Here is a 131,919-nt window from a genome sequence, read left to right on the forward strand (position 1 = left end):
GCTACATTAACCACCAGCAAAATTTTTCATTCTGTATTTTAGTTCTGTGAAAGAAGTAGCATCTGGGCCAACAGGACATGAAAACAGCTTACAAGTTTCAGCTTGCTTTAATTGCAAACACAAATACTGTCAATATGTAAAATAAAATACAACAACATAAAGTTAAGCTCTTTGGCTGGGTTGAAGAAGGCTCACAGGGGTAAATAGAAAGTGTACGGCTCCATAGCAGATTCACTCAGATGTCCTGCCTTTACTACAACATGTACTATTGCTTCTATGAGCTGGGCCAAAGTAAACTGCCTTGAAGCATCCTTGCTGTATTGCCACAAACACCCCATGCCTAATGTACACTAACCTGGGCATATCTCCAGCAGGTTCTTCTTTGGACTTGTCTGGTAAGGTCAAGGGAGAGAAGACCACTGCCAGGGGCACCTCATAGTCTCCAAGCTGGACCCACGGCTGAATGTAGCAGTGCCAGCAGATGCAAGGCTGAGCAATGACTTCTTTGCCTTAGTCTTCACCAAAAAAGTCTCTCAGGCCTTTGTGCCTAGCAGCAATGGTCAAGGAGAAGGGAAACTCAAAAAAGGATCAAAGAATTGAGTCAGTGGTTTCTTGGGAAACCTTGATGTATACAAGTCCGTGGAACTAGATAGGGTTTTTCCTAGGGTCCCAAAAGAGCTGGTTTATGTCATTGTAATATGTCATTGCAACATGTCTTTGCAAGTCATCTTTCTCATCTCTGAAAGGACGTGGAGATTGGGGGAGGTCGCCAGTGACTGGAGAAAGACAACTGTTGCACCTATCTTCAAAAAGGGCAAGAAGGACAATCTGGGAAACTACAGGCCAGTAAGCCTCATTGCAGTCTCCAGGGAAATCCTTGAGCAAGTCTTGTTGGCTTCTGGCCAGAAGAAGGAGAAGGTGGTGACTGGGAACCAAGGGTAAATCATGCCTGACCACCCTCAGTGCCTTGTGATGAAATGACTGGACCTGAGGATGAGGGGGCAGCAGTGGATGTCACTTACCTCAATTTTAGGAATGCTTCTGATGCAGTCTCCCACAGTATATTTGTATTCAAGATAGGTTGTTATGGTCAAGATGGGTGGACTATTAGATGAATGAAGAACTGGCTGGATCATCAGGCTCACAGGCTAGTCGTTAACGGTTCCCTTCGCCCTTGTCTGGAGATTAGCTACAGGTGAGTTCTATCCTATTTTATACCTTTATTACTGGCCACAAGGAGGTGATGGGGTGTACTTTCATTAAGTCTGCAGAAGAAACCAAACTGGGGACTGTAGTCACTGTGCTTGGGAGAAGTGCTGGAGGAATGGGCCAATGGAAATGTTTTTAAATTCAAGAACAAATACAATTTTCTGATCCTGGGATGGACTAACCTACTGCAATGGGACAGGCTGGGGACTGGGTGCCTGGGGAGCAGCTCTGCAGGAAGGGCTGTGAGGGCTGTGGAGGACAGCGAAATGAACAGGAGCCAGCAGTGCTCCCCAGCAGCTTGGTGGGTGATAGCACCTCCCAGTGGGGAGGTTAGGGAGAAGATGGAGCTGGGTTCTTCACAGTGGTCCATGGTGAGAGGACAAGAGACAATGGGCATGAGTTGAAACAAGACAGGTTCAGCAGCATATAAGAAGAAACCTTTTCAGCCTGAGTACATCCAGGCAGGGGCACAGGTTGCCCAGGGAGGCTGTGCAGTCTCCATTCTTGGAGGTTTTCAAGATCCAACTGGGCAAAGCACTGAGCAACCTGCTCTGATCTCACAGCCGACCCTGCATGGAACAGGAGGCTGGACCAGAGACCTCCTGAGGTCACCTCCAACATAAATGACTCTGTGTTACAATTTTGCATTCCACACGATTTTTGTGCTTTGATACTTCATTAAAAGATTTCTGCATATATTTGGATATTTGTTTCTTTGCAAGTACTTTAACAACATCCATTTAATAAATAGAAAAATGGAACTTTATTACACAGACAAGTATCTTAAGGGGAAAACCAGAACATTATGAGCAGATCAACTGCCTGTTACCAATTTTAAAGTATACTTTTTAGAGTCTAATGCAATGTGAAACTAGTAACTCTCCAAAACTCAGAAAATTAAATGGCAACAGAAGAACCAAACCCCTCCATACTTAAACCTATAAACATCCTCCAGGAACAGTGGTCAGGTGGTGCCTCTAGTGCCTTGTCTTGTTTTCCTTCCCCTGGGAAATGTTTCTTGCTTGCATTGCATATGGCACATGGGTTCAACACAGTGTCTACTGCTGCTCTGTGCTTCACACTCCTCCCTGCTCTTGAGGTTCTCCGTTGCCCAAGAAACCCCAGAGATCTCCAGATCATAAGGGAAGAGTTTGAATGAACAGGTGTTCATATACTTGTTCTGCAGTTTCTGCTGATTTTGGCAGGTTTTGACCAAAAACTGCTCTGTCAACAAGCATACCTGGTCTCCTTCTGTGAAGAAAACAGTATTACAAATGACAGCACAAAAACTCTGCAGTTCAAAGTTTTATTTTATAAATGCGTAGCAGAATCCTTCCCTCTCCATCCAACTGTCCCTGCTGTAACAACAGAGCCGGTGAGTAATACGGAGCTTTGCTCTTGGTCTCTGTGCTTTTGCCTCTCTGGGAGGCCAAGAGCTGGCGGCCTTGCTGCTCTTCGTTAGCAGCAGCAGATGTGTTGTTGCCAGAGCATGAGGGAGTTTTTTCAATCCCAATACTTTGCTGTAGCACCTGCATGGAAATGGGCTAGTAACAGCGCTTGTTTGCTGAACTTTAAACTGAAACGCGTGGAATATCCTTTACACAAGACTCTGCAAGCCAGCTGCATGCTGAGCAGTCATCTTCCAAGTAGGGAAAAGGAGTTTCTGCTATATTCTGCCTAGGGAGGTCTGAGTGGCTAATGCTGAGCTTGGAAGCACCAGCTGAAGGTTGTATCTCATTGCTCAAATAGGCTCATAGGCAATTTTACATGGATCTCAGAGATATGGATGCCCATATCTCATTCCTCATAAATCTCTTAAATAGGGAAAACTGACTTTGCTATTGGCGGAGAAAGCTTTGTAGGGCTTTTAGAAGACCTGACAGCCTGGAGTGACAAAAGAAAGGTCAAAATCAGCCTGTTCCCTTGTGTCCTCCTTATAGATATCTCCAAACACAGTTTGGGTTATATCTTCCCTTTACAGGGTTGCATGATAGATGGAAGATTAAAATCACTGACCACCATGGTCATTCTTTCTTCATTTCTCAACCAGTTTTGGCCTTTCACTAAAGTTACCCAATACTTTCCATTATAAGGGCTTTAGCTTTGCCAAAGTTCAGTCATTCTAGCTGTAATTTCTCCTGCTGGCTGGGTGCCTCTGGCTGATTTGTTTGGACTTCTTTTGATAATTCTTTTGGAAAATTTTCAGTCATTTCCGAGAAAGAACCTAGGGGAAAATGTATATATTGTTGTCTATGTCAAGAACTTGTAGATATTTTCTTTTAAAAACTCTCATTTCCCAGGGTTTGGAGCACAGTCCTGAAATTTGGTGGGTAGATGATCTTTGCGGCTGGAATGGCCTTTTCTTTTTCTCAGTGGAAATATTCATAGCATAGAAGCAAGATGTCAACCACAGATTTGTATAGTGAGGAAAATGTTAATTCTTTAAGAGTTCTGCCTCACTTGCTGCAAAGGTCAGAGAAGAGGCAGCGGAAAAAAGAAATTCTTATTTTCAAAGCTGGTGGCTTCAGTGCTAAAAAACAAGACTCTGACTCTGCCAGGCAGTGCCTACGTGATGTGAGCAGCTGCGCTGGGTCTGGTTGCGAGGGGAATTAATTTTCTTCACAGCAGCCCGTATGGTGTTGTGTTTTAGATTTGTGACCAAAACAGTGTTGATAACACACCAATGCTTTTGCTATTGCTGAGCAATGCTTGCACAGCATCAAGGCCTTCTCTGTTTCTCACTTTGCTGCCCAGCGAGTAGGCTAGGAGTCGGCAAGAGGTTGGGAGGGGACAGCTGACCCAAACTGACCAGAGAGATATTCCACACCATATAACATCATACTCCGCAATAAAACAGGGACATTTTTTTGCCAAAGTAGCTGCTGCTCAGAGGCTGGCTGGGCATCGGTCTGCTGGTGGGAGGTGACGAGTGATTGCCTTTGCATCAGTTGTTTTTTTTCTTTTTTCTCCCTTCACTTATGAAACTGCCTTCATCTCAACCCACGAGTTTTTCTCACTTTTGCCCTTCCAATTCTCTCCCCTGTCCGTCTAGGGGGGATTGAGCAAGCCACTGCGTGGCGGCTAAGCTGCCACCAGCTGGGCTCAACCCACCCCAGCAACTCACCAACATTCAGATCATTCTAGTGTATCACTACCCATGTTTTTCTCAACAGTTGTCATAGGAACCCTATGGTATCATTTGCAGAAAGGCTGAGTAGTAACCCCTGCCATGGAAGGCAATGGGATCTAGCCTTCAAGCATGTAAAATACTGTGCCTGACTGTAGCTGGATCGCAGGGTTTGTGCTATCAATCAGCAGCACACCTCATGTCCTGATCTCTCAATTATCCACGTGCAGGATTTGGCTCAGAGTATGCCAGGGTTGCTCTTTGCAGGTTTCATACAGGTGGAAAGCAGGGAGAGGAAGGGCAGATGCAGCGTCATGTGTAGCTGAGTCTTATGGGGCTGTGACTAGGACTTTTAGCCAGCCTTGCAAAGTGGAAAGTGGAAGGTGCCCATGGGTGTATAGTGTAAACATGGACTGCAACACTGGGTATCCTGAGAAATCACAGCACTTCAAGTGATTCACTTCTTATGAGAGGATAACTTTTAACTTTAATCTTACTGTAGCTCAGTCCTATAAAATGGAGGCAATAATACTCCTTATTGTTTGCAAGGTTTAATTAACATTTGTGAAATATATAAAAGCTATCCTGATGACAGGCATAGAGGAAATCAATAATTTTATCTTCAGAGCAGAGTATGAATGTTGCAGTGAATAGGACCTAGAGGAACAATGAAGAGAAGGCAAAATATTGAATGGGTGCTTACTAAATTAGTTCAGTCTTTCTCTGTACCAAATAAATGGAGTTACTGGAGAAAAATTAATACACTATTGTAAACTAACATCCATATCAATACTTTTCATCAGTAGGAATAAATATGTCTTTACAATAATTCCAACCATATGCAGGTAAATTAAGGTCCCATGGAAATCTTTCTCCTGGCATTTCCTAGCTTGTGAGTGCTCAATTTCACCACCTCAGTAATGTTCTTTGACAACAGTTATCTGTGTGTGGTATTTATGAAGCCTGACAAAATGAAAAAGACATGAGATCTCTCCAAAGCTTTCATTAATATTTTCAGTGACTATCTAATGCCCTGTAATCTACTTAAAAGAAGACAGAAATACTGCATCAGAAGCAACTGTTGATAATATGATCTCAGAAGCAACATACAAGGGACTATTTGTCACTACCTATCTTTTGGTTCATGCGTTCCTTTTGAAGTCTGTTTACTCTAAAAAGCAAGACCAATGTAAACCTGGTAAATATGGATAAAAATACTTATTAGAGTGGCTATCTTTTATTGCCATTATGACCCAACAAGCAAAACTTCAAAGGTTCAATGTTCTCCATAAACAGTAATTTACATAAATTACAGATGTGTTCTACACAGTGAGCAAAATACTTCACAATTGCAGTCATGATGTTCCCCTACTTTCAAAGTTTTTTTCTGTACTTTTTGGGCCAAATTCAGAGCTGAAGAGTCGTAATTTAATATTCCCTTGGACCTACTTACACCCACTTGTTGAAGCGTCAGAGAGTCCTGGTGGGTGTAACTCACAGGCTGAAGAGCCAAAATACATTGCAATAATGTTAACTTAATGTAGGGAAGATTCACTCTCTTTTTATTTGCTTTTCTTGCTGTGCTCCTCTCCTGTGGCCAAGCAGTATACAAAGCCATACTCGCTTATTCTCCGTTTGACTCTCAGGTCTGCTCTGCAAGGCAAGAGGTCAGGGAGACCACATATGATGCATTTGGACTTGCCATGTGGATCTATATTGCCATAACCAGCAAATTTGGGGAGTGGACACACCTGAACAAAGCCGTGTCAGTGTCTGTAAGTAGATTACATCAGCTTCCACTCCCTCTAGTGTCAGTTGGCCTTATGGAGACATCTCTGTGCATCACCTTACCTCTGGGAGAAGTCGCACAGCCAGACAGGAGCACGCAGAACATGCCCAGCTGTCCCTGAACTGGAGATGAAATGTGTGGCATGTAACAACAGCTGGAGGATGCTCCTCTGGGCTGACAGAGCCCAGTTCTGGGTTCCTGATTGCCGGCTCCCACTGAAGATAACTGGTAGATGAGTGTCATTGGCATTTGGACAGTCTCAAAACATGGCAAGATCTTTACCTCCCCCCATCAACGTGAACCAAACCGTGGCCAGTATCATTTTGGTACACTCCAGCCAAAGAGCTGACCCAGTTAGACTTCAGGCAATCAGAAATTATTTCTGAGGAAATCAGAATCATTTTACTCTGTGTGTTGAAACGCACAAATGTACAAAAATCTACTTCTGCAACCATCCTAATAAACTTTGGCACTAATTATTTGGTCTTAGTTTTGCTGTCTTCAACATTTAAGCACTCTAGCAGTAATGGAATTACTTTTCATTATGTGAAATTTTGGAGCACAAAAGTCAGATATTTTATTGGTTTAAATATTCAGCAGACACACAGCTACAATTGTTTTAGGAAATTTTGACAAAATACTGTGCAAGGAAATTGGTCTATAAATCACCAGAATAAAATTTCCCAAACTTTCTGAACGGGAAATAATCGCTCTTCATTCAGAATATGAATAAAACCCATAATGATGTGTTTCATCAAATATCAAAAATATGAAACACTGGTCCCTAAATGTCATCTGCAGGTAATTGTAATAGCTGTACTTTTAATTGCATTCCAGCCTTTTGCTTTTCTTTAAATTTAGGGCAATATGACTGTCCAGCCTATTCTAGAGCTGTCTTGTGTTTTCCTTCCAAGAAATCCAGTTTCTAAACGAAAAAGGTCGTAGCAATTGAAAGACAAGAAAACTGGCGCATGGGCTTTTGCATGATCAACATCCAAACCATACCTAGAACAAGTCTGTATCTCTGACTAACTCTGGCATCCTGAGAAGACAGTCAGGTGATTTCCTGCTTTCAGAATCTCCTTCGGTTGGCCAGTTAATCAACAAATAGGAAAGAAAAAACAAAAACCAATCTCACTTGTCAGAGACAAGTCTAGATAACTAAAGACTTCCAAATTATGATGCTAATTACCCAGATTAAGAAAAGGCTCACCTGCAGATTTAACAAAATTATTAGTAAATAACTTCACTATTTGTTCAGGATCATTTACAAACTCATTACCCATATCCAAGGACAATGTCTTCACTCTGGGCACAGGTCCAAAATGGTCATTAACAACTACATGAAATTGTAGCTGAGAAAAAGATTTATCATTAAAATATGTTATAATACTCAACTCTTACTTTTCAAATGCACTTTTTGTATTGAACCCAAATGGTACTTACTTCAGACAAATGATCTTCCACATATGGTGCCTGCGTCACATGCATTTCTCCTCAATGGTGCATTCAATTCTTTTTCAGATTTTTTCATTTAATTATTGCTCTTTGTATTGCATCTGAGCTCAGGCAATGGGAAGGCTGCCAATCAAAACAGAATGCCACACATACCTACCTCCATGGGCACGGACACAGGCTTCCTCCAGTATTGCTCTAAGACTCGCCAAGTAGCCAAATAGCTTGTGTTTGGGAAGAGAGGAATGATGCTGACAAAATTGTGCAGGTTAGGCTGTGGGAAAGAGCCAGGTGAGGGTAATGGTCCGTTGCGAAGTGCAATCAAAGTGAACGGGAACTGAGCACATTACCTCTGGTTTTAGATCACTTCAGCGAAGTCTGCACAATTTATTCTAAGGTATACAGGGAGATTAAATTTGTCTCTTTTTCTTTTGGATTGCTGCCAAATTTGAACACATTTTGCAAAGTAAAAATGAGTGTGAACCATTATAAATAAACTTCCTTGGTATTCAAGAGAAGACTGTAGCAAGGAAAAAATGAACAACACACACATGGTTGGTAAGTGCTTAAAATCACACTACGGCACAGCAACAGCAAAGTGCTCACTTGGGTACCTTATTTCAGCATTTGATGAATAAATTGTAATAGTTCCATATAAACAAGCCATATTAAGCCAATATGTAAACATTTCTAAACAAGGATGATTTGTTTAGATCCTCTAGACCTTCTCTGAGTCTGAATCTGGTTGCAACGTGGGATCATGTTGTGACAGGCAGCCCGTTGTGGTAGTAAGCTGTTGTTATATTATTATTATTGGATGAAAAAACAGGCCTCATAATTTATGTCCTGAACTAAAGTAACAAAAAAGTCCCTAAAATGGAGTATTTCTGTGAAATTAGATTTCCCTAGAACACAGTCTAAAGTTTCCTAAAAATAAAAGAATATGAAAATATGCTTGAAACTTTTTCTGAGAAGATCAGTGGTTTTAACCAGAGAGGCAGTGTAATTGTGTTTGGCAAATTTCACCATAGCTTCAAATGAAACTTGAAAAATATAAGAGAGTGTATAAAAAGTTCAAGCTTGTGAAGGCCCAGGACGGGGCAACGCTAGTTACATACTGCACCCTGTATTATGTACTGTATTGCACCCTAAATATGTACGTATTCTGTGGTTTACCTAGCTAACAGGAATATCTCTTGATCCCCACGTAGTAAGAAATGGAGATAAAGTTTAAGGTCTGGCAGGTCCAAATTCATGGGGAGCTTGCACCTAAGCAGAAATAAGAGGTGGAGTCTGAAAGTAGCACCTGATTTGGTTGTTCAAGGTCAGCATCTGTCTGAAGCCCAGGCAGCGGAGGGAGGCTGGAGAGAGGCTGCTCTTGTTACCTGAAATCAAGTATGCTGGGGTATCTGCACAGTAGGTGGGGACAAAATTTGGGAGAACTGAGCTTAATTTCTTTTCAGGCCATAGGTTGTGTCTCTGGGTCATTCCCAGTGTCCTTGTGCCTGAGTGTCCTTGTGGGCAGAACTCACAGGACATGTGAAGAGAAAAGGAGAGATGCCCAAACCGCAGGACAACTGCACTGTCTAGCTCTAAGCAACCCCAGTAAAGCAATCTGATTTAACCCAGAACAAGAAATGGTTCAAACCTTGGGACCTGTGATATCACTGCCGACAAGATATTCCCAGCAGGCTGGCTGTAAGAAGTGACACGGGGACTGCCATGTCTCTGTCAGCATTGACCACTGCAGCACTGTTCCCCCATACCTTTGCCATAGCCGGCCCCAGGGGACACCAGCAGCCCTACAAAAGGCTGCACCCCACAGCCCACCTTCCACAGGTAGGATGGGGTGTCGGAAGCCAGGCTGAACACAAGGCAGGCCTCTTCTGGACATACTGTCTCAGACCATCATTTTCAGCATGCTCATCAAACAAGAACTGGAAATCTGGGGAGCTGTTCATACAGGGAAATGATCGACTGCCAGCTAAACATGAGCCAGCAGTGTGCCCAGATGGCCAAGAAGGCCAATGGCATCCTGGCCTCTATTAGGAATAGTGTAGCCAGCCGGTCTAGGGAAGTGATCGTCCCTCTGTACTCGGCACTGGTGAGGCCACACCTTGAGTACTGTGTCCAGTTCTGGGCCCCGCACTTCAAGAAAGGTGTTGAGGTGTTGGAGCGAGTCCAGAGGAGGGCGAACAAGCTGGTGAAGGGTCTGGAGGGTCTGACCTACGAGGAATGGCTGAGGGAGCTGGGGTTGTTTAGCCTGGAGAAGAGGAGGCTCCGAGGTGACCTTATTGCAGTCTACAGCTACCTGAAGGGAGGTTGTAGTGAAGTGGGAGTTGGCCTCTTCTCCCAGGCAACTAGCGATAGGACAAGAGGACACAGCCTCAAGCTTTGCCAGGGGAGGTTCAGGTTGGACATTAGGAAGAATTTCTTTACAGAAAGGGTTATTAGACATTGGAATGGGCTGCCCAGGGAGGTGGTGGAGTCACCATCTCTGGATGTGTTTAAGAAAAGACTGGACATGGCACTTAGTGCCATGGTCTAGTTGACATGGTGGTGTCAAGGCAGCGGTTGGACTCGATGATCCCAGAGGTCTCTTCCAACCTGGTTGATTCTGTGATTCTGTGATTCTGTGATTCTGTGAAATGAAACAGAGAGACTGGAGAGCTGAAACCATCTAGGGATGGAAAGGGACATGCTCTCACTGATTTTTAAAGCCAATAGTTCTAAACTATGCCATTCAGTGGTTGGGGTGGGGGTTTTTTGAATCTAGAATTCTCCTGTTTAATCAAACCGGTTTTGATAAAGAGAGTATATGCTCTATAATACCAATAATCCACTGATACTCAGCTTATTAAGTATGCTTGCTCAACTACCTCATCTCCATGAACCATCAACAATCTGCCTTCCCCTTCATCAATCCCAGGATTGATAAGTGGTGGTGATAATGTCTGATTATCAGATATATAAGATATATATAAGATACCTTCTACTGGTAGACGGAGATGCGTCAGTGGGAAGGAAAAAGGAACACTTACTTCAGAAACTGAAACATAAAATACTTGGTTTTAAAGGAAATATTTGAAATATGAAACAGTTCACGAGTTTCCTGAATTTCTTTACTAACACTAGATTTTTAAAGTAGTATTAGTAGAAGCTCATCAGCCATTTAAATATATAACCTAATTATAAGAAATCCAATGTGGAATACAACTTACATGATTAAAAGAGAATATAAAGCTCACTTTAGAAATATGAGGTGTCCCACTACATCCCCAAATTAATAAATATTTTAAAGTCACAAGAATGGAGGTAGACCTCAGGCCTAATGAATCAATCATAAACTCTATATGAATTAAAAATACCCATTATTTTTCTTTCAGTTAGTAAGGAACATGTTTTCCTCAGACACAACAGTTCACTCATCAGTGTCTGCAATTTTTGGTTGTTGTCCTTCAGTTCACTAGGGTTACTTGTCTGAAGAATTGGAAAAGCGTTATCAGTTACTGCTTTTGAGGAATTTTCTAAATTCCTGTACAGTCCTGCTCCTTGCACATTCCCTGATGACACAGGTTTAAAGTAATATTCTTTCTTCTTCTTTTTTTAAAGCACTCCTTCTGTGCTGCGTTTTCAAATGGAAGTATTTTCTCTTTGGAGAAATGGAGCTTCATTATTGGCTGCATCTAGTCTATGAGAATTAATGGAGAGATTTCTTCTTGGAAACATACTGATGGGCTTTGGATCAGAGTCTAGATAGTTTTTAGTTTGGGAAATGGAATGATATTGATTATTCAGAACAAAAATTGTGAGTTAACTAGGGATCCAAAATAAATCACACAACGGAGCAAGCATTAATCGGTCGTATAAACAGTGCAAGAGCTGTTGTCCTAGTCCAACACAACACTACAGGACATCCTTAAGTACCTGACAACTGTATTCACATTTAAGTGTTTTACTTATTACTTGTGCCAAAAATAGATATTCCAGTCAACTACCAGAGCGTAAACTAAAAGTTGAGTCAAGTCTCTGATATCTGAGCCCCGCTTTAAAGCAGCAAATGGCTACTGCAGCCGGTACCCAAGTATTTTTGGCAATCCCAAACTGAAGGTATTGCCTCTGAGTCAGCGAAATGCCCTCAAGCTGGTGTCAACTCATTAGACCAGCTGAAGGAATTCAAATTTCTAAATCTATTCTTTAATTTTTGCTCTACCATGGTTACTTATTGAGGATTTAATCCTCCATTCCTTGCTCAGGCGAGATCGCACCTGACAGGTTTCCAGTGTTTTTTGACCTGGTGTTAAACTAATGCTGTGATACTGCGCCATGACCTTTCTGGGATGCTACAATCCTTATTGGAGCTGTAGGCCAGCTGAAAAGACCACGCAGTATAATCATTTCTTTGGGCATCCCCTCATTCAACAGACTGCGATACCTCTAACTGCAAAGGCAAAATCGTGTGCATCTCCTCTCTGCGATGGGAAAGACTTTCTGGTGCCTCCGCTACTTTGTTTGCCCCCAGAACGAATTGGTGCACATTGCATTAGCTCTGCTTCATCAGCACTGACGTTAACAGTCGAAGCTGGATCACAGTTATCACCATCTTCAACATCCTAAATGTGGGTAAGTTTGCAGAAAATCAAAGCGCGCTGTCCATGAAAACGGGAGCCTGGAAACCATCCATTATTCCTGGCAACATCCAGAACTAGAGAAATAAAAGACAACTGGCCTGTATCTCCCTAATCCCACAAATATTTACACACATTCTTCAGTGCATGCACTGTGGGCAATCCCATTGAATTCGATGGGACTACTTGTGCTGCTTCGTTCAGCGCCAGGCTGAACTTCGCACGTCCTAAAGCCTCTTCCCTGCCGACAGATACGCACCCACAGCTCCGGGATCTCCCGTTTGCCGTACCGCTTTGAAAGGCACGCTGGCATGGCAAGACGGGGCGGTGTGACACTCAAAAGGATGGCTTCAGCCAAAAGCCCCCGGGGGCCTGCCACATGCGTGGGGAAGGCAAGGAGAGGGCTGTTCTCCCTCCCGCCAACACCACGTCCCACCCAAGCTCCCTGGTCACCGGTGGGTGCCCTGTGAGTCCTGTCCCGGGCTGCCCCCCACGGGCAGACCCTGCTGCCCACGGTCGCGCACCTCAGGAACCCCACGGCCCCGCGGGACACGATGCGACACCCCAAGCCCCAGCCGCCGGCGGGGCCCCGAGCCCGCCCCCGCGGCCCGGCCCCGGCCGCGGCCCCTTCCCCGGGGCGGAGGGAGGGAGGCGGGGCCGGGCCGCGCGGGGCTGGCGGCGAGAGCGCGGTGCCGCCGGCGGCCGAGCAGCGACGGCGAGCGGCGGCGGCAGCGGCAGGGGCAGCGGCAGGGACAGCGGCAGCGGCCGGGGCTGCGCAGCAGGGCCCGCGGCGGGGGCGTGCCCGGCCCCCGGCATGGCCCGGCACTAGGCAGGGAGCGCCGCCCGCCCGCCGCTCCCGGCGGCAGCCCCCGCCGCGCCCCGTCCGTCCTATGTGTCCCGCCTCGGCGCCAAAATGAAAGGTAGGGACGGCAACGGGGCGCCCGCTCCGCCGCCCGCACACGTGCGACGCCGGCGCCGGGCACCGGGCACCGGGCACCGGCAGGGCTGGGTGCGGGCAGGGCTGGGTGCTGGTGGGACGGGGCGGGAAGGGCAGGGTGCAGGCAGGCACCGTGCGGGCAGGGTGCAGGAAGGGAGCAGGCGGCGGGCAGGGTGCAGGCAGGATGGGTAGGGTGCGGGCAAGGTGCAGGTAGGGGAGATTTCGGGCAGGGTGCAGGCAGGGCAGTATGCGGGGAGGGTGCAAGCAGGATAAGCCGGATGCAAGCAGCGTTCTGGCGGGGCACCGTTCAGGCAGGTTGCAACCAGGGCAAGCCGGGTGCAGGCAGAACACCGGCAGGGCACGGGGAGCCGGTGCCAGGAGGGGCAGAGCGTGGGTCTCACCGCGCCCCCGGGGCGCACATGGGGCAGCCCCGGCCCCGCGCACCGGGCTCCGCGCCGCCGCTGCGGTTTGGCGTGTTGGTCAGTCCCGGCGCGGGGAGTGGGATGTCCTTGTGTCCCCCCCCGCTTTATGTGTGCTCTCCCCAGCACGTTTTCCTCAGCACCCAACTTTTATCTCCCCCCTCCCCGGCGTCCCGAGAAGACGACTTTTATTTCTCCCTAATTTATTTGTTTATTTTTTGCCAGCGTTTTGCGATGTTCTTGGTGTTGCTTCTAAACATCTGGCAGTGATTAGGTGCCAGCAGAGGCTTAACTGGCTTGTGAAATGTATTTGGCATATTTCTCCTCAATATCCACCGACTGGAAAATATTTGGTCTTTGCTTTGCATCTGTTAAAACTGAAACTTTTTTCCTTTTTCTCTCTTTTTCCTCCCTCCCTCTCTTTTTGTTTTAAATGGGTGAAACACACCACTTCTACCGGTTGACCGCGTCCTACAAAGTTGTGACTGAGAGGTATTAGATAATACACCTTTAAAAAAATAAAGAAGCAGATTGCCAAATTGCTGCACCGTAACCTAGTAAAAACGTATTAGGAGGGGTTGCAAGAAAGCCTTCTGTTTATGAAAATTGATAGCCTTACAGCAAAAGGCAGAGACTTTACACGCTGGGGAATACTTACAATGGAAACATCAAAGGACATTATGGGAAGTTTAGGAAGTAGTTGGGAGTTCGTGAGAGTTGAATCTAGTTTTTCTTCAGAGGCAAAAATAAACTTGAAGGGTGGAAGGAAAAAAACATACATAGAAGAAAATTGCTTTTGGGCACCAGTGTGCCTGTGCTTGGATTGCAGAGTTTGATTCCAGATGCCAGCAGGCCAGTAAACATCATGATAGTTACACTTAGTTTCCAGAGCCCGGGACACCAAATGATGGGATTATTTATTCACTTGCCAGAGTAGCTGCCTGAAGGGAGGAGAAGCTATTTGGGGGGTTTTGTTTTTGCAAGCCCACACACGCTATTTAAGTTACTTCTGGCACTGTGACGTGGTGTCTCTACAGGGCCGTGCAACATATTAAAAATAGTGTATTTACAATGTTCTTTATTTATAGCGTACTCGTGCCAAAAGCTTTGTCATCAGCTTGTCATTATCAGCATAAGTGTAATGTCAGGAACAAACCAAAACAATGGGGATCCAGTAATATAAACCCATGCCTGTTATCACCGAAAGCCTTACACTGTATTTTTGTTGGGGCTGAGGCCGTGCCGGTTTTGGGAGGGGGCAGGATGCAAAAGACCGAGGATGGCAATAACATATAATGCGACTTTCATCTCCTTCCGTTCTGCCTCTGTCACTCTTCTTTGCAAAGTGGAGAAGTGGCATTTGGAGGGAAGATGTTACTCCTGCTGGGAGCACGTGTTGGTGCCCCGCACTCCAGCAAGACGGAGATGCTTTACTGTGGTTGCTCGTCCTTACCGTTTGGTTTCCCTAAGAGCGATCACAGCCATCTTATTTCTTTCCCTCACAGAGTTACGGAAATCAGTAATAAAACATGCAAAGAAGAACATTTAAATGACTGTGCTAATAGCAAGAGAAAAGAGAAACTTCAAACAAATCATCGTATCGAGTGCCATTGCCAGTGTTATGGAAGTTAGAGAGCCAAACCAGATTTTGACTCTGAGATTTCCTTTTCTGGGTACAGACTTGTTTTTTCATATTTTCACTTTAAACTTGGTGGTGATAATTGTAGGACTTTAGAACTCGGTGTAGTTACACATTTTTCTCAATAACAACAAAATGATCTGTTGATTGCAGCTGTCTCTGTATCTATCCTCTCTGGAGAATGGAGGAATATCTAAATAATTACATCACTAAATATCTGTAAGGAATAAATTATATTTTCCGTTGCTGGTATTCGTAATGTGTTATGTTTTAAATCAGTAAAACAAATTGAAGTTTATGTTTAATATGCTGGCAGTTTTATTTCCAGCAAACTACACTGAGCTTACAAAATTTGTGATACTTTTTAGTAATACTTCATGTGATTTATAAAGGGACTTGACTGCTTTAGGGTCAGATGTATCTTTATCAAATAATACTTCTGAGTTGTAGTTATTTACTGGGGTATGAAGGAGTATTAGTTGCCTAGGAAGCAGATGAAAACAGCTTCCTCATAGTCAACCACCACCATATGTTCAAAAACATTGGCCCTAATTTAAGACAGGGACAAGCGTTGTTAAAATTGAGAACTTCTTTCTGTATATCTGTGATATTTTTTGTAGTTATGACTTTAAACTCTGTTATCACTCCTGTCATGGAGGTTCTGGTGATAAGTATTTTCGTCTGAAATGTGGGTATTGTTTGGATAACAACTTTATACTAACGCCCAAAATCGGGCTATGACAAACTCAAGGTGGTCACTTTGGGACCGTTGCCCCCAGATGACAGAGGAGCTCTGTATCACAATACCCAAGGTAGCTCAACTGCTTCTTTCCACTGATCCTCCTTCTTCTCCTCCTTCCTTTCTGCCATCGCAGGCACCTTGCTATGTACCGCTTGTATAGTGATAGTACTGGAGGACGCAATGTGCTGGGATTGCAGAGTTTGATTCCAGATTCCAGGAGGCCAGTAAACATCATGATGCCTTGTGCTTGAGAACTGGAATGTGACCAAATACCCTGCCCTGGGCAGTTCCTCTCATTTGAAAAAAAAGCTGCACGGAGTGAAACAACGGGACAGGTTCATCCTTGGTTGTGCTCCACTGAAATCAGTGAAGCCAGCGCTGCCTCAGGAATGGTCTAGTCTGAATGCCCAGCTTTCTTAGTGTCAACCAGTTTTCCTCAAAGGCAGCTCTGTGTGCTTTGTGAACCGAGTTTGCAGTGCATGGAGTACATTGAGCTTTCACGGGATATACCAGTTCAGTTTTCCTCAAGTTTCCCTTATACAGTGCTCACTTTAACAGACATTTAATGACGTATCAGCCTGTATTGCTACAATCATCCCTTCTGTGTTTTAACTTGGATCCTGGATGTAACCTGCAGGTAAAGCCTCCGTTTGCAAAAGCTGAGTGTGTATGCAAATTCAGTTGGTTTTTCTTGGCTGCCTTGAAAAGTCTTAAATAAGTAATCTATTTATATAATGTCTTCTTGACAGATTTTGTCTTTCTCTCTAACTGTTTTGATGCCACCACTGTTTTTAAAGAATAAAGGAATAAACATTCTGATTTTCTAATACTGGAGGAAAGTACCTCTCTCTCTAATCTTCATGTGCACAAAATCAAATGAATAGTCATTTGCAAATAGGTCTTTCCTGGATAGAAACTTCAAACTGCAAATTTTAAAAAAAAAAAAACAGTCCAGAGCATTTTGCAGAAGCCACAACACATCTGAAAACCAAGGATTAGAAGTGGAGTGATCCAGTAACCTTTACTTAGTCCAGCTATAACAGAGATTATATGAATATAGTGACATAAACATGAAACATATGCAGGAGCTTTGAGTGGTGTGTGTTGGACATGTCACAGGACCCTACCGCAGAAGTTCAAAGGCATGAGCAGTTATAATAAATGTCTGATACAACGCAGAACAAATCCCGAGCAATGCTACTATACAGTCAGTGTGTATCCTGAATTGGTTGGTAGGACACAGGATTTTAAACATATGGATGAGAATGATGATCATGCAAGCATGTGTCAAAGGATATTCTTCTTAACAATACAGAGGAAAGCAGAGTGCTAGAAGCTGTGAAAATACAAGAGAAATCGGTTATTGCACAGATAGAAATATTGCTGTACAGCTGCAATGGATATTGAGCAGAATTAGCATATAAGCTATTTATGAGAGGAGTGGTTTTGGTAAGAAGTTGTAATTGTTCATCTTAGCTTTCAATATTGTACTTTTCCCAGCCATGGAGGACTAAGAATAGCACCGGTGAGCCTATCCCTGTGAAGAAGGGAGTTGTTTAAAATCTCTTGTGGCTCTTTCTTCTGCTACTTTGGATAACATAAATTTATTCTAGACTGATTTCTCTACAGCTGAGAGCTGAACAGAACCCTTTTTTTGTCACAGCCGCTGAACAGTCTGCTTAGCTCTGCCCTCAAAGACCATTGTGCCCAGAGGTTCGAACACCTTTCCCTGCTAGGATAGGAGATAGAGCTGATCAGCCCTTGCAGAGAAAACCCAGAGGGAAATAAAGAGAGAGAGCTGGAAGAAATATCAAGGATGAAAGCAGTTCAGTGCTGTGAAGGATGCGTGCCCAGTTATCTTCAGCTTCACAAAATGTTCCTTATCCTGAGGTTCTGTGTGTCAGAACAGGGATTCTTCCCTTCCAGCCCTACCCCTTGGAAAGCAAAATAAAGCCACTTTTTACCAGGCACTGAAAGTGAACCTGATCCCCCTCCTAATGTGAGTGTGGTCTGTATGAATGAGGGAGCAACCTAAGATGAATTGCCTTTGGAGTTTGACTGCTTCCACCTAAAACTGCAGTCCCTTTCGGTGCATAAATTTGAGGTGAAGACTGGGACGTCACTGGGGAATAAAGTGGATGAGTTATGGGAGGTAATAGAGATGTGTGTTGTTCAGGAATGCGTATGCCATTTTAATGCTGTTGTTAATTGCCTCCTCTAACATACGGAGAGGGAGGCACAATTTTTCAGAGCGCTAATGAGAACAGATCTGTTTGCTCTTAAATCATTATGCTGAAATACGATAGGATTTAAACTTTTAACTTCTAAGGTCGACCCTCTGCACCGTGCAGCTGGTGCTGACCCCAGTACTGTAGCAATGCTCTGTGGCACTTACGGGCTAGCAAGTTTTGTTCAAGAAACACCCCTATTTACTGTCTTCATTTTGTGCCTGAAAAGCAAAACATATACATCTGAATTTCTTAATCTTCTGTCCTTTTTTGCATTGTTAATGTGAGCTCTCACATTTTTCGGGCATAGCAGTGGCGCAGTAGATCAAAACTGGAATATTACAATGCACCCATTTGTCATGAGTCTTTTGTTTTGTTTTATTTATGTTAGGTGATGAGAGACACAGTCCGAGTAGATTGTAAGTGTCAAGAGAACATCTCTGGTCTGGGACCTTTCCTCTTGCTTCCTTGCCATACTGAAAGCAGATAAATTCCCAGATCAGCAGCCTGAAGGACAGAGGTGGGGAAAAGCCTCAGTCTTGTTGCCAGAATCCACGCTGAAACAACATCCCAATGGATGCTTTGGGATGCAGGGAGGTGGGCTCTCTTCCAGGACTGCCTCAGCTGAACCTCTGCCACAGCTGCCCTAAAGACCAGCTAGTCTGCAAATGCAGAATCCGTGCAATCCCCATCTGAAGGAGCTTACTGTGTGACAAGTCGGACAAAGGACCAGGTGGAAAAGATGGGCATAATGCACAGAGCCAACAGCCATGACATTGTGAGCGTGACGTGTCAGTTTTGGACCTTGTTAATAGGGAAGGATTTTAAATGTAGGGTAGGTTTTTCTGAGGGAGGGCTTATCGAAATAGAAGCAGAGAAAAATACTTGAATATAAAAAGGGACTATAAGGAAAAACTCATGGAGAAAGGCGGAAGAAGAAAAGTGAAACGAAGCATCTGTGAAGAGAGAGGGGAATGTGCAGCCCGTTAGCACAAGCAGGAGACTGTCCAGAATAAAAGCTATGAAGCCCAGTGGAAACCAATTAGACTGATGAAGTCATCAACATCTGAAGGCTGCAGCTGCTTGCTGTGCTTCTGCTGGCTCAGTTTCACCTCTAGGTCAGCACTTTGAATGTAGACATGGTTAATAGTGACGAGAAATGCATATAAATCTGGTGGCTGCTCAAAAAGCTTTTGAAATGTGATATGAGAAAGAAATCGGTGTTCGCTGTTCTCATCTGTCTGAACAGTTGTTAATATTACAGAAACCTCACAAGTGGACAAGTTCTGCCTTTCCATGAGAGGGCTGGGATGGAGAGAGCAAGCAGAAGTAGCTTTTTGACACTGCAAGTGGTCCCTCATGATGGAGATGCACTATGCACTTGTTACATGTTTCTGAGCAGAGTTCTGCATCCATGGTGGTTTATAGGTTAAAGAGAGGAATATCATAATTTTCAACTAATGGGCACAGCGTCTTTCCAAATGGTACCAAACAAATCTGTGCATGCTAATATTAAAACGAATTTTACAGAGTTGAACTGGGATATAACTCTATAGTTCACATTAAGTCAGTGGGAAAGGCAGGGTCCTAACTATCAAAGCTCTTTGAGAGAGAGATTTATTTTAAAGGAAACTCGTTACACTGGATGTCATTATTACTACAAATTAGCCTTACAGTCCTGACTTTCCAGCGTGGTACTTAAGGGTAAGTTCTCCAGTAAACTGTAACTGTAAATCCAGTTTGCAGGGGGATATAAAGTAGCTTCTAAAATCTGAGTTGAAACTCAGCGTGACAATTTTCAGCCCAGATGCCTCATTCTCTCCTGAAGTAAATTTCCCCAGATTTTGAAATGCAGTGTAGAATATCGGTGTCTTTTCTTAATTCAAGTCTTCAAAGTCTTTAAGCAAAGACTTTAAGCCCAAGTTTACTGCACACAAAAGTTCTAGAAATGATTGGATACCACGTGTCTGCAGCCACCGTATGACCCAACATCTCTAACGGTTCTGAGGTCTAGTTTGCTTCATTAGTTAATTACGTTTAAATGGCTGAGCAGGGTGTACTGTTAAAAGGTGACAGCTGGACACATACGTTAGCAGCTTTTTGTAACACCTTCCGTATGCCAGCAAAATGACACCTGGAAAAGGAAGGGAATAACATGGAAACAATTTCCCTAAAATCACCTTGCACCAAAGGCTCCTCAGATCTGGTGCTGTTCCAGCAAAGGGACCGAGCGGTGCAGTGGTTATAGGCTCTATATAGTCCCAGGGCAGATTTGGCATCCTTTTTGGCTCTAGGTCAGCTCTTTCTTACTTGACCTCAGAGTGACTCATAAGTGGTCCATGATTAATTTATTTAAGATTTAAGAACAAGAACTAGAAATTACACAGTTCTACTCCACAGATTTTTGCTTGGCCTCCAGCAAATTAATCAAATGAGAGTCTAATTTGTTTCAGATTAAATGAATTCCCTCTGTTTGCTGTGTTAATCCCCAGCTGAACTGCCTTTTTACAATTTCCCCTCCCTTGAAGCACTGTATTTAACTCTACAACTGTATTTATTAGAGGTGTTGCAGTAATAACTTATAACTGGAGGGCAAGCAGAATTTGGCATTGGTACTCGGTGGGGTATGGATATTGCCAAAATAGCTCAAAAGCCTTTTTTTTTTGGACCAGAGCTCTTGCTTTGTACTGACTCCCTGAAATATGTGATGTACTGCTGCTCAGCTACAGTGAGCCGCTCATTTTTAGCAGTTTGCTGTAAGCTCCACATGACAACCTGTTGTAGCCTCCAAGGAGACTCTTGTAAACCTGATGAAACAGGAGATCTCTGGTGGTCCTGAGATGTGGTTGTTCACATGTATTTCTGTTCTGCTCAAAGTTCACCTTTTTTGTGGACCTTCCTTCTGCCAGAGCTCGGTAGAAGTCAGTGGAGTAAGAAATCACATTTTAACCAGCTTTTCCTGTTTCTTCGTCTTTCTTATTCTGGATTCCTTCTCTTTCGGCTCACAGCTGAGAGATCGGCAGACCAGCTTATAACTAAATTATGACTGGTCTTCCCAGCACTAAAGAGTTAATTCTTCTGGCTGGGACATAACAACAGATTCGGCTTTATTATCTGCTTCAAGGAGGAGTCTGCCCTTTATATTTTTCACCCAGGAAATAAGCCTTGCCTATATATAAATGTATATATATGTAACGGAAATACTGCATTCATTCCAGTCCTCTTTGTAACCAGGAAGTGTTGGATTTAAAGTAAAATATTTCTAATTTACGGCTTTCACGATGCCAAATAAAACCCTCTTACACTGGTTGCAGCCCTGCTCAAGTGTATGGGCACCACTGATGTAAAAACGCAAGATTTCCTTTTGTAATATCAGCTGCCAGTGCTCAAAACTCCTGAATTTCTTCCACTCTGATTTCTGATACTGCCTTTAAAACTATAAGGCACAAAAACATGCTGGAAGTTTTCTTACTATTTGCTTTCCTACTTGGTGTGTATTTTCTTAACCTCTGTAATTCATCACAGATCACATTTTCATACCTTGCTCTAGAAGAGCTGTTCCCTTTTCAATGAAAACTTAGGTTCTCTTGTATTTCCCAAATTCAATGATATCACGAAGCTTCGAGACTTTTGTAAAACTTGTGACAAAACTTTAGTATTTTCAGCACTGGAACAGGGAGCTGAGGGCCAAGTTTCTGGCACCTCCAGTGAGCACAATACTGCCCGAAAGGCATAGGGGGAGCAGGCTGGGGCACAGGGCTTTGCCTCGGGTCTTAAATTTATAGTCTTGTTTATCAACTTCATTTTTAATATTGCAAACACAAATTTCTTTTGAAGTAGGACTTTCAACCCATCCTTGTCTCTTTTTCCAAAGGATGCAGTGCTGTTAATTTCTGAACCTTTAATCTAACCTTGGTTTATTAAATTCTTCTTCCCATCGTTATTTTCCTTAAACTTGTTACATTACAGTTAGTATTGTAAAATATTCTATTTGCACATGGTTTGAGCAAAGTGCCTAAGTGGCAGTTGTGACTGAAAGACTGGTGAGCTTAGTCTGTTAAATAATTCTAACAGACTTCCCCTAAAATCCATTGCTGCCTGTTGTTAGATCAACTCACAGGGGTTAAAAAAGGGTTTATCTGATATTTTAGATTTTAGTGAGCAGTGAGCCAGGTCATCTGTTGACAAAACTGTCCTTGCCCATCTCCACTTCTTTGTTTCAAATGCCACAAGCATTCTTGAAAATTAGGAGATTAATGTATAATTATGAAGTATTAAAAGCTTATGAAAAAATTCATCCTTAGCAAGCATAGCATGCCGTGTTGCAAATATTAAAAAGTGTATTATATATTTTTAAAGTATATAAATGTGTATATAAATATATATAATATATATACAATATATGTATATAAATCTTATATATTTTGCAAATATTAAAAAGTCCAGAGAAATAAAAATATGATTATAAATGTGTGGCCAGAGGGCAACGCCATTGGGCTAAATGTGAAAAACCAACTGACTAGGGAGGAGGCTGGCAGCCCAGCGGGAAGGTCTTGAAGATGTGTTGTAGGATGAAGCTGCAGGATTTAAACAAGACCATGCTGCATACATCAGATATGGATCAGATAAGCCAGGTTACGCTCCTGAGAAACAAAGGAGGTGATTGTGTTACAGCCCCGATAGCAGGAGAGGGCAGGAAGCTCAGGGCTCTGAAGCTGATATATTTTTTTTGTGCGGCATTTTATCTTTTGTGCAAGAGGGGAAGATTTTTTCCTGAGTAGTACACTGCTGGGATGAGATGCTTGGTTGTTGACTGTTTGTGGTTTATTAGTATTTGTCATGTTTTGTCAGGTGACCTTGTCTTCAGATAACGTTTGGTACAATTGTAAGGGTTTGTTGGGTTTGTTTTTTTAAAGGATTCTTTCTGCCTTCAAAACCAGGATGTGTTTGTTTTGCCTAAGGAATGTCCACTGGTTCCTCCGTTTCTTAAATGCCCCTCTGAATTGGGGGTCTAGCTTAAGATACAGACAGGAGTGCCTCTGGCAGTGAGCAAAATACGTGTTATCTGGTGAAGAATATGAGTTTTGAGCTGTTTTATCAAAAGTGCTGTCTGAGTAAAGGGTGACGTTCTGCAAAACGATGCATTTCACAGACTCCTTTGCTGCTTCAGGCAACGTGTCCCTCAGATGTCAGTGCATGGCACCTTGCAGGTCAGAGGGAGGCGCAGATCACGTTTGTTGCTGGACATACATTCAAATGATTTGGGCTTTGTTGAGCCTCGATGAGGACTATATCTTTACTTTACCTTTGAATTCATTCCCCCAGGGCTCTGTTGTGGCCTGAGTTAGCTGCAGCACCAGTCAGCCCAGTCTCATGATGCAGAGCAGCCTGTTCATGTGCAATAAGTCTGTGGACAACAAAGGTCTAACGAAGCACAGACCTCTCACTCCATCACGTCTGTTTATCTGCTTTGAGGCTGCTTTTCCACTGCTCGTTAACTGTTCCCTTCTGGTGAATTCCTTGGCTGGCCTTTGAGCTTCTGGTTCCTTCTCCGCTTGTGTCAGGAGGAGATCTGGATGGAGAGGTTGCAAGTGAGGGAGCTTCCTCGGCATCCCGTTCTGGAAGGGTGGCACAAGGTGGAGAGCAGCCGCTGAAGCTCCCTGGGGTGCTGAGTCTGCCTCCCCTCTCCTGCGATGCAAACGAAAGCCCAGGAGTACCTGGGTTTCAGAGAGTGGGGATTGCCAGCTGCCGCTTGGGAAGCCGTGTCCTATGTCCTGTTTAAAAAGAGCCCCGTAGAGGCTTCCCCCACCCATGAAACAGTGCTTGTGGGAGGGGGAATGGGCCTACTCTGCTTCCCCTGGGAAACAGGGAAGCGGGAGATGAGCAGCCTGGGCTGTGCCGCCCTCCCTGGCAGTCGGTCTCCTGGTGCAGAGGCTGGTGCTGGTGATAGGGCAGAGCTCTCGCCTTCCCCGCTCAGCAGAAAGAGGGATTGTGTTGGTAGAAAGAGGCTGAACACACAAACATATCCGTTTTTTTTTTTTAAAGAAGTTGTGGATGTATTTATTCTGCTGATGCCAGCCTTTTCCTTTGCTGCTGGAAGGAAGTGGAGAAATTAAGCTTCTGACAATATAAAACTGTGTTTATTAGCATTTGACTGCTTGCTAGCTGGTGAAGATGAGAACAAAAGGGCTTAAATGGATTTTATTTTTCTCATTTGTTTGAGTTTATCATCAGTTCTGTTCCCTGTTTTCTATCAGATCTTGCCTCTTCAGGCCAAGCTAGTGCCCATGGGAGGTGGTGGATGGATGGACAGTCATCCCCTCTGTCTCCTCTCTCATCACTCAGCATAGCTATGCATAGCACTTTGTGCAAACGGCCCAGCTGGTGCATGTATAACCTGAGCCCGACCGCCTGGACAGCGCAGGCAGTGGGCTGGAGCGAGTGCCGTGGTCCAGGAGAGCCTGTCCAAGCGGCATGCTGGTCACAGTTGTGGCCATCATCGTGATGAGGGACATGTCTGCTCTGGTCTATACTTAGGTGGCCAAGCAGGCTCCAGGATAGATGCCAACTGATAAACTATTTGTAGTCGGGATTTCTGCTGGGGATACTGGTTTGGGCGAAAGGCTCTTATAACTGCCTTTTCTACCTGGGGACTGAGGTGGGATGTGAACAACAGAAGGGAAGATCAGTAACATGCCTTACAAATTGATTAAACTTTCAAGTACATTAATCTATAAAAGTGCACCTGTAAAAACTTCTTCCCATCTTTTTCCAGTGGTAGTAGTAATCTGTTGCTGTGTCTTTGTTTCTTCCTCCAGACGATTTTGCAGAGGAGGAGGAGGTGCAGTCCTTCGGCTACAAGAGGTTTGGTAAGTGGCAGAAGGTCTTTCAGTGTGCTATTGCATAGTGCTTAGGATAAGTCAAACACGTGCTATGAAAACCTCCCTTGGTGGCAGCATCAAAACATACAGGTACAGTCCTGTTATCCACTTCACTCTGATACCTACCCAGAGGAAGGTGTGATTTTTAGACTTGTTTTATTTTCTTGGCAAACATAATGCTTCAGAAATAGCCCTGATGAGAAACAAGAGGTGGTTGGTTTCATTATTTGATCATTAGCATTATGAAAATGAAGCCCATACCTCAACAGAAATGAATGTGCTGGCTGTAAAAAAGGGTGCACGCCTCTTACATGTCCTCTGCCCAGCTGGGCTTTCCTTCAGCCCACAGACTGATGTGCAGCAGGGTTTGTAGGTTTTCCCAAGGGCGGTGGTGTGGGACCTCCTGTAGACTCACAGAAGTTTTACTGCCAGCCGAGGCAGTACATATGCTGTGCGCTCCTCTCAAAGAAGAAGTAAAAGTAAATTATATGAATGTATTTTGATATCAAAAATGATTAAAACACTTGGTCAGTTTCTTTCCTTTTTCCCACTTCCTTTCCTTTTTTTCGATGTTTGTTCACTGAAAATGGCTTTCTCGTGTGAAGGAGACAGTGCCACGCATCTCTGCGCAGGGGACAGCACCCTTCGAGGCTCCTCTTTTCAAGGCTCTTGTACTCTCTTTCCCTCGAGGCAGCATTTCAGCCTCTGCAGCCAACAGCTTTGCCCGGGGCAGGCTGGCTCCTGTGCCTCCAGACACGGGGAGGTGACACGGTGGCCTCTGAGCTCCCACAGTACCAACTCTTGGAGCAGCCAAAGGGACTCATCATCCAAGCTGCTAGCTGCTTTTTCAACTGTAAGCCATCAGGGTAAAAGTTCACCTTGTTTTTTCTCTCCTGGGAAAGTGGCTGCAACAAGAGTCACCTTCAACAACCCCACTTGGGAAACGGATAGTAAAGGCAGGCTGAAAATAAAATATAAGTCAACAATTCCCGCCATCCCAAAAGGAGCAGGGGGAGGCAGCATAAGGAGATGCAACATTCGAGAGGTGGGGATCACATTCGCATGACCTCTTCTACCCCGTGAACTACTCCACCGCTCCCTGCTGTTGAGCTTTATTTTGGATAGGTCAGCCAACCACAGAGCCAGCATCTGTGGCTTGGAAAGTCCTGCCATAAGGCTGCACATAGGGTTTTTTCCTACTCTTTTTTTTTCTTCTGGATTAGACCCTGGAATAGCAAAAAAGAAAAAAAAGCTTGAGAAATGGGTAGAAATGTTAACTGTTCATTACCGTCACCTCCAGTGGAGTAAAAAATATTAGGATTCATTGACACCTATAAAAATAGCTTCCCGCTGTGTTGCCCACTACCTAGCTACCCCTGGTCAGCGTGCTCTTGCAGTGAACTGCGAAAGGTTTTAGCAAGGAGCAGGTACCCCACTATCCGTACTATCCCAACAGTAAGTGCATTGTTGTGACATGATGGGTTTTTTGCATGTTAAGTTGCTTTAATTTCTTTCTTTCTCCTGGGTAATGTGGTGCTACCAAAGTGAGTTATTTCCCCCCTTAGAAATGCAAGGTTTATGTGAGCATTTCCAGAAATGCTTGTGCTTGGTGGGGTGGCAGGGAGGGAGGAGAGGGACAGCAGTCTGGTGGTGGCAGAAGGAGGAGATTTCACCACAAAAGGAGGAGACGGGGTAGTTCCACCCTTAGGAAGCAACCATAACCCCCTTCTTCATGAAAACAACATCACTGTGGTCAGGGGAGTGTGCCAGATGTCTGCAGTACTTGAGAGTTAAACTCCAAATCATCCCAAACCCTTCCTTGTTTTACAAGAGCTTCATCAAAAGGGGGAATAGGGCCATGAAGCTATAGCATTGGCACTGGTGAGAGTTGTGTAATTTGGTAGTGTCCTGATCCAAGAAGCCTTCTTTGTCCACACCATTTTTGAGCCCAAACTTCCTCCCATACTGCCTTCCTCATCTTTGGGGCAGCACAGGGAGGAGCTAGACTGTCTTCCATATGTCCCTGCACCAGCATGCGTGCTGTTTGCCTGCAAGTGCTCATGCTTTTGTGGCCCCTAAAGGGGTTATTTCCCCTACCTCAGAAAACCTGACTCGGTGTGTTCCCATTTCTACAGTCTGTGCTGCATTTCCAGGCAGCCTCCGAGCAACCTCTGGAGGGAGTGGGAGCCACATGCCTGCTGCCCTGTGTCCTCACTGTTAAGAGAAGGCAATATGGGGGAAGCCCAAGGCAAGAACCAAGTTTTGTTGTACAAACAAACCTTGATAAGGTCATTTTGAAAGGAGTCCTGTCCTGTCTGCTGGCTAGCTCTGTAGAAATCCCAGCACTGTTTGTGTACAGCCTGCTGGAGTGGGCAGCGATAACAGCAGCAGTGGGTTTTTTGTTTCAGACGCCATGGTGTAAGAGCAGTTGTGTTAATATATTGTGACTGGAATAGTCCCTGTGTGCTCCGTTGACATGAGACATGGTAGGAGGACCATGACTCAAGTGCCTTTGACTCCATCATTTGGAAGTGGGAGGCCTTTTTTGGAGCAAAACGTGCTCTGAGGGGGAGATGGCTAAAGCACGACTGGTTCATAAAAAACATGGCTTGCGGTGAGTCACTGCTGGCAGCTGGGAACATGTGTTGGTCAGCACTTGGCAGGCAAAGCCTTGACCAAACTGCTTTCCTAGAGTTCAGCTGAAGAGTTTATTATTAGCTGCCTTGTTGCTGGAGCCTGTAGTTTGGTTCAAGGAAGGAAGAGATCTGTGGAGGGAGGGAGGCATTCTCCAACAATTCTCGTTTTGGGGAAGAAGCTTTTGAAAAAAGGACTCAATGCACGCTGTCCTGCACCGCTTCCCCTTTTTCTGAATCTTTCCTCCTCCTCAGATAAGCTAATTTCAGAGAATTTATCACGCTACTTTATTTTTTAGTCAGCAGAACATTAACTGGTGGTATTATACCAAACATACTAAGCATAACACACTAACATATTAAATAACAATAAATACAGATGCAGACAACTCCAAGATGCAAGGTAAATACACACCGGCATTTTTCCTCTTTTGAGCTTGGGACAAATTTGCTGCAGGGGGTCAGGGAGGTTGAGGAAATTGCTCTTTCCAGATGACTGATGCTGTTTACTTCCTCTCAATGGATGCTACAGATGTGCAGGGACGCTGCCAGAAGTGCGATGCTCAGCTGCAATGCCTTCAGATCACTGCAGTGAGAAAACATGTGAGGGAGCGTGTTTCTTATCACCGTTACTTCATCATCAGTCACTGCTCTGGCTGCTTTGAAGTTATCTGCTCCAGATAACTAGCTATGCCTCTCCACTGGTTTTCGTCTACGGGATTGCCACCAATGTTAACTCTTTCACCAATCAGTGTCATTGGTTTGCAGCCCGCCACCACCCTACTTTGGGAAAGAATGAATGAGGAAAGGGCAAAACTTACTTTTCAATATTACAGACTTCTGGGATGCTAAATCTCAGGTTTGTGAGCTCAGAGTAGTTTCTAGATGGTAGATATCAGGATGTACAGCAGGGTTTTGACTCTTTCCTCTGAGATTTGGGCTCTGGGTATAGCTGCAGGCAAGGGAATTGAAGGAAACTAATGGACTGAGAGGTGGCAGATCTCATCTTCCTAATTTGTGGCATTCACAGGTAATAGATATAGAGATCATTGTGAATTTTGTTTCTTTATTTTAATGTTTTAGAACTTAAACTTTAGAACTTTACTGAATACAGTATTTAATGTAGAAATTTCAATGTGAAGTTATTCATTGTGTAGTTTGAAGCTAAAGCACAATACAGGAACAGCTGAAAGCAAAGGGGATGGTCGTTGAACTGTCAAAGGGGATGGTCTTTAAACTGTTGCGAAGCACGTTTGTAATGTTTTAGAAAACAGGCTTTGAAGAAATGAGCTGAAAGCCCTGCTGATGAAGAGAAACCTCCCAAGGAATCAAAAGATAGGTCCAGTACACTATAGATAAGTAGAAGACTAAACAGCTTGTGTAAGATAATTACCCTTTGCCCTTGGCAAACAGAGCCAGAATTGGAGGCTGTAAGTCTGTCCTCCATAGTAGGCCCCATCTCAGTCACCGCCATGCTCTAGATTGTGAGTCAGGATCCTCCCCGCCTTCGCCTTCCCGCTCCCCTGCCATGGAGCGGAGCCATCAGTAGGGGACAGTCTCTCGTGTTCCCAGGTATCTCCAGTGTGCGCCAAGGCACTGGTCCTCTGGTCTTCTCCACACCCTGTAGGTCAACAGCTGACAGGAAAGGAGGGATAAAAATTACTTGGGGGTCCCCTCAATAAGGTAGGTACTTTATTAGGTACCTTCCATGGGGTATGCAAGAGATGACTGGGTTGGGATGTCCCTTCTGTGTACTTACGACAGCCTGACTCCTGAGCATCATTCCAGGTGTAAGAATTAAATCTAGGAATTTCTCGACCGAAAATGGATGAATCATCTTGCCACACAGTAATGAAATCTGCTATACTAAAAAGAGGTGACAGTAAAAAAAATACCCTGGTTTAAAAACATATTTGGAAAATATAATTTTTTTCCCTGATGAGTGGCTTGGGAACAGCTGAACTAGATCCATTTAATAACTGTTTTCTCACTGTATATTGTTTATAGTATTTCATACAGTGAGAAGCTATATATTATTTCTCCACCTTTGACAGGATACAACTGGGCAGTTTTAGGAGTGTATCGATTGATAAAAGCCTTATGAATGGTTTACAGTGAAAAATGAAAACCTTGAGATAGAAAACTTTTTCATAAAAGGGTTTAAAAACGACAAAGTTTTTCTGCCTATAAATAACAGTTCAAACATGATCATGGTAAACAAAACTCATGGCTTGGAATTTTGTGAGCTTTCAGGAATAGCATTTATTCAGTAGCACTGCACAGACGGAATAATTTTAGTCCTTATCTCTGGATAAATCCAGGCCATTGTTCACATCTATAATAACATGCACAAAAAAATGTCTGGCATCAGTCTGCTGGTGTGCTATATCCATACAAACCTTAAGCCCCTAACACAAAAAAAATAAATTCTAAGCTTTAGGAATTTGTCAACTTTTCTTTATGGTTTGTAAACGACCAGTGAGGGATTTCAGGTGCCACAAGCCACATCCGTCCCCAGGCATTCTTTCACATGTATGCATGCAGCATGTAATCATATGGCTTAATAAAAAGTCACGGGGTCACCGATACTCACAAAGCCAGAGGAAAGTCAGGCACGTTGCTTCCAGTTCACTGATCTGGCCGTATTTATCAGATGAGGATTTTGTCTGCCTGCATCCTGGGGTAATGAAATCTCCACTCAATGGCGGGGCCCGTGTGGCTGTTCGTTTTAGGCTGAGAAATTTCGTTTGGAGTGACCCTTTTAATTGCAGGGGCCGGTAAGGTAGAAGGGGCGAAGCCTGCCCTCTCCTGGGATGAGTCCTCTGTGGAGAGAGCCCAGCACCCTCGGGGCTCCTGGGTTTGCTTTGGGGCTTCAGTCCCATGCATCAGGGGCTGCGTGCAGAAAGACCACCTGTGTAAGGGTTTCTTTGTCTTTCTTTTCCAGTACGTACTCAGAGTACTGGAGCAGCCAGCAGGGAATTCAAGTCTCAATAAATAAGTAAATGCTGACATATGTGCAGTATTGCCATTGAAAGGGACATGAAGGCGCTCGTGAGCTGTCAAGGTGCCTGCGTGCTGCCGGTGTGTCCCTCCTCTGTCAGTAGTTTCTGTCTCTTGCGATGTAAAAGGCATGGGTGATAAATGGATTATTGCTGATATATCCAAACCATGAATTTAAAACCTCCAGTCTTCCTAAAGATGGAAATAGTTGGTACACCGTGATAAATCCATCAGTGTCAGGCAGTAATAGCGAGATCTGAAAAGTTATTGGATTTGTGTGTCCTGTGCTAACTTATTCAGGAGCTGTAAGAGCTGTTCAGGTCCATGGCTTTGGAGGTGCCCCTCTCCAACCTGTCCTGCTGTGCCTGGCTCAAGGCACTTCTCCTTCTAGTCCAAACCCATAAAGAGGCCTCTTAGCCATGCCATGGGGACTAAAGTCATTCCAGCTGTGTGCTCTTAAGTAGGCAATCTATTTTCTCTTAGTTATGGGTTTTTCCTGTCTAGTACAATTACAATTCTTGACGTGTTTCTTCATATATTCCATTTACACGCTTGGAGCGATACCCGTTTGACCAATCTCTGTCTTTTACAGAGGCGCGTTGAAAGGCGGTATGGTCACCATTATGTGTGAATTTTGCTCTCTCTTTTTCATTAGACCTGTAAAATAGGGGTGTGGACTGAACAGAGCATTGTATTTATGAATGGAATGAAAAATATTGGCTACACTGTAAGCAATACCTGGGGATTTTGTATTTATTTCCCTGTAAACTAACTGGACAAATAATGATGTTTGGTAACATCAGGTTGCTGCCAATACACCTAGGCTGCATTATGGGCTGTTCAACTTCGTAAAAAAATTACCTGTAAAATTAATGCCTTGTAAGGAAACTAAGAATTGTATTTTCAGCACTTGGTACCATTACGTTTCCACGCAAAGAAGTAACACAGGAAAACTGTGGGAGAAATGAAAATTTCAGATAAGAAGCCATCAGAAGAAGGAAGGGGAAGATAAAATAGTTGGAAATAGCTGCTAGTGGACTCTCCCAGTGCTGCTGTGGGGTTGTAGCACACACCAGCATTACTCCTGAGCTCCTCTTAAGCTTTATTCAAAATACAAGTCTGCATCTGTAGCCAGCTGCTATTATACTCTGCTCTTTACTGAATGCTATTAACTATAAGGTTGCAAGTGTTAAAATGTGTCTTAATTGATTTCTGGCTTTTCTGTACCTACTTCAGAGTCATTGCCCATCAGAAAGTTGCTCTGCTGTGCTTGCTGCTGGCGACACAGTTTTGAAGGAGACACACCGGTGTCTCATGAGAAAGGAGGTGCTATTTTCCCCTGAGAGTATTTTGTTAGCTATGTCTAACAACACTCAAAAATAAACCACGTACCTGTCAGGTGCTGCTTACATTGGTATCCTAGATTCCTTTCATTTCTTTGGAATTTCCTCAAAACATCCTGGAGCTCTAACACCGATGTTACGTGACATGGCAGAGGTGACATCCCCACACCTGATTCTGCAGGGCACTGAGCCCTTCGCAAACGCTCTCAGCATCCCATGGAGTCAGACCCCCGAATGTGCAGTCTGAATGAAGCGGTGCTGCTACCATTACTTTGTCAGCAATTTCTGAACAAGTGTGCTAACAGCAAAGAGCTGTGTGTTTTAATTAGCAGCAACCAAGACAAATAGTTGGTACAAGTTAGCTTGACAGACGTGTTGATTGATAGACACATGCACTGCCTCATACAATAAGCCCCTAGCTGGCAGATTAGGAACCTTCTCCTCCTTTGGCCACCTTGCTTAAAAGCCCCTGTAGTCATTCTTGCTTGCTACAGTTAAAAGGAGCAGTCATGTCTCCTGCTGTCCACTTCAGCAGCATCCCTGGGAAGGGGAAAGATCAGATTAAATTGTTAGTATGGTGTTTTGTCTGCTGAACTCCCAGAAGCATTAGAATGAAAGTGCCACAATGTTTTGACATAAGATGTCATTTAATATTACATCAAGCTTCCCTGCCTCTGTGTGGCTGGTGCTTGGTTTCCCACGCTCCCAGGGGAGCTGCTGCGAGGGAGGTGTGAAACCTCTCCGGCTTGGCCTGGACCCGAACCCAGACCCGGATCCAGACCTGGATCCAGATCCGGCGGTCTCTGCTGTCCCCCACCATCACACTCAGCAGCCCTGAGCCTGGCCAGTGTCCTGGGACAGGTGGCACCACGAATGCGGCACATTGTGTGCTTGGCAAATTTCTTGATGTTTTTCAGAGAGAAAATTTTATGTCTGAAGATTGACTTCCATGTGAAATCTGAATATAGGGCTTAGGGTGGAAGTCCTTTCACTTATTTTAAGGGAGCCTAGACATCTACCTCTTTTAGACACCCATCCTTAAAATAGCAGGAGCAAGGAGAGACTAATTCCGCATGAAGGGACTTCCATGCTCAGTGAGAGCTTTGGTGGTGGTCATTTTGAGTTACTACATAGAGATCTTCAACTCCAGATCTCTGTATTCAGTCCTGTGTAAAAGCTGGGCAAAGCATATAAATGCCTAAAGAAGCCTGTGAGAGAGAACAGTAATGGATATAGCACAAATAAAGAATCTTTAAGTATTTTAGGCTGGTTTTACCTGTTGCAGACACTAAAAAGGAACGGTATGTTGTTTTGCTAAGTCAAAACCAATTCGCACTCCACTGTGCTGCTGGACAACAGATTAGCCAAAGGAAAGTTGGAATAAAATGTTACCCAGTCTCCATTAACCTTCTCTATATGGGTAAACCTAAGTGAAGCAGCCAGAGAGCCAAGAAATTTCCATTTTTCCTGTTTCAGCCTGGGTTAAGTGAGTGGGCTGAGATTCTGGAAAACAGAGAGTGGTTGAGAGGGAGGCGCGAGCCGGAAGGAGTCTTGCTTGGTGCCCGGAGCTGGCACGGACAAGTGTTGCGCAATGGGTGTGCAGAGAGGTTTGTGTCCTGCAGATACTCTTCAGCTCGGTCAGGAATGTGTCTGGAAAATCCACCCAACCAGAGAGAGAGATCAATGACTTAAATAAATACAACATAAGTGGGGGTTTTCGTGTTTCAGCTTGTGACTCTTGATGGAGGCAGCTGGGGTCTTGTGGGAGACAAGAATGCAAGACACAGGGATCCACTTCTCTTCAAGCCCAGTTAGGAGATTTTTGTGTTAGAAGTCTTATGCAGACACTCGGCCCTAGAGTAACAGGACTTCGTAGCGTTTTTTCTGACAGCTATTTCGTAATGCTACAAAGTTGTGGGGTGGATAAAATTGCACAATCACAGAATCATAGAAGGGTTTGGGTTGGAAGGAACCTTAAAGATCATCTAGTTCCAACCCCCCTGCCATGGGCAGGGACACCTTTCCACTAGACCAGGTTGCTCAAAGCCCCATCCAACGTGGCCTTAAACACTGCCAGGGAGGGGGCATCCACAACTTCTCTGGGCAACCTCCCTTCTCACTGGAAGTTAATTGCTTCAGGTGGAAATACAGCATATAATGCCCCACGTAACTGATGATTTCATTTTAAACCTGACCTGTAAGACTCAAGTTTGGAGTGGGAGAGCTCTTGTCCTTAATTAACATTTTGAACAGGCTGAAGCCAGAATAATCTGAACACCCACTGTCAAGGTTTCAACATAGCATCTGTGCACAGCTAAATTCACTTGTCCCCAGAAGTTATTGCATGTCACTGCTTGCATGCGCAGATGTTTGTATTTAAACCTGTGTGCTCGGTCTCATATGAATACATCCAAATTGGATTTGGGTCAGTGTGTTGGACTCCCTAACAGCACGACTTCAAATATACAAAAACCAGACCCGTGGACATTTAGATTGCATGTAGGTTCCATCTGGAAATTTGTGCTCCAAATGCGTTCCTGGGTGTATTGTTCCCCAGGTCTGGAAAGTCAGGATTCTGAGAGGTGGTTCTTGTCCTCACCTTTTCCAAGTCCCCAGTCACAAATCCTCATGCTACCCTAAAAAGTGACACTTCGCTAAACCAGGCCAACTAATCATTGCTCCATACCTTATTTGTCTCCTTAGAAAAACAGGTTTCTGCTTGATTAATGATAGTACATGTTTAACCTCTTTTACGAATTTGTGAAAATGATCGTATGCATTCTTCAGTGTTAGGCAAAATTTCTTTACTAAGTGCCTTGCAGAAAGCAGCAGAGGCAAGGGCTGGAGAATACACAGCGTGGCTCAGTTTTAAGGGGAAGCAAATCAATCAACATCTGGTTCTTCTGCACATTACAGAGGAGCTGAAAAAGCTTTCCCAAATATTGAAAACTTTAAAACTGGTGCCTTTTTTCAATAGTTAGTCAAGGTTAGCCAAAAGTGGGAGAAACCTTTGCGATGTCAAAGTAATGAGTTTGGGGTGTGTGAGGGGCTGAACCAACTGAAATACTGCTGGAAGAGGAGGAGGATTACACCTGTCTTTGCTTTCTTTCTCTTGGGTTACCAAACAGAACCAGAGTAAAGACCATTTTTCAGAGACCTGTAAATCAACCGTCTTTGCTCCATCCCTGCTGGTCACATATCAGACACATCCTTTCTGCAGGGTCCAAAACAGTGCATGAAGCCACATCCATGGAACATCCCTCTGCTTTGTGTAGTGTTCACAGTTCAAGTTTTAGTACATCGAGGTGCAGAAAACAACGTGCTCTGTGGAGATGGTGGTCTGTGGTGCCATAAGGGAACACCATGTTCTCCTTTTTGTTTTCAAGCAGTAGCAGGAGCAAAGCAGAGATGGCTCCTGTCCTTTTTCTGTTTAGCTGGAAGTCTGTCCCTTATTCCTCCCATTCTCTCTGCCCATACAAGTTAGATCTGGAGCAGTCCAACAAAAGGTAAAAAGCCCGTCTCAGGCTCGGGCTCAGTACTAAGCCCACCAAGAGGACACAGCAGGGAAATTTGGGAGCTGCAGGAAATACCTGCCATTGTCAGAGGGCAATTGGCACCCCATAAACCCCGTAAACTTCACAGCTCGCCTCTTACTTCAGCAAACCTTGTCTCTGGGCCAGGAACAGATGAAGGAACGGCATGAGTTTTAACCCCTTTGCCCAGCGTGTTACCGCTGTGCACGCTGACATGCAGGATGGGAGGGTGTTAGCTGGGGATCACCTTTGCAGCAGTAGCTACGTCTGCTCCTCTGCTGCAGCTCTGCATCCCGACTCCTGAGAAACTCGTATCCTTGGCAAGCTGCTTTGTGAAATACGGCATGGTGGGACTGTTTTTATTCTCAGTCTTCTATGCAAGAGGTTACTGTGAGTAGTTCTATGCTTTAAGACAGAGAAATGGAGCTGTGTTCTCCACAACAAGCCCTTTTTTTATTACACTTTGTTTGAATAGCAATTGAGCCCCTAGTCATGTCTCCAATGGAAAGAAGACCCCTCGTGAAAGCCTTTCATTTACTGCAGAAAATGAATTTTCACATGCATGAAACCAGATTACCAAAAAAACCCCACAAAATAACCAAAAGGGCTACCAAGAATATATATATGTCCAGTGGGTGTTCAAGGTGGTCTAGTAGACATTAAGTAGAAGTGTCTTTGTAAAAGGAAGCAGAAGAGCTGACTGTGAAATTAAAAGGCATTTTACGTCAAAGGAATACTTATGTTACTGTAGTCCTCTTCATTGTGGACTTCCTGATAGTCCTTCCATTGTGGTCATAGCTTCCTGATTGTGCTGATGTGGCACTATAATAATTTTAAAACAGTATTTTAGAAAGAAAAAGAAATAATCTCTAATGTCTTTTCAGTTGTTCTTCTGGGAAGACTTGTGGTGAGTTAAAAGAAAATACCCAGTGAAGCTGTGAATGGGAGACATTTCCAGGGTGGGTGTGCTCTGAGGTTTGTTTGGGTTTTTATAATACTTTACTCCTATGTCTTTTTTTTTAATAGTTTTCATATGCTTTTAATACAGTGGCCAATGAATTAAGAAACTCCTCCAAATTCCACCAGTTACAGGAGCTTTGCAGTGTGATGTCTTATAGGACTATCACCACCTTTGCAGATGTACGCTTAGGACAGTTCTGCTGGAAGGAAGCCGTGATCCTGCTCTAGTCCTGCAGCCTTCACTTGGGCAAATTCACAGCAAGGATTTTTTGGCAGGCACTTTTCTCCCCTTTTGCTATCGGATTTGTCTATGAAATGGATTCGTAACCTCTAAGTGGTGGCATTTCACCTTTTGAGACTGCTATTTCCAGAATATCAGAGCTCCCAGCGGGGACTGAGGATATTGCTGTGCTCATTATGGTCTCGCGAGGAATGTCCTCTTTTCCCCAAACACCTTCAGTTTGAAGATCGCATAGCTTGGCTCCCTTTCTTCCCCACACTGAGCAACACCACGTCGCAGGTAGGACTTGTTCCTAAAGCGTGCTGCTGCACAGTGAAAAACTAACACCTAGAGGCAAATCAGTAGCTGGGGGAAATGGTGATGTGTTTGCACAACTTCCCTCGAGCTATTTTGAACAATATACTCCCAGTCCTTCAGAGCTGATCTATTTTATGAAAAACTAGGTGTCCCCTGTCCAATGGATACATTGCATTAACTCAGCTGCCAAAACTAAGCAGTTGAGGGCACGACTGTTTTTTGGCACTGCAGTCAATAAAGCTGAATGAGATCAGCCAGGGTTTCCCTCCTGCCCCATGCGGGAAGCGCCGTGCTGAGAGCAGCAAAAAACAGAGAGCCAGGCTGCAAGGCAACGGAGACGCTCTGCGGCTGCGGGGGGGCTCGGGCCCTGGCGGCAGTGGGGCAAAACCACACAGAGCTGGCAGGGAACAACGGGGAGAGGGTCATCCCAAAGCTCAGCCGAGGGACTCCGTCACGAGAGTTTGGCTACTATTGCTTGGAAGCCATTAAGCAGGGTTCATATTTCCGAGCCCATTCATAGAAAGCGATGTAAAACCCTTCAGACCACTCCAACTGGCATCTGTCAAGGCCATTCCTGTGCTGCCTTGAATTACTTTTATTTTATGTACGGTGCTTGGCTTCGTCAGAGCAGAGCGTGCGACGCGGGCGCATTTCAGGACAGGGTTAAAACCGTCTGCAGTCTGGAAACTGGCAGGGTCCCTGGAGAAAGCGTTGAACCCAGGGAGTGCTGATCTGTTTCCTGCCTTTGTTATGATTTCTGCCCTGTAACCCAATCTCGCCCGTGATCCAGCCCGAGGCCGGCCCAGCTGTGTCAGCAGGGCACAGACCACTGCCGCCGCCGCTCACGTCGGCACGGCCGGCCTCTGAAAACCCAGCAGAGAATTTGGTAATCTGCAGGTTAAGCCGTGCCTGGTCTGCCCCAAAATCGGTGGGCGCTCAGTGCCTTCCCCTGCGTGCTCGGGAAAGCACAGCGGAGAGGAGGAGAGCGGACAGTGAAGGGGGTGCTTACTGGTTAGCTGCAGTTGTGTGCCTATCTAGAAGGGATATACAGGGCTATAAACGTAACTCATTGCTTTTTCTATGGGTCCCACCATGGCCCTTTAGAAAGATGTCATAGAAAATGGCATTTAAGACTCTGGGTGGGGTCTATTTTTCCATGTTCACCTCCAAAGCTTTTAAAAGGCTTCATGTTCTTAAAGAAAAAAGAGCATTATCTGCATGCCTTCGCACATTTTTAGGACAGCACAGTCTGTGTAGTCTTGCAAACACAAACGAATACAATGGCATGTGGTGCAGTGAGAGCAGGGAGGGAGAGCCATGCTGTGACCAGCCACTGCTCTCACTCAGCACAGCCCTGTGGTGTTTCACCTCCCACCCTCGGAGGCAGCTGGGCCCTATGGATACATCAGTTGGGTACTTGCCTCCAAGAAGGGCTGCCATCACCCTGAACCCCATCACTGCTCAACAGTCGAGGTAATCCAGCGCCCAGGCTCGCTTCCTTTCCCCGGGAGTGGCAGCCCAGCGGGGAGGAGTGCTGTGAGGAAAAGCCCGGCTGCTGCCAGAATAAAGTCCGATGAATCAGTCTGGGGAGAGGGATGGGGCGAAGGTGGATGTCGCAGTCCCCCTCACTCCGTGGGTCCGAGCCCTGTGGCAGAGATGCTGCATTGTGTCTGGGAGCCCTCACATAAGGTGGGCAGCCTGGGGTGATGCACGGCAAGAAAAACTCATCTTCTCATTTTGTTTGTTTTCTCCTCTTTCTTATGAGACTGATGTGAGCTGGACCCTGCCATCTAATCCGCTTTTGATCTTTTTCTAGCACGGCCTGTGTGTTTTTTAAAGCATTTCGCTGCCAGAGCTGACCACTACTAAGAGAGAGAAAAAGCAGTCAGCAAACTTCCCCGTTTAAAAATGTGCTGGGTTAAAGCTTTGCAGATTACATTGCTTGTTTTTCAACCAACTTCTAAGGATGTTGCCAGCAGATTTCCAGTAAACTGGACATTTAAGTCAAAGTGGCTTCTTTGAAATATTTGAACAGTGGCATGAGGAAGGTTTCAGTGAACGATAGGGTGGACGGGAGGACAAGCTGTAATTTATGTGCAGCTCTGCCCGGTGCAGATGAGATACCCACAACAGACCATTGTTCTCTTCAGGTTATGGTTTGATATGAGGATTCGTGATTTTCCATGCTGATTTCCCAGGCCTTAAAATACTGATTACTCATTTCAGCTGTAGTACAGTAGGCAAAGAAATATTTTTTTCTGGGATTTCTTGCTTCAGGCTCTTTTTGAAATTCATGGGAGCTGTCTATAACATCATTTTCTCGTAATAATTTTAAATTACTTCCAGAAATCCGAGGAAGGCAGAGAATTTTCTGACAATTTCTCACAAATACATTCCTAGGTCACAGACAAATCTGCTGTAAATAGGTACAACTCCACTGATTAAAGCAGCGTTGTCCCTGCCAGTGTTGAAGTGTGAAACAACTTGACTAGGTTTTTGTCATCCCACTGTTGCATTTCCTTTGCAAGCGGAGGGAGTGCGCTGTGAAGAGACAGAGCACCTGCTCTGTCCCCTGTGCTGGTCATTGCAGGATACCCGTGGTCTGGGCTAATTGGAACTGACAGCAATTAAGAGTAATTGAGGTAGTCTTTCTGGCTGAGTGATTTCCCTGTAGCTTTTAATAAGGAGAAATCAGAAGGAAAAACAAATGCTGTTGTTCACTAAGCTCTCACGAGCCGTTTCTGTTTGTCTCAGGATTCAGCAACTCATGATGGAGAATTGGCAGCTCTCAGTTTGAGTAACACCAGTTTTCTGCATGTCTGTGTGATGACATTTTTGTTTGCATTCTTTAAACATGTGGAATGTTAATTTTTCAGTAATTTTTTTGTCTTGGTATGAGGTTCTTGGGTTATTTTGAGCCCGAACTTGTTTTCCTCTATTATGTAAGAAGTCAAGATAATAGGAAGTGTGATGTACTTGCCTGTCGTGATACTGCACTTAAAGGAACTGCGAAGGCCGGACTGGCCAAACAGGATCCTTGTCACAGACTTGTGGTCACAATAAATCACTGACTTTGGAAAACACATTAGTAATATGATTCTGTTTGTTTGTTTGTTTTATAATAGTGCCTGTGTTTGGCATAATGAGAACAAATAAATACCAAAAAGATTGCAATGGTGAAACATGTTTGTGGTGGTGGCAGCCCTGGCTGAACAGCTGCCTCACCTGCAGCCTGTGTGCTGGGCAGTTTCCACTGGGACCACATCTGACATACCAAACCTGTGAGCAGTGTCCAGTGGCTGCCAATGAAAAGAAAAAATGTCCAGAGAAATATTTCTGTCTTATCCCCCTGTCCCAAAATGCCCCATAATTTATTTTTCTCCCAATTTATTTTGGCCTAAATTCAGGACCCTAGAGCAAAAGTTGCAAGTTGTTGGTGAGAGGGGGCAAAGAAGGATTCACGTCAACTGCTCATCCTGCTGCCTACACAGCATGGAACTCCTCATGCCCTCTGGACAGAGGATTCCCTTGCCACACCATACCTGTGGGCAGATGTTCATATTCATATTCATGCATACCTATGAATTGGGGTCCTCAATAGCCTCTCGTCATAAAGTGCAACTAAAATGGTGAATCCTCTACCAAGTTCTCCTCTTAAACACCAAACATTTTTTACAATCCAGCCATTCTAGCATAACTTAGGTCAGTGATGAGCTGTGGTAGAGAGTACTGTAACAAAGGGGAAAATTGTTGGGAGAATTGTGCTAGTAAATGCATAAGCTTTTCAGATAAAAGGAGGAGGCAGCTGCTGATAAATTCTAGTTTACCACAGTTTCTGCTAGCAGATTTGCATTTTTCACTTTCTTGACATCAAGGCTTCACAAATAAAGGCTTATAGGCTGGTGTCTTCATCAGATACCCATCAGGCAACTCAGGTATTGTTTTGGAGGGTCCGTATACTCTCAGTCTATCTGTAAACAAAATACATATGTATTTGTCACATCTCCTAGAGAGAGCAAGTAGAATCAAAGGTCTTCACCTCTGATTAGCTACTACTTTGAAAATACTTTCTCAAAATGCAGTTTTCATGTTTAAATAATAAACTGACATGTTCTTCCTTCTTATGCACAACCTGCCTCACCCAGATGTTGATAGGCATTATTCCTGTCATCTGTGCAGTAACCCTCATCTTTGTGTACATGTTCACTACGTGCTCTGAGTTTGATTTTCCAAAACCTGGCTAAACCAGCCCTGTAGCTCCCTGCAAAACTGGAAAAATCAGAGATTCTCCTTGGCTGATGTATAGAATGCATGAGGAAAGCTGTAACTGGACAGTAATTCATGTTTTAAAGCAAGTCCATGCCCAAAAGCTAAACCTGTAGCCATGATGGCACAGAACATCCAGGTAACAGGAACCCCACTGGATCCCCACTCTCTCAGTGCTTGAGTGCCTTTTTGGGTATCTAGAATCACAGAAACACAGAATCACAGAATAGTTTGAGTTGGAAGGGACCTTTAAAGATCATCTAGTCCAGCCCCTCTGCCATGAACAGAAACATCTTTCACTAGATCAGATTGCTCAAAGCCCCATCCAGCCTGACTTTGACCACTTCCAATAATGGGAAATCCACAACTTCTCTGGCCAAGCTGCCCCGGTGTTTCACCAGGCTCATCATAAAAAATTTCTTCCTTACGTCCAATATAAATCTACCATCTTTCAGTTTAAAACCGTTGCCCCTTGTTCTGTCACTACAGGGCCTGGTAAAGAGTCTCTCTCAATCTTTCTTATAAGCTCCCTTTAAATATTGAAAGGCTGCAAAAAGGTCCCCTGGGAGCCTTTTCTTCTCCAGGCTGAACAACCCCAACCCTCTCTGCCTTTCTTCATAGGAGAGGCATTCCATCCCTCTGACCATTTTTGTGGCCCTCCTCTGGACCCTCTCTAACACATATCCCTGTGTTTTTTGTACTGTGGACACTGGATGGACATCCAGAACTGAATGGACAACAAGAGCTGAACACAGTGCTCCAGGTGGGGTCTCACCAGAGCAGAGTAGAAGGGCAGAATCACCTCTCTTGACCTGCTGGCCACTCTGCTTTTGATGCAGCCCAGGATATGGTTGGCTTTCTGGGCTGCAAGCGCACATTCCTGGCTCACGTCAGATTTTTCATCCACCAGTATCCCTAAGTCCTTATCTGCAGGGCTACTCTCAATCCATTCATCCCCCAGTCTGTACTGATACTGGGGACTGCCCCAACCCAGGTGCAGGACCTTGCACTTGGCCTTGCTGAACTTCTTGAAGTTCACATGGGCCCACTCCTTAAGCCTGTCAAGGTCCCTCCAGATGGCATCCCTTCCCTCAAGTGTGTAACAACTGCACCACTCAGCTTGGTGTCATCTTCAAACTTGCTGAGGGTGCACTCAATCCCACTATGTCATTGATGAAGATATTAAATAGTATTGGTTCCAGTACGGACCCTTGAGGGACACCACTCATTGCTGGTTTCCACTTGAACATTGAGCAGTTGACTGTAATTCTTTGAATGTGGCCATCCAGCCAATTCCTTATCCATCTAACAGTCCATCCATGAAACCCATATCTCTCAGTGGCAAGAATGTTGGGGGGGACTCTGTCAAAGGCCTTACAGAAGTCCAGGTAGATGACATCTGTAGCTCTTCTCTTGTCCACTGATGCAATCACTCCACTGTAGAAGGCCACTAGATTAGTCAGGCATGATTTGCCCTTGGTGAAGACATGTTGGGTGTCTTTAATCATCTCCCTGTCTTCTGTATGCTTCAACATAACTTCCAGGATGATCTGTTCCATGTTCTTACCAGTCATGGAGGTGAGGCTGACTGGTTGGTAGTTCCCAGGGTCCTCCTTATTACCCTTTTTAAAAAGGGATGCAATATTCCCTTTATCCAGTCACTGGAGACTTTGCTTGACTGCCATGGCTTTTCAAATATGATGGAGAGTGGCTTAGCAACTACATCAGACAATTCCCTTGGGACCCTGGGATGCATCTCATCAGGTCCCATGGACTTGTGTATGTTCAGGTTCCTCAGGTGATCTCGAACCTGATCGTCTTTTATGATTGCACAGACTTCATTCCTCCAGTCCCTGGCTTGAGGTTCAGGGACTTGAGAGATGTGGGAAGAGTAATTACCATTGAAAACTGAGGCAAAATAGTTGTCGAGTACCTCATCCTTCTCCATGTTTGTTGTCACTAGTTCTCCTGTCTTATTTACCTGAGGAGGATACATTTTCTTCTACACTTCTTTCATGTTAGTGCACAAAGCACTGACACATGGGCTTCACTCTGTGGGTGCCGCTCGTCTTGTCCAGCTCAGTGCAAGAGTTGCCGAAGCAGACCAAAGCCTTTCCATCTAGGGCAGCATCCTTTTGCTGAGTGCCGCTGTCACCAAGTGACCAAGTGCGATAAGGTGTAAGATACTTTGCATTGTCAAAACGTGAAATAACTTGCCCATTATTTGGGCTGCTGTGACATAGATATTGGTCTCAATGCAAAAGGATGAAGATCCAGAGTTTCACACTGGTTGTTACAAGTAGGTGCTTCATCTGTAGACTTTTTTTTTTTTTGGTATGTCATCACTTCTAGCAGTGAATTCAGGAACTTAGAGAAAGACTGGGTGGAAAAGGTATTTTTTCATTCTATTTTCACTATGATTAATGGCCCATATATTTGTGAAATGGAAGTTTCTAAGCACTAGATACTTCTATCATTTAGATCTCATTTTGGGGATTACATGCTGCAAATATGACTGCATTGCACAGGGCTGAATTTCATCCTAAATTCCAAGTATATTAGTTTGTTTTTGTATGGAAATACCTCTGTTCAAAGAGAATGCAATGCTGAAGTACTGCTCTAATATTAGACCTTGTCAAAAACTTTTGACTGTTTTGTCTCAGAGAAAACTCTAGTGTTTTAACTTTTTGTTTTGTTGCCCTGAATAAAGACAACATATGATTTTCCTCCCACTTCCCTGCCAACAAGGGGCAGTTGTAGAAAGGATCATCTTGGAAAAGCCTGAACTGCTTTATTTTGAGGTCTTCAGTTGAAGTGCAATTTCAGAATTCCTGAACAACTGAGCTATTCCACTTTATTCTGTTTTGATTTTAAATTTTGTCTCTTTGTTTCATGGGAAAAACAGATTAGATGATAAATTATGTCTCAGTTCTCACCTAGAGGCTGGGCTCCCTAGCCAGGTGTGCATGAGGTATCACAGTGATTTATGTAGAAATACCGTCCAGTTATTTCCTCTTTTTGTTACCTCAAAATAAACACATTTCAATTGAGTAATGTAATTTTTCAGTTTTACAGAATGTTTTGATGCTTGTTCATTGTAATTACTTTATCCAGAATCTAAACATTGTCCATGACTTATTTTAGCCTCCCTTAAAGAGAAATCTGAAAATGTTTGTAAAATTGAACCTTTCAAATGGAACTGCCTTATTCCATAGGCACAATATTCTAGTGAAAACTTCCACTGGGTTTAATTTCCCCCCAAAAAGTGTCACATTCCTCACTATGGTTTAATCATCAGCGCCCTGCTCTAAAAAATATTTCAGACTGCCTCTCCATTTATAGAAACTATATATTTCATATGTGCAGAAAAATCTAAGATGTTACTAAAATGTTCCATGCTTGCAGTAAGCAGCTGTTCCCTTTCCAGTGTCTAAATGACAGGCTGTTGCTGTTACTCATGGTGCTTATTTCAGTAACATCTGCTGCTAAACAAAATTCATGCTAAGAAACATGCAGGTACCAAAGAGCTTGTGGTCTCAGGAGTTGAGATAAGCAAAGAGTGGGTAATAACCAGCAAGCCAAGGGAACGATGTGGTAGCAGCAATCAGCACGTCCACTCTGCTGGCTTCTAGGCTGGAGACCTAAACAGAATAGAAATAGAGGACGGTAGAGTTCTGTGAATGTTGAGGTAGTATTTTGGGAACATCCATGATTCCAGGAGAGCCTCCCCACTGAATGACTGAGTCCTCAAGCCTTTATGAGCAATAAATAAAGTACTACCTCTGTTATCTGTCATATAGAAATTTATTTTCATCTGTATGGCTTTCCACAAAAATTATTGTGAACAAGCAATTGCTTCTAGACCTGTTTGTAAACAGCTTGTGAACAGGAGGTCAAAGTTTTATCCAAGCAAATTCATAAAGACTTTTTTTACTTGTTCTAACACATCTAGGTCTGTTGGTACAGGCCAAGGAGGGTCTTTATGTGTGGATGATCTTCATCTCATTTAAACCTCATAATCTGGAACCAACACGGGCATTTTACAAAGACATTTCCAGTTCCTTTTTTTTTCAGTTTGAGTATCAGAATGTAATGTGAGTTTATCATGTGTAGTAAAAAAGTCACCAGGGGAATATGTAGTAGAGCTCAAAGTGTAGTTTCTAGATGCATCCAAAATATGCCATGGAGAATAAAAACCTCTCTGACACTTGAAGAACAGGGCACAAGGATGGAGGATGGGGAGGGATGTAGCATTCCCATTTCTTCTGATCAGTTCAGCAAAGGTTTAGCATCAAGTGATGTGGTTGTGGCTACAAAACTGCTCAGCTCCCCACACAGATTAGGACTGTATTTGCCCCAAGCGTTGCGTGCTGCAAGAGAACTTGTTGACAGACTCCTTGCTGGAGCAGCATCATGGAAGGTATTACAGCTAATTCAGTGTGTCTCTGGTGGGGGTTAGGCAAGTTTGAGGCTTCTGTGGTATCACTGTGCTTCCACATCAGTGTTTGTGAGAGCAAACTCGGCTCTTTTTAAGCAAATATAAACAAACCAGTTCAGGTTGTACAAATTCCGGGAGTCGTACCATCACTCACAGCTGTGGCAAAGCAGGAGTGTGACCTGTCCAGAACAGAGGGATAGTGTTTCTCCTGGAAGGCTCTAAAGGCAGCGAAGATGGAACCTGCTGAAAACGCATTTTTACTCTGATGAAAAAACAACTGTCAAATTACTTCATTTTCTGATATTTAACTTATTCTGTTCATCATCTGAAATGATGGCACGGGCCACTTTTTATTACTGTAGTATGTGTTCATATCAAAAAACAAGTTTCATGTGGTTAGACCATTTTCAGCAGAAATAAACAAACTGAATTTTGTTATGAATGAAGATAGCAGAAAGTGAGATCTGACCCTCATGCAGTTCTTCCTGACAGAAATCCGTGATACTCAATTATATCTTTGTCCTGCAACTGTGGAGACAGGCAAGGTGCCTTGTGAACCTGATGAAAGTCTTCCCTTGGATTATTCAGGCAGCTGAGTCCAGCAGCTCTGCCTGGTTTTTCATCTGAATTAAGTTGAATGTGATGTAGCCAGGTATAGTAAAGCAAGCTGGACAGATCGTGCTTCTGTATGACGCATGACTTGTTATACTGATATCCAACAGATTTTTTGGAGACTTGCAGCCCATCCTGCTGGATGTTTGTGGGTGGATGCTGACTGCATTCACTTTCTCAGAGAGGCTGCTGCGAGAGCTTCAGCTCCTCAGAGAGAGGTCAGTGTTGAGGGCTTCCAAGGCTCATTATGGAGCAGTCCAGGAACTGACCACATATCTTCGGTAAGCTGCAGCATTATAGCTGAGGTGTTGTGTGCCCCAGCTCCCAAAACGTGTAACATGAACAGGATGACTATTTTGCTTTTTTCTGGTGAAGTCTGGAAGGAGTTTGGCTGACCTGTTATGTTCCTCTCCAAAAGCTTTTGGACAACTTAGACGAGCTAGGGAATGGCCAGGGAGGTCAGGGATTAAATTGCAAGGAAGGTTTTTGGAGTCGGTTTAGGGTGTGCTCACTGCTGAGGGCTGATGAAGTGTGGCTGTCCTTGACTAAGCATATGGTAGTGAAGGAGGGGCTGATTCACCCTTGGATAACTTGAGGGGATGGAGCTCTTCAGAGAACAAGAGCTACCGTGGGGTCACCAGACTGCTCGAGCCTTTGCAGCCTGGTTTCAGCCAGCAAATGTGCTGTGGACTTGTGCCAGCAGGTAAGACAACCTCCCTACTCAGCGTGAGCACTTGCAGCTTGCTCTGGCCTCGGGGCTTGCGCCTCTTGCTCCCTTCCAGCTCCTCCCCAAGCTGCAAAGGGCTTTTTTATGGAAATTCAGTTTCTGGCTCCTGTGGCTGGCAGAGGACCTCTCGGGTGACCCTGTTCCTGTGACGGCTCTCTCTTTTTTTTGGAGGGGTAATACCAAGTTATTTAGCCCATGAGCCAATTCCATGTAAATTAAATCCTTGTTACCTCTCCATAGGGTTGGGGGTGGGGGGGGAGGGGTTGGCATGCACTATTTCCTTCTCTATTCAGAGCACTTTTGGGGTGGTCATAGCACTTCTGAAACTTGCACAGTGTATACCCCAAGCAGTGTTCAATGCATGGACCTCTCCTGTGGTCTGCTGTCTCCAGCTCCAGACAATGTGCTGATAGGGTGGCAGATTGACCACCTCCAGCTCACCTACTCCCCCAAGCCATGCTTCTTCCCCTGTCAAACAGGGGAATTTTCCTTTGATCCATCTCACCAATCTAACTTGTCCAGCATCAGGGTCTTATGCCTATTGATTACTTTTATCATGGCTAACTGAGTTAAGGAGGTGTTCATGAGAGAGAATTTTGTGTCCTGGATCCTCCATTAACTATTATTTGAGGATGACTGTGAGCTGCAGACTTTTTCCACTTTTCCCCAGTTTTCACAAGGATATCTCCATGATGAGATTAAATAACCTTCCTCAGGATATGGGAAATGGGGTGAAGGAAACAATGGTTTGGAAGAAGGATAGAGCAGCCTGGAAAGATATGTTAACCTGAGCACTGAAAGAAACTCTGGATTCTGGAAAATGTTTTGCAGGGACCATCTCAAAGCCCATGTAGCTTCAGTAATCCATGATGTCTTCCAGCTGTTAGCATGAGCACCACAGCATAATAATCACCTCAGTGTGCATTACTCATTCTCCATTTCATGGTATGTCTTTTTACTTATTAGATCATTGACAGAGGGAAAAAGCCATTCGTGGAAGGAGACCTGGATGTAATTATGCGTAGTTCAACTGTATCCTATTAGTGCTAAACAACAAAAGATGTTACACGTAATCCAAGTTAGTAAGCTACACGGAGGAGTATGGCAGAGTCAGGAAGACAAGGACTGATGCTCAGCAGAGACTGCTGCTTGCGGAGGTACAGTCCTGATGACATATTAGCCATGATGTATGTTAGCCATGCATCATGGGTCATTAATTTTGGCTTAACGTTCTCTCCAGTTATGAGACAGAAACACTGAGATTACACAGGAGGAGCTGACTAAGGACAACCAAAACCTGGCCTGGCACAGGAGAGCAGAACACTTATGTAGTCTATAGTGAGCACATGCCTGAAATATGAGAAGACAGAAAATATTTCAGGCTGGTGCCTCTGCTTTGTCACAGGAGTGGGTGTGATGGTCCCAGGGAATCCTCCGGCCCTATGTAACAAAGCAGTAAGAGCCAGTCAGACCACAATCAGCAGACCCCAACAGGGATTTTGCATCATGCAGGTGGCTAGCACTGCACTCACAAGTCTGCTTGTGTAACTGTGGTGCAATGCAGGGACGCACAAACACACGTTGATTAGCAACAACAGCATTCAGGCTAGTGCTGCTCAGTTCCTGCAGTAGTGTCCAAGGCAGGCTGGTTAATCCCCAGCCCCACCAAGCACCAAGCCTGTTTTCTGACTGACTTGCATCCCATGTGTGGTTTGCACCCAGGCTCAGACTGCTAATAAATTCAGTCCACTAAGGTGCTCTTATAAGGGATCAGTTTTAGGCTCTGGCTAGATGCGAGTCTTGCGAGTGTAACTGTGCTCAAGTACTTAATGTTGGACAGATTCCCTCTTAGCACTTGGAGTCCTATAAATATGTAATTTGAAAGCTTAGAGAAAATCCCTCAAAAGCGAAGCACTTGATTTGCCACTTAATGTTCTTGGTATCAGTGCAATACTGTTAGCCAACAGTAGTAGTTTTATTCCACCATAAAAATGATAAAAAAGGATGCAATTTTCTGTCAATTGTGCAAGCTTTCCTTGGTGGTATGGTTGTTAAAAGAAGCTTCCTGATTTTTTAATAAACAAGAAACAAAATAGCTATGGAATTTAGTTTATGCCTCACATGTTCCAACACAGTGAAACAACACAGGAGTTAGGGCCAAGAGTCACAAGTTCTGCATGCAGTGATGATGAAAATAATACCAGTAGAATTAGGGTAATATCCTGATTACTATTATTTTCGTTATTATTATTTCATCAGAGGCCATTATCCTACAATTTTTCTTTCAGAACTGCATTTCAAAATATATTTCAGAAAATGCCATTCTCACAGCATATACTTACAGAGGAAGATGCTCAGTTACATCTTGCACATCCATTTGACCTATTAAAGACATCCAAAGCCAAAGAAGATTTTTGCTAGCCACTCCTCTTTTTATTAGAAAAAAGAGAAATCACTCTCTCTCCAGCACAAATCTTTCAGTTTCTTGTGTGTCATGTCTTTGATAAACTGCATATTCATCAGCAAGATGAGGAGAGATGAAGAGTTTCTATTAAAACAGTAGGAATTCATTGGTCATTCTGCAGTGATCATTGATCTTTTCAACAAGGGAAATATGTGTCATCATACTTTTGGTACAGGAGGGGAGACTGAAGCTGAGGCAAGGAATTTGCTTGCAGTCACAGCAGATCAGTATTCCTGAGGAACCTGTGGAGCAATTAGAAATTAATTTGAGTTCTGATATTGGGCAGGAGGAGAGTCAGGACATCCTGGCGGTCCTCTAGCTCTAGTGGGAATGCCTGTGTCACATTGGGAAATTCATTTAATGTCCATCTTCAGAGGTAAGGAGGAGAAAACACACTTTACAGTGTTTGTGTGGTTCTCCACCTCTGAGAACAGCAGACCACAGAGCTCAGGAAAAAGCGAGGGAGATGTAGACAAAGCAAGGCTGGTGAAGGGCATCTAGTTAACTTTACCCAAATATATCTCAGATCCATGATCCCAGCATGGAAATAAAATACGAAACACACTGAACTAGTAACTTGTAACCCAAGAGATAAATGCCAGAAGTTTTGGGACTAGAAGTTTTGTGTTACTGTGGGAGGTTCTTAAATTGCAGTAATGGTGAGGAACAGCACTGTTAGAGACATTTATAGATATTTCTAAAACTTGTAAAATCCTTGGATGAAAAGTAGCATAGCAGTGGAAATTATCTTTCATGTACATTATCTTTAAAAATGTAGTTGCAAGAAATAAATAACTATATGGCCAGCTTGTGCTGTGGCTAAGAAACTTTAAAGGACTAAACATACACGGGTCTTTCCAGTGTATGATCCTTAGTAAGACTCCCCAAAAGATCCTAAGCCTGAGAGCAGAGTTTCTTGATTGTACTTCAATTATGTCATGCAGAACATTGTATTTTAATTAAATATATAACAGCTTCTCTGGAATACATCCTTTAGGAATTCTTCCCTCTTCACCATATTGTATTTAGTCCATAAGTTCAGCCCCATGTCTCAGCTGATGACATATTCAGAAGGAACAGATGCCAGTCGTACCGGTGCTAGAGGTGAGTTGCATCCATCCAGAACCTATAGGAATTCAAACTCCATTGGATTTCACGAAGGAAAGATCAGAGCTCAATTTTAGGTCAGATTTGACTTTGTGATCTTAGTTGTCAAGTGGTTTCGTATCTGGGAGAAATCTATAGTTTGCAAAAAGTTAAAACCTTAAAATGCTAATTGTTCTAGAGAGGTTTCTGCCATTCAAAATAAGTGATAATATTTTGTTGCATCCAAATAAGAACCTAATTTATTTGTCAACATACCAACTGCTCCGATCATCTCTGGTAGCTGTGTCTATCTGAGGTGAAGGAAATTTTCAACTGCAGGAAATAAGCATAGCCCAGTTTTCTTTTTTTTTTTTAAATGAAACTGCAGAACAACTACACATTCTGTACCAACTAAAAAAGTCTGTGACGATATCACCTGAGAGGGTGTTTGCTCTTATTTTCAGGAAATCCATAACGCTATTTTCAGATAAGAAGTTAGACTGTGGGAAATAAACACAAACCTCCCAAGCCCTATGTTTGGAAGATGTCATCCAGATTGTAGGCCAGTCTGTTAGAGGACAATTTGGTCTACCATGTACGGCCACAGACTTGGGCCTCTACCTGTGTGTTACTTCACTTGTGGGTTGAGACAACTGGTGGTCCATGAACAGCTCCTGTTTTGTTTCCAAACCACGTTGTAGTAGGCAAGTGTCGTGCAGACTGAGTTAGGAGCAGCTTTCAGCTAGTATAAGTATTACCTGCTGACAGGCAGAACATTACATTTGCAAATGTTTTATCAACAATATTTTAAGCAGAAATTTTTGTAATTATAACAGTAATGTATCTTCTTGTTTACTGCAATGCTGAGTTTTTGATACATCGCTCTCCCTCCTAACCATTGCACGATGCAGGGATTTGGAGAGGCTGATGAGTTCACCGGGGTTAGGAAGGCTTTTTTGAAACATGCACCTACTGTAGCTGTCGGTGAGGCAAAAATAATGACTGGTAACCCACCTCCCAGATCGCTGGTTTGTGCTGTTCCCCAGCCCCTTCCTGGGATCGCTGGAGCTGCCATATCCATAGGATGGAAGTAGTCTAACACATGGTCTCCAGATCAGTGGAACAACCCCCCGACCAGGTATATACAGGACCTAGGGTAGAAAAGCAGTTGCTTGAGGCAGCAAGGAAAGTGCAACTCTCCTGCTGCTGGTTGCTGAGAAAATAAAGAGTAAAATCTGTCTTTAGACTGGCAAGGATGAGATCCAAGCTCTTTGGCTCCCCTTTGACAAGGGTAGTGCCCCTATTTGTTACTGTTCATGTCTCTCCCTAACCTTGGAGAAGAGAAGAGAAACTTTGGAGGAGTATTTCATCTGATGAAATGCTTGCTTGCTGAGCTTGCTGAGCAACATTTCTTGCTTGTTGAGCTCAAGATATATCTTGGCACTTCATGAACTGTTGAAAAAAATCCCTTACTGACGCTCAGCCAAGGTGGCTGTAGAAAAGCGGCATGGCTTGAAGGGCTGTCATTATTCCTAAAATTGTTTTAAACACCCTGCGCTACTGTGGGAGAAGTAACTTTTGAAACAATGCAGGTCCTTTATGGTCTTGTAACCTGGGGAGTCTGTGCTGCAAGATGCTTTGGAGGCTGCGCTTCTGCTGGAGAGGACCCTACAGTCTGCCAAGGCTTGGCCCTGCCGTTAGCTAAACGGGAATGTCGCTGCCTGTGATGCTAACAGCAAGCCGGAGGGCTCTGTTTTCCTCTTTGAACTGAGGACCCCAGAGCAGAATTTCTTGGTTACACAATAAAATAATAAAAATGCTAGTTTAAATTTCGAATTAGTAAAGGACTATTTTTGGCTTTTTCAGAGACAGCATCTGTAAATAATCAGGCAGAAGCCTTTCCATAAAACAACACAGAAAAACCTCAAAGAGCATTTAGATTCTGCAACATTTAAACAAGATTTTTAACTCATGGGGAAGCCAAAATCAACACAATGCTTCCTGCACATAAAAGCATGGAATTTCTTAGCAGTGTGGGGGCAATAAATGACTATCACATTTCCCTCCTTCCTAAAAACTAAATATTTTTCAATGGAAATAGTAATATTGATGGAAAAAGAAAAGAGGACCGCGAGTTATGTAAGAATTTATTTAAGCTCTGAACCCCCATACATTGCAGACTGGAGGCTAGTTAAAGAAAAACTTAAGCTGTTCAGTTTTGCTCTAATTGTCCTCCAAGCTCAAGAGATCAAATATGCTAGCTGAGATCTCCTTCTTGTAATCATCCACATTCATGACCCAGGTTTCGAGTTCATTCCCGCTGCTTTCAGCCAGGTCCATCCATAATGCAAACAGAAGAGATGAATGATATACTCTTAATTATGTCCTCTAAAAGGATAGGAGAACATGATGACTAACAGCTATACACATATATGCTCCTAACATCCTCTGGCCACAGTGTTTGCCCACAGTGTGCGTGAAATCAGAAATTCATCCATAACCAAGTACATATAGATGGATTATTTGCATTGTCCAGTGTAAAAATATTAATACTTTATTCGAGATGCTGTTACCTTGGTTTCTTGGCTCTTGCAGGAGTGCTGTTGGCTTAAGGGGCTGCCAAATCAGGCTTTTGTGCATTTGAGTGGAAAATTGTTTATGAACAACTGCCTACATTTCTGGTCATTAGGTTGACCTGACTGAAGCCTATAGATCTCCAAGCTGTGGACAAATGAACCAGTAAATACCAAATTTGAAGGGGGATGATCAGTGCAGGCAAACAGAACTGAGAAATATTACGATTTAATACGGCTTCGAGAGCAAGCTGTGTGGTTTCATGAACCACCCCTGGTTTGTGAACCGCTGCTAGAGAAGGGCTGAATTAAGCATTTATTTAATCTGTGTGAAACTCTGGGTAAAGAAGTAAAAATCACAGTCTTGCAATTCCTGTTTACCAGTCTGGTCAGTTTTTAGCTGTAGTTGTTATTTTGAGTGACTAATTATCTATCTTCCCACAAACGACAGATTTGTGTCTTTTCCCAGGTGAGGCACAGTTATGAAAAGTTATATAGTAAAGGAGTCAAGGTAATGGCATGCCAAACTGTGCCTAAATCTGTTTTTCTCTGCTAAATTATTTACTCTGATATTCTGAGAGATGCCACAGCAATTTCCCCCCAAAATAGTGTTTGCTTTATCAGCAGCTTTCAGAGAAAACAAAATGTTGTGGTTCAGACATAGGAAAATATTGTCACAGAGATACTGAGCTTATCAAAGTGCATCCATTGTAATGAATTCCCAGAACCCTCAGTAACGGGTCAGTCAGTGTTGGTGGGACTTGGGAGCCTGGCACAGCTTTAGCTCCTGGCTGAACCATGTCTCCTGGCCTGGCACAGCTGTAGCTCCTGGCTGAATCGTGGCTCCTGGCCACCTCCTGCTTTCTGGCTTCCCCGGGGCGGGTAGCACTGGAGAGCAGGTGCATAGGGCCATGCCCCTTCCCAGATCGCGAGTGGTCTCTCTGGAGCTCAGCGCTGACATTTCCAAAGGGACAAAGTACATCTAAGATGGTTTGCACCTTTGAAAATCCTGGTTGGGTCTACCACCACATGAAAATGCTTTGATGAAAGTAAAACATGAATGAAGAGACACTCCATCTTCTGGGGCTGGAAAGAAGCCCCAGAAGCTGGAAAGAAGCCTTTACTCTGTCCCACAGTCAGAATTTCCTTCTTTTTTTTTAACTGTGTCAAGCTTGGGAGCACCACAGATTGGCACACTTTGACCATGGCACCATGTGGAAACCAAAAGTTTTGTGCTGTAATTACCTTCTTAGTGTAACTTTCTTTTCAAACCAACCTAAGCTGCCATCAGAAGAACAAAAAGCCAGTGTGGAGTTTGTTATCAGGAGACTGACCAAGCTGCAGTGATGAAAGTGTGTGTCATCCCCTCTGTGTGGTCTTGTTAATGTGACTTGTTGCTTTTAACATTTTTCTTTGACTATAGCACTTATGATTTAAGAAAGATACACTGTAAGATTCACTTAAGAAAGATACCCTTAAGAAAGATTCCTCTGTAAGCTGGAAGGATGCTGAGCAGAGGAACTTACACAGGAGATAACTGTCAAAGTAGGGCAATCCTGCAGCTCTTCAAAGTAGAGGAAGAAAGTGTCACTTAGCTGCAATGTGGTTAGCGGAAAGGTTTATTGACTTGGTTAACACATGTATCTTCAATATACAATTTTTCAGATAGTGTAAGCTGGTGATGATAGATTTTTCGTACTTGAAGACATAAAAAGCAGGTGTATTTCCCTAAGTTACTTGACAGTACCTGTCTTATGCTGCTGCATTTTCAACTTTGCACATTAAATGCAGTGCCCGGGCAAGTCACAGCTTCTCATGGTACTTTTCATGAGAACAGAAAGTCAAGGTAGGAACAGGGTTGATGTAGCCTCGTAGATCAAAAAACAACAAATGAGATCATGCTGTTCAGGTATTATGAAACATTTTCCATCATCTTAATTCAACAGGTAATGAGCACAGCATGATCAACACAGAAGTAACAATTTACAATATGGTTTTGCATTTTTTGTTCATATCTTACCCATTCACTGTCTTCATAGCATGTGGGTAGCAAACAGATGTATTACATTATACTACATTAAATCCTGTGGAGGCAATAGTCTTAAGTGCTGTGTCAAATATTTATAATGTGGAATTATTTTAGGACAGGAGCCAAGTGCAATATGGCATCCTTCATAGTGTCTCTCTTGTTTTTGTAAGAAGCGGAAGCTCAGCTACTGCCTTACAATTATGCTTCTTCTCTAACCTTCAACATCCCTTTTCATTTGTCACCATCTGAGTATGTTTTAATTATTATCATATATTATAGAGTCTCTATTACTTTATTTATTAGCTTTCTTATTTGAGCTGGGAAGGACCAAATTTTCAAGAGCCCCTTTCTAGCCCTACTGCTCAACTGGGTGGGAAAAACCCTGCTCTCTCTTGTCGATGAGGCACAGCATGCATGTGGGGAGCGCATGTACCGACTCTGTGTCCTCCAGCAAGCCCACAGCTATTGACCAGGTGCTGGGAGCGGCCAGCCTGTAAGTCATCAGGCCGTAGCCCTGGCCGTGACAGGGGTCCCGGGACTTGGCTTATTGATGCTTCTAGCCCAACAATGAGGGTGTGGGGTGGGGGATCTGGGGGAGACAGGTCAGGGCAAATAAGCCTGGCACATCCTGCCAGCTGCTTTACACTTCATGCATTGAAGGGAGGTTACTCTTTTCAAGACGATATTCTCTTCAGTGCACAGGACACTAATAATTTCAATAGCAAGAGGAATTTCCACTCTGAAATCTGCTTTATCTGCATAATGCTGTGTTTCTAGATAATGCCTTGCTTCCCTTTTACTTTGCAAAAATGAAGACCCTAACCATAGCAGCCTGTCCTGAAAACATTCAAAATATCTGCAGCTATTTTCTATTTAGAAAATCAGAATGCTAAAGGAGTTTGTTGTTCATCCACGGCCACGTGTCTTCTATTTATGAGTCTGTTTAAATGCCAAACTTTCTCATGCTTCTTTTACTTCCTTTGACTTCCAAGCTTATCCAAATAACTTTTTTTATGGAATTAATTTACAGGTCAAGTTAGTCATTAGATATTCTTTACTCAGAAATATTGGCAATAATTTTATTCTTTATTCAGAAATATTTATGTCTGAACACGTTTGTTACTCAACCAGCTGTATGACTGACTTCATAACTGATTGTTCAATTCTTTTGGTTGTTTTAATAATTTACCTACACTTGCAGGGTCCCAGCTTCACAGTTTGACATTCAACAGAAGAATGTCCTTTTGTTTGTAGACTGTTTTCTGAAGATGTAGAATGTTGGTTTTTTTGTGTAGATGAAAGTTTTGGAGCATCGTCCTTGCCTACAGTAATTCATAGCTAGATGTAATTCAGCTAGATGCTGACCAACACATGCCAACATACTCTTCACATAGAGCCCACAAGCAACCCACAGGCTTACTATGTGTGGGCAAGTGCAGCGTGCCTTATTCATGCCCATTTGTCTTTGCTCTAAAGATGCAGCCTTGTGTAACTTACATGTGGTTGTCTTCCTCTTACCTCCTCTTTGTGGTTATGTGCTTGAATATTTAACGTGTTGGCAGATGCATGAGAGCTCATGGGTCAGAGCTGCCAGAACAAGAGCATTGCTCTTCATAGCGTGCTGCCCTGAGCCTGATGGAGAGATGATTGATCTTTGCCTGTGTGCATGGCTAATGTAGCATGGAGGATGCCCAGACATTTCCACAGGGTTGTAGTGAACCACCTTGGTCTCACACGGGAACATATACACAGGGCTGTTGGCTTGGCTATCACTTGAAGTAAGACTTTACATTGATCAGCATTGGTACGGCTGCAGCTGAAATACAAGGAAAGATGAGATGATATGGGGAGAATCCAGAGCTGAGTGATGAGATACGGCTTTGTTTTGTATGATAAATGTGTGTCCTCTGCCAGCCATTTTCTGAGTGGTGCCTGTTCTTACCTCTGAGGGCATGCATTCATTTCAGTGCTATCACTATATTGGAAATTTTTCTCCACATTTAGGAATTTGGAGAATGTGTTCAACTACATCTTGGTATTTTATCAGTATTTGCTTGCCTTAGAGCTGATTTCCAAAATAAAATCAAAAGCTCCTTTATTCTAATTATTATTGTAGTATGAAAAGGGGCAGCTATGAGCAGTGTGTAGCAGGGAAAATGAGGACAGCCTCCAAGTTTCTCTGTAAGGGCCCTCTTTCAATACTTCCAATCCCAAATCCTAATGTGAAAGTACCATAATTCTTATCACAGTATCTTGACAATCTTAATCCTTTCTGCTGGCACAGGCTGTAACTCACTCTTCAGACCTTTTCTCCTTTTTGAAAATGGCTTCAAGGAAAATGGAAACTACTATCTGCTGTTACTTTAAAAAGGCAATTGAAACATAAATATCTTGGCACAGAAGTCCTAGTCAATCTATTTTTTAGTTTCTCAAATTCAGTGCGGCATTTTCTCATTCCATAAGAAAGGAACACTGAGGTTTCCAGCTCCTCTGTGCGGGCTCATGAGCCAGTGAAATGGAGGGGTGGTTTCTACCGAACTTGGCTCGGGTCTTGTGTAGCAGCTCATAAACACTGTGATTTGCATAACCTCTCCAGCATCTGAGGGGAAGAGACTGTCAGTCAACACTTCTGGCATGTCAGGGTCATTCTTAACACATTTGATCTGAAAGGGCACCAACAGGGTGAACTTCATGTCCTTTCACTGATGTGACCCACATACCATCTGAGGCAGGAATGATGTTTTCAATCAAGTCAGAATGAAGATGACTACAAGTTGAGACCATTCAGTCTCTGAGCCTTTTGTCGATCAAACTTCATATATAATATTCCTGAAATGATCTAAATTTGCAGGTCTCATTGAAACATAAAATACCCAGACTGTCTGTCTGGTTTTCATTTGCACTCGTTCCAGCTCTGCTGTAATTGAGAGCAGGCCTCATACAGTCTATCTATAGCTTCCATATATCTCTTCTAGACCTGTTTGCTTCCTGGTTTCTTACAGGGTCAGAGAATCACAGAATCATAGAATCAACCAGGTTGGAAGAGACCTCAGGGATCATCGAGACCAACCGTTGCCCTGACACCACCCTGTCAACTAGACCATGGCACTAAGTGCCATGTCCAGTCTTTTTTTAAACACATCCAGAGATGGTGACTCCACCACCTCCCTGAGCAGCCCATTCCAATGTCTAATAACCCCTTCTGAGAAGAAATTCTTCCTAATGTCCAACCTGAACCTCCCCTGGCAAAGCTTGAGGCTGTGTCCTCTTGTCCTATCCCTAGTTGCCCGGGAGAAGAGGCCAACTCCCACTTCACTACAACCTCCCTTCAGGTAGTTGTAGACTGCACTAAGGTCACCTCTGAGCCTCCTCTTCTCAAGGCTAAACAACCCCAGCTCCCTCAGCCGTTCCTCGTAGGTCAGACCCTCCAGACCCTTCACCAGCTTGGTCGCCCTCCTCTGGACTCGCTCCAACACCTCAACACCTTTCTTGAAGTGCGGGGCCCAGAACTGGACACAGTACTCAAGGTGCGGCCTCACCAGTGCCGAGTACAGAGGGACGATCACTTCCCTAGACCGGCTGGCTACACTATTCCTAATAGAGGCCAGGATGCCATTGGCCTTCTTGGCCATCTAGGCACACTGCTGGCTCATGTTTAGCCGGCTGTCGATCAGCACCCCCAGGTCTCTTTCTGCTGGGCTGCTTTCTAACCGCTCTTCCCCCAGCCTGTAGAGCTGCATGGGGTTGTTGTGGCCGAAGTGTAAGACCCGGCACTTGTTCTTGTTGAACCTCATGCCGTTGGTCTCGGCCCATCTATCTAACCTGTCCAGATCCCTCTGGAGGGCCTTCCTACCCTCCAGTAGATCGACACTCCCACCCAGCTTGTTGTCATCTACAAATTTGCTGAGGGTGCACTCAATCCCTACATCTAGATCATCTATAAAGATATTGAACAGCACCGGCCCCAGAACTGAGCCCTGGGGAACACCGCTAGTGACCGGCCGCCAGTTGGACTTTGCCCCATTCACCACCACTCTCTGGGCTCGGCCATCCAGCCAGTTTTTAACCCATTTAAGAGTCCACCCATCCAAGCCCCGGGCAGACAGTTTGTCTAGGAGGATGCTGTGGGAGACAGTGTTGAATGCCTTACTGAAGTCCTGATAGATTACATCCACAGCCCTGCCCTCATCTACTAAGTGGGTCACTTTGTCATAGAAGGAGACCAGGTTGGTCAAGCAGGACCTGCCTTTCATGAATCCATGTTGTCTGGCCCCGATGCCCCGATTGTCCTGCATGTGCCGTGTAATGGCACTCAGGATGATCTGTTCCATCACCTTGCCTGGCACCGAGGTCAGGCTGACAGGCCTATAGTTCCCTGGATCATCCTTCCGGCCCTTCTTGTAGATGGGCATTACATTTGCTAATTTCCAGTCATCTGGAACTTCTCCAGTTAACCAGCACTGCCGGTAGATAATAGAGAGTGGTTTGGCAAGTTCATTTGCCAGTTCCTTCATTACTCTGGGGTGAATCCCATCCGGGCCCATAGCCTTGTGGGTGTCCAATTGGCACAGCAGGTCACTAACTGTCTCCTTCTGGATTACGGGGGGTTCACACAGCCCCCCGTCCCTAACTTCAGGCTCTGGGGGCCGAGTCTCCTGAGGACAACCGGTCTTGACATTAAAGACCGAGGCAAAGAAGGCATTGAGCACCTCTGCCTTTTCCTCATCCCCTGACACTACACTACCCTCCTCATTCAGCAAGTGGTGGAGGCTCTCCTTGACCCTCCTTTTGCTGTTGATGTATTTGTAAAAGCTTTTTTTGTTATCTTTGACCATAGCAGCCAAATCAAGCTCTAATTGAGCTTTGGCCCTTCTAATCTTCTCCCTACACGACCTGGCCACGTCCCTATAGACCTCCCAAGTTACCCGACCCTTCTTCCGGAGCAAGTAGGCTCTCTTTTTTTCCTTAAGTTCTAGCCTAAGTTCTCTGTTTAACCAGGCCGGTCTTTTTCCCCGATGCCTTGTCTTCCTACAGACTGGGACAGCCTGCTCCTGAATATTTAGCAATTCCCTTTTGAAGCATGTCCAGCCTTCCTGGACTCCTTTGCCCTTCAGGACCGACTCCCAAGGGACTCGGTCCACCAGCCTCTTAAACAGGCTAAAGTCAGCCCGCCGGAAATCTAAGGCAGAAGTTCTACTCTTGCCCCTCCTTACTTCCCCCACTATCGAAAACTCTAACATTTTGTGGTCGCTATTCCCAAGACGGCCACCGACCCTCACATCTCCCACTAGTCCTTCTCTGTTCACAAACAACAGGTCAAGCAGGGCCCCTCCTCTAGTGGACTCATTTACCACTTGCATGAGGAAGTTGTCCTCCACACATTCGAGGAATCTCCTAGATTGCTTCCTCTCTGCCATGTTCTGTTATAACAGCAATAAGAAACATTATAGGTCCATTATAAGGTCCATTATAACAGCAATAAGTAACAACTTTGGGAAAAAGATATAAACTGTACAGAATATGTTTTGCATTGACAGACTATTTGACTAGATGATCCTGAATAAATTTTGCATTTTTAATTCATGCTTGCTTTCAGTGTCGCAAGAGAATGGTTTCTGCTTGACTTTTAACACTTCTTTGATTTCAGCAGGATTTAGTTGTTAAGGCACTTTTTAAAGTCACAGAAGGTTTGCGTCTGCATCTTTAGATAATACAGTGCCATTAAGAGGCTGCGCCTGCATGACTTGCTCTGAGCCCCAGTAGAAGCCAATGGAAGGACATTGTCCATTCTAAGCCATCGTCCTGGCTCCTGGGCTTGTTTTCATTGGCTGTACCAAGGAAAATGTGTGAGGTATAAGAGGGCAATGGGGAAAATTGAAATTAAACTATTTAAAAAAAAAGTAATCAGGCAAATGACTTTGTGAAAATTGTCACATCTGGGTCTGAATCCTCTCATAAGCCACCCAGCATTTCTTAGGGCACTTAAGAGGCATTGCAGTCCCTGACTAACTGGAACTCCTGCTTTCACACTGAGCATGTTGCTAAGTGCTATGCCTCTCCTCCTCCCAGTAGACTTGGAAGAGGGAATTCTTTTAGTGAGGCCTTTTGAGGATTTATCCACTGCCCTATTCAACGCTTGTTATGACAAACAAATCAGCTTCAGTATTTACATATTTCCGCACCATTTGACTGTTGTTTTTTGTTAGGGTTTTCCTCTGGCTTACTTAAGACATAAAATGCTGTTGGATGCTCTGGTATACCTTATGTTATGTGATACGGTATACGTTACCCTTGTAGTCCATTCAGTGCCTAGTATTTTTCAGAAGTGTTTATTTTCAAAAGCATTCAGACTCTGCCTATGTCTTTGATAGATTTCATATTTCACATCCCCAAATGATGACAAAAATAATATCTGAGTTGCAGGTTTGTACTTTGGTCTTTTAGCAATAGATATTTGCTGACCATAGATTGTTTAAAGTGGTAAATGGAGCAGTTGTCCTGCCAATTTGTGGCCTCATCTCCTTTTCTCCATCTCCAGAAGGACAGCATGTTGTCCCCAAGGTATGAAAATCATTTAATTTCTGTTACTCATTCTTATTTCCAAGTAATATTTGTACTAAGATGTCACCAAGGTTCTCATTAGATTTATTTTTATACCAAACTATTAATACTTTGGTTTTGTGATGCTGAATGCTACTTAGATATTTGCATGTTGGTGGGGGCTGTCACTTAGAAGAGCAGGACTATCAGCAAAACTGAGCTTACTGTTGATAAACTTTCTGATAACTGTATTATAGACATTCACATTTCTTTTTCCCCAAGAGCGAAGTTCAAGTCAACTAACACAGATGTACATGGGAATATTGCTCTAGACAGTCCCATGGTGCTGGACTTGGGAAGGCTGGAGGCGGGGGAGCACCCTTGGGGGAGTGCCCCGCACTCCTGCACAGGTTTGTCATGGCTTTATTGGGGAAACACTGTTACCCCAAAACATGTAGTACGATTAATAACAAGCATTGGATCAGATATAAGGAGAAGAATGTGCTTGTAAAATTAAAGCCAGATCCCCCTTTGGATCAGTCTATGATAATGCCTGCCTTTTGCAGACCTGATTGTATTAATCAATTTGAAAAGAAACTGAAACACCATAATGATGAACATCATTTGGAGAGAAAGAGTTGAAGTAGAAGGGAGTTCAAATGCACATCCTTCCTCTTCTTCATTTTAAGAACTTATTTTGAATAAGGTCCAAATGACAAAATCAGATTAGTTTTCTGGTGCTTTTTGTCAATTGATTTTACCTCTCTTTGACAGCTGCATCCCTGTGCAAACGTAAAATCTGAGCTCCCCATTGAGCCCTGAGTTTGGAATAATTCAAACCTCATCTGAAACTCTTTTTCCAAGCTTCAGTACTGCCATTCTTTGTATATATATGAAGTGCAAGCCTTTTTGTTACATGAAAATGATTGAAAGAAAATTTTTCTTAACTGAAGACTGGGTTGAGTAATGTTTAATGTATTTAATTCCAAACAATCAGTTCTGTGTGTGATTATAAAACACTTTGCTTTGGGCATCTCTTTATTACAGTTTTATAATGCCAATACATCTTTCTCTCTCATAAGTCTTGAAGACTATATGCAGCTAGTAAGAGTACTAAAAAAGGTTCATGTATATAATGTGCGCGTGTTTGTGTGTACATACACATAAAACATACATGAGTGTTACACATATCTATGTTAAGTAGTATCCTATGGAGTTTTAGGTACATCGTTTGCCACAACTATGTTGTTTAAGGTGATGGTAGGTTTCCAGTCATATTCTGCATATGTCACACTGAGAAACAGTGAGAGCTTTCCAAAATAGTTCAGATGCCATATAATTATTTTAGCAGCTGTGGTTTCAGTTACCTTTAGTTAGTTCCCCCTGCAGCTCTAAATAAAGAGAGGCTTCTGTTAGATGCAGTTATTTTCTTCTGCAGATGGCTTGGTAAAGCATGGCTACTCATAAAAGGAGGCTACTGAACACTACATGGCAAACTTGGGGCTCTAAAGAAGTGTGATTATTAATTAAGGACAGTTTCTACATGGATTATTCACGATTTACAGTCACCATGGGTTTATATCAGAATGGACAGCCCTAGATTTTGTGCCAGCTGGCACTTGTGAAACAGTTAGCTTCGATGCTTACGAGCTGGTGAGATAAACCTCCACCATGGAAGCAAATGGTGTTGTGACTTTGCCCTGTATTTTGTCTAAATAATTTACTTGGTTGAGTGACCCTGGTACTCCTAGATAGCATGGCTCCATCTCTATAAACACGTTAAGCAGATGAAAATGTCTCGTAAGGAGTATTTCTTTCTCTTACATATAGGACAAATTCTCAGACCCCATTCAGGCCAATATGGTTTTAAAACATTTCAGATGGAAACTCTAGGACCGCATTGTGTTTCCGTGAGATTCAATGGTATGTGCCTACATGCATCCATAGGATCAAACATAGGCACTACTTCTCTCCAATAAAGATCTCATATCATCATTTCTTATAGAATCCTTCAGGTATTTCAAGACTATCAATCAACTTTGTGACTCTTCAGTCATATAAACAAAAGCCACATGAAGCAAAATAAGGGTTCACAACAACACAACTTGAGTTTTAAGGGTTAATTTTAAAATTTTTTTCTTTAAAGTAAAAATAAATATATAAAAATAAATATGTCTGACTTGTATTGCTGCTGATTGACAAGGAAGGATGGTATCAAGAGTCATGACTTGATTCCCTGAGAGTAAGCTTCAGCCTGGAAGGCACTGTAAGATGTAGTGGACTTAGTGCGGTAGGGTCTCAGTGGGCAGGAGAGCTGTGCTGGCTTCGTTCTGCAATTTCTGGATCGTTTAATTAATTAAAGAATTGTTTCTGTTGCAACCACAAATGTTCCAGTTTGCACTGTTACCCAAGGTCAGAGCTTGCCTGACCTCCCTGGCCGAGGAAGAGTAAGGAAATTGTAAAAAAAAGAGAGTAAGCAAATCACTTCAAGGAAGCCTTGTTTCCCTTACCCCCAAGCAGAGCAGAAAAGGCTGAACTGAAAGGGAAAAGGGCTAAGACTGAGATTGATTAAGAGGGTCCAGCCTGAAGAAAAGACAAAGAATGAAACAAGTAAGACAGAGAAAAATAAACTACATTAAGAGTGAGCTCGGATGAGAGAGTCGGCTGCTGGCCAGGAGGGAGCAGCTGCGGCAGGAAGGCCCAGATCCCATTGAAACAGAAAAGGGGCCATCTCTCTGCTGAAATGAAAGGGAGACAAAAAAATAATTCACCTTTGAAGGCACAGAAATGGGATTCGAGGCTAGGGGAAGGGCAGAGAGGAATGGGAATTTGTGAATGAGACGAGTTATTTTTTTCTGAGAGCAATGCAAGGGCTGTTAAAATCTTCCCAGAGAGATGCATGATGGCGCAGATAAATCAGCCTGGCCAGAGCGGATAAGCCGCTCCGAGCAGCTTCATGTTGTGTTAGGACTCTTGAATGAATGCTGAGCATCAAGCAAATTTCCTCATTTTTACCAGGGGAGATGAGGCAGATGACATACCATACTGATGACATCATGCCTTGCTCCAGATGTGAACAAAGAGGGAAGAAAATGTAAGATGGATATTTCACCACAAGCTGGAGTAATCCTCAATACTGAGGAGGAACATGAGGTTGCAAATCTGAACACACTGAGGTTCAATGAAATAAAGGACAAAAGGAAGCAAAGCAAAACTCTGGGTGATTCTGAGTGAAAATTTCAGGTTCAGGCAACAGAGAATGGGCATCTTGAATTAAATATTCGAGCCTTTGAGAAAATACACTGTGCACAATAAGTGAATGCCATCAGTGTCACAACGAAAAGTTATACTGCACTCTGTAAATCTGGTAATCTAGAGAGAGGCTGGAGGAGAAGCAAAGGGTGTGCAGAGAGCATTTCACCTCAAAGTGTCCACAAGGAGGTTAGTTAGAAAGGTCCTGTGGTTTTGGATGTGTCAGAGCACTTAACTGCTATTAAAAGAAAGGCGGCTGTTGATGTCCCACTTCAAGAACATTTTCAGTCTCATAGTACGAGAACTGTAGGTTTTAGGGCTCTGCATTGGAAGGCAAGGAAAATTTTCAAGTGTATGTATCTAATGAATGTAGAAGTAAAATATCCTCTTTAAAAGTCTGCTGGACTGCAGCTCCTAACTATCACAGAGCTCTTCAAACTCCCTCTTCCTGAACTGTCCCATTGATTCTTGCTAAATAAGATGCCAGATCTTTGCTTCTTCAGGTGAACCATACTATCTCCAACCAGAACATGAGAAGGTTGAGACTCTTTAGCTTGATGTATCAGTAAGATTGACAAATCCTGGGAAAAGGGACGATTTTGGAATATATATATACTAAAGTATGGGAAATATAGCATACAAACTCATCTCAGGACATCTTCAGAAAGCCCATTTGAGTCTGGGAAAAAAGGAAATAAGTAATACTGTTGTAAACCTTTCAGTGATGCAAATACTATATGGGGACATAACAGGAGGGTGGTGCCACCTCCTTTCTTGATCTCAGATCTTATACAGTTTTTTCATGATGGTAGAAATTAATAATGGTGAACTTGTTAGAATCTCTTGGTAGTGTTCCCATCATTTTTGAATAGGTGATTTATCTTGTGTGCCTGAAACTGCAAGAGCTCATAACTGTACCAGAAATAGCTGTTTCTCAGCACTGCATAAATTGTCCCCAGATTTGTACTGACAAACTATGCAAAGACATTCTGGAGTTTTGCAGTATTGTAATGCATGTTAAAGCCCTCCTATAAACTATAAACAGTAGGTTAAAGAATGCCTGCCATTTTTGCTATTTGAATCTTTTGTAACATTTTCCCAAACTCCAGAGTACTGTTGTAAACAAACAAACAAAGCCACAGGAATTACTATGATTAGGCAGTATAAACAGGCTGCATCCAGATCAAAACAAGGGCTAGCTAAATTCAAACAGTTACAGTTGCATTCTTATCCAAAGGAGGTTGGTTGTAGTCCGGAAGACCCTATCCCTGCTTAGTTATGCCAGGCTTTCCATTATGGCGTTTGCTGTTAGGAGCTGCGGTTAGGTGAACTGGAGGGTAGAGTACAGCCTTGAGAAGCTCTACCTCAGCTTTGGCTCTCTGATGTCCAGCACGACACCTCCCAGATAACCACCGCCTGGTACAGACCTTCCACCTTTTAAGGTGGTACCTTAATACAATGACACCTGCATCCCTGCTCATTCTCTGAGTTGTATCCTGGTTTCCCAATGTGAGCAACGTGCACGCAGCCTGAGTTACAGGTCACCAGCTCCTGCTCAGTCCAATGAGGCACAACACTGAGCAGGGCGCAGTGCAGGTAGCCAGCTCTGCGGGGGCGTTAGCTGGCATTTCATCCTCATGTGGCAGGGGCCCAGCAAGGAGAGACAGTGGGGAGGCAGAGGGGCACCGGAGGAGCCTGCCAATGAGGTCTGTGCAGAAGGAGGCACCAGGATGATCCTGGAGTAAAGCAGCAGCAAAGGAGAGGGCAGAAGCAGTGAGGTCCGGCTCTAAAAGGCTTAGGAATTCACTGTACCCAAAAATGAGATGCTGCCTAAGCTTTGCGTGGATCAAGCTCTTGGTTTTCCAACCTAAGCAAGCTAGCGCAAAGACGCCAGCTTCCCTGTGTCTCAGCTAGTCTAGATTAATGCAACTTTGAACATGAGATGCGAATCTGTACAGTGTGTTGAAAGAGTTGTTGTGACATGTCGCCTGTGGTGAGCAATTCCTAGCAAGTGGGAAGCCACAGTGTGTGGCAGCTGTTGCCTCTGAGTGATCTTCAGGGGTAGCTCCAAGCTTGAGTGCATTGCAGTAATTACATCCTGAAGAAAAATTAAATGGAAGTGGAAAGCTTTGGATAACTATGGGAGGACCAGGGCCTGAAGAAAAGGTCGTAATGCCTTCAGTGAAGTAAAGCCTTCAGTGAAGCAAAGCCTTCAGTGAAGCAAATACTACGTGGGGACCTAACCAGAAGGGTGGTGCCACTTCCAAATCATGAGTTTCTTGCGTGAGAGGAGAATGACAGTCTTCAACAACAGCAGAAACAACCCCTTCAAGTCCATCGCAGTCTTTCACTCCTGTATGTCAGAGATGTACACCTCCAGCATTTCATCCCAGGTCGAGCTTCAGCAAAAAGAATCAGTCCAGTCGAAGTCCCTGTGCAAGCCAGAAACTGGAGAAGAAAACTGTACAGCATTGCTTTAATGAAGGCAGAATTAAAATACATATTTCACCTCTGAGTAATGTGGCAGCCCCATAGCACTTAAGGAACTGGACCAGTGGCACTAGGATGTGAAAAATAAATTGCATAAGCATTTTTAATTTCTAATTTGATTTCTTCAAAGTCTATTCTGTCAAACCACTGTGGAATGTTAACTAAACTTTTAATATCTATTTACATGACAGAACAGATATTTTGTATATACTTACTGCCTCTACACTTTTTTCCAGTATCACATTGTGATGCAGTTGAAGCATTTTTTTAATTTAACCCGAAGTTTCCATGGTTTTCTCAAGATAAAGCCAGAAAAGTTAACAGTAGTCAATTTTTATACTAGTTTAGTAATAGGAACATGACAATGGAGTCATAGTTAAGTTAGACTTAGCTTTGGTGTTGACCTATCTGTACCCAAGCGCTTTCTCTTTAAGCTTTTCCAGCTCTCTATATTATGTTATTAAATAACATAATGCTTGTGAGTGGCTATATAAACATCCCCCCCACAGTGTGAAACGAGGCAGCATGCAGAACGTGTGGTTGAAGTTGTCAGCTACAGATACTTCTCCACAGGAAGAAATGGAAATCTCAGTGACATTCAGCTGTTTTCAATCTGCTGAAGTGTTTTGGTTTGAGGGGTTTTTTTTAAATTCTTTTGGGGTTTTGGTTAAATTAAAAAGATGACAGACACCTTATAACTTCTCTATAGAATTTATAGTAGATGTTTCTGTCTGTAATTGGTACATCACACAAATATGCTACAGTAAGTAGCTTCAGATGCGTTTTCACGAGCATAGTGTAAGACTTGGAGTCTGGCATCGTATGTCCCTTCTCTGTATGTCCCCTCCCAGAGACAGTCTCTGAAGGCAGTGAGAGCTGCAATACCCCCATCTGATGCTGTTAGCTTTTCAAAATCATCTTCAGCAAAACGAGACAAGGAGGCAGTCGTGGGACTTATGATGTTTCTTGAAGTCTTGCAGAGACTTTAAAAGAACTTTTTAACTTGTTGAAACACTTTTAGGTAAAAAAAAAAAACTAGATATGGATCACTGCTGAAAGTATTCATTGGAAAGCAAAAAACATAGGGCTCTGTTTTGACTCAAAATCATGACGAATTAAATGTAGGGCTAGCCCTGCCCAGATTTTCAAGATGGTTAAAAAGAATAATATTAAGAGATTTCCCCTCTGCGCAAGGAGAAACCAATATCCTTAGCCGTTTGCTCCAGAATGGCAAAGGTCTGGATTTGATACTGGGAATTTTCTCTTTGCTGTAGTAAGGAGCAGTTGCAAGCTGGGTACAGGCTGTAAGATCAGACCTTTAAATGGCTTTCCTGGACATCGAAAATACTGAGCAAAGCTGCTGTCTCAGCATGGTTATCACATGGCCTGAGCTGGATCTGAGGCTCTGAATGTCAGTGGAAGCTTAGTCCTGCATCAAACTTCACTACTTCAAAAAGTAGGCTTACTTTGAGCATCCTGTAGTAGTGATGTTATTTATCCTTGCACTAAGAGGAATACAAGGCTTATCTGGTCATCTAAGCAGAAAGGCCCTGGAGGACTTTGTGCACACAGCGTTTTGTGGGAAGCAGACTTTGGTCTCAGGAGGACATATCATCCTTCCCCATTACTAATCAATCAGCATTTTTCATTTTTAGATGTGAAGGCATTTGCCCAAGACCATTGGCATCTCTTCCTGGCCTCTCATTGCTTTTCACGACATTACAATCGTAAAATGGTGCAGCTTTGAAGTTATCTATGCAGGAAAGTGAAAACCTTTTTATTCTTCTGAATAACAGTAACCACATGAGGACTTAACTTGCTTTAATTCACATGCAACGTGCTTCATATGTCTAATCGATTTATCTTAGCTTTCCCACATGTCCTCACACAGGCATGCCTCAATGCAGCTTGAAAGGAGGGAGTGCAGCCTTATGGCTGAAAAACTGATGGTAAGTAATTAAACCTAGCAGCAGTGAGAACCCCTGAGACAAAATCTTTGGCAGTTTTCTACACCATGTAGTGAGGTTGGGTCACCAAGGGCCTGTAAATAGCATCATAATGACTGGTTCCTCAGCAGGGATAAACATGTGCTTTGAGTTTTCTAAATGATTCAGAGGCATGCTGTGAGATAACTACTGATAACAAGCAGATGTGAAGTTTGCTTTTCAAGACAGGGAGGCTGAGGGGGAAAGTCAAGTAGATTTTGGCTTATGGTCCTCTCAGAAAGTCTGATATTTGAAGATCATTAAAGCCTCTTTTTTTTTTTGCAGGGGAGGAACTCAGTTGTATTCGATGAAGGTAATGCTGTTTTAAACCAGTTCTTGTGAGGGCTAGTGAGATCCTATAGGCAAAACCTTCCATGAGTTTGAACCTGAAGACAGAAGCAGAACATTATTTTGCAAGATTAGGAATATTGTGTAATTTCAAAATCCATTTTACATGACACCAGTGTCTTTCCAAAAGCTTTCTCAAAACTTGCATATGCGTGAGCACTTTTTTATTTAAATGGTGCCTAAGTGTTGAAGGATGCATTTCGTCATACCAGACAGCAGGACACAAAACAAAGGTGCTGAGCTAACGTGCCCCATACTGGTGCAGCAGTGCTGCTCAGCAGCATGGCTGCAGTAATGCTGTGGTGCTGTGAGTCCAGGGATGGGGTCAGCATTAACTTGGGGCTCAGCATTGTGTTTCATGTTAGCAAGACAGACACACGAGCAGTCCTGCAGGATGATGTGTTTGCAAGGTATCAAAGGAAACCTGTTAACCTCCCAAGTCAAAGGCTCTTACCAACAGGTCACCTGTTCTTTCTCAGGGAGACTTGGGGTTTCACTAATAGTGTACAAGTGGAGTAAAATAAATTATTTTAAAAGTCAAAGAACACATCAATATTTTTCTCAATTACAAGAGTTCCTAGCAAACAGAAAGGTGAGGTGAAAGCTGTTTCAGTGTTCAAGGAGATGGCAAACTAGTAAGAAAAGTGACTGCAGACATCGCTTATGCACAGTGACTCCTCTCAAACGTGCTGGAATAGTTGTGGGGAAGGATTTTTTTAAAAAGCAATTTTTCTGTATGTTGTTTAGGAGTTCCCTTTTAAATGGCTTACCCTGATGCCTCACAACACTTTAAAAAACCTTTTTCCTGAAACAGCAAAGGAAGAGGAAAAGTTTCTCCCTGCCCTTTTTTGAGGGGCCAAAGGGGTAAAGAAATGAAAAGACATCACCAAACCATACTGGGGCTCATCAGTTACTATATGCAAATCTGGTGCCTCTTCAGTTTCTGCTTTGCCCCAGATTTCCCAACAGAAATGCACTGATTCTCCCCAAGCAATGCCTGCCAGTCTGTACTGTGACCTTAGCTCCCTGTTTGAAGGCTGAACCTCCAGGTGCCCTGGTGACTGATGCTGCCTACGCGGGAACTCCCCTCTGGTTTGAGGGTGGAAGGAGCCAGCCAGATCTTCAGGCTGGGTGGCTCCAGCACAGTGGGGCACTGGCAACACTTGAGTTCTGCGTGCCCGGACAGTATGAATGTGACCAGCCTGACCCACCTGGCTTTGCAAACCTGAGTCCCAACTCAAGGGCAGTTACTAAACATGAGAGAGAGGTAGCCAGGGTGACTACTAGTGCAACAGGAAAACTGAGCTCAGATAAAAATCTCTTGAAATGCACAAAGGGAACAAGCATGATATGTTATTAATATGTTCCTTTCTGATCTCCTTGAACCCAAAGAAGACCCCAACATGGCTCAGGCAGCCTCTGTGCCCTCAGGGAGTCTTTTGTACAGACATCCATGTGGTATCTATATGTTTGCTTTTGCAGTTGAGTCCATTTCCTATAAGCATAGCAGCTGATTACTAGCTGTTGTGGGATACCCTCTTCAGCCTCTCCATCTACACAGTGACTCATTTTTATAATCATATAGTTTGGTGCAATTAACTGTTTTCAAGAGTTTAGAGTGCTTTAAAAATACATAGGCTCATAACTTTACAACTAGAGGGGACCATTATGATCGTGCAACCTGACCTTTTGCATAATACAAGACAGTAATTGCTGAATGATGCCCATAAATTTTTTTCTGGAACTAAGGCGTATCTTTTTAAAAGACATCTGGTCTTAATTATAAAACTTCATGTGACAGAGAAAATCCATTAAATGTCTTTTCCACTGTTTCCCATTGTTAATCACCTTCTCTGATAAAAATCATCAGCTTGTGTCTTCTAGGAATATGTTTAACTTCACAGTCAACTACATTGGCTCTTATCATGACTCTGTTTACTAGAAGGCCCTGTATTATCAGAAAGGTTTTCATTTACGAACAAAACATGAATAATTCAGCTTAGCTTTGTCTTTGATAAACTCGGTAAAATGAGGTTCTTTAGCCCCTCATTTTAAGGCACGTTTTTATCATCCTTTTGTCTGTACTGTCTGTCCAAACCGTTGCTGTATTTCAGTTTTTCAATGAGCAGATGCAAAAATGACTTACATTATTCCAATAGTGTCACCAAACACAGTTATACCATGTCTCTAAACTTGCTTATACATCCAGCCATGGTATTTACTGGAGTTACAGGGTTTCCTACTGTCAGGCTCTGGTGGTTACCCACACTGCCTTCACCCGCTTGCTGAAGCACAGTTACCTCTCCCTCCTACGTGACTGTGCCCTTGGTTTGTATATTTAGTTGGCAATATTTTAAAAAAATAATACTGGCCGAGTGAAGTCAATTGCCCCACAATCCAGTTGCTTTGTAGATCTGACTCATCCATATTTTCCAAAGTTCGTGTCCTCTGGTGGGGTTTTCAGCCATGACCCACAGACTGTGGTGAGCCCTGCTAAGTACCCACCTCAGCTGCCAGATATTTTATGCTGTACAGACATATTCTCCATATCCTCATGCATCTTGTTGGAGATTATATTGCCATTTGAAAGGATGTAGTGCTGAATATGGGTTTCACATCAAGCTGTTTCTGGCTCGACGTCTCTTTGATGTGTCCTCTTTCAAAGCCAGGTGGGCCTGAGGTCAGTACAAAAGCCCTTCTGACAACTGCAGCCTTCAGATAACAAGTTTATCAGCGTGGTAGTAACTGTCTTTTGATATACCATCAACATCTGTTTCTGTTGTGGCCTCTTTACATGACACGATGTGATTTGGGGAAAGCAGATATTCTTCTGAGCCTTTGTTGAAGTGGTATTGCCATGGAAACATGTGGATTTCTTTGTCTCCTGCTCTTTCAGACACTCGGGGGAATGTTAGGGGGCTCAGGAGTTGTTTTTAACAAATTTTGTTCTCTAGTGTTTCAAAAGCCCTCACTGTCAAGACTCCAGGCGGACTAGCTATAATACTGTATTCGCCAAGTCGTTTATAATACGCTTTAGGTTGCACCGTTCAAGATGTAACATATTCAGTAGAGTCCCTGCCCAGAATTGCTTCCAGGTTACGGACAAGGACGTATGCCACATGAGCAAATCCAGAAGGCAGCCAGGCAGCAGACGCCTGTGCAATACAACCACTGGGTCTCAAGGGCACCAGGGACTTCTGGAGAGAGGTAGCAGGGAGGAGAAGGTGATGGAGCAGGGCTGGGGCTCTGTGCACAAGGACTGGGTGCTGCTCCGCTCACAGGAGACAGAGAGGAGACCCAGGTTCCTGCTGCGTGTCAGATGTTTTACAGGTGAAGGGAAAGGGAAAAGGCCAGGCTGTGAGAAGAGAGACATTGGGAGTGGGAGGATAGCTAGGAACAGACCTCTGGAGTGACCGGCAGGCCCGTGTGTGTGTTGTGGAGATGGGGAAGGGGGACATAGCAGAGAGATGCAGGAATTAAGATGATCTCCTTCTATGACAAAGTGACCCGCTTAGTAGATGAGGGCAGGGCTGTGGATGTAGTCTATCTAGACTTCAGTAAGGCATACAACACTGTCTCCCACAGCATCCTCCTAGACAAACTGTCTGCCCGGGGCTTGGATGGGTGGACTCTTCGATGGGTTAAAAACTGTCTGGATGGCCGATCCCAGAGAGTGGTGGTGAATGGGGCAAAGTCCAACTGGCGGCCGGTCACTAGCGGTGTTCCCCAGGGCTCAGTTCTGGGGCCGGTGCTGTTCAATATCTTTATAGATGATCTAGACGTAGGGATTGAGTGCACCCTCAGCAAATTTGCAGATGACAACAAGCTGGGTGGGAGTGTCGATCTACTGGAGGGTAGGAAGGCCCTCCAGAGGGATCTGGACAGGTTAGATAGATGGGCCGAGACCAACGGCATGAGGTTCAACAAGAACAAGTGCCGGGTCTTACACTTCGGCCACAACAACCCCATGCAGCTCTACAGGCTGGGGGAAGAGCGGTTAGAAAGCAGCCCAGCAGAAAGAGACCTGGGGGTGCTGATCGACAGCCGACTAAACATGAGCCAGCAGTGTGCCCAGGTGGCCAAGAAGGCCAATGGCATCCTGGCCTCTATTAAGAGTAGTGTAGCCAACCAGTCTAGGGAAGTGATCGTCCCTCTGTACTCGGCACTGGTGAGGCCGCACCTTGAATACCGTGTCCAGTTCTGGGCCCCGCACTTCAAGAAAGATGTTGAGGTGTTGGAGCGAGTCCAGAGGAGGGCGACCAAGCTGGTGAAGGGTCTGGAGGGTCTGACCTACGAGGAACGGCTGAGGGAGCTGGGCTTGTTTAGCCTGGAGAAGAGGAGGCTCCGAGGTGACCTTATTGCAGTCTACAACTACCTGAAGGGAGGTTGTAGTGGAGTGGGAGTCGGCCTCTTCTTCCAGGCAACTAGCCATAGGACAAGAGGACATAGCCTCAGGCTTCACCAGGGCAGGTTCAGGTTGGACATTAGGAAGCATTTCTTTTCAGAAAGGGTCATTAGACATTGGAACGGGCTGCCCAGGGAGGTGGTGGAGTCACCATCTCTGGATGTGTTTAAGAAAAGACTGGACATGGCACTTAGTGCCATGGTCTAGTTGACATGGTGGTATCAGGGCAATGGTTGGACTTGATGATCCAAGAAGTCTCTTCCAACCTGATTGATTCTGTGATTCTGTGTGATTCTGTGAGTCAGATGGGGGAAAGGGAGCTAGCAGCCACCTCGGAGCTCTTCTGGAGGAGGTCAGAAAGAAATGCAAGGAATCTGGTGGAAAGGGGATTTTAATCATTGAGTCAAGAGGTGGTCAACCTAGGGTTCAAAATTCTAGCAGAAAGAATGTGGGGAAAGCTCATTGTAGAAACTTTTAAAGAAAGAACCTGTAAGATTTAATGACAGCTTCAGCCTGAGTTAAAAATATGAGATTTATTCATAAATCAGCAATGAATGAACCACTGACATGCTCTCTTTTGAAACAACATAGAAAATTAACACGTTGTAAACACCTATAGGAAGGATTTCTGGCGGTTTTAATCTCACGTTGCACAAGGCTTTAGCTGTCACAGGGAGAGCTGGAATTGCTGAGTAGGTGAGAAACATCCTGCATAGGCAGGCAGGATGCCAGCAGAAGTAGTGTGTAATATCTAGCTGTATATATGTTCATACAGGGGAAATGAGCTGTGTGGTAGGTACTGTCAGTGAAGCGTCAGAGACCTGCAGGGTTGTCAGGACATTTATGAGGGGGAAGATAGGGACATGTGAAGAAGACTGAAGATAACAGAATACTGAGTTGTTGCACCTAATGTGAATCACTCAGTTTTTACCTCATCTGGCTAAAATTCAAAGTCTGGTTTCAGAGGGCTAATTTATCCCAGCCTGGTTCCTATGTCTCTCGTATATACTGAATTGACTAGCTAAATTAGGAGAGGCCTGGGACTGGAGTAGCAAGGAAGCTGCGTCAGGATGGAGGCACAGGAGCTGGGATTACATTTTTCTTCAGTCTCTCACTTTCATAAGTACTCACTTCACTAAATGATATGCTGTTAATTACAAGGTGTTCTGAATGCAGATCACTTGCTAAAACTGTTAAGTGAGCCTTTAGATTTTTCTCACATACAACGTGCAAAAAGGAGGAAGATAGTTTAGGTACAGGAGGCATTACAACCGTGCATGGGGATCTTGCAGAGAGACTCTACTTTGCATTAATCTCTCCTAATGATATTATTCCCTACAGCCCAAACTTTATATTGCATGTTTTCAGAGTCCCTGAGGGTGTTCCTAGAAGCACTTACTTGTCAGGGAACCAGGAAGGACTACGTAAAGATTTGGTCCTGGGAAGATGTAATCTGATTTTGGACATAATTTTTGTTCTGAATTGATGACCCCTCTTTTGAAGTCCTTTTGGATACCCCATAAAATATCTTAAACAACAAAGCCAGAGCTTTTGGACATGGCTGCTACAGTTTATTTCAATAAGTAATATCTTAAATGCTTCAGGTGCTGTTCCGTTTTCACTTGTACCAATCTAGATCTAGCGTTACTACCCTGGAGTTATCCTGGATTTGCATTGATGTAAGAGTTGAGAATTTGATGCAGAAGAAAAAATTTGCTCAGGAAGGCAGCAAATTCTGTGGAAAACCTGCGATTATGGCTTTGCTCAGTATATCTCAGCAGTAGAGGGACCAAATATTTCAAACTACTACCAGCTGGGAATCAGTTTTTGTTCCTGTGCTGTTTAAGGTGGACAGCATGACTGGTAGCTTGTATTTAAAGGACAAAGGTGTAAATACAGAAAAGCATAGTCAAAATTTCTCCAGCAAATGTAACAGAATACAGTAGATCTGGTGAATGTGGCATATTTTAGGATTTTTTGCTAAAAATCTAAATTTGATGCAAAATTTTTGTGACTAAAGACTTTTCTGTTTGAAAAATGTCAACATTACAGAAAAAAATAATTTCTTCTGTTTTCTGTTCTGTGGTTGCTGAATCATAAATTTTTTTTCCGAAAACATATAGGTTTCTTTTTCTAGAGCTTTTGTTTCACTGTCTGCTCAGCCCAAATCAGGAGCTCCAGTCACTTTTTGATTGACAAAAATAAGTAAGGAAGATTAGTCTAGAGTCTTCAAAACAGGGACCTTGTCTATGAAGGCAGTTGCTAAATAGTAATAATAGACCAAATTTCAAAGGAGCTGAACCACCAGCAGCTTCAGTTAACCTCCTACTCATGTATTTAATGTTAAACTGTTTCTTTGATGAATGGTCCCAATTTCAATAGGAGTTGCCAGGTAATTTTGAAATGTAGGCTGTTTGGTTAAACTCCCCTGAACCTGGAAGTGCTTTACATTCTTGTGGAGCAAGAGCATCTCTTTTCCATATTCCACGTAGAGCCGAACGGTGTGTCAACACCGAAGAAATGCTTGCTCTGCTGACCAGCATGCCAGAGGCAGAGGAAGATGTATTTGAAAAACTGCAGTGAGGGCAGAACTAGAAAAACCCACTAATTTCCCCTTTCTCCTCATTTTTACCAGGAGTGGTGTTTTGTGCTAGATATCCTGAAACTCTGTATTATAAAACATCTTTAAATAATCTGTTCAGTTGAAAGTCATGATACATTAATTGTGTCATCAAACAATTGCAGATATAGGGACAAATTCTGCTGATTTCCAACAGCCTACAGCTGCAAGGGAGTTGGCGTATCTTCATGGCCATGTGAATACTAGACTTATTTATGAGGTGAATTTACACTACAGAAAATTATTTTAATTCATGGTAATAATCTTTTAGAGCTGAGTTTCAGTCTGTAATAGCTGCTAAGCAAATTCAATCTGTTTAAATAAATGTGCACTCACCAAAGAGAGTCTTGATCAAGCAAAGTAAAAATATATCTTTTAGAACCAGTGCCTTTGGTAGTTGTTCAGCACAACTGAAGGATGGGCTGCCCTCTTTTTTTTTGAAAAAGAGCTGAAAATCAGGGAATGGGCAGCAATCAGCGCACCAAATTTTGGTCCGAGTTTTATCTGTGTGATGACATCATTAACTCTGTGAGGCTCCACTGGAGCAGGTACAAAGATAATTTGGCCTCGCTCCTGTAAGAAAGTAAAATCGATTAATCTGCGACTTATCTTGAAGATGGAGTGAGCCAATGGGAACTGGCATTGAATCCAAACACTGAGCCTTAATGAAAATTCAAGGCAATGTTTTTCACTTTTTAAGGTTGCCTGGTACTATTCAGATGAGTTAAGAAAACACAGGCCCTCAGTCTTTCTTTTTGCAACTCATTAAGCATCCTTGTTGAAAAGCAACACTGTTAATTTAAGAGGCACCCTCAGTACTACAAGGGCATTTTATGTGTTAATAGGTGTCAGAATGGATAATATAGTATGTCTAGGCACTCAGCCTTCCACATTTTGCTGCCTACTAGATGAAAAAGGTGAAAAAAAAACAGTAATAGACCTGCAGGCTGCAGAAGAACTCAGCATGAGTGTGAGTGTCCCTGGAGCATGTCACCATGAAGCGGAGGTGGCCACACTCTCTCTGTGGTGACTGTCCCCTTTGATGATGGGGTCACTGCCGTGCTGCAGATTCCCAAAAGCACCCTTACCCCTTCTCCCGGCTCGGCAGAGTCGTGGCTGGAAGCAGAGCACAGCCGCCCCCGCTGTGACTAACGTCGTGAATGATTCAAGTTACAGCTCACAGGGAGGCAGGTTTCTTGGCTGTAAAAGACTGATGTGTTGATTACCCGTTATGCCTTGAAAAGCTGACAAAAAAACCATTTTTGTGTCTGTTCTCTTGCAAGTTGCACAAACCATCCCAACAGATGCAGATAAAGGAACTTTTGCAAGAAAACAGGTTTTAATGCTTAAGCCTTCATGCACAGTTGTCCAGTACTTCTAGCAATCTTCCAGTATTTGATTCATTATAGCATTCATTATACTTTTTTGGTTGTAATCAAATCATCCTGAAATGCAATATTTAATTTTATTGCCATAAGTAAGGGGTGCAAATACAACAGAAAGTATGCTCAGAATGGGGACTATAGGGACCAGTTGGATCTCAGTAGTTTTCTGTGAATATCAAGTGAGCTCCGTCTTAAAAAGTACTTCAGTAAATAGCTTCTACAAGCCTGTCAAAGTTAGCACTTTCCAGTGCCCTAGAGAACAGTCCTGTTTCACATCTTGGTCCTAAATCTTTACTTTCAGTACTGTGCCTTTTAGTAGTCACTAGCATTGTCATCAAATGTTCATTGATTTGTGTAGTCATGATATGTGAGGTTTAGTACTATCATCTTTTCCCAATCTGATTTAATTGACTGAAATGTTGTTCTTCCCTCATACTTTTCCATATGCTTTGTCTGCACTTCAAGGAAAAAGTTGCACTTTGACAAAAAGAGCTTGCCTCCAGAATTTGGTGAGCAGCTCTGAAGAAGGTCCTGCAGACCTTCTTCAGGACTTTGATTCAGTGCATTTATTTAAAGAAAAAGAAGAGCCAAGATGAGAAATGTCCCTTAGGTAAGAGACATCTACTTGCCTTGGTTGTTGTCCCTCCAGACGGATACCCAAATGACAGGAGACCCTGGCTGAGGATGGCCAGGTCACACACTGGAGATGGTGCCCACTCTCAGAGAAAGCAACAGAGCAATTTCTCAGTGGTAATGTTTAACAAACAGGGCTGAAGATAAGTCACCAAAGCTCTTAACATTTTCTGGCAGTATTACAGGGTCATGATTCAACATAATGGACTGTCCCTGACCAGTTTCTCCCATTGTATTAATAGAAACAAGCTTTTAATTAGCCTCCGGCCTTTATTCCTTTTGATTTACTCTATTTTGTTTCTTGAACAAACAGACTTACTACATGCTTTATAAGAAAAAAAATCTCTGGTGTTCCAGCATACAGAGCTACGCTGACCCATATCATCTGCTGTCCCCATCCAGTGCCATAAAACATCTGGGAGGGTTATCTGCTCACTCCCCATCTTAATTCTGAGCTCAGCTGGATCCGAAAGGCATGTCCCCCTGGGGGCAGTAAGACGCCTTGTCATCACTGTCAATTTCCCCTAAAGACATATATTTTCTGTGCAGCAGCCCAGAGCAGAGACACAGCTATTTCCATTTGTAGGGATTAGAGCCAAAACACTTAACTACTCTGACCTCTTGTGTATGATAGGCCGTACAATTATATCCAGTCACTCCTGTACAAAGTCCAATTACTCTGGTTTTGGCTAAAGCATATCTTTTAAATGAGGAGTCAGACTTGATCTAAAGACATTAAAATACAGGGAATCCCCTGTGATGGTAATGCGTTCCAGTTGTAATCACCCCCACTGCTTGAATTTTTGCTTCATTTCCAAGAGGCGTCTTTCTACCTCTACTTGTAGCCAGGGGCATGTGTTACGCCTTCTGCCTCTTAATAAAAGTGCCCTTTAGTGCCAGTGCTCCGTTAAAGCACCTAGAGTCTGCAGCCAAGTCTTCTGTTTTCCTTTTTTTTTAATGTTTTCTACCGAGTAAGAAAAGCATTTGATTCAATTTAAGCCTGTCACTGTAAACCCCAGTCCCCTGGTAAGACTTATAGTGGCAAAAAAAGCCTGGTAAGACTTGCAGCCTCCCCACTATGGACACAAGGAGCTCAATAGCAGCTCCCTCCCATATGTGCTAACTTGCAGCCAGTGGCCCTTGAAGCTTCTTACCCCACCGGGAGTTGCCCTTGGTCACCAGCCCCAGGAGACCTCTTCTCTTGGCCTTTGCATGACCAGTCTGGCCCTGGGCCTCTGAGCTTGTCCAAGGTTGTCCAGGTTCCAGGTGCTGTCTCCAGCATGAGAAGGCTGGAGAACCACAGCAGTGAGTTGGGCTTTCGAGGTCCCTGCGTTGAGCTGGGCGCCCATCAACATTGCGATGCCCAAGACCTGTCCAACTGCCAGCTCATTGCAGCAAGACGAGAAGCTGGATCTGCCCTTTTTGCCCTAGCATCTACTCTTTGGTAGCTTTCTTGTCACCTCACCCTTGTTATCCTTTTTGGAGCCACTGCTCTCCAGGTACAGCACACAGGGTTTATGCTTTTTGTTACCACCATATTCTTAGTTACATTGACGTTCACTTTCTGTAAGTGGTCCCAGCTTATCCTGTGATTCAGTGTGCTTGAATGGCTGCCCTGTACTCATCGTTAGTTATGCATTAAGTTTTGTGTTCCTTTGGAAACCTTACAAAGTTTGTGTCCATGGCTAAGAGAGGTCAAAGAAGGATCTCCCACAAAGCTGGATGCCATTTTCAGACTACAAAATATTATGGAGCAGCTAAGCATTTTAGTAACTAATGAAATAATGATTAAAAATGAAGTGCTCTTCTGTCCTCTGGCTTCTGTCCATGTACAGCAAAATTTTGACCTGAGTTTGCTCATGCACCTTGGCAGAACACTTAGACAAAATTTCCGTAAGTGCTTTTAACTTTTCTTTAACAAAGCTCTTGACAAAACATGGAGTGGAAGAGAGAAGAACCTGCATGACAAATTATACTACCCTTAAAATTTCTGCAGGAGTGTAACACTTTTGCTGGGCATGTTCCCTCTCGTGTTTTGATGAAGAGCTACCAGGACATTTATCAAGTGGTTTATTCTATTTTAGGGTTGCATTAGTATCATGTGGACAACTGTGCAACAACATCTTCTAAAATTGTACAGACATTGATCTTGGCAGTAAAAAGTAGTATTCATGTAATAGGATATGAAGGAGCTGAATCCATTCATTCACCTTAAAAACATTTTCGAAGGTTTTTATTTTCACAGCATTAAAGAAAGTCTTATCTAAGCTATTTAAATAGATCAATGCATCATTCAAACGAGCAAACAGCACGCCACTTTTCTTGTGGATCAGGCCAGAAGTGCAGGACAAAAAGAGCATGCAAAGTAGTGAAAACCATTAGCCTCTTATGTGAAAAGGCTACATTTTATGTGTCCAAACATTTCTTCCTTGGGGAGGCTTGAGTAAGATTCAGTCAGAGTATCAGGAGGTGATGTATGAAGTATTCGTAGCAAACAAAATACATCTTTCATTAAAGATGTTCTGCTCACACTGAAAGGTCTGGTTTTCGTGGTCCTGTTTGTGATGTGTGCTTTTAGCTGTATTTTATGGTTTTCAGCTTTTCCAACTCTGCTTTTCAGGAGTATGTAGTTCAGCCATGGAAAAATTCATACTGGGCTGAAATTTGGCATGCAAGGAACCAGCCAAGAAATAAATGTTCTAAGTCAAATAAAACTGCTGAGAAACAGACGTTTTTAGAAAATATTTTTACTTGTAATGCATGAAAATTATTTGTCAGCCTGTTATTTAAAAGTCTTAGACCAGTACAGGGACTCAGTGCCTGTGGACTCTGAAGACACAAGGAAGAGTTATTTTGAACTTTATTGGATTTTCCTTTAATAGGTTATAGTGCTATGTGTTAATTTTTTAATCCCGAGTCTCCACTGAGCTGCCAGTGGCTGCTTCACCTGCTCTTCCGTTCTGTGCTTTTAACTTGACATGGAAGAAAAGACGTTTTCCAGCTCTCTGGCTGAGTGGTTACAACTGCACTGATAAAAATTGCATGTAACTCTGTGGAAGCCAGAGAGGTTACACTTGTGTAACTGAAATTGTGATAAGGAGCATGAGTTTAGTGCAGTTTAGTGTTGAAAACATTTGACACTTGCATTGAGCAAATAAATTATAGTGTCTCCACACTTAGGTTGAAAGACTGTGGGTCAAGGGTGTGATGTATTTCTCTGCTGGAGTTCAAAAGAGCAGCTGCAGAGTATGCCATAAATAACAGCCGATATTGACTTCTTTGGGAGTGAAAAAGCAAGATGTATTGACCCTGAAGTTAAATATTGACCCCAGATTTGCTTCAGTCATTTTTTTGCCTCAAGGACCAATAAATCTTGGTATTTGGCAAAAAATAAGAGTTGAAAAACAAGTTCAGGCTTGACACAAATGTGTGCAATTCTATGAACTTTCTAAGTGTTTCCCACCTTTTACAATAAGTACAGAAAGGACCATTTTCCTTGTATTTTCAGTGGTATATCATATCAAAATGCCTGATTGTTACAGGCATTATTGAGGACTTCCAACATTCTTCAAATAGTTAAAGATATGATAACGTTACAAGTCTAGAAGAACATTGGAAACCAACGAAAAAGTTATAAGGCAGCTATTTAGGTTTGCAGTCTGAAAGTCTTTGGCATTAGTTTCAGGAAGAATAATTTTTCAAAAATCAAAAAATATACACATCTTGCCTGTCTGAGTTCACTCAGTTCCCTTTTTCCTTCTTTCCTGAACTATTGCCCTCCAAGAAGTAAACATTATTTTCAGTTACCTTGGGATTGCTTTCACTGAAACGCAAGCTAAGATTTGGTTTGGGTTTTTTTTATCATAAGGGATTGTACCTTTCTCGAGAACTTTTAATAATATATAGACACATCAATTAAGGAAAAAAAACAGAGGTGTCCCTTACAACTTCTAGTCTAAAATAATTTTTTTCGAATTCCTGCTTGTAGCTACAGATTTATTTATGCCTGCTGCCTCTTAATTAAAATGTTCTTTAGTACCTGGGATTTTCTCTCCTTTAAAGCCCATAAAGATTATAGTGAAAACTTCTAAATTTTTAATTTAGCCTTCTGGATAAAAAAAGAATTTGGTTCCCCTGATAAGACTTGTAGCAATGAGCCTGAAATGCCTGGTAAGTCTTGAGTCCTCCATCTGCAGATGTGGAATCAGAGGAGCCCCTGGCCTCGTGGCAGCCCCCTCCCCTACGTGCTGCTCTGCAGCCAGAGACCCTAAAACTCCCTGGCTCCAATAAAAAATATTTTGCAAATACTTAGTTTTCTATGATTTCATAACTATCAAGCAAAGAATTACAAATGTTTTTTGGCAAAATCAGCAAGGGGTATATGTTTCAGGAAGATTATTATTATTACAGGTATTATTATTACTATATTGTTACTGTAGCAACACGTTTAATGCTTTGTTAGGGCGTGGTCTAATAAATTTCCCAAGGTATAAAAAAAATGGCAAGTTGTTACAAGGCATATGTACACCCTACAGATATAGTAGGTTAATGCTTTTAATGGATTTGTCAACTGCGCTATTTCCGTGATTGCAGTGGAGTTTTCACCTACTTAACATGGTGATTGCATCGACCTTAGGAAGGCAGCGGGTAGGTGTGGTGTAGGTAGGTAATATGTTTGTTGTACTCCTGGCTAATTGCTGATCTTGTCTGTGACTACAGTGCTCTGGATGCCCTTCTGCATAGCTTTTTCTCACTTTGAATAAGCAGATTCAATTCAACAGTTTCCAGTCAAGACAGTGTAAATTTGCATATTGCTTTATTAAGAGGGAAAACATGAATTGCATTCATCAACCACACTTCCACCTCTGTACAGAAAACTTCTTGTAGTAATTTATGGAATAAAAATTTCCTCTCTAGATACAGGTGAATATTAAGTAGGGAAAACTCACAGAAATTGTGATGGTATTAGGTAGAAAAAATCCATTTTTACATGGATTTTTATGTACATTTTTATGCTCCTTACATTGTACAGCCATTGCACATTGGCACAACTGTGTGAAAAATGTTCTGATTGCCTGAGGAATTAATTCTAAGTCTGCTTTTTATCCAGGAAATAGGATGCTAGTGAGATGTGTATGAGCCAGGATGTGGGGAGAGCTCTGGAGATACTGCAGGGCACAGAGAAGATAAGAGAGAAGGAAAAGAGGAGAACAGAATGTGAAAACTAAAAGATGGTAGCTGTGTTGGGTCACAGTCCTTCCTCTCAGCCTAGACATCCATCTTCATGGAGGAAAACATCTATTTTGAAAAGATAAGATTCAGGAAAAGGCGGCAGAGACCTGAGGTGGGTTGGGGGAGGTTTGGCTGGGTTGGAGGATGGAAACAGGGTTTATTGTCTCTGCCATGAAGCCTGCAATATTTCTGAAGAAAAAGCTCTGCCTTTAGAAAGTGGTTTTAGAAGGGCAGTGAGGTGAAAAATAAATCCTAGCCCTGCCAGCCCCTCTCTTTTGGAGGTGATTTAATGCCATGTTTCGATTCAGCCGAGGGGAGTAAGGCAGCACACTTCCAGAGGAGCAGTGTTTATACCTGGATATAATTTCTCTCCTGTAATTGAACATGTAGCCTCAGGAGATTAGGAGTGAATTTACAGCCAGTGGATTTGTGACCGTGAGCTACTTTCAAGGCCGTGCCTTCGGGGAGCCTTTCTTCTCTGTTCAGTGATGGCATCTCAGCCAGGCACTCTTGGTATCATCATGGAAAAGGCTAGTCAGAAGTGGCAATTTGCACTCACAGCCATAATTAAATAAATTAGTAGAACAGGCTTCCATAGATGTACTGTGTTTTCTGCTCACTTTCTTCTGTGAGGTCCTACTGTGTTCTTTCTCATGGCCCTCTTCATTTTTGGGGTATAAGTCCAGTCGCATGGTCACATTCCAGATAAGGTGCCTGTTGTTAAGTATCCAGCACTAATAGAAACACCTTCACCTCTTCTTTTATGTGCACATAAGTCTTTTAAATTCCAAATACTGTCCTCAGATGGACTTTTCAGTTGGAAAAGAGGTATTTTTTATATTAGAATGCTTCTTAATGAAGGCAACAGAAGCCTTACCACTAAGTCTGTCACCGAAATCGGGATATAAAACTCTCTAACGCCAGGTTATAGCATATAAGTATAGAACTTACTCTGAGGCCTACTCTTACTAAACCGTCTGGTATCAATTCCAGCGAAGGGTGGATAAAGGTCTGTATATTCATTTGAGGCATCAAATCTTGATTAACGTTTTCCAATTCTGTTAATGTCAGCTTTTCATCGCAGCATTCCAGCTAGAATGTGTAGCAAAGCCTGTGGATACAGATACATCTGCGTTTTAATACTAACAAATCACAGTCTTTATAACTTTCTCAAACTTTTTCTTTTCCACATGAAGTTGGGCATACTTGTTCATAGCCTGCAGGCAATTATTTTTTCCTGCTGAAAGCCTCATCAAAAGCAGCTCTGTATTTTTCCCTAATGGAAAAAGAGAAATACACTTTTTATGCCATCAAATGTGGTTGAAACTTGACGTTGTTCTGCTGCAGCAGGTAGGGGAGGAAAGAGAAAAAAAAAAATTACAAATGAGAAGGGCATCCAGTGTGTTTCTGACTACTTAATGAAAATTGGTTTAAATTCATATGAATTACAAGAGTTTAAAAGCACACTGTGCAGAGACACATGGGACTTTATAATGCCCTTAAATGAACAACTTGCCTCAACCGTGTTAGAGGTGCACGTGTGCATGTACATACCCGCACAGAAACGTCCGCAAACAGATGGTCACCAAATATGCCTGTTTGATTTGTGCAAGCACATAAAAAGGTTTAATTTCTGTAGATAGCTGGAATAGCATTTGTAGCAGCATCGGTGAATACAGGGATGTTGCCTTGTTGTGCGTGGCTGGAGTCTTCCTTTGGCAAGGGCGAGCTTTTCTTTGGTCTGTAAAACAGTGGTCCAGTGTATTTAGCATTGTCCTTAGCATAATGTTAAAACTGGCAGAAGAAGTTAGTAAAACTAAGGGTGAAAGCTTCCCGTGAAGAGAGTGGCTTTTCCACCTGTGCTCTGGGCAACTTCACCATGTCCCCGGTGAGTCGCTCTGCAGTAGAGGTGTCACTGCCAGTGGTATCAGCATGTACCACGCTGGCAGCCCTGGGTGAGATCATGCTGCCCTCTTAAAGAAATGTATCTCAAAAGCCACAAAGCACAGAGTTATTGTTTTTTCTACCTACCAGTTAATGTAACACCATTACTAGGGTCACTAACACCTAAATCTGTGTTGTAAAAATAGAGACTGCTAGGGGAAATACTTAAAAATACCTTAGGGGCCTGTGTCAAGAGGATGGGGCCAGACTCTCCTCAGTGGTGCCCAGTGACAGGACAAGGGGCAATGGGCACAAACTGTAACATGGGAAGTTCCATCTGAATATGAGGAAAAACTTCTTTACTTTGAGGGTGACAGAGCACTGGAACAGGCTGCCCAGGGAGGTTGTAGAGTCTCCTTCTCTGGAGATATTCAAAACCCGCCTGGACACGACCCTATGCAACATGCTCTAGGGGAACCTGCTTTGGCAGGGGGTTGGACTAGATGATCTCCAGAGGTCCCTTCCAGCCTGAACCATTCTGTGATTCTGTGAAATATACACTTTGAGTGTGTTACCTTTTTTCCTTCTTTCAGTCAAATGTAGTTTAAATTAAGACTAAAAATCGAGTACATTAATCATCAAATTATACCATCTTAATTAGGAGCTATGTTTCATTAGGAAGGTTGTTTATTTAAGAATGGAGGGCCCAGACTTAGACAGAAATGGCATTACTTTGCCATCTGGCTAAATGCTGTAACTCTGAAGGACAGATCCCTTCTGTGACTTTGCTAATGCCTTGTTCACTCTAGTTTTAATTAACTCATTGGATGGAATATCTTCAGGTTGTCTTAGAAGTCTGTTGAACAAACCAAGATCTGGCTTTGATCTCCCTATGGATCTGGTTATATATCTTCTTGCCAGTCAGTCTAAATTCTTCTCTATTGGGGTACAGTTTGAGAGAGGCTCTTTGCTGTGATGTATCATGGCTGTCTTGCCTGTCATTGAACAGATCTTTAATTCATACATTATTTTTATCTTCTTTTAACTCTCTTAGTTTTTCTCTCATCTTCTGAAGAGCCTAATTAGATTTTTGGTTAGTTCCAGAGACGTGCACTGAGTGATCCCTTACTTGATTTTCAGTAACTGAGGACAGACACATCTCTCTTGTTCCAGACAGTTATTTAAAAGCACCAGCACTTACTGGGTTTTGTTCTGGTTTGAGTTAAGCTCTAGACATGTCTTTAAATCTAATAGTCTGTGGGATGTTGGACCCTCTGGTGGTGTGATAATCTTACCACATTGCTATGGCTGGCCCTTAAACTATTGTAAATCCATGATTTTTCTTAAAATTTACTATGCTATTCCTTCAGTTCTGCTCATAATATTTGCCTAACTCACAGTTCAGATACTCAGCAGTCTTTGCTTAGCCTGTGTTGTGGTTGGGCTTTTTGTATCCTTTCAATTAAGATATTTAGTGTTTAATCACAGTAGGACATTGTTTGGTAATACTATATAATTAAATGGTGATGGTTAGTGAAGTGTATAATTAGGATTTCTGACAATTCATTGTGAATCTCTGGTCTACTGTGAAGAAGAACAAAGCCAGAGAGAAAATGCTGGCTGGGTTATATAAATAAGTGAGAGATGATGGTCAGGCTGAAAATGAGGGTTCTCCCCTCCTTTAATGAAAGGGTTTGTGTACATTACATAGAATAAAGTATTTCTTAGTCTGAAAGCTTTCCAGAGATAATAGTGCTGGCCCTATGAGGCTCTTTATTATGTCAGATGTGGGATTTGGATTTACAGGAAGCGGCCGCTGCCTCCGACAGACTCAGTCTCGTGGAGGAGAATTTGCCTGGCCTCTCCTGCGTGCAGAGCTTCAGGCTGCAACCTGCAGATCATCAAGGGTGGGGTTTTTCCAAGGCGCCCCAGAGATGGAAAACCCCCATTTCCACTGAAATATCCTGGGCTCTTAAGACAAAGTGCCCACCTCGCGTCTGCCTCTGGCTTCAGGGGACGAGGGACATGGTGAGCCCTGCTGGCCCCGGCCCCGGCCCCAGCACTGCGCCCCTGGCAGCGAGGGTGGCCCTTTAGGGGCAGGATTATGAAAAATCCTGTAAATGGTGGATTCTTCTATTGTCTTCTGACCTTCAGCCTTAAGGAACATCTCCTCCCCACTTTTTTTTTAACAGTCTAGGAATATGCTGTTCTCCTAAAATGCAACCTGAAAGTCTCTTGTAATGACATAGCTGCAAGAAAGGGGCACCAGCGTGTAAAAGAAATCCCACGGTGCAAAGCTTAGGATAAAATCACAGGCACTGGCACCACTAGCCCTGGCAGGAGTCGCGCAGCTCTTTTGAGGCATAAATTCTCTGAACAGGCTTTTGAGGTGTGTTTTTTCCCCTCCAGAGGTTATTTGTACAAGCTGTCAGCTATGTAACAGGGTGATCAGGTTATGCAGGACACTGTAGAAACCTGTGAGGGTGGAGTGGTTTGGGGTTGGTCCATGTATTTATTAATTTATGAAGAAAGAGGCACTGTGTCTTGCAGCATTTACTTGAAATACAGAGTGGCTGTTTCAGCCACTGTCTTGCTGCCATGTTTCATGATTTTTCCACCTGGCATAGGAAAACTGGCACAAGTTAGGTGAGTACATACCCACTACTTAGATTTCAGGTTTTGCTGCTTTAATTGCTTCCTCGTAAATAACCAGAAACCTTTTCAAAGCAAGCATAGCTCGCATTTATCCCTATTTGATTACAAAACCAGAAGCAAAACTAGTAAATTCCAGAACAACTGACAGCATTTTTGTGCTAAATATTTTTTCCAATGGCATTGTAAAAATCTGGCAAAGTTCAGCAGGCTGTTGCAGTCCACGTGCCCACAAGCCAGCACTGCACCACCTGGGCAAGCAGGACCATTGCTGTTGCGGAGACAGGGCTTGCGAAGACTGTGGATGTGGGAGGAAGGCTGGTACTCACGTGCTCCCCAGGGGTGAGCTGAGAGGAAATCATGGCAAAAGACTGAGAGAGGAGTGAAGAAGGGGCTGGCGGTGGACACAGGGTTGGTCATACCAACCCTGTTTCATAATGTACAATAAAGGGCCTTGGTTTGCTTGATCAAGAGCTCTTCCCCACAAAGCCCTGGGGATGGATGTACATACGTGAGGGAGCTGTGGCGTGAGGAACGGCTCAGTTTGAATGAAGGCAACAGCATGGCTCTCCCAAAACAGGTGCTTCACAACTTCAGCCTCGGGGCCTGGCGCTCCCTTGCAGACCAGTCATGCAATAAATGCGGTGTTTGCACTTTTAGCCACACTTACCCCCAAGAAGGGTTGTCCAGTGGCATTTAGGTCGCAGAGCCGGAGAGGTGCTGGGGCACCGTGCAGCAGCTAGAGGGGTGGTTGCTCAGAGAAGCCCCAGTACTGGCTATGCTTCCCATGGTGGCAGCCTCATGCTAAATGCCCATCCAGTAACTTGGGGATGGTCATGGATCTTTACACATTAGCTAGGAAAAATGTAGGGCGTCTATTTACACCTAGCTCAAGTTATAGCCTTTATAGTGTAAGAATACACTCTAAACTGAAGGAAGGAAATTTACCTTAATAATTAAAAAAGCATAAACCAGTCTCAGTTTTTGCCGTTTATAACCATTATAAAGAATGATTGCTTTCTGAGGTAGGTTAGTCATATGGAGCCATTGAATCATTAGTTTTGCTGACTGCAACAAAACCATTCATGGAAGATCACAGGAACTGTTTTCATGAAGGGTAGGTTAATAATCTGTTACACCACACAGAAGAGAAGACAAAAATCTCCCTTTGAATTTTGTGGCTGGATGGATCCAGTAATCTCAAAGCTATACAAAGTTTATTGTTGGCAAAGATGCGTCTGCTTTTGATTTGAGTGTGCTAATGTAATATGCTGGTTTTGTGCCAGTACAAAAGCTTCTCTGTAAAAAACATATACATGTATATATTTTCTATATATTTGTACATAAATATATGTATGTGTGTATATATATGTACATACTTTTATGCCTGAATTTTAAAATCCTCTCTGTCCTAAGAGACAGACTTACTTTCCTAGTGGCTAGTCACACGTATTAGTAAAAAAGTACCATTTTACACTTGGGTGCCTGAATTTAAGCACTTACAGTCAGGTTTTTCAAGGCATTTACTTATTTAAACCTAGAGATGGATTCCTCATGGGATCATCTACTTTTGCTAGTGAGATAGGCACCCACTGGCAGCTTGGTTAAGTACCTCTCAGTATTGAATCATAGAATCACAGAATGGTTTGGGTTTGAAGGGACCTTATTGATCATCTAGTTCCAACCCCTCTGCCATAGGCAGGGACACCTTCCTATGGTAGGAGGGTTGAAACTTCATGTACGTAGTTTGCTCAGGCCTCTTTAAATATAACTATCAGATCTATTACTGCTCATCAGTTTTGAAAACCTTAGCTTTGAGAAATTTATCATTTGAAGGCTGCAAACTAGGCTTGCAGTCTTCCTTCCGAAATCCAAGGGATGTTATCTCTTTTCAATGAACCACACTGGGGAAAACCCCTCCTAACTAATGTATGTATTTTCGTTTCCTGCACTACGTTTCTTCAATCATCTTATCAGCACAATTTTGTCAGGGTTACGAAGAGAACCTTGCATCTTTGTCAAAACTGATCTGCTAGCAGAAATATTATGAGGCCACCTAAGATCCTGCAGCAAGAGCCAAGAAAAGGACACAGAGGCAAATACTTCTAAAAGCATTATTCAGCAAAAAAAGTGTGTGCGTATCATATTCGAGTGTTCAAAGATGTGCTGCTGAAGCATAATATGGTTGAGTCAGGCATTTTGTAAGGTGGTTACTCTATGTCAAAGAGCAAAGATATTTATTCTCCCATTAAAAAACACACAACAACAACAACAACAAAAAAACACAATGAAAAAACCAGCTCTTTCCCCAGAAAAACCACTGCTTATCTGGAGCCCTAAAGGAATCTGCAGATGTATACCCCCTGCATGAGAACAAAGTCTTCAGTCACTGGAATGCAATGCTATAAAAACAAATACTACAAAGCCTGGTAACAGGGGGATGTCTCACTTGCATATTTTTTTGTGACCATCTTGGTTTGCAGAGAAGGGGGTCCCCAAAGCATGTGAGCCAGCAGGATCCCTTTGTACTGGGTCGCTGTCTGTTTGGCCAGATGTCTTCCCAACAGTGAGATAGAAAAAACAGAACTCTTATTAAAATAAGTCGGGGAAAGGAATGGAAAAAAGCATGTGTCCAGCAAAACTAAGCACATTGTGTCCCATCTGATCTTTATTAAATGTTGATCGAATCAGCAGTGAGAAATGCACATCATGCGGAAGTGACCCTAGCTCCCTGGGTTTGGAAGTTAGTGACAAATGTCTGGGAGCAGACCAACATCAAGGACATGTACAGGACACAGAGAGGAGTGTGCTGCACTAGGAGCAACAATAACAAATGGAGAAGAGCTGACTTCAGCCGAGAACCCCCTTTTGCAGGTTTGACATATGTTCTATCGACAGAATGGGTGTGTAAGGTCTTTCCCTGTACATGTACTCTACAGCTTTCTAGATGAGAGGCTACACATCTCCTGGAAGAACACTGCATTTTATGTAAGCAATGAAAGCAAGCAGTCAAGTGGGTAAAAGTGGGGAAGTTTTGTCGAATTAAAGCCCAAGCATGGGCTCGTTCAAGCCTTGACTCTCAGCTTTTGTGATAAACCTGTATAATTTTATGCCAACCTGCTGGGCTTTGTGTAATCACAATGAGCATTTGAAATCATCTCCCATCTGGTGTTGCTTAATGTTTTGGCTATCATGTCTTTTCAGAGCAACCCTTCAATAAAAATAAGTGTCCTCACAGCACGGACTAAATGTGTCTCCTGTATTGGAACAAGCTTATTTGGGCTTGGTCCTTAAGCAGGGTAGTGGGGAACAGCAACAGGGCAAGCTGAAGCCAGGCTCCATGCTTGGGGAGGTTGTGGAGCCCTGATTACACCATAATTCATTCCTATATAGAGCAGGTTGCATTCCTGGCTTTTACTTTTGCTCATAACTTGGATTATTTAACTGCACAGAAAGACATCAGAATGAGTCTTCCAAAACTTTTCTTGAAGGTACCTATATCTTTAGTAATTTTTATATATTTAGTAAACTAGAAAGTCAGCTGTTACTAGCAGCAGAGTTAAGAGCTACATGTTTGCGCTAAAGCGTAAATTTAATAGCTCTGAAAGACTTCACTGCATCCATCTGTAGTCAAAGGAAAATAAAGGAGCCTGTTAAAGCTTCCTGGCTTTTTACTCCAGTCCTGGACCTGGGGCATGTTAGATGAGAGTATCGGGGGTTCAATGGCAGTCAGATGTAGTTTTAAGCTGACGGGCAGAAAGAGCCATCAAGCAATGCAATACACAGTTCCAGCCCAGCTTAGTTAATGGAATCTCTCCTGCCTGTATGATCACTTTAGTATGCTGTGTTTATGTCATTGATACCAACAGCGCTGGACTGTTAAAGGATGGAAAGGTCTGGCTTTTGTTGGGGTGCTGTTCTGATGTCAGTTTGAAATACGCTGAAAGTAAAAATTCCAAAAAGCCAAAGTGCTGCTTAATTGAACCAGCAATAGAGAGGACTGAGACAAGTGAAACAAGATCCTTACGAAGCACTGGAACATACATGATGCTAGATGCTGAACTGCAGTACAGCCAGTGACATCAGCGAAGTTTCAGCTCATTACATTACACAGGAAGCCACAGTACGGTGACAGAAAGCAGGGCATGTCAGAAAATGAGTAATCTTAATATGAGACTGTAATCAAGTGAAACTTTTCTATGTGCAGTTGCTGTCAAAGGTTTTGTTTTTATTTCTGCCTTTCTCTGTGCTTTGTACCTCTGCAGTCTATCAGTCTTCCCAGTTATGGATCTGGTCCTGCTTCCATTAACATTAAAATAGGGAGGATCAAGCTTTTTATTCTCTGTGTATTTAGAAGGTGAATGTGATGTGCTTTGTGCCCCAAGCTCCTCGTGTTTTTTGATATGTGGGACGTTCAAAGACTTACAGGACTGGAATCTGAATTTCAAACCTTTCAGAGGAGGAACCTTGCATTCAGCACACAGGGGCTCAATGAGCCCATTCGTACCAGCTAACAGCAGCAAAATGGTGCTCCAGACACCATGAGTTCCCACTGTGAAATAATTTCAGTCTCTGAATGCCTATTACAAACCCTTAGGAAACTGCACTTTTCCTCTCCAGCTTTTTCAGCAAGCAGATCTTCCTCACTAGCAAACTCCTTGAAACTGTCAACCAAACAAAGAAAATTAGCCCACACATCAGGATCCATAAGCAACCTTGGCTATTGAATTATGGACCCTTCACCTTTTCTTTTGTGGTGCAGGACTTAGCAGCCTTCCAAGTCCAAGTCAGCAATAAATGGGCTATGCAACTGCCCATCTCTGTGCCAGCTCCCTTCTTTCCCACCTGCACAGGCAGGAGAGGAGCCTTTCCCTTCTGGAGTTTCTGTTCTTGCGTTTATGCTTACAAGTCTTTGTCTTATTTTTCCCTAATGTTCCTGTTCCTGAAAAAAAGAACCAGATTCCAAATTGATCTTAAGCCTAAACCCCAAGGAACCCAAATCTATGACACCACTTTCATCACATGGCAACAGAACATGATGTCACAGCTGAAAAGTTTAGAAAAATCATGTGATGACATAATGTGGAAAGTGGGCTAACCTGCAAGAGATGCATTTATGCCTTAGCCACGGCTAATATATGTGCAGAGGGAACTGAGAAAAATGCCTTGTCAAATAAACTTTGTATAAATCCTCTTCCTGAGTTCCTCCAATATGGTAATCCCTCCTTCAAGTACCCTGGGCTTAAGGAAGTCACTGGAAAATGCTGTTCTTTGAGAGAGAAATACAGTTAACTTGATATGTTGGTCACCCGTCCTCTGTGAACCCAGGGGAAGTGGCCTGTGCTTTTCTCTTGAAAAATAAAAAACCACTCTGCAGAAGGTCATGAATTGGGAAAAGTAAAATCAGCTGTGGGTTAGGCCTTGGGAGAAGTATAAGTTACTCATAAAAAGCTACAGAGCAAGTTTTGATTAGTTAAGTAATCTGGTACATAGAATTTATTAGAGCTTAAAGCTTTCCTGTGGGACTCCCCTAATAGTATACAAATAGAGTAAAATATCAAAGAAATGCTTTTTCTGACAGACACAGGAAGCTACATTTATCCTGGCCAGCTTAACGCCCATTGGAAGGAGGGATAAATCCCACCCATTCATTCCAGCACAGCGGTCTAGTTTTCATGTTTTCACACATTTGTGTTTCTGATTAATTTCTTGGTAACTTAATCAACACTTCCAATACTCTCAAGCTATTCCCAAGGAGCACATAGAGAAAAGAGGAATATTGCTTCCCCAATAGACTCAAAGATATCAAACCATTCTGCAAAAATCTCCAATATAAAATAGTAAAGGCCTGTTTTCTCTCATCAACTTGAGGCCCTTTTTCTTAAACTTGCCCACAAGGGAAAATTCACCAGGATTTGAAGGAAAGAAGCTAGAGAGTGGTGGTCAATGGGACAGAGTCCAGTTGGAGGCCTGTATCTAGTGGAGTCCCTCAAGGGTCGGTACTGGGACCAGTACTATTCAATATATTCATTAATGACTTGGATGAGGGAATAGAGTGCACTGTCAGCAAGTTTGCTGATGGCACAAAACTGGGAGGAGTAGCTGACACACCAGAAGGCTGCACAGCCATTCAGAGGGACCTAGACAGGCTGGAGAGTTGGGCGGGGAGAAATTTAATGAAATATAACGAGGGCAAGTGTAGAGTCCTGCATCTGGGCAAGAACAACCCCAGGTATGAGTTCAAGTTGGGGACAGACCTGTTGGAGAGCAGCGTAGGGGAAAGGGACCTGGGGGTCCTAGTGGATAGCAGGATGACCATGAGCCAGCAATGTGCCCTTGTCCAGTTCTGGGCCCCTCAGTTCAAGAAGGACAGGGAACTGCTAGAGAAAGTCCAGCGCAGAGCCACGAAGATGATTAAGGGTGTGGAACATCTCCCTTATGAGGAGAGGCTGAGGGAGCTGGGTCTCTTTAGCTTGGAGGAGACTGAGGAGTGACCTCATTAGTGTTTATAAATATGTAAAGGGCAAGTGTCATGAGGATGGAGACATCCATTGACAGGACAAGGGGCAACAGGTGCAAGCTGGAACACAGGAGGTTCCACATAAATATGAGGAAAAACTTCTTTACAGTGAGGGTAACTGAACACTGGCACAGGCTGCCCAGAGAGGTTGTGGAGTCTCCTTCTCTGGAGACATTCAAAACCTGCCTGGACACGTTCCTGTGTGACATGATCTAGGTAATCCTGCTCCAGCAGGGGGATTGGACTAGATGATCTTTCGAGGTCCCTTCCAATCCCTAACATTCTGTGAGTCTGTGATTTTTCTGTTGCTATAGCTGTACCACTAGCTTTACCAGTATAGCACCCCTTCTTCTCCGTGGAAATAGTAATTCTCCAAACCCCCTCCAAAAATAAGAAAAAACCCCTCGCTCATTATGGAAAGAAAGTGTTCACATGGTAACCATTTGTGGTAATGGTTACAAAGCAGGACCAGTACTCCTACCAGGTTTTTACAAAGCTATTTTATTTCTGTATTTTCCTTTTGCTGGAGCATTTACTGTCTCCTGTTGCCCTTGTAGGGAGGCTAAATGCTAAGAAAGAGCTGCTGCGGTGTGATGCCTGACAGAGGAGATGATACTAATAAACATTTGGCTTCCAAAGCTCACCATGGTCTTGTTAGCACAACTGGAAAATAGTCCTGTCCCTCAAGAAAGCCACAGATTTTCCAGCGAGGCAGAACCTACTTCTCTTCCACATGCTAAAATCCCAAGGTGATTGTATCGCTAAGCTGATGCTTTAACCACCATGGAGGCTATCCTAGCCGAATAGGCAGATAGGCAGCCATATATCATCTGCTTACATAAATAATTTGTTCTTCAGAAAATGGAGGAGAGGAAATGGGGAGATAAAACCAGCAATGTGTTCTTTGCTGTTGTTTTAAAATTCTTAAAATCTTCTTTTGCAGGTATTCAGGAGGGGACACAATGTACCAAATGTAAAAATAACTGGGCACTGAAGTTTTCCATCATCTTATTATATATTTTATGTGCCCTGTTAACAATCACAGTAGCCATTCTGGGATACAAAGGTATGTATGCATTGAGCACAACGTTTCACTTTCAGCCAAGCAACCAAGGGTATTTCCATGTATTAGATGGACAGGCAATTTATCACATTTTCACCTTAAATATCAATACCTTGGCAATGTTGCTGTACACACGTGATCATTCTTCCACCACAAAGGAGTACTAACTGGAAGACTCAAAGCTCTGTAACATGTGCTATACCTTGATTTCACTGAGCTCTTTTACATCCATCGCACCTTTGCAGAATAAATGTCCTTCTTAATGGGAGAGACAGGAATAGTCTTACTGATGTAATATTTATCACAGGAACAAAGTGTAGGATAAGTATTACTTTGGAAGAAAGATTGAACCAGGAGGTGCCAATGTATTGTTATCTACAGTTATTTTGATGAATAAAGATGCTTAGATGCTTTTGACAGTAATTTCAAAGATTCTGGTAGCTGGGCAACCCAGAAATGGAGAAAATTTCATTTGGCAAGTTGTTGGTAGGGCACACTGGAAAGCACGGCTTAAAATTCCTGTACGTCCTCAGCACTAATTAACTGTAGCCACTTAGGCATTTTTACAAATGGATTGATGTAAATGTTTTCTTGTTGTGCAGTCACAGCTATAATAAGTTAAATAAATAAGACGTGAGATTCTGGCAAGAAAAAGGAAGTGAGTAACATCATTGTGGGTATTATAACAGGACATTGCAGCATATTGCAGAGAAAACCAAGCTAGCTTCAAACTAGCTGCTTGAGTTCGGCTCTGAGAGTAGCTTCAAAACATCTCCAAGAAGCTAGGTAAATATTCATGTGATTAGCATGCAGTGCATCCTGTGCCACCAACAGCTGTGCTCATAGGAGAGCTGACATCACCTCTGGTCCTTTGCCAGCGAAAGAAGAGGAAATTGTAGAAATAGAAAGGGATAAATACTTTTTTTAAGAGGATTTAGTATAATTTTGAGTGGGAAGAAAATTAAAGCTGCTTGGTTTAGATGGAAGATTTAGCCAGGGAGATGAGAGAATGTGAAGGACAGATAGGACACATAGGTATTCCTTTTTCATGATAAAGCAGACAGAATGTGGCAAATTAAAATCAAATGTAAAGAAACGCAATACATCTATAATTGGTCAGATATTCTCCTGAAGAATGTGTGACTGGTCTCTGGAAGTCAGATTCTGAGAAAAAAAAAACTTTCCAGGATTCAAAACTTGTTCTTCATCTATCAAGATAAGATCATTTGGTTATATGGACTAGGGGAGGACAAACTTAGGCTTTTTGCAAGTATAAACCTGCAGAGATCTGCTTACAGCAGATGAGGATGGGGTCCTTCCAGGCTATAACCCAGCCACTAAAATGCCTGGGATTTAGCATAATTTTCCTCAATGTTTTCCTTCCTACACAAGGCCATCAGTTCTGGGCTCACCAGAAGACTCAGACCTCACTTGGCATCAGAAACAGCATATCAAGTTGGAGGGACCATTGTGCTATATCGTGCTTTGGCAAACGTTTTGTTCGTGTGTGTGTGTGTGTAGGAAGCAACAGCAATAAGGAAACTGTCCAAAAGATCTGAGAGGGAGTTTCTCTTCCTCATTTCAGTCCACAGTTTTCAAGTTTCTTTCTCCATGGGGGCCTCTAGCACCGTCTTTTCCCCAGGCTTTGCTCTCGTCTTGAGGCCCCATCTTTGCTACACTCATTTCTGTGAGTAGTCATTGGTGCCTGACCAGGGACTAGTCTTTCTGTCACAGCAGTACCAAGCCACATTTATCCAGGGCAAGGACAAAAGAATTTCCTCTCCCACAAAAAAAAAAATGGGGAAAATATTATAGGAAGGGGGATAATGCGCATCTTGCTCACAGACTTTAAGACATCTTGGTGACCACTGCTCCACTGCTCACTGACTTGGTGACTGCTCCACCTGAATGCCAAGGGAAAGATGCATACATGGGAGAAAAGTCCTGTTTAGTCCAAGGTATCCCTTCCGTAATGCCAAGCAGCAAATGGTCATATGTCAGGCATTAATTTCGCCCTTTGTACCTGAAGATTAAGAGCTTCGTCTCCACAGTGCCTAAGGGCTAATTTGCAGGGAAAACATGAGTTAGACAAAACCCCAGCTGACGGTACATATTCAAAGGAATTACTGCAATATTTTTGATTGTTGGGAAGGAATTAGGCCTTAAAGGAAGAATAAAATTCAAAATAAAATTTTATAGAGCTCTTGAACTCTCCTCTCTGCATCAGAGTTTGGCTTGTCTTTTTTATTGCAATATTACACTGAAAGAAGGAATTCTGCTGGCATCAGATATTCTTTCAGTCTCTTAGATAAGTTTCCATTAAATTTGCCTCCCACACTTATGTTTATAAAGCCCAAAACTACTTTTAAAACTTTCATTTCCTACGTGGTATTTAGATATCCTTTGTGATTTAAAATGTTAAAACTACTAATCAGTGGATTAAATATGGCAGGCAAAAAAATAACTCAATGGGAGGCAAAGTCAACACAGAACAAACCTCCAAACTGGTGGTAAAAATTACATAGTAGGTTGGAGAAACCTGAAACCAAAACATGAATTAAACATCAAGGTCATGAAGGAATAACAAGCCGAATTTACTATTAGTTTTCTTTGAGAAGATATATTAAATTATTGTTAAAAGCATTAATAAAGCAGTCTGTAATTTTTTATGCATACTTTCTTAAATTAAATGCAAAATACAAATTTATAATTTTTCTGGCACCAGCCAGTGTCAGATTGGCCTACTGAAGGTGAATGATCTTCCTGTGACTTACTGCAGTGACAGAAGCTAGCATGCTTTCAGCTTGAATTTCTGGTAGTTCTCATTCTCTGGTCAGTCCTTGTATTTAAGTTTCTTGACTAATGCCCATCCTGACTTTCATCTACTTCTTTTATTGTCTCCCAGATAGATTTTCCTGCCATTACCTAGAGACAACAGACCCTGGTGAGATGGCACATTTTGTCCCTGCTTCTGAAATAGAGGCTCAGAGACAGACAGTCCTCACTGTTCCAGTCAGCAACTACTTGAAATTTTGGCTTCTTTTGGAGGGTCTTTACCCCATTTTCCACAGTGACCTTGTCAGAAAGTGAGATGACAATGTAGAGACATCTGACCAAGCTGAGAATTAAGGTGAAGCTATCCAAAAGCAAGCTTAAGGCATAGACAGACTTTGCATTTTGAGAGCAGCAGACTGTTGGGAGCAGCAGAGTGGCCTTCATGAGAGATATTATGTGGTCTGTCTGTTTTGCCTTTGCCTTTTTCCAGAGAAGATGGGAAGCGGCTGTTCAAGCCTGGGGCACTTCCCAGAGGTTGACTTCCACTCCTGGGAGTTCTCCACATACTCATCTACCACTGAAGGCTCCATCCAGAGGTGGTGGTGGGAGCTACTGCCAGGGAATCACAGAATCACAGAATCAGTCAGGTTGGAAGAGACCTCTGGGATCAAGTCCAACTATTGCCCTGACACCACCATGTCAACTAGACCATGGCACTAAGTGCCATGTCCAGTCTTTTCTTAAACACATCCAGAGATGGTGACTCCACCACCTCCCTGAGCAGCCTGTTCCAATGTCTAATGACCCCTTCTGAGAAGAAATGCTTCCTAATGTCCAACCTGAACCTCCCCTGGCAAAGCTTGAGGCTGTGTCCTCTTGTCCTATCCCTAGTTGCCCGGGAGAAGAGGCCGACTCCCACTTCACTACAACCTCCCTTCAGGTAGTTGTAGACTGCACTAAGGTCACCTTGGAGCCTCCTCTTCTCCAGGCTAAACAACCCCAGCTCCCTCAGCCATTCCTCATAGGTCATACCCTCCAGACCCTTCACCAGCTTGGTCGCCCTCCTCTGGACTCGCTCCAACACCTCAACATCTTTCTTGAAGTGCAGGGCCCAGAACTGGACACAGTACTCAAGGTGTGGCCTCACCAGTGCTGAGTACAGAGGGACGATCACTTCCCTAGACTGGCTGGCTACACTACTCTTAATAGAGGCCAGGATGCCATTGGCCTTCTTGGCCACCTGGGCACACTGCTGGCTCATGTTTAGCCGGCTGTCGATCAGCACGCCCAGGTCTCTTTCCGCTGGGCCGCTTTCTAACCACTCTTCCCCCAGCCTGTAGCGCTGCATGGGGTTGTTGTGGCCGAAGTGTAAGACCCGGCACTTGTTCTTGTTGAACCTCATGCCGTTGGTCTCGGCCCATCTATCTAACCTGTCCAGATCCCTCTGGAGGGCCTTCCTACCCTCCAGCAGATTGACACTCCCACCAAGCTTGTTGTCATCTGCAAATTTACTGAGTCCCTACTCAGTAATTTACTCAATCCCTACATCTAGATCATCTATAAAGATATTGAACAGCACCGGCCCCAGAACTGAGCCCTGGGGAACACCGCTAGTGACCGGCCGCCAGTTGGACTTTGCCCCATTCACCACCACTCTCTGGGCTCAGCCATCCAGACAGTTTTTAACCCATTGAAGAGTCCACCCATCCAAGCCCCGGGCAGACAGTTTGTCTAGGAGGATGCTGTGGGAGACAGTGTGGAATGCCTTACTGAAGTCTAGATAGACTACATCCACAGCCCTGCCCTCATCTACTAAGGAAGGAAAGGCATTCCCCGTAATAGGACATCCGTCCGTGTGACCCCTTTTGACAGCAAGAGCAACAAAACCGACTTTGGCCACGGTGCTCTACTCATTCTCTCCAGAGTTCATCCTTTCCACTTGCAGGACAGTAGCAAGAAAGTAAATAAGCTGCAACTTGCTTTGGGAAGGAGTTGGACAGGAGATCAAGTCCCCCAGACCCACCATTTGTTTGACCATGGAGGCTAAGATCCTGCCCCTGTACAAAACAAATAAATGTATTGGTTTGTCTATGGGATGGCAAAATTCAGCTTAGCCTGCATCACTGGGTATCCTTGAGCTAACCCTTCAGTTCACCTCTACTGTTTCTGCTGCTGGAAGTGGGTGGTTTGAACTTGGCTCTGACCTCTCTTTACACTTCACACGACATGACTGACTTGCCCTCTGAGGGGAAACAGAATTAAAATAAAGGAAGTGGTTTGCCTGACATAGCTAATTCTGCACTTTGCATCAGTTAATCTGTGTAAGTCATAGCCAGTTCAGTGTCAAACAGACAAAAATCAATACCTTGTGTATTTGATAGCAGCCTTCTCTTTCCAGCCTCTCTAAACCAGCATCTTCCAGCCAAGTGTTGTGTCAGCCTTCCCGATCCAGGGCTGCTGTCTGGCATCCAGTTACATTCTACAATTAAAAGCTATTACTTTCTGTAGGAGACAACCTGCTGAGGACTGAAAGATCTTTTAACAGTGCTCATTAGTGATCTTTCAGACACAGTTCAGGCATAGTCTTCCCCACATATGATGGCCAATTGTCAACAATACCAGTAAGGCTTCTGATTAAAGTCCTGCTTCAACAAATGTTGGGGTGTTCCACACAAAGAATGTCAATAGCTACAGATCAGCTTTGGTCTTTTTAGTGTGGGGTGGGGATTTTTTTTTTTTACTTTCAGCAATGAAAATACTATACACTGTTGTATCTTTAATTCCACCCAATCTCATATAACTACCAGTACAGGCTACTACATATTGATAGGACTTCTACTATTTTCATTTGCTTTGGACTCTTAGGGGAATATTTTAACCCATGTTTCCAGTCTTAGATTTCATTCAGCCATGAAAACGTTCTGATTGTTATAGGACAGCATAAAATCTTAGTTTTACAAACCTCTGATCTGAAGTACAAACTGGCATTCGTTTGAACAGCAAAAGGAATAAACTACATTTTCCTTTTGTTATTGATAATATATATAATTTGCCAACTCCAAGTGTATTGCATAACTGGAGAAAACAGGTGAATATTACACTAAATCTGAACTAATGAGACCCATAGGTGATGTGACATTGCTAGTCAAGGCACAGGTCCAGCAGAAACACTTGGAGTAGGCCTGCTTTTTAAATCTAGATGCTTTCATGAGGTCCTGTCTAAGTGCCCGGAGTGACCCATGTCCTTCACAGTGACTATCCAGAAACAAAGCAGAACACCACAGACTGAACAAGGAGCCTAGAGCTAGCCAGAAGGAAAAGCCAAGTATGGTCCTTACTCTCACTGCATGTGATGCATAGGTGTATCCATGCATCAGTGGAGTGTGAGCAGTAACTGAAAGACCTTTGCTGATCTGGGCTCCAGCCTGGAAGACAGTTGGGCAGGACAAACAGCATTTTGACAAGTAACTTTAACAGGCAGAAGAACCAGTGAAACATTAGTGCTATATTGGGGGAGAAAATGCTTTCTAAAGCAGAAGGTATTGAGCAATGGTCCCTCTGAAAAAGCAAAGCCATTATTGTAGCTTGGATCTGGTGTTTAGCAAGCCATGTGCCATCATCCCAAATACAGAAAACCGCACTCTGACTCTGTCTTTACGCACGCAGTATTCTCTGTTTTACTGGTATGTTAGAAGTATAGAAAGGAAAAGGAAGGTAATTTACCAAAGAGTGTCCGCTCTCTCTGAAAACCTTGAGACTTTTTCTCTGTTATAACTCCACTCACCTCCATGCAGTTGCACCAGAGATAATCTTGGTCTGCTGTTTCTCCTGTTGGTTTTGGGGAAGCAATGGAAGCCTGCTGTGTAACCATGGTACCCAGAGTCGGAAAAACAAGGGCAAAAGTTAATAAAGAGGAGCACTTGGTGGACTACGCTTTAAAGCTCTAGTATTCTTGTGGTTTCTTATGAGCAGCAAAAGATGCCCTAAATTTCCACTTCTAGTAAAAAAACCAAATCTTTACATAGCAACTTCTATGAGGCTATTTCCTAGCTGCAGATTCTCTCACAGACAGAAAGAATTAGTGGTACCCCCTACCCCACACAGGTTTACAGAATTGGCTTCACTGTCTCAAGACATGGGAAATACCTTATTTCTTCTCTTTGAAAGGGGGGGCTGGCACAATAACTCGTGTAGCCTCTCCCAGGGTTGGTGCAGATCCATTCTGCTCCCAGTGCAGCAAAAGGGCTAAATAATCTGCTGATGAGAAGAAATTTCTGCCCCAGTTGTGGTTTGAATGCAAAAGCATATTAGACTAGGTTTGGCCTGGAAGCTCAAGGCTGTCTCTAACCTTGCAAACATTTCACATTTTTGTCACTGGAAGCCACTATGGGCTCTTTATTTGTTGCTTTGCTTTTTCCGTTTCTATATCAATTCCATCAAATAATCAGATTGTCTCAGTGACAAGAAAATGATTCAGACATTACAAAATAAAGAGCATATCAGCCATAAATCTGCACTTGCTGAATGACCATCCTTTCAATCTTAATGAAGCAGAATGGTTTCAAGACCGTTTTGAGTGATCTGTACCATTATCAAGATGTTTAAAAGTTGATCCCCAAAACATTTAGTAATTGCATCTTCAAACTGCTGTCTCAGACCAAAGTTTGCTAGCTAGGTGGCAATTTTTAATGATTAAAAGGCGCGGGGAAAAAAAAGTGTTCATTTTAGGGAGAAATGCGTCATAGCAAAATAAAAGGAAGTTTGCTCTCATACGTCTGAGCCTTTAGCACTCAGTCTGCCTTTGCCACACAGGACTGTGCGTGGAGCATGGAAATACTGTTAAAAGAAAAGGGCTTGGTTCGTGAGGAAAACCCACAAAGAGGGATTTCCTTATTCGAGAGAGAGAAATTGCTCATGAGTAAAGAAATGTTTGGGGACTGTTGGCAGACTGAAGAACTGGAAGAATGCTGGGTCCGACAGCAGATAGGAGCTCATCCTTCCAACATTTCACAGAGCAACAACAGAGTGTAGTGGTGAGCAAGGCGATTTTAAGGTGACTTCTTTTTTTGTTTGATGGTAGTGGTGTTTTTTTTGTTTATTGTTTACTAGACTTTTTTCATAATTTCACTTTTCTTCTTTCCATAACGTACTGTTCTCTTTCCTCTAGTTGTAGAAAAAATGGACAATGTGACAGGTGGCCTGGAAACATCCCACAGAAGATATACAGAAAAGCTCACAGAGGTGGAGAGTGGTCTGAAGAAATTAGGTAATCTACACACTAGCAAAGCCCCTTTGTTTTATGGCTTTGGGGTGTTCTCCTGGCAGATAGTGGCAGGAAATCTGTCTGAAAAATCTCTGTCTATGACAAGATATGGCATTTCTATTCCAGTTTCTCAAGTACTTGGGAAAGCACTTTAAAATAGTTTAGATCAGCTCTACTTAGGACAGCATTTTAAGCATACTGTAATATTTACAGTTCCCACTGAGGTCACTCTGAATTCACTTACACTAAAATAAACAGGCACTTAAATGTTGTCCTCAAGAGAGAGAATTCTCTGAGGTAGAGATGTAAAACATAGCAGAAGCTGTTCCACAGCACAAGAGATTTTACATAAAATGAAAATCTGTCACCCAGTCGTCTTGATGCTGTTTTAGCAATTAAGATTCAAAACTGAAGGCCATTTGAAGGGGTGCACAAATAATCAGCTGTTCAAAACTCTTATGTCTGAAGCAAGTTGATTACTTCCATAAAAAGTTTATCTTAATCATCTCAGGGAATACAAGACACAAGGTTGTTGTGAGTTCAGGTCTCCCAAGTGCTTTCACAGTTCTCAATTTGTGGGAAGATGGAAAATGAACATGGGTAAGGATTCTACTCACTAAGTGTACATTTCTACATTTCTTCTTTGTCTGGAAAGGAGGCAGAGCTATTTATTATAAATTTATATATACATAGACTTATAGTTTATATAATAAGTTTTTATATAAATATTAATATACACATACATGCATGTGCATCTTGAAATAAATTTCATTTAGCTTCGTAAACCATATATTGAGACGTGTATTTCTACGAAAAATTACTTGCTTGCAGCTTGATCATAAATTTTTACAACTTTTTCCCCTCAAAAAATAGCTGCATTCTGAAGTATTTGCACACTGCATTTAGTTCAAAGACACGGGATAATTCAGAGGCATGTACTTTTGCTGATACATATACAGAAGTAAATGTTACACCTTAAAGCACATGGAGTCTTTTGGGTTATATTTGGGTTATTATATTATGTTGATTAAATTTTCACAACTTGGAGCACCTTTGATTCATTCACGCCGACACATTTTTACACGCTGCTGGATGGATGGCCAGTGAGATGCTCAAGACCATCAGTTCCATTTAAGTGGACTTGCCATGGGGGAAGTTAAAAAAGTTACAGGGCAATGTGTGTGGGAGGCATAAAGGTAAGAGAACTGCTGTAGGGCCAAAGGAATATTCAATCACACATGATGAATGAAAGACAGGCCTTCAGGGATTAGCTGTGTGTGGACCTGGCAGTTGTCAGAGCTGTGTGAGGAACACAATATAATTTGAGCTATACCAAGAGGTAAACATAGAGTCAGAGCTGAGAAGATCCTGGAGTGAGACAAGTAGCAGGGAGAGGAACTGTGCTCGGGAAGATGTCCATCCATGAAAGACTCCATAAACACTTCAGACTGAAGTCTCACAAGCCACCATTTGGTGTTCACTATCATGACTCATTCAAACACACCAGAAGAAAGCTCCATACGCAGCTGTATTCACTGTAGTTTATGAAAACCATCCTGCTCTCTCTTGGAGACTGACTAATTCATAAATATAGCTACACTTAGATGAGGACAAAAATACATGGACTGTGTGTAGGAGAGGGAAGTGACTGAGGTCAAGAAAGGGAATCTTCCCTGAAAGTGAGTGTTGACTGCTTATTGCCTTGGTTTCCATGTCCTGACTGATAAGCTGTGCAGCCTGAAAAGCTTAATCATACTCCAACAAGCTTCCAGAATTATTCTGTAGGACAGTGTAAGCAAGAGCAAAGATGTTCCTCAAAGATTAAAGGTTATGCATTCCTCAAACTCAGAACATGAGGAAACAATAACAGCAAAATAAATGTCATTAAAAGCAATAGTAATATGTTAGAGAGAAAACCAGAAATACATCATATCCTGTCATATCTGGAGTAGCTTGCTGGCAAAGCTTTTGTCTCTAACCCAGATTGTTTTACAATAGGTATTAGAACTTTTTTTAAACTAATCCCAAGATTTTAAAAAATGGAACTATATGTACTAAATCCCAGTGAAGATATTCCACCTGCCAGGAAAAGGAGGAAGAAAATATGAACAGCTAAAATTTACTTCTGAGCTTTCAGCAAAATCCAGTTGCAACTTCAAAACATACACTTACTGATACCTCTTTAATATTTTGAATTATGTTTACCATTCAGTTTTCATTCAGAATGCAGCACTACTTGACTGCGTATACTCATTGGTTTCTAACAGTATTTTTTCCCGTATATGATGATAGAATCACCATTTTGTTCTCCTCAGCAAGACACAAGGTCTTCATTGATTCCTTTTTGATTTTTTCTCTGTCTAGTGGCAGAACTTTTCTTAGTGGTTTCTCTTTTCTGGAAAAGATAGCATAGAAGTTCTGTTGACTGAATATTTTGACAACTTGACTGTACTTAAAATACACTGTGCTTTTTTATACTGTGTTTTAAAAAACTCATCCTAAATCATTTCAATTTTTTTTCCTGTACAACAGATGACCAAGCTGGACAAAAAGCCATGAATACTAACACTGAACTGTCTAGCTTCAGATCTGACATTCTGGCTCTTCGTCAGCAGCTTCATGACGTTGCAGAGAAAACTACCAGAAACAAAGATACACTGGAGAAGCTGCAAGAGTCTGGAAATGTGTTAGATGATAGACAGAGCCAAATGAGAAGTGCCTTAGACAGTAACTCTTTCATGATCATCAGTGTCAATAAGACTCTTCAGGCCTATACTGGCTATATAAACAATCTTCAACAAGACACAAGTAATATCCAAACAAACTTGCAAAACCAAGTGCATTCTCATAATGTGGTCATCATGAACCTGAACAACTTAAACTTGACACAAATACAGCAAAGAAATCTTATCAGTGTCCTGCAGAAGTCAATGGAAGATACAAGCTTGGCTATTCTAAGAATCAAGAATGACTTTCAAAATCTGCAGCAGGTTGTCCTTCAAGCCCGAAAGGACACCGACTGGCTTAAGGAGAAAGTACAGAATTTACAGACTTTGGCCGCCAACAACTCAGCGTTGGCAAAAGCTAACAATGATACACTTGAAGACATGAACAATCAGCTTAGCTCCTTCAGTGGGCAAATGGAGAACATCACCACAATTGCCCAAGCCAACGAACAAAATCTAAAGGATCTCCAGGAACAGCATAAAGAATATGAAAACAGAACTTCTGCCAAATTCAACCAACTAGAAGAAAGGTTCCAGGTCTTCGAAACTGATATAGTCAATATTATTAGCAACATCAGTTACACTGCTCATCATCTACGGACGCTGACTAGCAATCTCAATGAGGTCAGGACAACTTGTACAGACACCTTAAGTAAACATTCAGATGAGCTGATTTTTATGAACAGCACACTAGCCAATATTCGCTTAGACTCTGCATCTCTCAAGGTGCAACAGGATTTGATGAGGTCAAGGTTAGATGTTGAAGTTGCCAATTTGTCAGTAATTATGGAAGAAATGAAGCTGGTAGATTCCAAACATGGCCAGCTCATCAAGAACTTCACTATCCTACAAGGTATGCAGCTTCCCTAATGATGCCTGTAATGGTCTGTGCCAAATTCCTGCTTGCATTACTTCTGTAGTTCTGTGGAAGTTAGTGCATGCTGGTACAGAGTCCCGGGGTTTTCCATTATCTAATCCTAAACTTTGGAAATGTAAATGTAGCTTGAATTTTCCTTACTAATTTTCCTATGCCTTCTTTACATACCTAGAATGGGGATGTTATGAAAGAAGATTCTGACTTAGCAAAATTTTATTCTGACTGACTGACTGGATGTGCTTTTGATTTAGTTTCTAAAATAAGCTAGCGAAGGTGTGGAACCTCAAGAAACCAATCCCTGCTAAGGAGGAAATGGCTAAGAAATATACGTTGGACTATTCCCAGAAAGGTCCACCCTCACTGAAAAACAAGTTGCTATTTCACTTTAAGCCAGTTGTTAGTCTGCCAGAAAACATCCTACTTTGCTTAGTTTTTAATCCTGGGATATTTTATTTTCTCCAGAAATAAATAGCATCAAGTTTAAGAGGTTTCTCCCAGCCAAGTATTATCCCAAATGAAAAGAACGCTCATATTTCCAACCTGATGTGAACCAGTCAGGCCTAAAACTCTAATCACAAATATAAATCCATTGCTCCAAATAAACTAAGGCTGAATTAGAGCCAAGGTTACATGTCAGTAACCTTAACCTTTCTCATTCCAACCAGGCCTAAATGACTCCAGTTTAGGAATTTATCTCTGGAGGAGTTTAAATGATGTAGACTGGTGGGGGGAGCAGAAATTGGCAAGGCATTTGCTCATCCATGATCAGAATCAAAAATTATTTTGTTTTTTATTGCTGTCACAATATTGCCATTTCCTATCATGTCTATTGTTGTCTTTCCCTGTATAGCCAGCCAGGTAGCAAATAGTACTTCTGGTCTTTCCCACACTTGGCCAATTGCTCACTACCCATCGCTTTGTCTCTTTTTGACAACCTGTTGTTGAGAGAGCAGCAAACAGGGTCATTGCAGGAGAAAAAATCCTGTAGTCTAAGAGTGGAGAGATGGGGCTAGAAGGAAAAGGGAGCAGAGAGAACAGGAGCATCAACATGCAGGACTATGTGCATCACCAGCATGGAGCATGTCTTACAGGGACTGACGCCTTGACTGGTCACCTGGGGCGTGGTGTCACTGTCCAGTTCACAGGACAAGGTGCATCAGATGATTTTCTTCTGTATCCTGTATTTCATGGATGCTCAGGAAAGAGCAATGGTATATAGTGCCTGAGAAGCAGACGTACTTTTATGAGCACTGCTTGAAGTAGCTGTTAGCCCGGTTTTCACAGTGCTGAATATTTGTTGTTGCTGGTCTGAGATATATTAAACAAGGACCTCACATGGGCTTTTATTCTGTTTTCTGTCTGTATCCCCACTTTTAATTCTTACATTGTTTCAGGCCCTCCTGGTCCAAGGGGACCTAAAGGTGACAGAGGCCCTCAAGGTCCTCTTGGCCCCGCTGGCCTAAAAGGACAAAAAGGGGAGAAAGGAGAGCCTGGACCACCAGGACCTGCAGGTGAGAAGGGCCCACCTGGGCCAACTGGGCCACCAGGAGAAAAAGGAGGGAAAGGTTCAAGAGGATCGCCTGGCTCCAAAGGTCAGAGAGGTTCTCCTGGCAAGACGGGTTTGCCTGGACCAAGCGGAGACCTGGGGCCACCAGGTCCACCAGGCAAAGATGGTCCACCTGGGCCACAAGGCCCACCAGGATTTCAAGGCCTGCAAGGAACTGTGGGAGAGCCAGGGGTACCAGGACCTCGAGGACTACCTGGGCTACCTGGAGTCCCTGGGATGCCTGGTCCAAAGGGCCCACCTGGCCCACCAGGGCCGCCAGGTCCAGGGATGCCAATGGCACTACAAAGTGAACCTACGTCAGTGCCCGAGGCTAATGGTAAGCTATCAACACACCACGTGAATCTTTTACTGAGATACAAATATATCTAGCGGAGGGTGCTCACCACTTAGTTACTGGTTCAAATAACCTCTGCTGCCTTAAACTAGATCTCTGGGATTTATCACAAAGAGCCCTGTTAAGTGAAGCCGTACCTGTTGGTCTTCCTTCTGATGACCTGAAATTGGTTTAAGTTAATGTTTACAGCTAAAGAAAAGGTTGCAGTAGTATGAGTAATAAATAATCCCCTTGACCACACAGAGTCTTTATTTCACAGAGTCAGGATCCTAGTAAGTGTTTTAGATGGCAGCATGCTGTAGATGGGTATGGGATCCTCCACTTGTTACTGGCTCTATGCGGAAAATTGCCACTGGCTTGTTGATTTATCAGTGACTGGTTTAACACAAAAAAATTCACATGACAGGTTGTTCTCCTCATTGGAAGAACTATACAGAAAAGTGCTACTACTTTTCAATTGAAAGAGAAATTTTTGAAGAGGCAAAGTTATTCTGTGAAGAGAAGGCATCACGCTTGGTTATCATAAACAACAAAGAGGAGCAGGTAATTACCTTCTCTTCTGTTTTTCAAGGAGAGAGTTTGAGATTATTTAATGTGCGGAAGCCACAAGGCAAGCAGAAAGCTGAGAGCATCGTGAATTCATATAGTGAGGTAGACATAGTGGATGACTACAGTTAGCATTTTGTCCACCCTCTGTCTGCTCAGCAGCTTCTCCGTGTGCAGAAAGGCAGTGTGAGCAGAGCTGGTGCTGACCCTGAAGATGGTGGGCACAGAGCAGCCAGGAAGGTTGGCAAGAATTGTAGGAGGTTTTAACCTTTAAAGATGGAGTCCATTATGCCTTGCATACTATCCAAAATGTATTCTTTGCAGTGGTAAAAATAATTTAATTTTAAATTGTCTAGTTTAATACATGCAGCCTATGACTACTGTGACTCAAAAATATTTTTAATCTAACTATAAATCTAGCTATATTTTTACTACTGTTCAATGTAATTATTTGGTGGCTACATAGCAATGGGGACATTAAGATACTACTGCTTACTCTCTGGGTTTTTCTCAATTTGTATCTATAAGATCTTGGCTGTAACTTTATGTCAACCTAATTTTCATGACTAGCTCTCTTTACCTCGCATGCAAACACTGCTATGGATTCTAATGTGGGCAAGGGGTCGCAAGGCCAACTCCTGAAACATATCTTCAGCTTAGAAAAATTTCTCTGGCCCTTCCTATGCTGATAACAAAGATGCTTATGAAACCAGAGTAGCTTATTGGCTCCAAAGATGGTTGTGTTTGTTATTGACTAAGATCTTTCTTCCATAGCAATGGATAAAAAGGCAGATTTTTGGTAAAGGCAGCTTCTGGATTGGGCTAACTGATTCAGAGAAGGAAAATGAATGGAGATGGTTGGATGGATCCATACCAGTTTACACGTAAGTAAATAAAAAACAACGGTGTTTATTTTCTGCAGATGCTACCACTCTTGGTGACACTTCTAAAAGCATCTAGAAATTATCCAATGGATCCAGAGGGTTGTAGATGCCAATGAAATAATTCATTACTGAGGTTGCTGTTGAACTGTTTTTTTTCTCTCTACCGTCTCCATGCACAAGGCTTTCTTTCCTTGCCAGGATGAAAACTGAATGTTGAATGAAAGAGTCACAGAACTACATAGCGCAGTGTTTCTTGCCAAAACATTTGCTCCTGACATATTACAAAGTTGAGATGGAAAGCACAGACAGTTTTGCTGTCTTGGTTTGAATTTTCCTTATTTGCATTACAACTGGCTATAAATAGAGTGCTCATTCTGATAAAAAATGACCAGCCTTTAGATAAAGCCCAAATCCAAGTGGAAAGCATTAAACATAAGGAAAATGCATGAAACGAGGGTGTCTAAGCTTTGGCCAGCTGAGAACTGAATTGGCAGCTCTCCAAGAATCCTAGGGCTACACCTAATTTGTCCTAAATGGAACAGATTTCAACCACCCAAATTTTTAATACTGAGGAGTGGACTGAAGAGTTTATAGAGCTGAGCATGCTGTGCTCCAGAAAAACAGGCTACAGTCAGTCAGATGTTATGAAAAGATTAGCTGTGATCTCATTGGTGTTCATTTTGATGAGAAACATGGAAAAAGTCAGATGTCTTTCAAATGAGCCGTAATATTTTTCTCTTTTTCACCCTCCCCATTTTCATCTTTCTTTCTCTTTATGGCAGCACTGTGACTGATTCCCACTTCAGCCACTGCTTTCAATAGGTTTCCACTACACTGTGGTTTTAGGTGCCCTGTCGTAACCTCAGAGCTGTCAGTTACTGATTTTCAAAGTATTTCATTACTTCTGGAAAGCTGTGTGTGCTCCCAGGTGCCTGGTCAGACGCTCTGTGTCAGGCAGGCATATTTTTTAGCTGAGCATGGACCATATCAGCCAGCAATCACAAACTCCCTTCAACAACCTGTTTCTTTAGGAAAATGGAGCTTTTCAGTCCCAAGGTTGGAAGTGTTTCGCACTTGTTAAACAAAAACAGGATGAGGAAACACTTGCTGCAAGCTTTTTACATGCTGCATTAAGTTTCACCATCAAAGCTAACGATCTCAAAAGATACGTGTATATATGCTTTGTACATTCTTTATAAGTCCAAAAATTCACTTCCCATCCAAACATGGGTCCATAAAGAAGATAAGTCTTTACTGTGCCTCCCAAGAGACCGCAGAGGGCTGAGTGCCTTTGCAGTGAGCGATGGCAGGGTGCTGCCATCCTGGGCAGCACTCATGAGCCTGCCGGCTCTTCTCAGTCCCATCTGCCGGCAGGAACACAGTGCACAGGCTTTGCAGGCGTGGAGCAATGCACATGGAGCATGGAGCACTCCCATTGTATGTGCATGTACATTCAGAAACTAAAATAAAGTTCATCGGTCTAATTTTACGTCTCTGAGTTTTGGCAACCCGAGGCCAAATAGATTCCCTTCTCTGTAACACATCTGTTTTCCATTTTCCGCAAGAGTCATGTATTCTTTGTTTCAACGTGTATTTCCCGTTCAGAGCAGATCTCATGATGTTTTCGTTAATTTCTTGCGGTGAAATACTGTCATGTGTGCTGTGTTGTGCAATCATACCTCTTGCTTTTTGGTCGAAAGAAACTGGAAAACCGGGCAACCTGATAACTGGAGCCATGGGCACGGGCCAGGGGAAGATTGCGCCGGGTTAATCTATGCTGGGCTCTGGAATGACTTTTACTGTGAAGATGTTAACAATTTCATTTGTGAAAAAGACATGGACAAAGGTAAGCGAGGTGCTTGGTTTGATTATTTCGCTCTACCCCTACCAGGCCAAATTCAAGTAAATTTTCCACAGCTAGAGGGGAGAATATCCAGGCATAAGGGTAGGTGCTGTGACAGTGCCTTGTTGAGGAAGAGGGGGGATTACACTTGGAGCACGTCTACTCAGATCCAGCCCAACATGCGCTTTTCTAATACTCTGAGCTGGGTTTATTGCAATAAATCTTGTGCCCTTGTGCTCTTTCACCACAAGAAAAGAGCAGCCTTCAAGCTGGTTGTAAGCATAGCATGCTCTGCATCTTGACCATCTCCTGTAGTCTTCAAACGTGCCTAAATAGTCAAGCGTGATTTGGCGCATGCGCCAGACCCTGGCCACGCTGGAAGCTCTTTTTATAGACTCAATGGCTACACAGCGGGGACAGATGGCTTTTAGGATGGCTCAGGGACTGGCCTTCGAAAACCAAAAAGACTCTGTTTTGAGAGTTTGTGCAACAGGAGGCACTTGGTGACTGCTAAGGAGGTCTTAAAATTCCCACCACTGCCAGGAGATGTCCCGCAGGGCTGAGAGGCTGGGTCCACAGGCCGTAAGCAATTCATCTGTTGCAGCTGGAGTGAAGGAGTCATAAACTTCCAATGTGGCCCAGCAGCTACCCAGGTGATTGCCATGGGGCACCTCTTTCTGGTTACACGTGCATTTCTGCAATGGCAGAGGGCAGATGGTTCACATGGCTGCTTAGAGCCCAGCCCCATCATCCCAGAGCTAGGTGGTATTTGTGTTCATGGTGGGGCTCTGCCCAAAACATTCTCTCTTCCATACAATCTATTTAAACATTGCTTTGCCAAGGGTTCTTGAGATGTCCCATAGGGCTGAGAGGCCGGGTCCACAGGCCATAAGCAACTCATCTGTTGCAGTTGGAGTGAAGGACTCATAAACCTATTTAAACATTTCTTTGCCTGGCTGCTGCAGTTGCAAGCATGTAGGCTGGATTTCAGTGAAGGCAGATGGAAATGTCAACTAGAGCCAAAATTACATCCCAGCAACAAAAAATGCCACCCAAAACAAAACCAAACCAGTGCTGAATAAGCTTTACGTGTGTATAACTGTTTGGGTGTCCAGAGTGAAGGACCATGTGTAATGTGATTTGCCCTAGTTTTCCTACATACATTTGTTATTTTATGAAAAATTCATGGTTTACAAATATTTATCCTCCAGGACTTACAGGATCTGAATATGAGTCCACTTAAATTTTAATATACCTTGATCTCTGTACAGTTTTCTTTTTGGAAATGCATTTAATCTTCGTAGACTTTTTACATGATTTTTTTTTCTCTTTGTTTTTCTTTTTTCTCTCATACTGTAGGGCAAATATTTGGAGTGTAATAGGCTGTGACTTTACAGATACTTACATATTACGGAAGTTTACTTAAAGAAGAAGAAAAATCCCGGGAGAGAGCAACATCGCCTACCAAAATTGAGAAGAAAATAAAAGCAAGCACTGAAAACTGGTTTAAATGCATAAAGGAATTCAGCAGCAGCAGCAGCTCTTCTCCAGCGTCCTGCAGTTGAGGCCTTTCAACCCACAACATCAGGAAATACCATTGGACTAATTCGGTTACAGATTTACTTCCCAACCAGTAACCACATACATAAGCAACCTGTGTCTTCTGAGAAAAGACATTCTGTCATTCTGAGTAAGACTGTTGGTCACTCATATAGAAAAACATATAAAGCAACTGTGTAAACAGTATGTTTCATTTGCTAAAATCCCAAATGTAGGAAAATTATACAGATACACGAATATATAGATTTTATATAAATATATATATATAGTCCAACTCTTATCAATAATATGGAATATACTTTTAAGAGCTTTTAAAACTTTGTATTTTTGTACAAAATATTTTCTTTTTACAATTGTTCTCTTTTTTATTGACTTTTTTTTACAAATATAGTGCGCAGGGGCCAAAGAAAACAATAAAGGTACTAATAATTCATTAAGGTTTGCTGTCAGGCCTAGCTCAGCTATAGAGAAATATTTTTCCAGTTAGAAATATTTGTACTTTCCCAGATGATTTGTTCTGGTTAAATAACTTTTCAAGCAGATTTTAGATAGTGTTTTCCTTATTATATGCAGTCTAGTCTGCATGTGTAACAATTAAGTTGACTGAGGACTAGATACTTGTTGTAGCTCTGATCACAGCCAGCGTACCATCAGGGTACTATGCAAAGACCATGTTAATAAAAGCTTTTCCTTCCTGCCTGCCTGCCTGCCTGCCTGCCTTTTCTGCCTACCTTCCTTCTTTCCAGCCTGCCTGCTTTCTTGCCTTCCTGCCTGCCTGCCATCCTGCCTTCCTTCTACTCATGAGAAAATGCCACAGAAGTAAATCTGAGTTTTTAGACTGATTTTGAAATGTTTTCATTCCTTCTCCCTTCTCGGAGGAGGAATTCTACCCCAGTACATGCTACCCACATTGCAAGTCAAGCCCAGATGAAGGATTTTGCGAAAACAGAAACAAAGGAGTTGCACACACTGAAATATCTTTCTTTTTAAGACAGATTTCAAAATCTGGTAAGAAAAACATGCCATACTCATAAAAATCTAATCAACTTGCACTTCTCCAAAGTGCTTTGTAAATTGATCTCTGTGTTTTTTTAGACCAGTACTACTTTTGCAAACAAACCAGAAAATAAAATATGCTGCAAAACAGAAAGCAGTGTGGCTAACGAGATGATATCATCACCCGGCCAGTTTCCTCCACAGTCCCATGAGCCGTTGCACGGCCACACGCTATACCATGAAGGAAGTTGTTTCGGCTTTTTGGGAAGGCGAGTTGTTTTTCCATTGCCTCCTGACCTGCCGTTTACCTTGGCTGAATGCAGATAAGTTTGTTGAAATACTCCAGCTCTGTTGGAAAGAGACACTATTTTGTACTTCGGATTTTCCAATATTGCTCCTAAGACCAACCAATTAAAGACTGCTGCTTTCCTACATCCCACACTCCCTCCAGTGTTCATTTGAGGGGGATGGCTTTTTAATTTTAACTGTGATTTTCTTAAAGAAAATAGACAAAATGTTGCATTTGGGAATCTGTCCTGTGGTACATATTAGATATGAGACAGGAACAACATGAAAATTGCATATGTTTAATTAAAAGTGAAAGGTCTGTGTGTTACAGCTGCAGAAACCATGTGTCACCATCTTGGAGGCAGGGCTTTTCTTCAGGCAGTCTGGATTTCCTGAGACTTTTGCATCAGATTTTGAATACAACATGATTCTGCCATACACCCTCTCATGCTTTACCTAGGTGTTGTGTGTAGATACACACTGTAGTGTTTACATATATATTTACACAGTGTCTATGGAGATAAAGTGCTGGTTTTCGATATCGAGGTACAAAACTATTAATTTGCACGCCCAGAGAGCCTCACAAATACGGGTGAGTGGAGCTTTGCAGAGCAACACTGAGTTAGAAGCACTTCTACCTTTGTTTTGAATGGTGGCTTATTTAGGTGAAATAAGCCCATTCTGAGCATCTGCCATGTTAAATGTAAGTTCTTCTTGCTTTTTACTGATGTGATAGACTTCTATCCACAAAAGTTCATGAGAAACCTGTGTAAGCCCCAGCTGTACTGTTTCGTTGCCCTGATTTCATCCTTCTCTTCCTTCAGCCATAGCAGTGATGGTGCATAACGAGATGAGATGATCCAAGAGTCATCTAGAGTGCTCCACTCCCTCTAAAGAGGTTTTCTGCGCAGTAGTGATCAACAGCAATAGCTGCACTTATGCCTGCATAAGGTGACAGCAATGGCTGTTTATCAGCGATAGCTGCTTAGCTCCTTGAAAGCTCGCACAGCAGCTCTGCTGAACTACGGGCAGTTGGGTGGCTTTAGCATGGAAATAACCATTGAACTAGGACAGTTTAAGGATGCAACATGTTTATTAATTAAATGCTTCAAAGTTAACTTCAATGCTGGGTTGTAATTATCAATAGTAATGCTCTAATTATCCACCTTTAACTGAGAAAGGAAACATGCCTGGGCTCAAAGCTCCCTGTTCACACGTTTGAAGCAAAGAGTGTAGCTGTTTGTTAGGCAAAACTGGCTGGAGAGGGATGCTGCAGTTGTGTGCCTGGTGTGTTCATTCATCCTTAAAATCTGGTCTGAGCAGCCAGGCGGGCTGAGACAGACCATCCTTCTGACCCAGTGTTCCTGCAGGAGGCAAATGGAGGTGTCAAATAGCAACAAAGATTGAAATCATGGGGAGGACCGGGAGACTGTTAAGACAGCTCAGGAACCTGTCACAGAAAGGAGAGATTGGCAGGGATGCAAGCAGGACACCAGAAAGGGCCAAGAAATAGTCATGAAAGTCAGAGCTGCCACACAGGGTCTGGAAAACAACCCCGTTAAATCTGCTTTCTGTATGGTTTGAGCGATAATTCAGGTTCTATGGGAAGTTTTAAGTGATAGGAAATTATTTTGTCCCAGCTTGAGTTTAGGCTTTCATTCTTATGCACAAATACTGTAACTTGGCATGCTGAGTACACATTTCCATCATCCTTTTTCTTGTTTTACATCAAAATAGATGCGAGTTCATATATCCTGGCAAGCACTGGGACTGTTGCAAGAAGGGGAGGGGAAGGCAGGCAGGGTGCAAAGTCATTGTGATTTACATCCAGTGCTGGATTTCTGAGTGTCATTTCTGACTCATTTCATTAATGAATTTATTTGGAAACACCTTCAGCTGATTAGAGCGTATAAATCTCAAACTGTCATCCCCTTTGATGTCTATAAATAATACCTGCAAATTTTCCAATAAAGGAAGCACTAAGCGGAGACATGGAAGTGAATGTTGTTTACTCTGTGCGTGCTTGTGTAACCAAGAGAGATGTGGAGATCAGAGATGTGGAGCCAGAAGCATTCGTAGGTATTAAAAATCAAACTGATGAAAATTGTTTTCAGTAAAGCCTTCCTTCTCACTTACATCATCCTAGTTCTAAGCATGACTGTGGCTATTTTATCCTTTAATTGCAGTTTTAGTGCATTGTTCTTGCAGTACCTAGGTGCTGGAAACTTGGTTTTAAAGGTCTGAGCTGAACAAGACCTTTAAGAAGGTCTTAAGAAGCAAGAACTCCCTCTTGCAGTTCACTGTCCTAGCACGCAAAGCACCTCAGATGGGCCCTCAAGTGAAGGATGTCTTGACTGGAGTAGAGCAGGATCAGTCCCTAGATTAGCCATTATTGTGTCTATCTTAAATCGGCTGTTTATAATGGCTAATCTGATCTTGCTATTTCTCTCTCTCTCTGATGGCTGACCTCCTCTTTTAATTTTCTGTTCCTGGCAAGTAGCTCCTCTGTTTTTAGCAAGTAGCAGGAACTGGTCTCTGATCACTGGCAAGGCAAGGAGCTGGTCGGAGGGCGGCTGCTAGCTGACAGAGGAAACCGCTCCGCAGCGAGTAGGGGAAAGGCAGACGAGCTGATTCATGTGTGAGAAAAAAAAAAAAAACACTTTTCCCCAGTGCAGCTTCCTTGGTTAAAAGCACAGCAGCTCACGCAGATGTAGCATCCAAAGAGAACAGAATGTCCCCAGCCCCAGCCTCCAGACTTGCTTTGCTTTTTCCCCCCCCTCACTTCTGTGGGTGTCTCTGTGCACCCTGGAGATGTTCACTCCTCCGTGAACGCCCGTCTGCCCCCGGAGCAGGCTCTGCGCTGCTGCGTGTGGGAGTTGGGGCTCACATCGGTGAGGGACTGGCAGTGGGACAGCTGCCCATGCCTGGTGCTCCCCTGCACTGGGATGCCCCACTCCTCCCAGGGCCCGGGCAGGAGCAGGAGCAGGAGCAGGAGCAGGAGCAGGAGCAGGAGGAGGAGGCAGCTGTAGGGCTCCTGGTGCTTAGTTTGGTTATCTATAGATGGGAAAGCACAGTGCCTTACGGACGAAACCCTTGTTCCCCAGAAACCAGGCCTTCCTAAAACCAGAGCCTGTTTGTTCATTCATCATCTCCACCTCACTTTTTCCATGGAAAGAAAAAAAGAAAAAAAAAAATTGGCTAAAAAAATTTTTGAAAGTTCTCACGTGTTTTCTTTCTTAGGGTGGAAGACGTTTGTTTTTTCTTTCCATCTGGCTCAGAGATGAAAAAAACATTCTTTGATTTCTTTTTCAAAATAAACTCAGTGTAACACTCCAAAATTTGTGTAGAGATTTTTTTTTAATAGCACAACAATAAAAGCAAATCACTAGGCAAATAATGCTCTTTTTAGAGAAGATCTTGCATGCTGTGAGGATTTTCTTACCCAAAGGGCTTCCCAGAGGCATGTAAGTATTGCCAGCTCCATTTTGTGACTGGAGGAAAAAGGAGATTTTCAAGAATATGATTCATTTTAATGTCCCAGTTTTAGGGATCTTGTTTTCGTATGTTGGGGAGGTGATTTTGAGAGATTTTTTCCAATGAAACCAACATTGGCATAGAGCAAATTAGTTTTCATACACCTCAGTGAAGGGAGTGGACTTTTCAATGCTAAATTAAACAGAATGGTGTCTCTCCCACATCACCATGCCTATGGGAGATGGCTGTTTCTGCTGCTGTTTTGAGAGCAGAGCTCAGTGTGATCACAGCATGGCAACATCAGCCCAGTAGAGAGCAATGTCTTGTGTGAGTAAGAGTTAGCAAATGACACTAAATTACCCAGAGACCCCTTGATTGGAGGGAAGAAGGTTAAAGGACTGCTGAGACTATTGACTTCTCTGCAGCCCAGCTTCAATAAATCTTCCTAAAAACGTACCAAGTTCTACTTCAAAAATAATTAGGGGGTTCTTTGCCCCTTTAATCATTTTGGCTGCTCTTCAAAAACTTTATTAGGAACCTTCTTTTAATAACCAGCATGAATGCAATTATGTCCAGTTTAGACACATTTGTTCTCGTTCCAGTGCCGTCCTTTAGCTTAAATAGCATTTCTCCTGGGAACATCATGCAATTGTAGTGGTCAGTGTGGAGACATTCATCTTGAGGCGCAGTAAGGGATGGTTAGGAACAAACATATCCCTCTGGTGACAGAGGCTGGCTCTGGTCCCACCATCCAGCCCCAGAAGGGATTATCTGAGGACACGCTGGGCTTCTTGCTGAATGGTGGAAGTTTCCATACTCTTTTCCTGTTAGTACTGCTAGAGGACAGGGAGCAACAAAATGGGTATAGAGGATGGTTTGCTGGTGAACTAGAGTAGGTTACAAGTGCTTGGCTTTTTATAAGGTAGTGCTGCGTTTTATAAGGCATTTGAAAAATTAGTCTGTAGGTCTTGATCTTAAGCACACTTGTTCTGGTTTTACACCAGAGCAGAATCTAAGTGCAGGTCAGATTTAGGCCCTTGATTTTCAAGAGACTAAAATACCCGATTCAGAGATTAGCATATGACTGCTACTTTTTCTGATCTATCTGTCCTGCCAAGGCACAAATCCACGGCTCCATCGTCGGTGTGGTTCCAGTCTCTGAGAACTGCTTCCAAACTCCCTGTATGCACAGTCATCCTCCTGCCAGCCTTGCCAGAGGTCCTGCTGGTGGAAGATGCAAGTCTGAAATGTGACTTTGGAAGAAGTTTGTTCGGGAATCCGTCATTTAGAAGTCTGGGTATATTGCGAAGATGACATTTCCTTAATTCCAGCTCTATTAGCCACACTCATAGAAAACAGATGATGGAATTATTTTTCTGAATGGTAACAATATATTTTTGGCCACTTTTTTTTAAATGTCAAAATAAAAGCATGGATGTGGAAACTGGAGAAAACACTCCTTGGCATTTCAGTATCCCACTGTAGCAGGAAAATAATGTTCCTGGATTAAAGCCTGTGAGAACAGCATGAACTGATATTTGAACAGCAGACAGCTTAGTGCTATCTGCTTGTGGAAGCAAACTTAACTGTAGGTACAGCCTTGTCGTGGGTCCATCTTCTGATGGACAGGGACAACCCTGCATGCCTGCAGTGTTTGAAAGAAACTGTGGGAGATAAGAGAGAAAAAAGGTAAAGAGAGAAGAGTTGAGGACAGGAAGGGAACAGAGAAAAAGAGAAAGAGAAAGGGACAGACAGGGAGGAGAAGAGAAATAGATGGAAAATGATTGTGGAGGAAAATGAACCCTGATGTTCTCATCGTGGTTTCTAGTAAGATCAACCACAGAGGAGCTCTCTTCTCAGAAACAATATAACAGGACCACTATCGTGGTTCTCGTAATTCCCATTCTCGGCTGTGAAAAGAATACATCCTTGCCTTGAGGGAGAAGCATGTCATTCAGTTGGTGCCTGAAGTCATGTACTACTTTCCCAGCACAAACAAAAATTCCTGGTGGCTCCAGGTCTCCAGGGAGCTGGGTTGGGGCTTTTGTTTTGGTGGTTGGTTGTTTTTTCCTACGCGTACTTTTCCTCCTACACAAGTTTTGAAACACAGAATATTTTCTAGTTTTCCAGCTGTATTAGAAGTACAGAGCTCAACTGTGGAAGAGATTAAAGCAAGAACATAGAGCAGGTCTCCAAGCAACAAAACAATGTGTGCGGTGGGAAATAGATCCACAACGGTATTTGGACTTATAACTCCTATTTCCGTACTAAACTCTCATTGGTATCTGCATTCAAACAGGTGCACTTTATGAACAGTCAAACATGCATCTTTAATAATCATCATAAACAGCAGCAGAAATGTACAGATGTTGAACAAGAGAGATTATTGAAACAAAAAGGAGGTAGTTTGGTTTTAAAAAACAGATAGACAATTGTTGAATTTGAACAGGGAGAGTTCAACCTTAAATCCTTAAATACCAAAGTGTTTTTCTTGGGTAAGGATTTTAAAGGTGGCATTTTTAAATGAATGACCACCAGCTTTCGACAATTTTTAAGAGGCAAAACCTGGAGCCTCCTGGAGCAGGTGACTCTCAACAGTCACCAGCTAGTAATTTCAAGCAAAAAGTTGATTTCAAAGTCAGAGCAGATCTCTGCATCCCATTTTATCCAGATTAGCCATGTTAGGAGTGGGAAGGTGGTCAAAAGTCTGGGTCAGGGCTCTTCACTAGCTGAAATAAACTCTCTCCTTCTGTGTGTTTTGCAACTTTAGATAAGGAAGAAAACATTTTAAACATAAGTTTCACTCAAGTATCACTGGGAGCACTTTATTTATTTGGCAGACGTCACCACGAGGTCTCCCAGTCTGCATCCATCTCCTGGCATTTTACATATGAGAAAAGTCTAAAAATAAACCAAGAAAAAACACAGGCAGAACAGCTGTTGTTCTACCCAGACAAAGCTCTGAATGAAAGCCATTATGATGGCGCAGACTCTGCAATTGAAAATCCATTTACATTTTCAAATCTGATTCCAACTGTAAATCTTAGGTTATATATATGACAGATTAAAGGACTCTGGCCCCACTACACTTCTCCCTGGCAAGAGAAAAAACCATCTGCACAGCATCACTCGTGGTTGCTTCAACTCTGTAGGTACACATTTTTAAATGACATGGTGGTATATTTTTTCATTTCCCTTTCCCTCAGTTTCACATGCAGCAAAATGATGTGCACGGCATTTTCCCCAGCTCTGTGGTAGTTGGCACTCTGGCTAAGGAGGCTGATGTGTGCTTTGATTTGCTCTTTTCCCTCAATTTGAGGGGCTACTGCACTATTTCCGTTCTAATCACACTAGGCAGGGTAAAAACCCTGTATGAATATATGGCTGTGAAACCAGGCAAAAAAAGCCAGGAATGCTGCTGTCTTTCCAAGCACAGACAAGAGAATGAAAAAGAGCGTGCACCATGTGACAGGCTGCGCAAACCCATCCAGACCTGACTCCCACATCACTCTGGCCACACTCTGGGGCCCGTGCTCCTCACGCCATGGGTAAGGGATAAGGGATGACAGTCCTTCCATGTGGAGAGCCAAGAACAAGCTTCCTGGAGCCCAAGCAAGCCTTGTTTTGACAGTTTAACCGCCGGCTGAGAAGTGCATGGCTCTGGCACCACAGCTGTTGGGAGGGAGCTCCCTCACCACAGCTGACGCTGCAGCCAGAGGTGTTTCCATGCCCAGAGACCCCGAAGAGCACTGGGTCAGCTATTTCCCAATGCACATGGAGCAGCTTGCAAGATTCAGCCCTAATTTTTGAATATATTAAAAGGAAGATGAAGAAACCAGGTGAAGGCTCTGAAGTTCTGCTGCAAAAAAAAAACCACCCTGAAAACAGGTTACTTCTTTGATCATTGGCCAAAATATGTGACAAGTAGAACTTAAGGAAAATATATTTGTTGTTATTTATTGTCGGTGTGATCAGGGCTGTACAGGCACTGGAAAGGAACACATACACCATGTGCTTCTCCTCCATGTGAGATGACACATCTGAGGGGTCACAGAGTGTGTTACCTGTGGGAGGGCAGAATCAGACCCATTGCTTCTGTTCAAAAGAGATTGCTGCCTGAGAAAACAAACCCAGAGAGCAAGGGATCTATACAGGCACTTACTCATAGCTGCTTAGTGCTCAGGGCCATCTTCTCCCGCTGCTAAGAGTATGGTCTCAGGCTGTGTCATATATGCCAACCTTTGTGTGAACACCTCAGCTACCCGACAGCATCCAGTACCTTGTGGTTAGGTGACATCAGAGAGTGCTCAGCAAACACACCTCTAATGCCACGCAGCACTACAGACAACCTTGGCCTGGTTTAATTTGGTTCATATAATAATAAGAGTATAATGGCATAAGTAGATTAAATTCTAGAGCATGAAGAGTGCACACTTAAAAAAACATTAATTGAAACATCAGCTAAAGGATTTTCAAGTTGGCTTCTAATCCTGTGACTAATATAGCAGGCCAAATTATGTCATTTACATGCCAACCAGAAAGGGAAGAAAAAAACTTAAATAGAGAAGAGCATTGCGATGAGTGTCACACTTAACTGCAGCTCTTGAATTTAATGGAGAAGCAATTGGTTTTAGTAGTGTTCATACTGTGGTTGTGAGTGACTCTGAGTGTCTCCGTGCAGTGGTACAGGAAAAATTACAGCAGTAAAATGTGCTCCAGACTCTTTAAATGTGCTACAGGGTGAGCAGGGAAAGCTCCTTTCCTCCTTTGGGGTAGAAGAAAAAAGGGGGATTTAGAATTCTATTAATTTCACTAGCAAATTGAGAGACCAGGCTACCCTTGTAACTAGAGGGATGTACATGGAAGGAAAGGCACCGAGACTTACACCCCACAGACCAACTACTAGGCCATCATTTCTTGATGAACTGACCTAAAAGTGAGGACGGGGCTTCCTGAAAAGGCAAGAGTCACATTCAAAAAGTTAAAGACACTGTGGTATTTAAGGGCATCATTAGGGCTAATTCAGACAGAGCTAGCTGAAGGCAGTATGGCCACTCTGAGGTTTCGCTTGCACTTTGTAGGGCAGAGAGCCCTGTCAAGAATATTGGCTTCTTTTGTCCTGCTCATTGACATTTACCTTTTACTTTCTTCCAAACTAGTGTAGAACAACCTTGCATTAAAACATATGCTTTAATGAAACAAAGTATTGATTTTAAAATAGACTGTACCATGCCTAATAGGGAATTACTGAATGCTGTTGCAGTTTAGGCAACAGAAGCTAGAGATATCTTAATGTTTTTCACCTTTCAGGAAATCAGGTGAAATTTTCCTGTTATCTAAAAAACTCTAGAGCCTGAAAACAGAGGATTTACCCAGAAGACATCCATCCCTCTACTTCACAGATTCTCTGCAAACACGCTCAGTCTCTAGGGTCCTTTGTCCAGGGGAGTCAACCAGATTGGCTCCCATCTTGTACCCCTGCCACGCAAGATTTCCATGTGCAGCAATCTATCACAAAAACAGTGCATTTTTCTTCCCAGCTTATCAGATTCGTTTTACTAAATTGAACAGTAGTTTGCTATAATAATTAAAGCCTGAGCCTGGCAGAGCTGTAGGAGATATGGGTACTACCATCAATTTTCTGGATGACATTTGGCGAAGATTTGAAGGCCCGGTGTGGTAAATCACTTAAATTTGTGCTTGGCTTTAAACAGATCACTGGTCTCATTGATCAATGTCTAAATGATTCTTCACCCCAGTTTCTCTAACTATTCACTACAGACGCTGATGAAATTTGCCAACCAAAGAAAGGTTTTGTGAGTATTCCCACAGGAACACCTGCAAAATACTTCAAGCAAGTTGGCTGGAAAATGGACTAGAAATATAAACACCCAGAAAATTCCACTAGTTCAGCAGATATTTGTCATCAACTAACTCAAACTACCCTTTGCCTCATTTACCAAACAGACAGCAGCTGGCTAAATCAGTTATAGCTTCTCCTTAAATAAGGTAATGAATGAATAGTCTATCCTGAGCAGGTAGACAGAAGTTATGGGGCTGGATTTAGGAGAAGGACTCTTTGAGGTAGACCCTACCCCTCCTTTTGGAAAAGCAGCAAAAATGTTATGCTATCTATAGAGAAAACCATGAACTTTAATTATTGCAGAGCTAAGGCAGGGTCTACATGTGAAAACAGGTCACAGTAGTAGTGAGAGATGGCAACACTGACTAGCTGCAAACAGCATCACCACTGCTCCAGGAAGGACGATCTCCTCACCAGCACCTCCTGAGCTCCCGTGCCAAATGCTCCCTGTTCAAAAAGCTGGGATAAGATTTGTGCATGCTGTTTGCTCTGCTTCAGATGGCCTTTTTTGCAACGCCTCTCTCACTGATTTACACTTTTCTCATGTGAAGGAGAGACAGAGGTTTTAAAATATTTTTAGATCAAGAACTGCAGCAAGAGGGTGGCCCCGCTGGCTGCCACTGAAACAGAAATTACTCTTCCAGTCCTGGATTTTAAAGAAAGGTCCCCTGTGGCTATATTTAGTCTATTGAGAGTCTAATAGATAGCTGAATAATCTTAGGAACCTTCAGGTGAATACTTTGATAAGTCACTACTGTTCCCTTGGGTATCCCAGAGAAGTAATTTGCATGTGAAATTTAAGCAGATAAGTTTTATATAACAAGAAAAGATGTGATTGATAGAAAATTGTAGTCAGATTTTATTTTTTGTCACTTGGATATTTTATCTTCAGGTTAGAAACCACACTGTTATCTGAGCATCCCTGCTGCTGTGAAACTCAGGGGCACCTCAGATTACTAATCCTACTTTAAAGAAATTAGGGGGAAATGTATTTTTCACTTTTTTTCAATGGACTGACTTTGTGTGTTTGGCAGCTCTTTGCATGTATTTCTCCATGTAATGAGTTCCCCATTTTCTTCTCTTACCTGCTCTGAAGTGAGAGAAAAACAACTTGAAAACAAGGAGAAAATGTGCCACAAAGTCATTTAAATTGGCAGTTAGAGTCAAGGGCAAGTAAAGAAAGTGAAAGTACTTCCAGTCCCTCCCAAACTTGATCTTCCCCCAGGAGCCAGGGAAACTCTTTCATGTGCTAGCGAATGCTCTCCTTCGGCCACTTACCCAGCTCCAGCAAAGCACAGGAACTTGCCTAGGAATTTTTCTTTGGAGCTACCTGCATGCTTCAGGTGGTACTTCAGTGTTTGCTGGTTTGCCTCAGACTCTGAGTTGCAGGCTTTAGCTTTTCAGCTTTCTCAACCTATTTCTGAGCAAAGCAAAAACCTTAGCAGACTGTATTATTAACAGTAACCGACTGAAACCTTATTCCTGAATTGCTTTTACAAATCTATTGCTGTCACAGCCCTGAGAACAAGCTCAAACCACTGGTTTAAAATCCAAAACCATAGCTCAGTGGCTCAGAGCTTCTTATGCTGCTGTACAAACACTCTCATTTTAATTACACGATTGGGAAAATCCTCAACAATAGAAAATCCAGTGGCCGGTAACTATGCCGAAATATTAGAATAGTTAGAGAATTTAAGTCTCATTATGAAGACAAATAAGAAGCCAATACCAAAGGTTGTGAGGAAACTGAAATTGTGACTAATATGATCGTGAACACACAAAGAATCCAGACTTGTGGGAGAGTCTGGGGAACCACGTAAACGAGGAGGGGAATCACAGTGACACTGCAGGTACTACAGTGCTAGATATATCTCTCAATACATGCAGTTTGCTATTAGTTTTCATGAGAAATTCTGTGTCTCAAGACCATCACCAAGACCCAGAAACACTCAGTAGGCTGATCAGATTTTTCGCTAGTTTTGTAAGAAGCATCTAAAGCAACCAGCCATCTGGAAAAGCAGCAGATCTGAGATCATCTGGAGCAAGTCAATTTAGCTGTTATTCCTAGGCTGCAGCCTGAAGGAAGGGTGGGTGTGTGCAATGAATGAAAATTGTCCTGCCAGGATGCTGGTCTTCTCCACTTGCCAGTTAGGAGCATGGTATGAGAGAAATAGGGGAGATCAATGAGTTATTTCTGTCATTCAGATCCAACCCACCTAATTTATGGTACTTAACTTAGTGCCTAAGAGAGAAGCCTACTTACCCTAGGCTCTCTGTAAGGACACTACCACAGCATCACTCATTCCATCTAAAAGCTGAATCACCCTTGGTTTTACCAGAAGAGGTGCTCAGGAAGGCTGTGCTCCTTGCTTAGGCTCCACAGACAACCAGGATCTGGGCCTTACTGAAGAAACAGAGCTAGCTATGAGATATACAAGTGAATACAAATTAATAGGTCTTTTACCCCTCACCTTTCCTCTCAATGCATCTGAGCCTGCCGTTCCCACATCTTTGTAGAAGTGATGCTCAAGAGCTAGCTTCAAGGCTCTTCATCTAGGAGGGACCCCAGAGGAAAACAGCCTGTTTGACACTCTCCCCAGTGATGGCAAGGGAGATCTTTTGAGCAGTCTCAGAGCCAAAGAGAGCTCTGTTACCAACCAAAGCCATTTTGCTGTTGTGGGTGTTAGCGTTCTCTTTGGTCATTTGTCGTCACTTAGACTGATTCACCTGCTGGGAGACTGGGGAAGACTTTCCATAACAGAGTCCCAGCAACCTGCCTGCTACATGTCATGGTCATACAGAGTAGGAGGAGCCTTTGGAAAGGAGTTGGGTTGCATCACCATAATGGGTTGCACCATGGCAGTAACACTTGATCTTCTGGGCCTGTACTGACTTTTTACACCTGAAGAAACAGCTCACCTTGGCGAAGCTAAGGAAATAATGTGTTGATGCATGTGCATGTGAAAGCAAGAGTAAACAGCTTTAAGTTTGCTACTAATTTCAGTGTTAAAGGACAGTGGGTCTCTTCATGAGCTTTTTCCAGTACTACACAACATGTGAGGCTGCCTGGAAAAAGATGGCTTCTACTAGCAGAGAGCACTTGGAGATAACTGACAAAAATGTAAACACTGTGCTGATTCCAAGTCTTTTCAGACATTTTGATTGGACAAGCTATACTTCCAGCCACTTTTCCATACTTCAGTAGGTTGAACTGTGCTTTAGTAGTTAGATAGAGAGTTGCATTAGAACAACGTTCAAAACAAGAAATCCTCTGGGGCATTTATTTCATGGGGAGGCATATTGATGTTGCAGGGATTTTAAAGTGATTGGATTCTCTAAAGCAATAAGAGTGACTAATTTCCCTTTCAATGAATCCACATATGCTCAGCTTTCATGTTTTGAAAGGCAGCCAAAGCGACATTCTTTCAGGCTTTAAGTTGATATAAATAAAGTATAACAGAGTCCCGACAGCAAAGTTTATCAATGACAGATGCCTTAGTTAGAATTTGCACATGGACATGGCTGGATTTTCCAGTGTGTCTTCAGATGGCTCTTAAAGAATGCCATCAGTTGCCATAAGCTGGCAGTTTCCAGCCACAATCCATCTGAGAGGGTGACACGAGACCCCCACGCACAGACAATCTAGAATGACATTTGGAGAGCAGCAGGCTGAGGTGAAACACAGGTCCACAAAGTGCAAGGTACTTTACAAACCTCCATTTGGGCATGGAGACCTTACTTTTTTACAATATAAAAAAATGTATAAAGTAGAAAGGGACATACTAGTGAAGTGAGCCAGGAGATGTGACACATACAATTTGCTAATTCCCCTTCTGGTCCTCCCTATGGTTTTTTTTTTCGTGTATCTTAATAAAATTGTTAGCTGTAGACCTTACCTATTTTAACATATTTAACTGAATTCAACTACAGTTTTTAAAACCATGTTTTTCCATTCTTTCTTTTCTCCATTCTTTGCTGGGGAAAACCAACACATAAGAGCAGCACTTAGTGATGATGCAGCACCTAAGCTAGAGGATCCCCTCTCCTAAATTGTGTCCTGTGCTGAAGCACTGGAGAGAAGCAGCAGCTGACAGAGCAACAACTGAAGACTTCACCCAGATAGTTTGCCTTGGTTTAGGGAGATTTTTGATAAATTCCTGCTACACAGCCTCAGCAGGGCTTTTCCAGATTGTATTTCTGTAGCTTGAACTACAAGAGTGGATTCCTTCTTTTCCTCTTGCCTACGCATGTGACAGTGAGAGGTTATTTGGACTGGACTAAACACCAGTTAGGGATCATTTCCTCATTAACCAAGCCCCCCACACAGAGCTATTGGGCAGCCAAAGGATACACATTTGCAGCATGGTGGATTTCCTCCATTTCAGGGCAAAGCAGGGTGAATGTTTGAGCTAAGATGGGCTCTTCCTGCCTTTAGCTTCGCTTTTATTCCTCCAAGGGTTCCTTCTCTTCCTCTCCATTGAGGCCGAGCTCATCCTCCAGGTCTTCATGGCTCTGCCTCTGCCTCTTTCTTACACCTTACTAAGTCCCACTCTCTTCTCCAATGTCTTTCTGGGATTCTCGCTTTCCTTCTTCTTCCATCCCACCCCAAGCCTGGAGTGCTGAGCAGCTTTGTTCTCTCACTTTGAATTCATCCTCAAAGAAAAGCTCATTTGCAAAAGGTTATGATTGGCATTAGTTGCCTGCCTCTGCCACTGGCTTTTGCATTTTTTTTATGTGTATGGCTGAATTAGGCTTCACGTTCTTTGGGGCAGAGCTGTATTTTACCTGAATATTGACAAGGAAGGTCAAAAAGAGGATGACAAGGAGGAAGGAATGAGCTTCAGTAGTGCAATTTACAGGAACTGAATCTGCAAAAATGGTATCATTTTTCAGCAGCATAATCACAAAACAACAGCATACTTCAGAATTCATACCAATGGCAGATGTGAAAGTAAAGAAGCAACCCCAGGTACTTGTGGTATAGAGACATAGGTATGTGCTTCAGAAAATGCCTTCCTGCATTCTTTAGTAACTAAGCCTGACATTATAAAGCACTCGTGAATAAAATTAAAGGGGTTCCATATCAGAGTATGCTCAAAATGACAGGTATGCTGCAAGGAAATTCTAGCTAAAAAATGTCCAACTAATCCAAGTTCTCTGCTGAACTCACAGTAGTGTTATTAGGTTATAATCCAAAAAATATTACTGACTGAGGGAAGGAGCTGTTGATAGCATGATTACTGTGAATAGCAGCCAGGTGTGTGACACCTTGCTTTTGAAAAAAGCCAGATTTCTCTAGTGTCAGTGACACAGGGATATGAATTTTAGTAAATTCTTTTGGCAACAAAAATGACACGTTCTCTGCATTGGGATAAAACAAACAATATACCGTAACCTCTTCTGCAAACTGATACTCAAGACACCCAGATCATGATGATAAATGGCCAAATACAGAAGAGACATTTAAAGGTAGCAAATTATTATTTGAAAACATTTCATGGACTTTTATTTCTGTGGAATATTAATCTTTGTGTACAATAATTGTGTATGTTGATAATTACGATGACAACAATAAAACATATAGAAATAGTGCAAAGTTTTAGACACAGGCCAAAAAAATAGTCCCTTTTCCTAGCTCAACACGTAGAATCAATGATGAAAAAGGGAGTCATCCAGCTCCTGGGGTTTGGGCCATTGCAGGTATCTAGCTGCAGTGCATTGTCTGATCATCATCTCTTGTTAGAATAATACAGTTTTTTTGGCTCAATGTAGACAGAGACACTGGATTCTAGTTTGGGCAGAATCAGCCCATAAATGTCTTTAGCATGCTGCAAGAGCATACACCATGCTCTCAGCTTCCACTGACTCCTATTTTTATTCTGCTCTAAGGTCAAAACACTGGTCTTGATCACTGAAGTCCTTAGTGGGTGAGACACATTGTCATTTGTGACCGTATTTCCATCTATATGCAGAATGGCAGTATTCTAGGACAACTGTGCTAATAAGTCCCACGTCCCAGATGAAAGATGAGGAGTAGAAAAATCATTCGTTCTCACATTCACATGTGAAACAGTCTTCTAGGTGAGTCCAGGCAAATGAACACTTTCTAGGTACCCTTACCAAGTTACTTGAAAAATATGACCAAAATATAGTGTTGAAACATTTCTGCTGTAACTGGCATGACAGAATGGGATCATATGGGATCATGTTCCCCAGAAATTTATTCAGGAAATCGAGAAGAAACCCAGAAAGTATTAAATGCAGCAGAACATCACCATGAGATTTAACAAACATAAAAGTTATATGTATGCTATGGTGAAAAGTGTAACATACTAATAAAAGGCATAAAGATTCTCTGTTACACACTTTTTTTAAAATGTAATTTAAGTTTTCCTGAGGGGTTGTTTTTTGTGTTAATCTAGTTTCTCCTCCATCAGTCCACACATTATTAATTGTATCTCACAGTCAGTAACAAACTAAAGTGGCTGGAGGGTTGCCACCTAAAAATTAAGTACTAAAGGTAGCACAGCTTGTATTCATAATTGTTTAAAAGATGAAAGAATCTTGTGCAACTTCCCATGACTGATTTGGAAATAACAGGTAAGCTACTTAAACTGGGCTAATAAGGCAATTTATTCACCTTTCATGCCAGTCCTTC

The 131,919-nt window shown here is 42.9% G+C and overlaps 1 protein-coding gene across 1 annotated transcript; it reads left to right on the forward strand.

The window, feature by feature from the left end:
• The first annotated feature begins 13,048 nt into the window (after positions 1-13,048).
• COLEC12 (collectin subfamily member 12) lies at positions 13,049-117,926 on the forward strand. Its single transcript, XM_068396962.1, has 10 exons — positions 13,049-13,128; positions 24,992-25,042; positions 96,146-96,268; positions 104,208-104,306; positions 106,836-107,882; positions 109,301-109,789; positions 110,214-110,350; positions 111,128-111,237; positions 112,938-113,083; positions 114,440-117,926. The coding sequence occupies exons 1-10, from the start codon at positions 13,122-13,124 to the stop codon at positions 114,457-114,459; spliced, it is 2,229 nt and encodes a 742-aa protein (XP_068253063.1). The 5' UTR covers positions 13,049-13,121; the 3' UTR covers positions 114,460-117,926.
• The last annotated feature ends 13,993 nt before the right edge of the window (positions 117,927-131,919 follow it).

This window comes from Nyctibius grandis, chromosome 3, assembly GCF_013368605.1.
Source record: "Nyctibius grandis isolate bNycGra1 chromosome 3, bNycGra1.pri, whole genome shotgun sequence".
Lineage (NCBI taxonomy): Eukaryota > Metazoa > Chordata > Aves > Nyctibiiformes > Nyctibiidae > Nyctibius > Nyctibius grandis.

Bases quoted from the DNA above. Each gene is read 5' to 3' on its own strand.
- COLEC12 (XM_068396962.1), top strand. The intron at 96,269-104,207 runs GTATGTATGCAT...TCTTTCCTCTAG, and splicing joins AGCCATTCTGGGATACAAAG to TTGTAGAAAAAATGGACAAT. The intron at 113,084-114,439 runs GTAAGCGAGGTG...CTCATACTGTAG, and splicing joins TGAAAAAGACATGGACAAAG to GGCAAATATTTGGAGTGTAA.